Genomic DNA, 121,896 nt, shown 5'->3' on the forward strand with positions numbered 1-121,896 from the left:
ACCCCAAATAATTCATTGTCCAAACAGATGCATCTGAGTTGGGGGTAGGGGCTGTGCTATCACAATTGAATGATGAAGGTCAGGACCAGCCAGTAGCTTTTATTAGCAGAAGGCTGACCCCTAGAGAGAAACGTTGGTCAGCTATTGAGAGGGAGGCCTTTGCTGTGGTTTGGGCTCTGAAGAAGCTGAGGCCATACTTGTTTGGCACTCACTTCACTGTTCAGATCGACCATAAGCCCCTCTTATGGCTAAAACAGATGAAGGGTGAAAACCCCAAACTTCTGAGGTGGTCCATTTCCTTACAGGGGGTGGACTATACAGTGGAACACAGGCCTGGGAGTAACCATGCCAATGCAGGTGGACTCCCCAGATATTTCCACTTAGAACATGAAGACTCAACTGGTCAAGGTTAGTTTAATGTCCCTGCGTTTGGGTCGGGGGTTGTGTAGGAGAGTAGGATCTGCTTACTATGGTTAACCCCACTTTTTGCTGGCGTTTCACTGTTTTTTTACTTTAGTCTGGCTGGGACCCTGCTAGTCCCCCTCCAGGAAAATCCCTGTTCCCCGACTTTAGAATGCTTCCCTATCATCACCAGCGAACAGGTATGCGCCCTTCTAGCTCAGGCGAAATCGGGGTCTATTTTAGACCCGGCACCACCTGAGGTCATGTCTGAACTATCCTCTGTCGTAGTGGACTCACTTGCAGAGATATGTATCATCTCAGTAGCGACGGTGACTTTTACACGTAAATGGAAGAACCCAGGTATTAAGCCTCTGCTTAAAAAGGCCTCAGCAGATCCTATGGACCTACAGAACTATAGGCCAATATCTCTTCTTACGTGTTGTTCTAAGATCATGGAGACAATAATTAACCGACATATTTACAGTTATTTAGAACACAATAAAATACTAGCAGTCTGGCTTCCGTGCCTCTTATAGCACTGAGGCTGCTCTACTAGATGTCACAGATATGCTAAGGATGTCACTGGACAAGGACTCTCCAGTCATGTTGGTGCTGCTAGACTTGTCAAAGTGACTGAGTACTCAGGTGGCCAGACTTCGTCTTGGTATTTATTAAAATACTGACCATGTTTTATTGATAACGTTTGATGTTACCTGTTCTATTCAGGAACACAATAGTGAGGAAGTATTTTAACAAGCATTTGCAATGCAATAGGTCTCGCAGTCGTTAGAGTTTGAGCCATTGGCATTGTAAATGGCACTGCCTTTTATTTATGTGTTATTTAACGTTTTAAAAACCAACACATAGATAAAAGACATTGCCATTTACAATGCCAATGGCTCAAAGTCTAACAACTGCGAGACCTATTGCATTGCAAATGCATGTTGTTGTAGCTACCCGGAAACCGAATGAATCAGTTTGGATGTTTCAAACTACTAATGTAAGTGCTTTAAATGGACAGGTACTGTCCGGTACTTCTGCACTTCTTTTAACTTGCAAGGGAGAATACCTGCATCTCTCAGCACTGCAACAATGCATTTGATGGGACCGTACCGGCATACTACCGGCAAGTACCGATGCTTACTCTAGTAAGCATTTAACATTGTAACCAATGGCATGTGCTGCTGCTCATTTCATGCAACAACTGCCGAACGGTTTGCTTTAGAAAGCACGTTATGCCTCGGTGCCTACAACGAACAAACTTACATTCGTTACAAGCGAACTTCAACTAATGTAGGTTGCAGACATTCACTGATTGCACTGTGGAGCTGGGTGTGAACAGCGTGACATAATGTGGGTAGGTAGAAGTTGAGAAAGCGTCCCAAGACAACCACTTTGAACAAGAGAGCCAACAAAAAGAGAGAAGAAGGTGAACAAAAGACAGAGCAAGGCAGAAGGGACAAAATACGCAGCAATATGGAGAGGGACCGGAATGTGATAAAGAGATCCGGAGAGACGGCGAGAAACCTGCAAAGCGTATAGCGGGAAGGAGAGGGGCTGCAGAGACATCGAATATTTATTTATAGGCAGCACTTTTACCCAGAGGTCTCGAGGGATGTGAACCTGGAGAATAATTACAGCTGCATCCACACAGTAAGAGACACAGCAGGAGCAGAGGCTAACCAAGGTGCGGAAAATACCGCAATCATTAACTGCGAAAGGAAGCCACGGAAGGGATAGAGAGGGCAGGGAAGGTCGGGTGAGGGAGGGTTGACGGATGGAGAGAGACGGGGACGGAGGGGGTAAACAGAAGAAGAAAGCGAGCTAGAGGTGGGGCGAGAGGTTGACAGATAAAAAGCAGGTGGCACGAGTAGACAGGAATTTGGTTTGAGGGCTAAATGTACGGAAAACGAATGAAGAGGTAGGGAGAAAGATTGGCAGATGACAACATATGAACAAATGGGAAGAGAGCGGGAGAGACATGGATAGATGTAACGAGGTACACATTGAGAGAGATGCGTGAGACAAGGAAAGCGAGAGAAAGACTAGGGAAAGGGGTAGAAAGAAAACAAGCTCGGCATTGCGTGGCGGGAGGGGGCGGGGGGAACGTCGGAGGGGGGGAGGAGAAGTCTGGGCAGGCAGGATGACTCAGGGGAGGGGGCGGAGCGGGGCAGAGCGGCATGTGGGTGTGAAGAAGCCGGCCCTTTGAAGTGAAGCTAAGCTTCACTTCAAAAGGTGTCGGAGGAATGCGGGCGGCTGTGCACGCGCTTTTAAGCTCAATGCACATGCGCATTGAGCTTAAAAGTCACGGGCACTGCAAGGAATCGCCACGATTCCTTGCAAGTTAGATAAAGTCTGGATGAGCCCCTATAGTCTCGCTTGCTCGATGCGCATGCGCATCGACAGGCGAGACCTAATAAATAACAAGACGAAGTCTGGCCACCTGAGTACTCAGTCACTTTGTATAACTTTATGTCCCCTCACAGAAAGGAATGTGATATTAAATGGACTATATAAGAGTCTCTGTCATTTGAGATATACCAACCAAACTACCTCCAATTAAGACGAGAGGGACAATTAATTTTCGCAGGTATGCACATTGATTGATTTATCCCGAGCTACCTTGGAGTGATAGTTAGTCACTCAAAACCGTTTACCCACCTGTCAAACCCATTATAACTCGAATGCACAAACTATTGAAGTATAAAACTGCCTACTATCATAGAACATGTTACAAATGAATGTGGTGAAAACATGAAGTGCCTTTTTGAAAAATTTGAAAAATAAAAAGAGAGTGCCTTTTTTAGTGAAATGTATGAATGTTTCTAATTGTATGTTTTCTTTGTATAGAACTGTTTGTCCTGATGAAGGTGATATCATAATACACCGAAACGCTGCGTCGACAACTTTGACAACTGTGACTTTTTAAGGCTTATAATAACTGTATAAACTGTGAATGACATGATTGTGTATGATTTATTTTTTTTTTTTTTTTAAACCTTTATTGACATTTCAACCAAATACAGTTATGGGCCTACAACCCCCGGGGCTGGCCGCTAAGCAGTTAGATTAACAGAGAGCAACTTTTAACCACATGCAGCACCTCGGGGAGCAAAATCACCATGCTAGCGTACTCTTCGTCACTGAACAGCACAATTAGAAAAACAGGATGTAAAAGGTTTTCATTTTATAGTATAGGATGGAAGGATCAGGTGCCGAACAATTTCCCAGCAACGAAAAATGGCAGGCAGAATAGTAAACGTGTCAACAGTAAACAGTAATCGGTCAAATCAATGGCGCTGGAACAGGTGGTTCAGGATGTGAGGGAATATTACGGTCAATTCGCGCCTGCTAGTCACCCGCCCTAAGACCCAGAGAACACCACGAAAATTGAGGCACAGATGAAAAAGCAGTGATTGATACCAAAGGAAACCCACTGCACTGACCCAGAAAAAGGAAAAAGACAAAGAAAAATAAGAGAAGAGAAAAAAGGCCATAGAAACAAAATAAAAATGAAAAATCCCCTCCCCCAACTCCCCACCCTGCACCCCTGCAGATGACTACGGCCCCCCCCCCCAGCAGTGTGCCTGTCGCCCGAGAACCAAACCCGAAATATAGAAGAAACAGAGAAAAAGGAGAAAGAAAGGAAACCCCACCCAACGGGGAAGTGGAGGAGGGCAATAGTCTATACGCTCCCGGTCTCTCCCCCCCCGCCCTAACAAAGGGGGCCTCCCTAAGCCTGCACGAATAAAGTTGTCCACCATACAAAAATGCCCCGGGGGGAACCACAAACCCCCCGCCCCGGAATCCGTCTGTTAATGAAGCAGTCCCGTTACCAATAGATCCATCATAAACAATTCAACCCACAATCTCAGCCTTGGCCCCGTCTATCAAAGTTGCCGAGTCCCTCGGATAAGTAAAGCCCCATCCCCGGGAAGTCAAAAGTCACACAGAAGCAGCCGGAGCTTGGGCCAGTAAATGGGAGAGGAAGAACAGATCCCAACGCACACGGCTTGCACAAACGATGCCCCTCCCCGTCTCCGAAGCCACGCATCGTTACATCCGCCATGTTGGGAGACCGGTTGGGGAGGGGGTGCGACTCGTTCCGATAAAGATTATAGTGTGGGCCAACAGTGTCCAGGATGGGAGAAGCAGTGAAATGTTCCGATAACTGTAGGACCGATGTTTCCGAGAACGTAAGAGAGTCACCAATCTCAGCACACACGATGAGATCCATTTCTTCGGGGGCAGGCACAGCTTCCAGCACCGGGTCCAAACGCGCCACTAGGGCGCCCAACAGGAGGCAAGTCGGCTGCCAGGTCTCAAAAATCAAGTCAGGGCTTGCTCCCGGTCCTATGATCCCATCTGCTGCCGACAGTAAATGATTGACCTGGGCCCTCACCGTCGCGTGAAGCGCCGCAAGTTCCGCCATTACCATCCGCAAGGAAGGGCCACATTGGGTCCGTTCCGCCAAGTTCCACACGTCCGCAGGCATAACGAACACCACGGAGAGGCCCCTTCTCCGGGGCAGGATACGCTGGAGCAGAAACAAGCCGTGAGGGACGGCCCAGCAGCACGCAACAACGCGCGGCGGGCCCCCACCCCGGGGCACCAGCGGTGCTAGTGCCGGGCCCCCGGGCGGGGCCACCCACGATGCAGCACCGCGCGCCACCCGTCACCTCACCTCAGGTACAGCACCAGGCAGCAGATGGTTGCAAAGTAGTCCAGAGAAATTTTCAAAAGTTCCAAGGACCGGACCCAACCACTCTCCTCAGTCCGTTGTTGTTCACTTTGGACCCGGGTAGACCAGCAATCGAGTCCCCGGCTTCCAGTCTGGGTTAGGCCTCAAAACATTTTCGATGTTACTTCACCCCAGAACATCAGAAAAATTCCGTGGTCACACCATCGGGGTGCCGACTAGTTCACCCACACGAATCCGGGGCAGGAGATCAGGATATTCGACAGGATAAGCGAGCGTAGGACGTAGGTCAGCGGAGCCGGGAGACTATGCGGCCATCTTGGTCGGTGTCGTAGCTCCTCCTCCGATTGTGTATGATTTTACATGTGTATAAGGACTACCTTTTTTCTTAACAAAAAGACTTAGAAATGATTTTAACATATGGCACTCTATTGATGTGAATTATTCGTGATTTTATTGATTTGTAATAAACTGTTTATTTTTTAATATACCAAACTATCTTTTTTTATTTATATATTTGTGTTTTCACTATTTCTATTTTATTACTGTATAATCAGGTATATGCTTCAATATAGTCGGCATTTTGAGTTATAAAGGTAGTACAGTAAAGGGTCTCAAGAGTTGTGCTCACGGGACTCGATAAATTTCTTGTCTTATATTGATGCATGTGTATATGACTATTTGTATGTGATCTGCCTGTATTGAGGTGTGTGTATGGGTATGTTTTTGTGCTCTGTAAGTGTCCCAGAAATAGAGTTGAAGAGTATGGAGCGCGTCTGTTTTGAGCCTTGTCTGTGTGTAATTTAGAGATGTATCTGTTCTGGTTATATTGATGTGTGTGTGTGTCAATGTCAATGTCAATGTCAAAAGTTTTTGTATAGCACCATTCTCACCGTAAGGTCTCAAGGCGCTTGTAGCATAAGAACCGGGGGGGAGAAAGACACTGAGAGGGCGTCAAACCAGGGGAAAGCAGGTCACAAGCTAGGGAAAAAGCCAAGTTTTCAAGGCTTTACGGAATTGCTGATACTCCTCAGTGGAAAGAAGGTGAGGAGGCAACTTATTCCAAAGGGCAGGTGCAAGGAATGAAAAGGAGCGCTGCCCGTACCTAGAAGTTCGCACCCGAGGTTGCACTAGAAGAGACTTAAGGCTAGATCTTAAGACCCGCTTGGGAGCGTACCTGTTTAGTTTTTTTTGAAGATACCTAGGCCCCTTTTTATTCAGTGCATTATGGGTCAAGCATAAGATCTTAAATTGACTTCTTTGCCGTATGGGCAGCCAATGCATTTTTTTCAGGTATGGAGCTGACGCTGTTCTGGGTGGAAGGTCCAGCACCAATCTTGCCGCCGTGTTCTGCAGAGTTTGTAATTTTGATAGCTGTTCCTCATTCAAGCCGTGGTACATGGCATTGCCATAATCAAGATGGCTGATGATCAGGCCCTGAACCAACGGCTTTCTGGCTTCAAGCGGAAGCCATCTAAAGATCTTTCTTAATCCACGCATTATACCATAGCAGGTGCCCGTCACCTTGGCTATATGATTTTTCAAGGAAAGAGCACTGTCCATGATAATTCCCAGATTCCGGACTACAGGCTTAGGGGTCCGACAGGCCCCCAGCTCGGAAGGCCACCATTCTGTCGTCCAGTGTCTGTCAGCTTTACCGAACAAAAAGATTTCGGTCTTGCCCGCATTAAGTTGGAGTTTGTTCGATCGCATCCAGCTACTGATCTCAACCATGCACTTCTTAAAGCGCAGGCAGGTGTCAGCAGGGTCAGCTCCGCACGTGATCAGCAGCTGCGTATCATCTGCGTATGACACCGTTCCAAAGCCGTAAGATTTAATTATTTTGGCTAAGGGTGTCAGATACAGATTAAAAAGCAGCGGGCTCAAGATCGAGCCTTGAGGCACGCCTATCGTTGCTGGGCGGCTCCGGGCTGCCATGGAGTCGACTCGAACGGTGTTGAGACGACCAGTAAGATAGTCCTCAATCCAGCCCAGTGCCTCTCCACAGACACCAATCTCCCACAGCCGGTGTATCAAAATGCTGTGGGAGATGGTGTCAAATGCCGCGGAGAGGTCGAGGAGGATGAGTATAGCTGAATCGCCCCTATCCACCGTGAGTCTGATATTATCCACAATCTCCACCACAGCGGTCTCAGTACTGTGTGCGGCCCGGAAGCCAGACTGGGAGGGATCAAGGGCTCCACTGGCTTCAATATAAGCTGTCAGTCGATTATTCACGAGAAGTTCCAACACCTTCCCAAAGAAAGGCAGCAGCGATATAGGCCGATAGTGAGAAGGTATAGCTGGATCGTCAGATGGCTTCTTCAGAATAGGCTTTACTTGGGCCTGCTTCCACTTGGATGGAACTTCAGCTTGCTCCAAGGAGGCGTTAAAGATAGCTGTAAGAGGCTCGGCTAGCAAGGGCATAATTTTTGTACATAGTCGTGGTGGGAAAGGGTCCGTCGGGGAACCAGACTTTATTCTACTAAGGCCTTCGAGAGTCTCCTTGACCGTGATCGGCATACATTTTGTCAAGTGAGAGCCTTGACTGTTAGTCAACTCGGATTGCGGCGTCGCCAAATAAACTTCTGGGATTGGTTGGTCCCGATCAGAGGTGGGAAAAGCCGCATATACCAAGTTAATTTTTTCCTCGAAAAAGTCTGCCATTGACTCGACCCAGCTTTGGGACGGGCTAAACAATGATAGTTCCGCCCGGGGAAACGTAAATTCCTTTAGTATTTTGTATAATTCTCTACTTGAATTAGCTGAGGTGTTTATCCGCTGTGTTAAGTACTCCTTCTTTGCCAGTTTTATTTTTTTCGTATAATCTGAGTGGAGAATCTTATATTTAGCTCTGTCCTCCATGGTTTTAGTTTTACGCCAAATTCGCTCTGTCGCTCTGCAAGCCAATTTAGCTTTCTTAAGATTATCGGTAAACCACGGAGAGGCCACTAATTTGGTTTTAACAGTGGTTTCCGGAATTACATGGTCTAGGGTTTGTAAGATGGAAGACTCCAGGTTGTCTACCCTTTGCTCTAGCGAGAGGAACGAATTATTTTGGTACTTAAAATGAGCCAAAAATACTTCTGGGGTAAGTTTCCTCCATGGGCGGATCCGCGCTCTTGTGCCACTCACAGGAATGGTCGGAATTTTACCAGGGAGGTTAATCTTTAAAAGGTAGTGATCCATCCAAATCATAGGGAGGGGGGCGGCCATACTTAGTGTACAAGAGCTCGTAAAAATTAAGTCAAGAGTGTGGCCTGCCTCATGGGTGGGGCCACTAACTCGCTGAGACAGACCAAGGCTGTCCATCGTCCTAATTAGATGACTTATCTCAGGATCAGCGGAAAGCTCTGCATGATAATTAAAATCGCCCAGTAAAATAAAGTTTTCTGTGGTCAGTGCGTGGGTAACTATTGTTTCTAACAGTTTATTAACAAAACCTGTTTTCGTACCCGGGGGTCTATATACTAATGCAATCCGCCAATTGTCTGAACCGGACAGCTGTATATTCACGATCATAATTTCAAGTATGGGGCAAGACAGTGATTCAAGTACCTTGATCTTAAGAGGGGATCTGGCTGCTATTGCTAAGCCACCACCCCTTTTCCCCACCCTGTCCAGCCTTGAGACCGAGTATTCGGGGGGAAAGGCCACCGCTACCTCAGAGGTCGCCAGGCTATGAAGCCACGTTTCAGTAAAGAAACAGAGTTCCGGCCTGTGTGCCTCGAGTAAGCTCCATACCTCCGTAGCTGTGTCTTTTTGTGTATGTGATGTATGTGTTCTGGCAGCATTGAAGGTGTGACTGAGTGTATGGGGATACTTGTGCTCTGTAGGGGTCTCAGAAATTCAACTGAACAGTATGATGCATGGTTTTATTGAGATATGTGTATACGTGTGTGTGAGGGAGTGTATGTTCCCCATGTGTATTGAGGTGTATCCGTGTGTTTATGGCAGCGTATGTGTTATGTCTGTACTGAGGTGTATGTGTATGTATGGGAATGTTCATGCTTAGTCAGGGTCCCAGAAATAGGATTGAAGAGTGTGGTGCACCATTGTATTGAGATGTGTCTTTGTGTGTGTGTGCAAATGAATGTGTTCTGCCTGCATTGAGGTGTGTCTCTGTGTGTGTCGGTGAGGGTGTATGTGAACTGTCTATATTGATGTGTGTTTGTGAGTGTGATTATTTGTATGTGATCTATCTGTATTGAGGAGTGTGTATGGATGGTTGTGCTCTGTAAGCGTCCCTTAAATGGAATTGAAGAGTGTGGTGTGCATGTGTATTGAGGTATGTCAGCAGAACGTAGTACAAGTCTCAGTGGTGGTACAGCAGGAGGTGCTGCAAGGCAGATTTGAACAGCCAATCAGTGGCCTGCGTTCTCTCTTACTACGTCAGGTTACAAGCCTGATGTTGCCTGCACATTTTGGTACATGAGTTGGGGAGGTGGAAGATGAGGAGGAGGCACGGGGGTTTGATGTTTCTGGGTCTCGGGGTACAGGAGAAGTGGTGAGTGAGGGTTTTAGTGTCAGGGTGTTTGAAGTTAGGTACACGGGCCAACAAGAACGCCCGAAAAACAAGAGTTTAACTAGGACAGTTGAGAGGTTGTAACCTGGCAGGAAGTGTCTGTCATCTTGGGAAAACCTCATCTCCTACCAACATACGCGTTTCCTCCCCCCTCTCTCCTTCCCACATTGCCGCTTCCTGTAGCAGGATGGCAACTTCCACAGCATAGCCCCCAATTCTGTCTCCGCGGGGAGCAGCACAGTAATTACAGCCTTCATCTAGCCCACTCCATCACCCGGCCCTTCTCGCGCAGGTAGAGGAGCGTGGGAGGAGGGGCAGCCCCAGGCCCGCGCGCCTTCTTCATCCATTTGCTACCCCGGAGAGGGCCGCTTGTCTCCGACCGCTGGTGTGCCAAGGCCTGGCCTAGGCAACAGGCAACCCTTTCCTCGAGAGCCCGTTTGGCTGCTGCTCTTATCTCTCCGGGTCTCCTCAGGTTAAGGCCCGCTTAGCCCTGCTGTAACCCAATCCGGTAATTAGGCGGTCGGAGGCCAGGAAGCGGGTCCCACTGTTTCTAATTATAGTGCGGCGGTGCTGCGCGGTGTTGTAAACACTGCCTGGTGCTGTGCCTCCGAGCCGCTCTCGGTAGTGGCGGGGGTGGCGCCCACCCGTGAGTCACCCGAGGTGTGAAAGGGCTCGGGTTGTTTATGGAGTTTACTTCGCAGGGGTAATAACGTCACTGCTACGGTCTGAAGCTTGAATTGATCGATGTCTGACAGGCCTGCGCCGCTGTGCGCGCGCTGCGTACCTCCTCTGCGTCTTACCCGAACCTCTCTGAACAGGGTTCGAGACCACCCTCTTCCACCCTGGGCAGCCGGACAGCCAGGCACTCACAGGATGCTCACGCACGTTTCTTTTTTCGATGCACATACCCTGCACGAGTAGCGAGGTGCCCTGGCCGGTATTTTTGGTCGAAAAGTCATGGGATGGCTACTGCTTGCTATGGTCAAGTGTTAAGCATTCGCAGAGTGCAGTGACGGCTGGTGAAGTTTGAGAGTGGTGAGCTGGGCAAAGAGGGCGCAAGGCACATTTTTTGGGAGGCCATTCGCCATTTCCAGTGCAAATCTTAAAACAAGCATTGAAAATGCAATAGGTCTCGCAGCATTAGAGTTAGTGCTTTTAGAATTGTTTATGGGTTTTTTTTGTAAATCTTTAGCATTTTTGTTTCCTGTAGCCAATGCTAAAGAATTTCAAAAAAAAAAAGCCATAAACATTTCTAAAAGCTCTGAAATGCAGTCTGAAATGCTGGATATATATTCAGTACAGATACACTATATTGTTAATGAAGACATAGGATATAATATGTTGTACTGTATACACACAATTAGATGGGAACGTGCTGTGTGTGTCAGCGATTGAAAGAGACTGCACTCAGAGTTGCTGTGCGCATCAGCGAAAAGATTGCAGAGTAGACACGCAATACTTGTACTAAAGTGTTGTGCGATTGTACTGTAGGCACGCAATTTAAAATCCAGCTAAACGCGTCAGCAGAGTTGCTGTGCGCATCAGCGAGTGAACTGTAAACTAGACACGCAGTTTTAAAATCAAGATGTGCGTATCAGCGCTGCTGTGCGAGTCTGCAAGAAAGCATGGAGCTGCTGTGCGCATCAGTGAGTAAACTGTAAAGTAGGCACGCAATTTAAAATCCAACTGTGCGCGTCAGCGCCGCGGAGTTGCTGTGTGCATCAGCGAGTGAAACCACATATAGTCTTTAAATTAAGCTAAATAAGATTTTAATATAACATCGAGTCGAAATGATTTTAATAAAACCGAGTCGAAATGATTTTAATAAAACATCGAGTCGAAATAAGGGGCAACCCACAAGCTGGCTCAGGTTGTAAGAGTTAAAGTTGAGTAAGTTAAGTCATCAAAGTTTAACACACAGACTCTCTCTTTAGTGTTAAATGCACAAGTCCTACACAATTTCAGACCGTGAGCAGTCTGCGTGTTATAGGTTGGAATGATAGCAGTACTGATTCACCCTTTCACACCTTCACACCACAGTCGAAAGACTCACTTCGCAACCCGAACAGTATTTTGCACATAAACAGGTGGTAAAAAATGTCAGCTCAGTGAGCAGTCTGCAAGTCACCGGTTCCATACCTTGAAGAGCAGATTCTCCTTTTCGACAGCACAGTCAAGAGGCTGACTACAAAAGCATAACAACATGTTGCACAATGGGAAGGTGACAACAATATATCTAGCAGCCTGTGCATCACAAGTTATAACCCCAACAGAGTATCCCTTTCAACGTCCACGGTGGGGTAAATACGAGGAGCAACTAAGGTGAGTGGGAACATAGTTGCACCTTTTATTTGCGAATCTAAAAAAGCTTACACGCGACATAAAGTACTGTAACAATATACCATTCTTTCTCAATAAAGAGCACATAACCCTGCTACATGTATGGTCTTGGTAACTCATTTTACGCTCAGCCGTGGTTCTTTACATAACGTTATCTGCCTACATCGGTAAAGATTGGGGAAAGCAAAAATGCAACATAAAGCGCTTAAAAAACTGGAAATCAACAGTATATGAAGAGAGCAAGAAGATACAGGGAGGCTAAAGCGGGAGACGAGAGGAAGAAAGGTGCGAAAGAAATTGAGAGAAAGGAGGAGCTAACACGGATAACATGAGAAGAAAACATTTATTTCCGGTAGTTGTGCATTGCAATGCTTTTTTTAAATCACCTACTATATACTTTGAAGAGAACAGGTTCTGAATATTTGAGAAATGTAATAGGGAGGAAACCGGGTGGTGGCACTCTGATTATAAATGCAGAAACAGGCACAGCCTCTGCACTTCCTGCTTCTGGGGAGCTTCTGCTTATTTTTCCAAGTAAAGTTGCCAAGCTTCACCAGGCTAGGCGTTGTGACCCGACAGGCCTCTCCGGACACTTACCCCGGTGCCATTGTCGCAGACAATCACTTTCCTTCCCTGGCTGTCCATGCTCCGCTTGCCCCCTTGATCACCGCTGGCGCCTCTTCTAAGCTGGTGGCCTCGCCCTGGTCCTGGCAGAGATGCTTCCTCCCTGCCTGCCACAGGAGGAAATGAGGTGGGCGGGGCCGAGTCAGGCAGCTCGAGACCGAGGCTGGACGTAACATCCTGGGCTGGGCTCAGATGGTAAGGGAACAGGAAACCGAGCTAGAAAACACGGTGCGCGCGTAACAGCAACCAGAGAAATTTTGCTACGTCCGCATCCGTTGTTTGCAAAGTAGACTCCAAGGATTTAGCAGATGGGAGGGCGAAAAAGTAAACAAGCGGCTGTGGAAAAGCGTAGCTAGCAATTTAGAATAATATTCCGGGCAAAGCTAATAAGTCTGGCTTGCATTTTTATTCCTGCCCAAAACATAACAAAGCTTTTCTGTAGTGAAAAAAACAAGTAAATAAACCGGTTGTTTTCTGTATACAGTGCATCTTTGAGCTAAATACTTTAGTATAACAAGAAAGGGTGGAGGGGGCAGGGGAGGAGGGGGCAGGGGAGGAGGGGTCCGGGGAGGAGGGAAGGGCCAGAGGGACTTGATGGGAGTGGTGGGGGGGAGGGGGAGGGTATAGAGAGGGAGAGGAGGAGAGACAGGACACGGCAGTAGGAGGAGGAGGGGGGAGGAGAGTAGGGCAGGCACGGCCTAGCGGCAGGCAGGCAGGGGAGGAGAGGAGGAGGGGGGAGGAGAGTAGGGGAGGCACGGCCTAGCGGCAGGCAGGCAGGGGAGGAGAGGAGGAGGGGGGAGGAGAGTAGGGGAGGCACGGCCTAGCGGCCGTGCAATCAAGTAGTGAGGGGGCGGAGCTGGGGGAGGCTGTGAGAGAGAGTAGGCAAGGCAGGCGGCTGGGGGCATGTGCACGCGCTTTTAAGCTCAATGCACATGCGCATTGAGCTTAAAAGTCACGGGCACTGCAAGGAATCGCCACGATTCCTTGCAAGTTAGATAAAGTCTGGATGAGCCCCTATAGTCTCGCTTGCTCGATGCGCATGCGCATCGACAGGCGAGACCTAAAAATAGACGAGATAAAATGATGCATTTCCAGCACATTAAAAAAATATATATAGTACAAAATGAGCTGGCTTTCATAAGATTGTGTACAAGAACTTTCAAAATATTTTGGAAAATTCCTAACTTAGTAGGAAAGCCTGACTTCCTTGTTGAGCGATGTGTGTACGTTAGCCTAATTTGACAGGTTTATCTGGTTGCAAAGACAGAGGACGTCGTGAAGAGCAGAGAGCGTCCTCACAGACCGCTACATACCTTCCTCGAAGTCTGCACCGCAATTGCAACTTTGTATACTGCATCAGGGGCAGGCCCACTGGAATTATTCGGCAGGGTTGACTTGACTAAGTTATGTGGCAATTAAATGGAAATTATGTGGCGTAATGCAGAACATTTGGTGACCGTATAAGTGCATTTTATTGTCTTTTTAGCTCACATTAACATTGTCTGGGCAAATGTTCTACCTCAATACTAATAGTTTTTTTTTTTTAAGAGTTTTATATAGCGCGAACTAGAACCGAACCGAATCAGTTATCAGAGCGCTTTACATAGCACCAGTTACGGCAATAGGCAATTAAAAGTTGATAAGCCCAACTTTGCGATGGTCCTTGCACTATGGGTCAATAAGTGTCACTGTTTTCTTTAGTAACTTAGAGCTGCATTATGTGACAAATGCAGCAAATCCTTATTATGGGGAAAACGGTGCAGCTGCAGATTCACATAATTCCAGTGGCGCTGATAAGAGGTTCTCACTGATGGCACACAGTGATTTCTAATGGTGGGATGGAGGTCGGTTCTCCATGCACACGTCCATCCCAGTGTCCATAACATTTCTCCAGATGATCTATTATAAATATTCATGAGGCAGCATGTTTGCAACTCTTTGTGTGAAGTCATTTGGTGGTGCAAAAGCTTTGATCATCTTTGGGACTAAGACGGGAAACACTGGTCACACTGCAATGCAGAAATCGCACTGCATCTGCCTCTCTTGTGAAAAGGGCCCAAAGTGGTCCAGGGTCTCCAAAAAGACTTCTAGGTTTGTGCACTGGTGATTTGTATCCAGCTATCCCAAATTAGCCATGATAGAATAGTAGACAACACATGAGTGACAACCCTCAGCTTTTGTTGGATGACTCCTAGTGTTGAGGTCCGGACCTGGACCACCTCTGTTCCCCCTTTAACTATGTTCTCTGCAGCATAACAAGCATGGGCGCAACTTGACCCAAACTGCGGTGGGTTGGGGGGTTCGCTAACACTCAGAAAAGTTGGGGTGGAGCCATTTTCAGAGCTGAATCAAACTTACTTGTGGGGGCTCCCTTCACTTTTCTGGTACAATGCCATGATACAGGGTGTAATTTTTCTCAATTAAATGCAGCCCAAAATGCATTTTTAAGTACACTGGCAAATGTTATTGGCCTCAAAATAAGAAAACTTAGCAATGTTCAGGGTTCTCCCTAATGAATCTTAACAGCATTCGTATTGTTGTGTGACATATTAAGCCATTGGACCTGGTAAGGTGCGGAATTTCAGGTCCTACTCTGCTGAGCCATCAGAGGAAGTATTCCACTGATGGAGGCAATGGAGAGTCCATCTCCGGAATACTTAAGGTATGCCTGTCTCTAAAGAAGGCAGGCGGAACAAGGGCTTGGCGGGATGGTACTTCGTCACATTTTCAACAAAGTAAGTTGCCTGCTAAACTCTAAATCAGGCCTTTGGTACATGAATCAACCTTCATTACCGTCAGGAAGAAGAATGAGCATGAAGTGTGATTACCTAAGGTGCCACAATAGCACAGAATCAATGCCAAAACTTGCATCATACCCATAAACATTGATATCTGTAGAATGTTAAGTAGTAATGCACTTTATAGAAACTATTTGGCAACATTGTTTGTACTCAGCTGCACTTTGTGTCAGCGAAGGCTTGCAGATGGCATAATAAGTGTACTTCAAATTAATTTGTGTATGAGGTTAGGTGGACTCATACATTCCCTACTGGGATCTATGTTTGTCCCTATTGTAAAAAGTTTGAATTCCAGCACTCCCAACCAACCTTTATTCCTTCCGAGGTCGATAAAATGAATACCATTGAGGTGGCTAACAACAAATATCTGTTGTTCACATTTTGTTTTATGAGATGTAGGAGTCATGATGTAAGACTAACCTAAAGGTCAGTACTAGCTTAACAGAAGAAATAATGATAAATGCACGAAACTGGCTACTAGCAAGAGGGATGGGGTTCAATCAGAAATAGTACTGGAAAAAGGTTCTGTCATGAGTATTTATAGTGTAAGGAAAAGAGTGAGTAGCAGCCATACTAGTTTCTGTTGTCTAGAAGCAAGCAGGAAAGTTAGAGGAATAGAGAAACACAGCAATTCCAAACTCATTTGAATTTCAGAGACAGAGCACTGGCTCCTCTGAGCAGAAACCAAGAACTGCAAGATAGTAAGTACCTACTCCTGGCATTTTCTATTTCAAGAAGTGCTATTTCTATTGGGTGAATCCATGGTCATCCCTAAACTTGGTCATCCTTTAAATTATCATACTTTCCTGTAACTGGTCATCTTCTATTTCTCTATTCTCACCTCCTTCTTTCTCTCATTTGCTCATTCCTGCTCATTCCCCCTTCTTTTCCATCTTTTATGCCTTCATCTGGGTACATTCTCTTTCCATCTTTCTCACACTCACTCTGTGTAGCACTCTACTCTTTACATTCTTCTTTTTTTCTGTCTTTCGTCTCCTTATCTCGGTATGCCCCTGTCTCTTTTCCCATTCTCCTCATGTCCTTGTCTGTATCTTCTCTGTAAATGTCTACAATTTCTTTGACTATTCAGAGGCTATTCAGAGGCTTTGATGCTCTCTCAACATTCATATGACCCCTGTTACATGCAACATGCCTTCAATAGGTACAGTGCGTTTAAAATGTGGTATTGAGTGAACGTTGCCAAATTGTATCAAATATAAAAAGCTGCAAATCCAGGACACCTGGTCTTGTAATTTATGGTTACTGCACAAGGCTGGATTGTCGAATCCAGCAAAGCCATGCCCATCAATTACCAGAGGCATGTCTGTCAGCTACAGATCATGCCTAAGAGCATGAGCTGTGCATTTGAGAAAGCTTTGATATTACAAATAACCATAACTGACAAAAATGTATGTAAAGGATTTTGACTATAATGCTAACATTTCAACCCATATCGCACTATAATGATGTTATAAAATGAAAATCTTCATAATTCATGGCTCTTGTATATGGAATGTAATCCGTTGGAAGCCTAAAGACTAGTATGGTAAGCTACAATATACAACGTTATGCAGGACTAGTCCGTGGTGTGTGCCACACAAAATCATATTGAGTGAGTTTCCGAAAAGTATGAGGTGGGCTGTGTGAGGCTGTGATATTCACAGTGTTTGAAGACTCTAGTTGGATGTCTCTCACATATGTAAATGTTCCTGTAGAAGACATCCTTGTGCTTTACATTAAATATTACTAATTTGGGCTTCTGTAAACAATACCGTATTGATCCGGCACAGTTGGGTTTCAGTTACATCTTAGCTCAGTTTAGTAAGGAACATTTTTCAAGATTTCCTGTATAATTCAGTTTGACATGATACTACTCATTGGCAGCTATTATTATTTAAAAACGGTGGGGCAGGTCACAGCGCAATGCCAAAAAGACTTACCCATGCTGCATGTCTCTCCTCGGAGTCCCGGGTGACGAACAGGAAGGTGGTTCACGACTTCCCGTTGTGCCAACAACCAATCCTGTCCATCACCACCCCCTTTTTGAAATTATTTTGGCCACCATGAGTGTGGAAGGGTATGCTCAGACATGAGTCCCTTGCTCACTGCACCATCAGGATTCAAGCAAGCCGGGCCGAAGACGGCTGTAATGCCAGAAACCGGTCCCCGGAAGCTTGTTTCCTTTCCAGTGAAGAATTGGCTTGGTAGTTTGGTCTGCCCTGTTCCCATGATGCACTGGGCCAGGGACAGACTAATTTGCATATAGCCAGGTTCTGAACTGGGATGGTGCAGTGAGCTAAAAAACGGTGATGGATCAAGCCCTGATCTGTTGACTGGGTAGGAGTGTTCTGATTAACTCAGATACTCTGTCCATCACCACCCCCTTTTTGAAATTTTCTTATGCTGTTTTCAGCATGAGTACAGCCCCAGGATTGGTTGCAGCAGGCTAACCCAGCACTCATTTTGAGTCTGGGGGCCTCTGCCAGTGATCCCCCAGCTGTTTCACATCCCTGGGATTCCTGAGTCTTCAGCCCACATGTCGGATAGGTCGGCTGTAGACAGTCGGCCTATCTGACAAGGGCACTGGCAGCAGTCACAAAGCTTCTATTGACCCCCTCACCAACGCTGGCTGGCACTGCAGCACACAGAATAATAAAATGTATTATTCTGTGTGTTTACCTGTGTCGCTCACTTCAGGCAGGGCGACGCTCCTCCGCTCATTAGGAGGAACCGCCATTGATACCACTTTGTCTTTTCAGGAACCAATCAGCAATATTGCAGCTGCGTTGTTCCCATCCCAGATGTGTAAATGTAGTGCAGTTGCACTCATGATTTTGTAGGAATGCAGCTGAAGTTGCATCTTCATCACCTAAAGGGTTCAAGAAGCACACCCGGTGTATATGCTGTATGCAGGTATGGACTCAGCTTGACCTCACTTAGTTACCTCTCAGATTTTTCCAGGTCACGAGATGGAACAGAGGGAGTTGTCAAAGCTCCAGGAGACAAACAGGGGCAGGCTCTGGTTTCCCTGCAGTGCTAGTAAGGTCAGGGACGAAAGGGGCTCATCCAACAATGATGCTGGTGACAATGCTTCCTGTGGGCCCTGAGTGATGCAGACTGATGTAGGCGTTTTCCCTTAAGAAGACCAAAACTTAAGTTTAACCGAGACAAAATCCTAACTTTATGACTTTTGTTATTACGGAAGTCGTAAAGTTAGGATTTTGTCTCTGATTACTTTTGTGAATCGGGCCGTAGCCTCTTCTGTTCCTGATTGGGCCCCAGAGGCCTATGTACAAGTGGTGTCAATCAGTTTCTTATGGTTGCCACATTTTATTTTTATATGGACCTCATACACCTAGGTAAACGTGATATCTCTTGATTTTCCTGGGACAGTATCTTCTGCCCCTGAGTGGACCCAACAGATACCTGATTTCTTAGGGGTGCTGCTCCTCCACTCTGCTGTGTGCCACTGAAGCTCATATAAGAAAGGTGTCTCTTGATTTTCTTGGGTCACACAATCTCCAGTCCTGATTGATCCCATGAACCCATATATGAATGGGATCACTTAATCATCTTGCTTTAGTGCTCCATGTAAGAATGGTGTCTGCTGATTTTCTTTAGTCATGCCCTTCCTAAGCGTAAGCTCCTAACCTACACCTACTCACCAAGCACAAAAGGGCAGTTCACCCCTGCGACACCATAACAAATGACGATAAGCATAGTAGGGTAAGTGTGGGCAAATGTAGCTCTGTTTCCCACATCATTATTATGACATAATTAAGCACAACCACAAATGTACTACCCATGTTTGAAGCAAGCCTCTGAACCTCACACACAGTTCCAAAATACTTCCATCATAGACTAGAATAAGAAGCACACACTCTACTAGACATGCATAACAACATCAGTAAATGTCTCATCATCACCCGAAAAGCCCTTTGAATCATCATTAGGGGTAGAAACCTGGTATATAAATTCCACTACATAACCAGGGCCACTGGAATTCTACAATTCTGCACTGCAGCCTCTGCTTTGGTCACATAATTATTGAATTGCTGCATTTGCCACATAATCCATCATCTGCTGCATAATCTGCAGATTTTACCAAAAATCCTTCACAGAGGTTAACTGTTCATCTTTCTGTTGTTTATTGCTGTATTTGGCTGTTAAACTGGTACTAATGAGGTGAAATGTTTGCCCAGACAGTATTACCATGTGTAATAATTATAAAAGAATTAAGTAATACTATCAAAAAATGTGCCTCATTGTGCCGCATAATTTGCTTTTTCTTGCTACATAATTTAGTCAACCCTGCCGCATAATTTGGTGCTCCACTGCTGCATAATTCCAGTGGCCCTGTATATAACATAGTACTCTACAAAGACATTGACAAAGCAAATTAAATAGATTTGGTTATTATCCAGTAAACATGATATTGCACTGCATAAATAACCTGGTTGGAAGTCCTTTTCATCAACCATCTGGCACACAGGAACTGAGCCTAAACTAATGTCCATGTATTCTAATGAGTGTAAATCGGACAAACTAAGGTAGATTAATTCTAACCAAAGGACACGTTTTGAGACTGATAGCTGCGTACTACGCATTTCTCTTTTATGTATCTTTCACTGAATACAAAGTTTCTATTAACAGACAGGCATGGTGCAAGGATCATTGTACAATCAAAACACAAAGAGGGCCAGAGGCGGTTTAGAGACCTGCAGGGGTTGACTCCCCTACTCAAAAACCAACACCAAAAAAAACCTGGGTCTACAATGTAATACATAAGAGGTGTGGCGGCCTTCTTCAGGACCTTATGGATACTACTACAAAGTGTGTGTAACCAGTGAGTAATGCAAAATAAAAGAAAATTTCCAATATACAAAACCAGTGGTTGGAGTGGTAATCCACTCAGTCAAGAGTACACTCGTGGGTATTGCCTGTGAATGTCAGGTAACATGCCTCCACTGTACCTTGGCGCAAAACTCAAGGTGATATCAAGTCCTTTATGACTAAATGACAGGCAGCGCGGATTGTGCCGAGGAAGGTGATCACCTCTTATGACGGCACCAGGCTGAAACATGTCGACCTATTTCTCACTCTATGACAGGTTTAATCCCCTCCTGTTATAGCTTGGTTTTTAATCCTGGTCCAGGGGCGCCCTAATAAAGTCTATTAGGCACCCTAGAACAAGTTTTACTTCACACCCGTTTTTGCTTTGCACCCCTCATAACACCCAGCTCACCCAAGGTATTTAGTATACATCTTTCTACCAAAGAAAACATCCCTGAGCTCCTCATTCTCATAGAGGGGTTTGTAGCCCGCATTATGACTAGGTTCATAATGCGAGGAGGCTACCTTATGATGAAGCATGCCACCTTCGAGTGGATGAGGGAAACTGTCCTTTAAAAGGGACACTCCGTTAGCATTCATCCACACATTCTAGACCCAGTGGTTTCGTTTTGTTGCTGGCACTTATTATTGGAGCCACAGTCAATTGTGACTTGTGGCTGTGGACTCCTGAAAACTGCCATACTTGCAGCTTCCCTCTCTAGTATGGGACTCTTTGAGGCCTGTTCCTGGTAGCACATTAAGGCAGCTGTACATCACTGAAGGTGCTTTTGAATAAACTTAATACCGTTGAATACTCACAACAAATAACATGACGATACATTATTAAGATTTTTATAGCGCTATGTTTTTAAAATTAAAAAAGCACTTGAAAATGGGATTCAGTGTTTTTTAAACGTTTCTTCTCATATTCTACTCTGTAGCCATTGTTCTGCTTTCAGTAACACTATTTTTTGATGTAATAAATGTACTGTATTGAGTTGCAAGTGCATTTATGTAGCGCTATTTACCCCTTATGGAGCAGTATGGTTCTTTACAGTAGGTTGCACAGTACTACCTGAAACCATGGTTAGTGGTTAGCCAAGCACATGATGGTTATTAGTTTTAGTCTTGTGCATTCAGGGAAGTAATTCCTTGCAGTTTTTTCTGTTTCTTTTAGTTAAATTATAGGGAAATATGGGAGGGTAAGAGCGTCATGGCATTATGCAGGTTCCTGAAGAGGTGGGCAGAGGGGCTAGAATGGACTGGGTATTGTTGGGTTACAGAGTGAGGGTGTTGTCATCAATTGAAAGGGATTACCTAACATCTTACTTTGGTGTTTTCTGTAATGCAGGTTTCATGATTAGGCAGAAAGATCAGGAGCAGCAGGGAGACAATGAAGGCTTGATATGCCACAAGCAGGCTTTAGAGGAGAGGTCAGAGCAGTGTCATATGCTGATGGTAGGCTCAGCCCTGCCATTACTCTGTCTCCAAGCATGGAGATACAACTTGTGCAAGTGCTATTACGTGGTAAGAGCAGTGTCAGAATCGGAAGGGTTGCCTGTTAGTTGTGTGCTGGTTGGAGCCCTGCGCTGCTTGTGTCATGGCGATTATCCAGTATTAGGGTATCTTTCATAGATTCACATGCCTGAATCATTCCCCGTCGTCGAGGCGGGAGTCCCACGGTAAATAAAATATATAATAGCAGTGCCTAAAATTTCTTGTAGTAGGCTGGAAAAGCCTAAAGGCCTAACTAGGCCTCAAAACTTAGCAGCCTATCTACATCATTATGTAAAAAGACCTGAAATAGTAGCCTCAGCCAATCAGCTGTCCTCACCCTCTAGAACCTTCCCAGCTCAGGCAGTTCTCCTCAGATTTTCACCGCACTTCGTGTGTAAGGGAGTCTCCCTGAGTGCCTACTCAGTTTTTGGGATTTTCAAGCTTATAATGTCTGAAAGGAAAGCTCTTTTCAAACCCTGTGGAACCTTCTTCAAGAAGAGAGTCCATGTGGATGACAAGCACTCGGATTGTATTTATTGCCTACACCCTTCACATGTGGTGAAGGACTGTAGAATTTGCCGTACCTTCCCTCAGAAAACCATCAGGGATAGGGAGGCAAGGGTTCTTTTGTGGCTAAAGTCTTCATCCACTGATGAGGAGGACAAAGCCTCAACTTCTAGCAAGAGAGCTAGATCCACGGACAATGCTTCTCCTGAGAGAAAGAAAATGTTGAAAACCTCTCAGAAAGCTTCAGAACCCTCTAAGAGTGCATCGGCTTCTTCACATGTGAGTACTACCCAGACCAAAACTTTATCTCTGGTGTCTGTACCTACTACTACTTGGACTTCTGCCTCCTCTTCTACTTCTGTGGTTACCACTTCAGCTATCACGTCACCTTTGATGTCTGTACCACCTTTGATATCAAAAACCAAGTCACAGTCTTTGAAATCCTTCTCTACGAAGGCTCCATCGACTAAATCGTCTGCTCCGTCGACGACCGCAAGGCCGTCGTCGACGAAGACATTGTCTCCAAAAGATTCGTCGTCAAAGACATCATCGACGACCTCGTCGACAAAGATTTCGTCGACGAAGACACCAACATCGGACACGTCGACGAAGGCATCGTCGACGAAAGCACCATCGACGACCCCGACGACGAAGGGCTCGTCAACGAAGACACCATCGACGGTCCCGTCGACGAAGGACGCGTCGACGAAGACACCATCGACGGTCCCGTCGACGAAGGACTCGTCAACGAAGACACCATCGACGGTCCCGTCGACGAAGGACTCGTCGACGAAGACACCATCGACGGTCCCGTCGACGAGGGACTCGTCGACGAAGACGCCGGCGACGGTCTCGACGACGAGGGACCCGCCGAGGACGGCCTCGTCGACGACGGCGTTATCGACGATCTCAACATCGAAGGACTCGTCAATGACAATACCTTTGACGACCTCGTCGACGGCAAGATCTTTAGCATTGGCAGCGCCGTCGACGGAGAATCCGTTTACTGGGACTTCTGCTCATCGGCTGCACGGTTCCCCGCCAGCAAAGATACAATTCACTCATTTTCAAATGAAAACTTATAAAAGGCAGGATTATTCACATATTTCTCCGCTTTTGCCATCACACATTTTGGAGACATACATGCAAGGAGAGTCAGATGAAGGGGAAGAGGATGATGACCCCTTTGGGATTGCCTGTCACCCTTCTCAATTGCATATTAAACTTCAAGAGGATGATGAAGAGGAGGTTCAGGAGCAATATACGCATGACGTCTATTCCACTCCATATCAGTCACCTCATTCTAGACTTCCTCGGTCTGAGGACACAGCACATTTGCCAACTTCCTTAATACAGGATTTGCAAGCTATGTTGGCAGATTATCGCCAGAGATTTCCACCCAATGAGGGTGCGCCCGCTGGGTCATCTGCTCCGGCTCCTGTGCCACGACCTCCGTCGCCAAGAGCTCCTTTGTCACCACAACCACGTACTTCACCAATTCCTCAGGTTGTGGACAGTTCGTCCTCTGATGGTGACGAAAGTAGAGAGGAGGGAGAATTACCGGATAACACTCCAGTGGACCCTTGGGAGGATTATGTCATCCCTACACCTTCTCCGCCTCCTCCCCGTCCTTCAGACTCTCCGCCTGAAGATATTGGGGGTTTTCACAATATTATGCAGAGAGCTGCTAATAGATTTGAATTGGTTGTCACAGTTGAGCAGTCGGACTGTTTTTTACATGACTTTAAGGAGGGGTATCGGAGAGTGATCAGAGCCATACCTATTATTGACTATATATGGAAGGAAGGCCTCAATATAATGAAAACACCAGCTTCCATTCCAGCAGTTTTGCAGAGGATAGATAAAAAGTATCGAGCACCATCCGATACTCCTGCTTGTTTAATCGGCCATCCTCGACCGGATTCAGTCATTTCTCAGGCTGCGCAGCAAAAGTCCAAGAATCCTTCTGCTCCCATATCAACGCCACCTGACAAGGAGGGAAGGAGGCTTGACGCCATTGGGAAGAAATTTTCAGCAAACGCAGCAGCATCCATTAAAGCGGCTAACTCCTTAGCTATCCTGGCTCGTTATGATAGACAAATGTGGTCTGAGCTCACGGAATATCTTGAGCTGATCCCGGAGGATCAACAGATGGATGTACGCAGAATTGTGCAGGAAGGGGAAAGGGCGGCCTCAGAAATTATTGATTGCGCCCTAGACATTTCTAATACCAACTTTAGACAATTGGCTGGAGCAATTGTGCTTAGACGTCAAGGTTGGCTCAAGGCTACCACTTTTAGACCTGAGGTCCAAACCAAAATCTTGGACATGTCTTTCGATGGTGAGTCCTTGTTTGGAAAGCACATTGATGACGCTTTATTGGCTATTAAAACCGATACCGATACAGCGAAATCTCTGGGAACCCTGCAATACAAGAGGGGGTCCTTTAGAGGTGCAAGAGGTCGTGGTTACTCCTCCAGAGGAAATTATTCAAACCAACAAAATAGACAGTATCAATCTTCCTACAACAAACCCTACTACCGATCTTCTAACCGGCAGTCTGCTTCTGGTTCTTTCTCTCGGCAAGGAGGGAAACGGCGCTCAGGCAATCAAGGGAGAGATTCTAACAAGCGCCAATGAGCTTTGCCGGATGTCGGCCACTCCTCTTTCCCTCCCCGTGGGCGCCAAGATTTCCGCCTTTTGCCATCAATGGCGGAAGATAACTTCAGATCAGTGGGTCCTGGATTTGGTCAGCAAGGGACACACTTTGGAGTTTTTACAAAAGCCTCCCACAACGCCGCCCAGGGGTCCTCCTCCCCCTCGCCTGCGCTTACTCTTCAAAGAAGCCTTAAAGATGCTACGCAAGAACGCAATAGAACTAGTCCATCCTTCTCAGAAAGGGCTGGGCTTTTATTCACGCTTCTTCCTTGTGGAGAAAAATTCAGAAGAGTGGCGTCCAATATTGGATCTGCGCAAACTCAACAAATATCTAAAGAAACAGAGTTTCCGCATGGTAACGTTGAAGGACATTCTGAATTGTCTCAACGAAGGAGACTTTCTGGCTTCTCTGGATATGCAAGACGCATATTTTCACATCCCTATTCACCCCAACCACCGCAAATTCCTAAGGTTTCAAGTGGCCGGCGTCCATTTCCAATTCAAAGTCCTCCCATTCGGCCTCAAATCGGCCCCCAGAATCTTCACGAAATGCCTGGCTCCAGTGGCTGCAATGTTGAGGTCCCTGGGACTCCAGGTGTTCCCATACCTCGACGACTGGCTGTTAAAGGGTCCAACCAGTCACTCGACCATGGAGGCAGTCAACAAAACACTTTCACTGTTCTCGAATCTAGGACTGACCCTCAATTCTCAAAAATCTCAGCTCCAACCTCGTCAAAGATTGACTTTTCTGGGTGCAGTCTTGGACACATGCCAGTGCAAGGCATACTTGACACAGGAGCGCCAAAACAAGCTCGTCAAACTGGCAAAACAAATATCCGCAAAAAAGTCACTTTCAGTTCGGATATATGCTTCCCTTCTGGGGATGTGTTCATCTGCGATCAATCTCATTCCTATGGCAAGACTCAGAATGAGACCGTTGCAGGAAGAGTTGCTTCGTCAGTGGAAGCAGGTCGAAGGATCATTCGACGACCGCATCAAAGTCACTGTCAAAATGAAACAGGCTCTTCTCTGGTGGTCGAAGACGCACAACTTGTCGCCGGGCCTCACCTTCCTCCAAGAGATTCCGGACTTCACTCTGACTACGGATGCGTCCATGGAAGGTTGGCGAGGTCACCTTCAGGACCTTCAGATCCAGGGAAGATGGTCTCATCAGTATCAACAGATGCACATCAACATATTGGAACTCAGGGCCATTTTTCTTTCCCTGCAAGCTTTTCTACCGAGGATCGTGAATTCGTCCGTCCTGGTGCGCACGGACAATACCACCAGCATGTTCTACATAAACAAACAGGGAGGAACGAAATCTCTTACCCTGTCACTGCAAGCTCAGGAAATGTGGGAATGGGCCTTACATCACAGCATATCCCTCAAAGCAGAGCATGTTCAAGGGGTTCGAAACTCTCTAGCAGACAGTCTCAGCAGAACTTTTGTGGACTGTCACGAATGGGAACTCGAACAACATCAAGTAGACACAGTTTTTCGCCTTTGGGGGAGACCAACGCTGGATTTGTTTGCCACGCAGCAAAACAGCAAGTGCCTGTTTTATGCCAGCAGGTTCCCAGGACGGGGGTCAAGAGGAAACGCCCTCCTCATGAGATGGACCGGAATGTTTGCGTACGCTTATCCTCCAATTCCGCTCATTCCGAAAGTCCTGCAAAAGATGAAGAGGGAACACTGCACTCTCATCCTCATTGCTCCACGTTGGCCAAGACAATATTGGTTTCAAGAGCTTCTCCTGCTGTCTCAACAGTCTCCGTTTCGGCTCAAACCGACAATGTCGATGCTGACAAGAGAGGGCGGTCAGATCCAACATCCAGATCCTCAATCGCTGCACTTGCACGCTTGGCTCCTGATTTCCTAGAGTTCAAAGACCTAAACATTCCCTCGGAATGCAGGAAGATATTGTCGCAAGCACGTGCGCAAAGTACCATCAAAACATACCGTTTCAAGTGGAAGAGGTTTTGTTCATGGTGTGGAGATAATGACGTTCATCCGCTGCAGGCTCCTCCTGAAGCCATCCTTCCATACCTGCTTTCTCTGGCTAAATCAGGTCTAGCCTTTTCTTCTATTAAAGTACATCTGGCAGCAATCTCCAGATTCAGGAAGAACTCCAACAAACCATCCTTATGTTCTTCCTCCTTGATCAAACAATTCCTTAAAGGACTATACAGAGCTTTTCCTCCAGTTCGTCCTCCTCCTCCGGAATGGGATCTTAATGTAGTCCTTTCCCAACTTCTTAAAAGGCCCTTTGAACCAATCCATAAAGCGGAACTGAAGTTTCTGACTTGGAAAGTTGCAATCCTGTTGGCTCTTACTTCTGCTCGCAGAGTTAGTGAAATACAGGCGTTCACTATTACTCCCCCTTTTCTGCAGTTCTCTAAGGACTTTGTTACACTTAGGACCAACCCTAAATTCATTCCTAAAGTGCCAACTCAATTCCACATTAATCAACCGGTCAAACTCAGAACCTTTTTCCCGGATCCAAAAACTCCTGCAGAGAAGGTTTTACATTCTCTAGATGTCAAAAGGTGTCTGAAATTCTATCTGCAAAAAACGAAAGACATACGTAAATCTACACAACTGTTTGTTGCCTATGGAAGACCCACCTTCGGTCAAGCTGTCACAAAAGCAACTATTGCCAGGTGGTTGTCTTCCACAATTACCTTCTGTCATGACAAGGCCAATAGACCTTTATCAAGGAAGGTTAAAGCTCATTCCACAAGAACAGTGTCGACATCTACGGCCCTTTTCGCTGGAGTGACTCTAGAGAACATTTGCCGAGCTGCTACTTGGAAAAGTGTGCACACTTTTACCGAACATTACTGTCTGCAGTCGGCAGTTCAAGATGACACAGCTGTTGGTGATGCAGTGCTGCAGCATCTTCTTCATTAAGGTTGGAAAGATTATATATTTTAAACTTTACATATTTCTAATGCTGTCCTATCTGTTATATTTGAAGGTTTTGATGCATAGGTTATGTTAACATGTTTGTACTCTATTCCCTTCCTGGTTGTGTGGGGATTGATTTATGTTTCTTTGTCTCCCACCTTCCTCTATCGACAGACATGATGTTACTGCTTGCTATTCTGATTCAGGCATGTGAATCTATGAAAGATACCCTAATACTGGATAAGAAAACGAGTTACTTACCTGTAACTACGGTTATCCAGTATTGGTATCTTTCATAGATTCACATGCACCCACCCTCCTCCCCGGTAGGGCAGTTCTGACTTTGGATACTACTTCTCACTTGTGCTGGGAAAATCTGAGGAGAACTGCCTGAGCTGGGAAGGTTCTAGAGGGTGAGGACAGCTGATTGGCTGAGGCTACTATTTCAGGTCTTTTTACATAATGATGTAGATAGGCTGCTAAGTTTTGAGGCCTAGTTAGGCCTTTAGGCTTTTCCAGCCTACTACAAGAAATTTTAGGCACTGCTATTATATATTTTATTTACCGTGGGACTCCCGCCTCGACGACGGGGAATGATTCAGGCATGTGAATCTATGAAAGATACCAATACTGGATAACCGTAGTTACAGGTAAGTAACTCGTTTTCATTCTGCTCGGAGTTGGATAGCACTGTGGGCTGCAAATCCTCCTCTCGCATTGGCATCAGTGTTAATACAAAGGGAACCAGCGCAAGGTTTGGCGCCGGAACCAAAGTTGGCGCCGGAGCTGAACCTCATGCACTTTTGATGGGCAAAGACCACATCAAGGGTGGAGCCGCTGGCAGAAGTATGATTGGAGGCCCCTGCGGATCCTTGGAGCCTGAAGGCATGCCAGAGGGAACCAGTAAAGTGCCAAAAATATGCAGCATGGCCTCTCTGAAAGACTGTACTTGAGGTGATGTGGACGATGGACCTGGGAACATGGGGTACATCGGCACTGGACTGGATATCCACTCTGATGGAGATTGGGAGCCAGACGCGACTGGGCTGGAATCTGGGGACCACGGTTCGATCCCCGGCTCCGGCGGCAGGTTAGCCCAGCACCATGTGACTCTGGGCAATAGCTCGCTTAATCTTCCCGACGGCCCCCAGCGCCTAGAGACCCTTACGGGTGATTGTGCGCTTAACAAATGTGGACTTTACTTTTACTTTACGTGAGGACACATAAACAACCTTGCAGCCTCTCAGGATTCCAAAAGCGGTGGGAAGCGCCCTCTTCCTAGTTCAATGACATATGCTTTTTCATGGACTTAACTGAAGACTTCGACTGCAATGATGATCTGCCACAGGAACGACTTAATGAGCATCCTTTACGATTTCGACTGGTCATGCTGTGGAGCCCTCTTATGTTTGATGACGTAAAGTTTGGCCCTCGTGGTCCCTTATGGACTTCGGATTCATCTGGGCGCAGTCAGCACAGGTCCTGGGATTGTGCTCAGATCCCTGGCACCAAGGACACACTTCATGAGGGTCTGTCACAGACATCTGTTCGCAACATTTCTTGCTTGGCTTGAACCCTGTTGTTTTTTAGAGGTGACATTTTCCCTTGCACATTGGAAATATTCTGATGAAGAAAGGTCTAACGACCTTGGAGATGATCCTGGTCCTCATCTGATGGCTTCCACATCTGAACGTCATTAGTGAAGACCCACACCAATGCTACTACCGGCAAACAGAAATGGTGCTTTAACGTTTCTAGAACCAATCTGACGCCTGGGGAATATTCATATGGTGAGGAATCTACTGTTAGAAGTATCCATCAGAAATATACATACTCTGAGATAATTCTTTCAGATATAGCCTTTAGAGAAAACACTAAAGAGCAGATTTACTAACATTTTGCTCTGGGTCTGTGTCACAAAAGTAATGGAAATCGGTGCAGAATGTTTATTTGGAATTAACCTTCCAGCGCAAAACTTGTTTTCTGATGTAAAGTTGCCAAAAGTAATACAAAGCAGTGCTTGGGACTGCTTTACATTCATTTGCGTCACAGGGGCATTCCATTGGTGGTACGTGAATGTTCCAAATGCAACCATCCATGGTTTTTTACACAAATTCCTAACTATTAACAATAGTAAACAGAGTTTTGCACCCAAAAATAGTTTGAGCTTGGACTTTAATTGGAGAAAAGATTTTATTTCTCCAAACCTTTCTAACTTTGCATTTGTTCTACTCTCTACAGCGCATATCCAAAGTTGGAAACGTTTTAAAGTTTGTCTTGGCACAGTGTTTTATACAGAAATGGTACCCTTACAAAACAAATCCTACGCTAGACATGACATAGACAACTTTACACCATGGTGAAGAGATGTGTGCATGCTGCTATGCAGACTGATTGTACGCCAGTGCTAGGAAGAGAGGAAGAATGCCAATCTCAGTAGATATGGCCTTTTCCTGCTCTCACCCCCCTCACGCAACTCAGTGCAGCATGCTTGGCTGCTGCATTACGCTGCATGACATCTTTGTAAATCTACCCATAAGTCTGCCTTCAGGACTGAAGTGAATTTTAATATGAAGGAGGTAAGGCTGAGGACCAGTCATTGGCTTGGGGGCTTCTACTATTGCACCAGCAACTATTGACTGATAAACTGTTTTCTTCTGTCTTCCCAATCCTGGCAGTAGGCACTGCAGTCACATGAATTACCTGTACAACATCACAGTTAGATAATCTTTGAAAATTAATTCGATCAGCAGAATGAAATTAAGTATTTCTGTTTCCTCTAAATAAGCCAAAATAATCAGTGTTTTGTCAGTTGACATAATTAGTTTAATGAAAATACATAGTAGTGTGTTATCCTTGCTCATACTCTGATTTTCTGTCCCTAGGTTGACTGATATTGTGAGAACTGTCACCCAAAAAGAGATCCCGGCCCACCTGAAATTCCTGGTCTTTGAAGTTGTATGTGGAGATGAAGACGAGGAAGAGGATGATCCAATAGTCCCACCTGTCCGCTATCAGTTCCGCTGAAAATACTAATATTTAAGTGCCTTTGGGGAGGGGGAGGCCTGCTATTGGGCTGTAGAGGTTGGAATGAGAGACGTTTGTTGGAATGTCTCTCTGTACATTTTTGTCTTTGAAAATCTAAGCAATTCGGGAGAAATATGAGCAGACAACTTTCACTCACCAAAAATAAATATATTTTCTTTCCCATCGTATGAGTTTGGTGCAAACATACGCTTATTGAACATTGCCCATTATGTATAAAGAGACCACTGCTTCGCCCATGACCCGTTTCGACAGCCCACACGCAGTCTTGATCACATGAACGGGCTGCATTGATTTTATGTTTTTTTAAGGCTACATACACCACATGTACTACTAATTAAAAGACATAGAATACATCTGGGTCTAGCCAGCGCTATATAAAACTTCTAAAATGAAATGAAATGAAATACTCAATTGCTTTTTTGGTACATCCTTCTCACACTACTCTTGTGCATCAACATATACATAAATACATTTAAATTACTGTTTTGTCACTGCTCATGTGCAAATCCATGTATTACGTATTGGTCACACCCTAGTATGTAACCTGACATATTATTTTAAAAATATATTAACTGTATTTGAACATATTGCGAGTATACTAAATCCAAAGTCCTCATGTCCTACTTAAAATATTCTAATTAAGTGCTAAGTTCCAAGTTAATGCAAAATAGTGCATTTAAGTGCTCATAAATAGGAAAGTGCGTACCTGTACAACTTCAATGTATGTCTTATTGTGTACCCAAAACTATTAGCCCTTCCATATGTGAACTAATATTCTTACATTCACCCATTTGATTACCACTCTTAATTCGAATTTTATCATGACTTTAATACTGTTGTCCTCTCATATACATTCTCATAATCCAGGCAGTAGTGTTTCAGTTTTTCAAAATACAGCTACATTTACTTAAAAATACAGCCTCCTCAAAGACAATTATTATGCTTTCAGAAATACTTCAAATGTTAAGTATTTTTTATGGGTGGTGGACCATCTGGCTGATGTCCTCCATCCTGAGCTGTATTTGTAACCACTGTCCTTACAGGACTAAAAGCATTATTTAGATATATGGCTATCAGCCATCGTTTGAGACACTAACTGTAAGGCTGGCTCAAGATTGTGACTAGCAACAATCTCTTGGCACCATGGCTAGAAGTTACCTCTTTGATCATTACCAGAGGCTGTCCTTTGAAACCTTAAGTACCACCAGACTCTTGAGCATGAGTCTAGTAGTATCTCCTGAGAATGTGAGAATAAACTGTCTTTTGAGAATTTAGGGCCTAATTCAGAATGTGATAGACACCCCTTTGCCAAACTTCCAAATCAGTCTCTTAGTTAAAAGCTGTCAGCTGTCTATTAAAATGGCGTCTTTCGGCTCTCACTTGAGGCCATGGCTAACATGAGCCATCTTCTGAAACTGGGAACAAACTCAGGGCCATATTATCAAGAAAGGGCGATACATTATCGCCGCTTTTATCTGCAGGAAACTGCCGCTAAAGCGGCGATAATGGGCTTGATAATATGCCCTTGTGAATTCCCATAGAAGCCCAGGTTCCTGCTGATAAAAGCGGCGAAAATGTATCGCCCTTTCTTGATAATATGGCCCATAGTTTTCTAGGACCACTAGTTGATGTTTTGGTTGGACGCAGTTAGTTAAATCCTGGATGTGATCAAGTGCATTTTTCCAGAACAAGTTGTGTTAGAATCGTCACACAACTGAACCGGATACATCAGGTGCTAATTAGTGGAAGTAAAGTGCTCTAAGACAATCATGAAAAGACAGTGCGGAGAATGCAACATGCAAAGAACCATTTTTGGGCTTATCCTACTTTCCAGCTCTTTAAAGGCATCTCCCATTCAAGTTTAATGTCTCACTTCTAGACTGTTTAGGAATCAAGGACCATCGCGTGATCCTTACTACAGCTCTGCTTTTCACATTTCTTGTTACCAGTGAATGTGGTGTTGACCATTTATGTAAAAGTTACTTCTGGAAAATGTCAAAAAATCATCAATCTCTGAGTGCTCTCATAGGAAGGGTACAGGACATCTCCTCTTATGTCTCGGCACAACTGGTCCTCGACATCCCCCGCCGCAGCGATATCACACCCCACCTGAGAGACCTACACTGGCTCCCCGTCAACAAGAGGATAACCTTCAAGCTCCTCATCCACGCACACAAGGCCCTCCACAACGCCGGCCGAGCGTACCTCTACAAATGACTCAGCTTCAACGCCCCTACCCGCAAGCTCCGCTCAGCTGTCCTCGCCCTCGTCACAGTGCCGTGCATCCGAAGAGCAACTTCCGGTGGCAGATCCTTCTCCCACCTCGCCGGCAAGACCTGGAACACCCTCCCCACCAACCTACTGCAGACCCAAGACCTCCTGACCTTCAGACGACTTCTCAAGACCTGGCTCTTCGATCAGTAGCAGCACCACCCCCCCCCCTAGCGCCTTGAGACCCTCACGGGTATTTAGCGCGCTTAGCAAATGTCTGATTGATTGTCTTGTTTAATGCGTAGGTTATTCACCTCGATCCACTGACTTGCACCTCTGTGTAGCAACAATAGCTATTTGAATACAAGAAGTGTCTAACACAAAATGGAGCCAAGGCAGATGTAATCATGTTTGCCTCTAAAGCATTCATGTCTACTTCAAAGTGCAGGTGGTCACCACGTGTATTAAGGCCTGCGTATGACAATAACTTTTCAGAATCTATAGGCAAACAAGTAGAAGGAGCTCAAGTTGGCGGAGCTTTTGAGGAATATAGGAAACAACCAAGGCTTTGGGCTCAGATCACTGTATTAGAAAATCGATTTGGCATGGTAGGGTTTCTAGTTCACCTGCACAAATTCTCCACTGGGACACAGTAGTAACTTCAGTACAAACAAACTGTGGCATAGCCAATAGATCTGGCATCAGCTGCCAGCTTTTTGTCAATTCTTATTTTGTTTTGTCATTGTTTTTGTGAAACATTGACTAAAAGGAAAAAATCTTTTTTTGCCTCAGAAAAGTAGATCATATCACAGAACTCCCTGTCACTGAAAGGAATTATTTTGTGTGTGAACGTGCTCCTTTTGAAAAATCAGCATGTCATTAGTCATTGTGAAGTCAGCCAATAGCTTAAGTGGGCTGACAAATTGCCCCTTGATGCATGCTGGAGTGGGTGGATGAAAATGTGAATGATGCATTACAGACTTACGAATGAAGGCTAGCTGAAAACTCCTATAAATAAGTATATAATACACATAATTTTAGTATTGTCAAATGATCTTGGCTAACACAGACCTAAAAAAGCCAATTAGTCTGGTATTGGCTGCCAGCCATTTGCCTTTGAGAAAGAAGGAAACGAAGAAGACAAGCAAGATCGAAATCAAGAAAGGAAGGAAGAAAAAGGCCAAACAAGAAAGAAGGCACGCTTTAAAAGCGTCCCATACTATAAGAATAAAAGCCGAAGCCATATTATAGCCCCAAAAAAGCCTTGCCTCCTTAACCAAAGAACGAATAAACACTTCCTCTAAAAGAATTTGCTGCTTGAACGTCCAAGGACGTGGCATCAAACTAGATAGAGCACACTCCACCAAGATAAAAAGAGATAGTGAGTTGTGGTCCGAAATAACCCTAGGATTTAGGGACATGCCAAGACAGGACATGAGAGAATGACTCATATCTATCCGGGAAAAAGATTTATGAGGGAGTGTAATGCCAAACATCCACCTGAGCATAGGTTCCAATCAATTGAAGCAAGGCAGCCCTTGCTAGTTTCTTTGAATCATGCATATTCCCCCACAAGGAGTTAGCCCCTCTGCCACCATAGGAAGAATCTACGCTTGGGTTAAGAGTGACATTAAAGTCACCACAAATTTTGAGAGGTTCTGGCCATTTGTGTAGCTCAGACAATAAACTGTTAAAAACTCTACAGGGTCATTATTGTTTGTCCCATAATGTATACATAGCGTAAAGCACAATTGGCCCCTCTTAACTGTAGCAACAACCACTGCACACCTGCATCAACATAGTGATTGATGACTACCCAGCTCTTATCCGGAGCCAATAAAGCAATCACTCTCTGGGAATAGGAAAAATAGGCAGAGGCCAAAACCTGATAGTCCAGGTTGTCCAAAAGAGAGACCGGTGTGTTCAAAAGATGGGTCTCCTGGAGACCTACTAGATACGCATGAAGATAATGTATCTCTTCGCCAATTAATATTCGCTTGTGGGAAGCCTTCAAACCAATTATATTCCAAGAGCGAATGTGAATCTGCTGGTTAGGACCACCCCTCTTGATTAACACTTGATATAATCGAACAGACATCCAGCCCACCCTTTGCAAAAATAGCAAGACAGAGTAATACTTGACCCCAATTTTTGCCGGCCACCAACAAACACGTAAATCTTAATTTCTAATGCACTCCCCCTCCCACCCACCCCCCGCACAGAAGAAAGATACAGAAAAGAAAACAGTGACCCATAGTAAAGATAACAGGGAAATAGAGAAACAAGCATTTACAATGCAATGGTCTCTGCATTATTAAAGGTAGAAGAGGGGTTGGCCTAACGGCTAAGGCGCTCGACCTCGGACCTGGGGAACTAGGTTCGAGTCTCGGTAACGACGCCAAAAAACCCCTGTGATTCTGGGCAAATCACTTAATCTCCCCGTGCCTAAAATGAAAGTGTGTCCTCATGTAATGTAACTGGTGCTATGTAAAGCGCTCTGATAACTGATTCGGTTCGGTTCTAGTTCGCGCTATATAAAACTCTGACAAAAAAAAAAGAGCTATTGGCATTGCTTATGACTTTTTTATAATCATAAATAAATAGCATTGTCATTTACATTGCCAATAGCTTAATTGTTAAATAAATGGCAATCTCATTTACAATGCCAATAGCTTAATACCTCGCATATGCATGACCTATTGCATTTACACCCACACAGAGCCACACACACACATATACAGAGCCACCCACACAGTCATTTACATAGAGCCACCACACACACAGAGCCACCCTCACACAGACAGAGCCACCCACACATAGAGCCACCTACAAAAAAAGCTATCTACAAAGAGCCACACACACAGCCACACACATACAGAGCAACACACACACATACACACAGAGCAACACACACACACACAGAGCTACACACACACAGAGCTATACACACACACACACAGAGCTACACACACACACACAGAGCTACACACACACACACAGAGCTACACACACACAGAGCCACAACACAGACCCACACACACACACAGACCCAGCCACACACACAGACAGAGCCACACACACAGACAAAGCCACACACACAGACAGAACCACACACGCAGACAGAACCACACACGCAGACAGAGCCACACACGCAGACAGAGCCACATATACAGACAGAGCCACAAACACACACACAGACAGAGCCACGCACACACACACAGAGCCACGCACACACAGAGCCACGCACACACACACAGACAGAGCCACGCACACACACAGACAGAGCCACGCACACACACAGACAGAGCCACGCACACACACAGACAGAGCCACGCACACACAGGCACAGAAAAACCGGGATGACAAGCAGGGAACAGAGGCACAGAAAACACCAGAGACACCAAGAGGGAAGACACAAGCACACCGCCCCTGCAAGCATTGACTCATAACGGTGACGCCGACCCCGCGCCCCCTGTACTCACGATGGTGACGCTGGCCTTGCGCAGGTCGCGGTTCTCTGCCTGCAGGGCTTTGCACTTGAGCTTGTAGGGACTTAACTAAAATTCAGAGGGATGTAGGGAACCACCTGGGCCCAAAGTCCATGAGGACACATTGTTATTATGCCAAATGGTTATAGTACCTTTAAGCCTTGCCCCAATGTTGGCATTTTAAAGAAAAATCATACGTGGTACATCACCACAAATGCCACTTCTCAACGAGGGGCGATCATTTATTATGGACCCCCAATAAATCTAAATAACCGAAACATGTGTGTATTTGGTGGGGGGTGAGCTGGCAACTGCCTCTCCTATAAAGATAATTCTATAACGTTTAGAAGGAACATTCGAGGCAACACCCAGAAGCGACAATAGTTACTGCTCAGTATTACCTATGGATTTAGAATATTCTGCAAAACACGTGGCACTATTTGTTACCATACCTTATTTTTTTTGGGGGGGGGTGTTCCTCCGTTACAACTATCTTTTCACTGCTGGTAGCGGTTACTAGAAGGCCTGGACTAAAGCGCAATACTTCATTAATCTCCATATACAAGAGGCAACGTATGCATGAATCGGTATAGCTATAGAAAGTTCTTATAATGTCTTAATGAGAAGAAAAATCTTTCAAATCTAAGAGCACAAGCTCAGAATCTCAGATTTGGAATGAGGCAGGGCTGTTTGCATTGAGGAGCTCTCCCAACAACTGCGTTACAACATATGGATACAATAAAGAGGCAGAACAAGCAGCAACCCTGCGTTCCCTATAAATTCGAAAACATGATGAATTGTCATCTGTATAGTCGCAGCAGTGATGTTAATTTTGTTTAATGCTTCTTCATTTAGCATTACGGGCTCCGTACTTGTTGCAGTGGAAAACATTGAATACGGTCAGCAGCACAACTACACAACACCGCAGACATCCAACAGAACACAAATCTGAAAACCCGTGCATGCCCCGGCAGTGCTAACCCGCTGCTGATCCAGGCTGAGTCATGATTTGCGCCTTCCCAGAGCTCGCAGCCTCGGGCTCTGGATTGCTACGGATTTGAAATCCCTGAAATAATAGCAAACATCATTACGCCTAAATGTCCGAAGATTACACTGACCATGGTGAGAAAGTAGTCACGGAGCAGGCGAGAAGTCTATTCACTCGGCGGCGACAACCTCCACACTGGCCCATGTCACCTCTACGGGATCAGGAGACGAAGGAGACAACTGGCAGCAGAACGAACAACTTTGAATGGTATTTGACCGCCGACGCACACTGTACTGGAAATGAGGAAGAAAAGGGGGTTGTAGTTTTATACCGCCAAGTCTGTCGTCTGTTTCAAAGCGCCATGTGACAAAGAAAAACGACATCACCCAAAAGAGGGTAGCTAGGGGGCTTGGCAACCCATAGCGCGCTGGGACATGTAGTGTAGTATTGACATTGGCGTGAATGGAAACGTAGTTCGTCCCAGGGATCAACATACTTAAAGTCATGTGAAATACCGCAGCATGCGTCACTCTCTGGATTAAGCAATTATCCATTTGGAAAACGTGAATTCATTCATTGCCCTTCCTCACTGACAGCGATCGGATCCAGAGCTGCATTAGAGAGCATGCCTGTTAGCCGCACTCTGCAAGTCCTGCGGGCCGTAATTAAAGGAGTGAGGTTGGGATTTTTGTTCAAAATGTCCTTCGGCAACTAGAAACAAGCACTGCTTCGGTTACAAGCATGTACCGATGAGAGATGTTTGCAATATTAAACTTGGTTACCAGCACTCACCTGAGGACGACTTCTTCCGGCGGCGGTCGGCCTGAAATGGCTGCCGCAAAGATCCGAAATTTTTGCGATTCGGGGGCATGTTTTTTTCCCCCTGAGTGACGGATGACGTCACGGGTAGAAAGAAGGCAAAAACACGCCCCCGAATCGCCAAAAGACGGGGCTTAAAGGTAGTGACGCCCCTTCCCTCCAATGGCTGGCCAGCATTTACTAGGCCAGCAAATGGAGAAGAGGGGCGGGTTCCAAGCCCCCTCTAAGAAACATAAAATCTTCGGCTCCGCCTACTGCTACGCAGTGCGACGGTTCTCGACCTAAAAAGAACGATTGAAAGGAAAAGGGCAGAGCAAGAATGAACTAGATAGACCACAGTATGACCAGAACATTCTAGAAGGAAAGAAAGAAACATAATCAACCAAGTCCAAGATTCCCCTCATTTCTGCCTTGCCACTTAGTCAGAAGCTCCTCAACCTTTGGGGCATCAAAACATGAATATGTTTGCCCCTCAAATCGAATTTACAGTATTGCAGGCTCTAGTAGTGAGTCCAAGGCCCCTAGCTTCTGGAGTGCCATGACAAAAGTACGATCATACGAAGAAATCCACTCCAGCCACTTTCACTGGCGATCTAAATTGAGCAGCCCTGTAGATCTCTTATTGGAGCAGGAAGTTACCCACATATGTCAAGCTGGCCAGTGGGTAGCATGGATGTGATGCCTCACGTGGCAGACAGAATGGATAGTGATGGGCTGTTAGAATCATGCTGTCCATATCCTAGTCCCCCAAAGCAGGACAGGCCTCCCTGAACAAACAAACTATATAGCCTCTGGGCCCATAGGAATGAATGGGGAGGTATTCCTTAATTGCGACTCGCAATTTGCGACTCGCAATTAAGGAATATTTAGAAATCGCAAATTTTTCAGCGATTTCTTCATGCACAGGCTTTTGCGATTTCTTAATTGCGATTCCTTAAAAATCGCAATTAAGAAATCGCAAAAGCCAACAATGATGCATGTGCCTGAAAAAGCCTAGGGCCAATACATGAAAGTTGCAGAGTCTACTCCTGGAGGGTGGACTGTCACTACCTGATTTACGTGCATATTTTCTATCAGCATTTATGACTTGACTAGTTAAGGTGTTACGGTTTGAACCATGGCGGCTCCGACGACTATTCCCGGAATATCTCCTTTGGGGGACAGATATTACTCCACATACCAGCATCATCGACACAGTCTCTTTCAAGAGGACTCATTTTAAGACACCCAGGGTCTTCGATTCCATCTGGGTCTTGTTGAAAACACGGATCCCAAGGGTCACCGTATTCAATTATGGGCCATATGCATGAACACATTTCCCCATAGACGCAGAATGGGCCAAACCCTTTGATGCATCTGGCCCTATATTCTTATTTGGGGTACACTCCCCTTTTCAAGGCAAGTTCACAAACGTTTTTTGATTGTTGGCAGGCATCTTTCTTATTCACACTGGGCTCTTTCTATGAAGGTGAAAGTCTTCTTTCCTTTGACACACTGTCCCAGCGGCACTCCCTGTCCTGTCCAGGCTTTTTTTGCTCTTTGCAAATGTTGCAGTTTATTAGGGGTCTGATGAGGAAGATGTAGACTGTTGCACCCAATGCCTTTTTAAATTATATGTGTCGATATTCACCCAAGAAAGGCATTAGCCGGATCTATAAAATGATTATGGTGGGGGAGGTTCAGGTTCATCTACGACCTGATATTTTTCAGACTATGGCTTACAAGAGGAACCCGGGGTCTTAGTTACCCCAAAGAAATAAGGCGTACCAACGTCTTCTCACAAATGGTATTGAATGTTTCCTAGGTCAAATCTCATCAGTTTTAATTTATTAATGCTTTCTATTATACTCTTTGTTGTTTATTTATCATGAGCCTGAGGCTGGATTCTAGGGGGCTTATTTACAAGCCCCTTGCGCCGCCAATGTGTCACTTTTAACATGGAAAAAAGTGACGTACCGGTGGCACAAGGTGCTTGTAAATAAGCCCCTAAGTGTTTCCGGTGTTCTGGCAATCAGGCTGACTCAGTTCACACCTTTGCCACTTGCCTTTTTAGGTTTCGCCTGGCAAACAGCTGCGCAGCAGCGTTTCGCACAGGCGAAATCTTTTGAGAATAGTATGTGGCTTGTGTCCCGCCCCTGTCTTCCATTGGCTAGCTCCATAAATGGAGGCTAGCCATTGGAAGAGAGAGGCGTCCGTCATTCTGCGAGGCGATTCGTGGGCGTTTCCGTCGAATTTTTCTCATCCCGCCCCTATGTGACGTCATTCCGGCGGTGGGCGGAGTTTTTTTTTGTTTTTTTTGGAAGGGTTGTTTAGGTCATTTGTCCGAAGATGACGGCCGTTGAGAAGCTCCGCCGTGCCGTCTTGAACCAGCGTGTGCCAGTCCCCGCCCCCCTCCCGCTGTCCGTGTGGCCGTTCCTGCCCCCCTCCCGCTGTTCTTGTGCCCGTTCCCGCCCCCCCTCCCGCTGTCCGTGTGCACGTTCCCGCCCCCCTCCCGCTGTCACGGCACCTCGGCTTGTTTTATCATGGTTGTGCAAATTACTGCTGTTTAAAGCTCTTCGTGCTGCTGCTTTTTCAGGTTACACTACTGCCCACCCCGGCCTGGCAGCGAGAAAGCATTGGTGTGTTTGAGCAGGTGATGGGGCAGAGTTACCGGACAGTTGTGCCGGAGTGTTTCGCAGTAACAACACGCCTTTTTACCATTACCCAACTCAACCTCATGTATTTCCCGAGCGCAGAAGACGAGTCTGTCACTCCAGATGTTGTACCAGTGACTCACTGGTCGTCGTCATATCCGCAGCCGACGCATTGACCCAGTGAGCTACATTACTGGCACAGAATCATTTGTTTACGAAAGATTTCCAGGAAGTTGGGCGGCGAGGCACGCGGAGCGAAGGCAGACGTGCCGTGTGCTACTGTGAAGCGCTCTGACACCTTCGGGTAAAGTCCGCGCTATATAATAACGCACAAATAAATAAATAAATGTGTCAGCCTCCGCCGCCCACCCCTGCCAGGACAGACGCGCCCCTCTCCCGCGGTTTGCGTGACACTTCCCGTCCGCCTCAGGTCAGGTGACGTGCCGGGGAGGCGGGCTAGGCAGTATTTGTCCTTCCTTGTGCAGTGACTGGGTCTGCCGACGGAGAGCATGCCGAGGAGCACAAGGAGCGCTCGCTCTGTCAGCCGCAGCCCCCCCCTCCTTTCTTTGGTGGCTTTGCAGACGTCTCTGCACATCTGGCTCCTCTTAGCGGCGGTTCGAGTCCAGAGAGTTTTCAGCTGAGGGTTGCACATACCTCCAGGCTGCGGGCACGCAGCGGTATTTTAAGGGCAGCCTGGCCGAGGCCCACTGTCCTTGGGACAGGAGAGCCCCCCTCAGACATGCACTTGCCGTCCCGGAGAGCAGTCTGCGCCAATCCACCTGGGGTTTCCAAAAGGTATTTTTATCTTTGTGTTTTTCCGCATATATAGATTGTGACAGGGCCATGTGCGCCTCATGAGGCATAACAAGACAGTGCATGCCGGCTGGATTTAAACTGCCTTGTGGTGGAGGAGAAATAAAACGAGGGAGCCAATATTTGCAGCTATAGGCCTCTGCAATGCACCTGGGTCGACAGGTAGTAGAGATGGATACCAGCCCGCCATATTTCTGAGGATGCGTGATGGTTTGGTAGCTGAGTTGAGGTTGTTTCCTGGTCCAAATAAAAGATCTGCATATATCCGTCAGCTGTGCCAGTTCCACCCTTCGAAGGGGGAGTGGGAGGGTCTGGAACATGTATAAGAACTTAGGGAGGGCAGACATTTTAAAGGAGGCTGGTCTTCCCACCCATGAGAGGGTTTGTAATCGCCAAAATAAGGTGCCGACTTTAAGGAAGCGCAGCAGTTGTTTAAAATTGCTTCTGGTGCTTGTTAGATTTGTCTATTTGTTGCTCTTTACAGCTGAACTTAAGTGGGTGCGTTCTTAATGAATGGTGGTTGGTTTAGTAGTTTGTGGGATCCTCAAAGCTAGAATTAGTCTGCCTGCTGGACTTTAGTTCTCGTGGTTATGTTCCTCTAATTTTTAAAGGCCCGTGGTAGTTTCCTGGTACGTGTCGGGTCTATTTGTGTTTCTGGAGTGTGCACGTGTGTAGTTTCAGGTAGCGTGAGCTCCTCACCTCCCTCCCCCCTCGTTGCTTGTGTGTGCGTGAGCTCCTCCTCCCCCTCGTGGCTTCTGCAAGCGTGAGCTCCTCACCCCCTCCCCCCCTCGTTGCTTGTGTGTGCTTGAGCTCATCACCCCCCCTCCCCCCTCGTTGCTTGTGTGCGTGAGCTCCTCACTCCCTCCACCCTCGTGACTTCTGCGTGTATGAGCTCCTCACCCCACGCCCCCCTCGTTGCTTGTGTGCGTGAGCGCCTCATCCCCCTCCCCCCTCGTTGCTTGTGTGCGTGAGCTCCTCACCCCCTCCCCCTCGTTGCTTCTGCGTGCGTGAGCTCCTCACCCCCCTCGTTGCTTGTGTGTGCGTGAGCTCCTCACCCCCTCCCCCCCTCGTTGCTTCTGCGTGCATGAGCTCCTCACCCCCTCCCCCCCTCGTTGCTTCTGCGTGCATGAGCTCCTCACCCCCTCCCCCCTCGTTACTTGTGTGTGCGTGAGAATAGGTCTTGCATTTGTGAGAGATTAAGCTATTGGCATTGTAAATGACAATGCCATTTATTTATCTGTTTTCAAAACCAACACATAAATAAAAAGTTTGTCATTTACAATGCCTATAGCTCTAACTTTTGCAAAGGCGAGACCGTTGCATTGTAAATTCTTGATTTATCTGTTTTCAAAACTAACACATAAATAAAATGTTTGTCATTTACAATGCCAATAGCTCTAACTTTTGAAAAGGCGAAACCGTTGCATTGTAAATGCTTGTTATTTCTTACTATTGGCAGTCTGCTTTCAGTAAGCTTAATTCATTCTGTCCAATCACCTTAAGGTAGTTTCTAAATTAATCATGTTAGGCCACAAACTTTTTATACCCAGCCACTTAAGTGATATCTACTTCTTTGCTATTGCCTTAGCTCGCCTAATTCTGGGATGACGTTGGTTGTTGGCCCAGGTCCCCAATCCTATTAATTGGTGGAAAAATGTCTCAATACGGTTCTCTTTGAGTGCCTGACTATAGATAATTATGAGTGACGTATTCGGCTCTGGAAGATCCATTTAGGGGTTATCTTTTGCGATTACAGTCTGGTCATGACACCCGACTCCATGTGTATTCTTTGTTTTTTTTCTGCTCGATGTCTTATCCTATGTGCTGCATCCAGCTGTCCCCTTAGTCATGTTATACCTTTCAGTTTTTGCCTTCCAACTGTTTGACCTGTATTATTGTGTCTTACCCATGACCTCAATAAAATATTATATTTTTCTTTTAAAAAGAGAGAAAGAAGGCAAGAAAGAAACCAAGAATGAAAGACATTTACAAAGAAAGAAGTAAGGCAAGAAATAAGTAAAGACAAAAGGAACAAGCATTTGCAATGCAATAGGTCTCGCATTAGGAAAGTTTGAGCTATTGGTATTGTAAATGGCAAAGTTTTTATTTATGTTTCTTTTTTTTTAAAATAGCTAAATTAATAGCTTCGTCATTTACAATGCCAATAGTTATAACTTTCGCAAATGTGATACCTATAGCATTTGTAATGCAATATGTTTTGTATTTACAAACCGCGAGAGGACAAAAAAAAGCTCCGGACCACCGCCTACTCCCAGGCCTTCAAAAGGGACCTCAAAGTTCTCCTCCTCCAGAGACACCTCCAAAAGTAATTCACGTCCTCTTGCTATTTGTGAGGAAGACTTCCCACTACTGATAATTTCTACTTTCCATGACCATGGAAGTGCCTTCCCAGTGTATGCCTGTGATTGGAGGGTCTGCCTTTTTGCAGTATTTTCCATGTACTGGTGTTCGGTGCCCTTTTGTAACATGCACACACCACTCTGCCCTTGCAACACACGGCTGCTACCTCTCACATGTCTTTACCTTTGATACTTGCACAAGTGCCACCTTGCCCATGTAACGCTTGTTCCTGAGCCTGGAGCCTGAGTGTCTAGCACTTATTGCAGGACTATACCTCTAATTATACTCTGTTTTCTCTTATAACTGCACACTTGTCACTTTCATTTCCTCTTGTGCACTTTTGACTACCTCATGTATTCTGGTTGCTCACAATTTTTACTCAAGTATTTTGTTTGCTCACGATTGTCACTATTACCTTTACTACCTCATGTATTTTGGTTGCTCACAATTTTTCCTCTTAGTATAAGAAAAGGTTCCCAAAATAACTAAATGAGAATGGTATCTTTAAGTAGACAACTGCTAAAAAGTGCCTCCATACGCACAGGTGACCTACAATCCAGAAAATACAGCAAACGTGCACATCACTGCCTAATGGCTGTAAATGCTAAGAATAATGATAATGTATGCTTTCTGCAGGCAAATAAATGATTCCAGGCCGGAGGAGTTAACACGCAGATAGGAAACAGCTGTCTGTCTTAAATAGATCACAGATCTCAAAACCGTGCGAGTTGTTTGTGCTCAAATGTTGTGCTATTTCTGCTTCATGGAAAGCTGCATGCAGCCCAGGTGCTATTATTGAACAATAAGCCTGCACTGATACAAAGAGAAATTACAGGCACGAAATAAAAACACAATTTGAAAAGCACACATTGTATTAAAAATAAATAAATCACGCCTTCGTGTAAAGTCCGCACTATATAAAAATGCATAAATAACTAAATTAATGAATACCGCAAATCACCGCCGTCACTGTGCCGGCCTGCGACCAGGAAGTCAGGCAGGCCGGCGCGAAAACAGGAAGTAGGAGGGCGGGAGCCTACCCCGCCTCCAACGGAAGAGCCGCGATGGGAGCCGCGTTTGAAGCACCGGAGCTGGCAGGAGCCGGAGCCGCGTTTGAAGCACCGGAGCTGGCAGGAGCCTACCCTGCGGGTGCCGAAGGAGGGAAGAAGAGTCCTGCTGCCGGGCCCTGCAGCTGAGGAGAGCCGCCGCAGGAATGAAGCTGGTGAGTGGGTTGCTGAGCGGGGGGGGGGGGGGGGGGAGCATGTGCGCGTGCGCGCGCGAGTGGGGGGGAGCATGAGTGCGCGAGTGCGGGGGGGGCTGTGTATGTGTGTGTGCGTGCGTGTGTGTATGTGTCTGGAGTGCGTGTGTGTGACTGTGGGGGAGGGGGGTGTGCCTGCGTGTGCATGCGCTCGCCTGTGTGTGCGCATGCAGAGGGGTGGGGGGTGGGGGCTGCCTATATGTAAAGCGCTCTGATACCTGATTCGGTTCGGGGCTGGGAAAAAAAAATGGCTGAGTTACTCTGCGCATGCGCGGGTGAGACGCGGGCTCCCGCGGTGAAAACCGCGAAGCAATCACTCGTGCACATTGGTGTCCACATTCCCATTAACGGGCAACAATAGACAGACACTGTCAATGCTCACGCATTGCTCGACCTAAAAAGAGAATGACAGAAGTAAAAAGAAGATGGCAAGAAATAAAGACAGGGCAAAGAAGGAAGGAAAGATAGGCAGGAAAGAAGAAAGGGATGGTGAAAGAAAAAAGTGAAGAGAGGAAAAGAGAAGATAAAGGGAGAATGGATGAAGGAAACAAAGAAAGACAGGGGTGGTGAGATGAGCAGAGCACACTATTCCGACTTAATGTAAGCTGATGTGACATAGTAGCAGTCAGATAAACGAGGACACTCCAAAATGAATTTACAACAGCATTAGCAGAAGATGGGTTCTGATAAAGCTGGAATGTGCCCTATTCTCACATGAAAAACTGCATGTTATCACATCAGGCTCTACAAAGACTTCACTAAAGTAATTATAAAGTAAAAACAAAAGCACTGGCACTGGAGGTAACTACCTTGTGTGCAGATGTGCTCTTTGTGAAAGATCAAAATGCAGTCACTCAAAATTAAGTTAACCACTAGTTTAAATTGGCTGACTGATTGCCACATGCTGTAGTGGGAGAGAGCAAAATGTGAAAGCTACATCAGACCAATGAATGAAGGAATGAAGAGAGGTGGCTGAAAGCACCTTTAAGATTATTAGAATATCATTTGAGTACACCAAACCCAAAAAGTTAGGACTCCTAACTTTAGGACTCCTAAATGCCTCCTGTGAATACCGAAAGTCTTAAAGGGGCAGATTTACAATAACTGGCGCATCCCCAGGGATGCGCCAGTTATTGTGCGCCGTAGCTCCGCCACCCATGGTGCGCCGCATTTACAATGTGGCGCACCATGGGGCAAAAACGGCACAGATGCGTGACGCATCTGTGCCGTAAAGGTGGCGCATTAGTGGAGTTGCGTCGCTAGCGCGACGCAGCTCCAGCAATACTCTGGGGGGCCCTCTCTGTCCAATGCTGCGTAAAGCCTTACGCCTGCTTCAAGCAGGCGCAGGGTTTTGACGCAGCATTGCCCTAAAGGTGCCTGTGTGAAATCTTGTAGATTTCACGCAGGCACTTTTGCGAGGCGCACCTGCCCCGGAACGCCCACCCTGCGCTGGAACGCCCACATGTGGCGCAGGGCTTTACAACGTGACGCATCTGCCTAGATGCGTCACGTTGTAAATGCGTCGCAGGGATGCGCCACGTTTACGTCGACGTTGCGTGACGCAACGGCGGCGTAAACGTGGCGCAAGTCCGACATAAATCTGCCCCTAAGTTAGGATTTTTCTCAGTTTAGGAGTCCTAAAGTTAAGAGTTAAGAAGCAGGCAAGATGGCCGCCTGGTAGGAGCTCCTGTGAAGAGCTCCCAGTGCTTGGGATCCCATTTCGGGCTTTATCCCGGTTAGCACCCAGCAGCACGACGGAACAGAAGCAGAAAAAGTAACTGGAATAGTCAACAAGTAACTGGATTACCACAAGTAACTGGATCGCTGACCTGATTGACGGAGGTTGGAGCCGTGGAGCCCCGCGGACACTCGCCTTCTGGCGCCCACATCGCGTCGCCGGGACTGGGCGGCTGGGGCTCCGGGAGCCTGCAGAGCCAGCGCTGGTTGACGGGTCAGGCTGTTTGGCGGAGGTTGGTGCCTGCAAAGCCCCGCGACCTGCCTCTGGACATTCCCCCGTCTCGGCGCCGGGACTGGGCGGCTGGGGCTCCGGGAGCCTGCTGAGCCTGCACCGCGGATTGGCCTGCGATCGGCCCGCACCACAGCAGAGGATTCGCAGCGGCACTGGGGAGCTGAGGAAGGCCCCCCTCCCCCCGCCCGCTCCACGGCAGAGACGAGAGTTGTTGCGCCGGTTGCTGCGACAGGCGGGGATTGGCAGAGCGGAGCCGCCCGCACCACAGCAGAGTAATCGCGGCGGCCTCGGAGGACCGGGAGGCCCCCCCCCCGCCCGCTCCGTGGCGGAGACGTGGGCTGTTGCGCCGGTTGCTGCGACCAGCAGGGATCACCAGTGAAGCAGAGCCGCCGGCTCCACAGCGGTGGAATCGCGGCGGCATTGGAGGGCTGGGAGAGGCCCCCCCCCCCCCAAGGCAGAAGGGGGCTGTTGTACCGGTTGCTGCGATCAGCCCACACCTCAGACCTCAGACGCGGCAGACTAACGGGATCAGGAGGGACGTCGGATGAGTGGAGCCTGCCACCGGAGGCTGGAGGGACAGAGACATCTGAGGGCTGAGAGAGAGGCCCCCTCCCGCCCTGTACACACTTTGATTAACATTGCAACAGCAACCTGACAAACTCTGCTGGCAAACTCAACATGCACACGGTGCAGCTGGTATATAAGGTATTTATTTCACCCCACCCGCCTGCTCACATTTTGAACTATCTCCTTTGTTCAAAATGGCTGGGGCCATAAAACTGTAGCAATAAATCCCACCGATGCCTCTGATGTCCACAAGGCACTGCAGCTTAACTCCTCCACACAAGTCCACCAGAAGTAGAGATAAGCCTCCCACTCAGCATGCTACGAGCAGTGCTTGCTCTAATTGAAAGTGAAACTGCCCTTCCCTGTGCTCAAAGTAATAGCAGCAGACAGAGGACTAATTTCTCTATCTCCCCTATCGGTTCGGCCATCTTAGACTGTCTATCCTTGGCGACCACCATGGACTAGTCATTCCTCACGATAAAATGTCTGCCTTTCTACAGTGGTACTTTATGTATATGCCTAGTTGTATCTTGCACATCTCACATTTTCTTCAACTGTAATGCACCGACGCTACCTCATATATTTACATCATATGTTTACACGCAAGATTATGATAGGGTGTCTGCCTTTTACGGTGGTATTATATGTCTATACTCCTAATGGTATCCTGCACATCCCACTTTTTCTTCACCTCTATGCACCAATTGCTACCTCATATATTTTGGTTGCTCACTAGTGTCACTTTAGGTCTCATATAATTTCTAGTTGCAATTGTATTTTGCTACTGATTCATGTACCTCATTTATTTTTGACTACCCACTATTGTCATATAGCATATAAATTTTGTTGCAACGCTATTTTGCTACTGATTCATGTACCTCATTTATTTTGGAACACTCATTTGACTACTCACTATTGTCACTTTTGATTCAGGTATTTTACTGTCTGCATTGGTATTTCAGTCTAGTATATCGTCAGTATTATACCTATATTTTATTCTGTACATGTTTGTAACCCACAACGACTTCACTGTAATGCACTGACCAATTGCTCATATAGACCTGTTACATTTATGTAACCTGCTCCCATTTCAAGTTTTATTCATGTATGCACCAATTACTACCTCATATACTTTGGCTGCTCATTAATGTCACTGTTGTTCCATGCAACTGGGTATTAGTGTATGTGTTTGTATTCTGCTCCCGTATATCATTATTGTGCACCCTACATCTGTGCAACCCGCACCCACTACAATTCTTATCCCTGTTTGCATTGACTACTACCGCATACACTTTGGCTGCCCACTAGTGTCACTTTCATTCCATGCAACCGGCGATTACTGGGCACCCTCCCACACCTACCGACTCCGTTACCCCAACATGGAGCTCATCGGCAAGCACACATACAGAATCAACTACCCACCCACACTCACCAAAAAAGCCGCTAAACGCTTTAAACACAACTTACTGAGGTCCCACCCTGAAACGCCCTTTGCAGACACCTACTTCTCACCGGTCAATGGTGCCGTAAACATTGATATCATCTTACACACCGCACGCAGAGCTCAATGGAGAAAAACGTTCCTCTCTTTAATCACCGTATCCAATTCCAGGAAATCCGCTCATGGCCGAACACTCTCCATCACACCATCCCAACTCTTCCCAGGCAGAACCTCCATCACTATCTATAACAACGGGATTGTCCTAATCCAATCCACAGACAGGAACCTGGAACTACTAGACAACCTGTTCCCCACTTTCTTACAGCACCTCTCCAATCCGCGGACCCCCACTCATAGCACTCTCAGTCCGATCACCCTTGACCTCACAGCCCCCAACCATAACGATGCTAACCCAGCTCAATCCCTAAACAACACGCACCTCTCCTCTACCACCGGCACCGTCGTCATCCACCCACCTACTGCAACCACCTCACACTCCTCATTCACAGACTTAGATCTCTCCCCGATATACACCAGCTGCACCCCCTCCCCCCCCCACCAACACCTTGACCTCCATTCATACCACTCCCATTCCTTTCTCCCCTGACACGACAGCCCCCAACCACAACGCCTCTAACCTACCTCTGCCCCAATCCTCTACCACCGGCACCTTAGTCATGCACCCACCTACGGTTGCTACCTCACACCCCTCAATCACAGACATAGATATTTCACCCACATACACCAACCGTACCCCCTCCCCCCTCTCACCGACCCACATTCCCATTCTGTTCACCCATGACACCACAGCTCCCACCCACAATCCGCCTAACCGAGTTCAGCACCAGACCGACACGCACACAGACAAACCCCACCCTTTATCCCCCCCATTCTCAGCCCCCACTTCCACCCATTAACTAACCACACTGATCACGCCTCTATCAACTCAACTCCGCCTCCTCAAAAAAGAACCACATACAATCCCACGTCCCCCCCATTCTCACCCCCCACTACCCTACATGCGCCCCCATCACCAATAACATACGCCCATCCTCCACCATGCACTCTCCACCTACCACCAATACCCTCCTCCATACCGCCAACCTCCCCCCTATGTCATCCTCCCCCAACCCTCCAATCCCCACCACCAACACACATCCCACACTAGACTACGTTATGGCCTCCCTCCTCCAGCTCAAAGAAGACATTCACATCATCAAACAACTACTCTGCATGCATTCAAGTCACTCCTCACCCACCACCCTCCTCAAGCTCAAACAAGACATTCACATCATCAAACAATTACTCTGCACACACCCCAGACACCCCTCACCCGCCTTCACCAGCACCACCCTTCCTAACAGGACCTCCACCCGGTCGGCTGACTCTCGCACTCAACGCCCCCCGCACTGGACCTCAATCCCTGTTCGCAATCGTGAAAACCGTCCCCATCGCTCCTGCAACACACTATCGGACCTCGACACAGTCGCCCTCCTCCGCTCCTACGACCCAGCTCCCCTTAACAACATACCCTCCACCCTCCGCGCCATTCCAACGATTCATCCAAATCCCCTTAGACCCCCCACGCAAAACAACAGAATCTCTATCCTTAGTAACCTGAGAAAAGTCCCCCTCTCTCTAGAACCCCCTTTCACCCTCGACACACCCCGTCTCAAATGCACCCTCCTCAACTGCAGATCGGCCTCTAGGCACTCCTCTGCAATCGCTGATCTCATCTTATCACTGGACCTTGACCTAATCATCATGACTGAAACCTGGCTAACTGAATCTTCTACACCTATAATGGACATACTGGTTCCCCCCAACTACCACATCACTAGACTAGACAGGGTTGGTCAAAAAGGTGGTGGAATCGCATGTATACACAGGAGTAACCTCTCTGTCATGAAAGTAACCTCTCCCTCCCTACCCTCCCCAACCTCCTGAATACATTTGCCTCGATATTATCAGTGAGGGCAAACCGATATGCTCTCTTCACGGCATTTACCATCCACCAGGGGACAACCTTACCTTCTCGCAACAAATCATGGATTTGATCACAACCAATTCAGGGCGACAACTCACACAAATATACCTTGGTGACTTCAACCTCCACTGGAACGATCATAATGACGCGGTGGTAAATAGTCTTAAAAACTTCCTCGACGCCCTTGGCCTCACCCAAATATGCAACAGCCCGACCCACGAGAAAGGCTCTATCATCGACCTTATCATCTCCAAAGAGGACTCTATCCAACTCGAATCTATCCAACCCTGTGACTGGTCAGATCATCATATTGTCACATTCTTCATCAACGAAAAAGTCAAATTTAACCCGGTTCAATCCATCAAGCCAAAAGTATGGAAAAGAGACCTGAAAAAACTCAACCCAAACTTTCTACCCCCCAACAGCTGCAATCTACTACTTCCTCCTACTGGCGTTACGGATGTCCAATCCTTGACGGATCACTATCTCAACGCTATGACCTCTATAGTTAATGAAGCTGCACCTATGCAGCTAAAAAGAGCATCCACAAAAATGTCCAATCCTTGGTACGACAGGAGTCTCAATGACGATAGACGGGCCATGCGAATGGCAGAGCGCACCTGGAGATCAGCTCCCTCCGCACTGCACTTAAAAACGCGGAAGAAAAAGAGAAACGCCTACTTCAGGAAAATAAAACGCTCAAAATCAGATTTCTTCAGCCGTCAGCTCGACCAAGCCAAAAATCGTCCGAGAAAGCTGTTTGAGCTAATCAGAACACAATCCAAGGAACAACCCCAACCACTCAGCACTTTGGGCGAAGCACCCTCCTGTGAAGACTTCGCATCTTTCTTTATCCAAAAAACCGACAACATAAAGAACGATCTCCTCATTGACGTAAGTCTCTACCCCAAACCCCTCTGCACAGCACCCACTGAACCAAAAAACAATGCTACATGGTCATCCTTTGTCACCTACTCGGAAGAAGGAATTGGTAAACTGCTCAGCACTGTGAAACCAGCCAATCACCTCACGGACCCCCTTCCTGCCAACGCTGTCAAAGACCTTACCCCGTCGCTCCTCCCACTCTGGACTAAAATTATCAACAGCTCACTTCAACAAGGGACCATCCCCGACTCCCTCAAAGTTGGACAAAGTCACACCTCTACTAAAGAAACCTACAGCCGACCCCTCTGATCTAAATAGATACCGTCCCATTACCAATATTCCGACTCTTGCCAAATTGTTGGGAAAATACGCACAAACTCAATTGACTAAACACATTAATCAGTTTGAGCTACTCAACCCTCATCAATCAGGCTTCAGAGCGGACCACAGTACAGAAACTGCTATGACTCACATAATTGACGACGCCCTTCAAATCCTAGATCAAAACGATACCTGCCTCCTTATCCTTCTTGATCTCTCTTCTGCATTCGACACCGTCAAACATGAGAACTAACACAAGAATGGGTATATCTGGAATTGTGCTCAAGTGGTTCACGTCCTTTCTACACAACAGATCGCAGAAATTCAAGAGTAACAACTTGATGTCTTCTCCAATACCGGTATCGCTAGGCGTCCCACAAGGATCCTCCCTATCCCCAACTTTGTTTAACCTAGTTATGGAACCTCTCACCACCTTGCTACAAGCATCCAATGTTCACTTCCACATGTACGCCGATGACACCCGAATTTATCTCAAATTACAATCACCCAAAGACATTATGCTCTTGAATTCAACGATCAGAGGCACCCAATCATGGCTGGCCGCTAATCATCTCAAACTCAATTCTCTTAAAACAGAGTTCCTCTTGATCTCACCTCCTGCGAAGATCACTACCACTCAAATCTGGCTTAAACACCTAACCGCACTCAATGTTCATCCCACCATCGTGGACTCAGCAAAATCTCTAGGCATAACACTTGACACCAACCTCAACATGCAGGAACACATCAACAAAGCAACTAAGGGTGCGAACTACCAGATCAATACCTTAAGGAAACTCAAACCCTTCCTTCCAGCCAAAGATTTCCAAACTGCGGTACAAGCTCTAGTCATCCCTCGAATAGATTACGGCAGCATCGCCCTCTGCGGTCTCCCCTAACTACTAAGGCACCCATAAGAGCTTCTCTAAATGCCGCAGCGAGACTCATCACTGGATCAAAAAAACACTCACACATTTCCCCTGACCTGAAAGCCCTGAACTGGCTGCCTTTTGAAGCCAGAATACATCTGAAAATCGCCTGCATGACGCACAAGGCTGTCCACCTGACCTCACCCGGATACCTCGCCCAGAAGCTGACGATTTCTGGAGGCTCCAGAAACACTAGAGGCACAAACATTCTCTTGCTAAAGCCCCAAAGATTCCGCAAGGAAAAAACGTATAAACGCTCCTTCTCAGGAATGGCACCTAGGATCTGGAACTCACTCCCCCCTGAAATCAGGCTCATCTCCTCTACCATACTTTTTAAGAAAGAAGTAAAAGCTATCCTCATGGCTAAATACACTTGAATTATTACTGGGGATGATATTTACAGGCGCTGTACCATTCAGTTCTACTGATCTTTTTTTGCATTTTTGTATGACTCGTGTTATTGACCTACCTGAGTGTTTATGCTATCACTTATTTGTACTTGTATCATTATTGATGTATCTGGCTGACTATGCTCCCACATGTACCTTCCCCACCCCAATTGTTATTTACTCACACGTTGTTCCTTTCGTCTGTAAAGCGCTCTGATATCTGCAAAGATCTTGTTCGCGCTATATAAAACTTTCAAAATAAATAAAAGAGTCCTAACTTTACTACTCCTAAACTTAGAAAACTCCTAACTTTAAGACTTTCGGTATTCACAGAAGGCATTTAGGAGTCCTAAAGTTAGGACTCCTAACTTCTGTGAATACCGAAATGAGTAAGTGCCTTCTGTGAATACCAAAATGAGTAAATGCCTCTGTGAATACCAAAATGGTAGTAAGTTTAGGATTTTGTCTTAAGTTAGTTCTGTGAATCAGGCCCAGAGTTACAGCATTTGTGACATAATCCATTGTCTGCTGCATGATCTTAAGATATGAAAAAAAAAATTGCGCTCAAATGGTCCAAAAGTTACTAAAAACACAGCAACATGTGTAGCTGCGCAGAAGGCCCTTTGCAGACATTAACTGGGTACTTTTTTGTTGCTTGTTACTATATTTGGATATTAAACTAGTACTAATGATGTGCAACCAATGCCCAGACAGTGTTAACAAGTGTAAAAATTACAAAATAAGGGAGTAATACTATCACAAAATGTGGCACACTATTCTCCACACTTGCCTTTTCTTACCGCCTAATTTACTCAACTCTGGTGCATAATTCGGCCCTCTCCTGCTGCATAATTCCAGTGGCCCTGGGTATGCCCCTTTCAAGCCCCCTCCAAATTGCAATTGGGAGAGATCACAAAAACCCATTTTCCGAGCTGGAAATGTTTTTTCATCACACAAAACGAGATTAGTACACAGAACATAAAACGTTTGCATCCACAAACCTTGTGCTTTTGCAAATCGCAAGCTTTGTGAATGCAAAAGTGTGTTGTTCATCAGGCCCCAAATTTTAAGTATTCAGTGCCAGTTATTTTGTGAAATAGTTGTATTTTGCAAACACGTTTCCTAATTATTTCATGTACTGTATATTCTGCACATCTACAACAGCAGATGTCCCCACACCGTAACCGACAAGTTACTGCTCTCATAGACTGCTAGGTTTTCAAGAAGTTGAGGAGCATGGTGCAATCTGTAAAAAAAAAAAAAAAATCAGGGGTATCTAAAATACTCCTATGGTTACTGGCGGCCCCTGCTGTCAGGCCTTGTGAAGTCAGTTTCAAGGTTCTGTCAGTTGTCAAAGATGGCCACACTTTTGTGATTTGATGTAAGGACCCCTACATAGTTCCTCCCTAATGGTCCAATCTTGCTTTCTTAACATCAGATGTAATTAACAAGCACCATCGTGGCACTCCCATACTAAACACAGACTCCCCCCTCGCTGTTACATTACATCACTGATAATCCTGGTGCACCTTCAGATATGTTTTTCGAACACCAGCCAGCTGTACTACCACTATATTGCGTTTTTAATATCAATTTGCACGTATATTTGTTGTAAGATACAGACTTGCATTGTATCATCAAGGTAAATAAGAACACGTGTACTTAGAATAGTAATTCTATACTTCCCCAGGAATTCTTACGTTGACGATATAGTGAAAATTGATAGCTGGGTTTGATGTACAGCTCTTAGATTTCATGCACTGAGATGCTTTGAGGGTTTACATGGGTGTTTGTGATTTGATTTCCTTGGTGGTTTCAAGCCTTTGGTGCTTAGCAAACAGTGGGAGGTTTGAGATGCAGACACGGGATTTCCTGCCAGTGAGATTATCCAAGGTCTCACTCTGGAATGAAACCAGACATGCGATGCTCTAATAACCACAGGCTGGGCGAGGCTCATTACATACAACAATTGCTAAGTTTTTGTTGATCATCATCACAAGCTGCTGTAACCGCTCCAATCAGACCATATCCTTTTCAACTTACTCATGGTCTGTGTCGGTAAAATGCAAGAGTGATCTTCTCAAACCACAGCGGGTGGGGCCAGGGCAGCATGAATCAATGGGGAATCTGGGCTGTCTACTGAATATGCGCCAAGTGCACTGGAAGAAGGTAGAGCTTTCTCCTCTAAAGCAATGTTATCATAATGGGGGCGACCAGAATGGGCAGTAGGCGTCAATCGGGCTGAACTACCTTCTATTGCAAATCAAAAGGGATTATGGCTAGAGCTTTCTGAAAAGTAGCCTAAAGCACAAACAAAATGAAATACTGCTCTGTAGAGGCAGAATTGTGGGTGAGATTGCCTAGATATCCTATGAATCATGAAAGAGTATGACTCGTGAATCACAGTGCCATTAAATTAAAGTCTAGGAATATAGTACATTCTGGGAAGAGAGAAAGGAAGAAAATCAATTAATGGCCAAGTAATAATTTCCTTCCTCGGGAACCATAGCACCTTCCAGTCGTGTCATCCAAAACTGATGGGACAAGTGTCATTCTGCATATTCCTTTCTCCGATGAACCATTGATTTCCTCTGGTAACACACTGCTGAGGCCAGCATTGGCTCGTTATTCGAGCTAGTGCAGCATTGCCTCCATTCCACTATAAACATTCTTTTCTTTGGTACCAACTATGATGAACCATTAGGCGGTGCTTGTATTGCACTGTTGTCAGTGTACCACTACTCTGGCTCGGTCCTGCATGGTCTATAATGGACTATCATCAATGGACAACTGATCGGTCTATAATGGACTACATCAATCAATAGAGTATGCAGTTCCTATCAAGAGAAGTGAAAAATGTGATAAGAGTCAGTGGTTAACTGAGAAACCAGATTGGGGGGTCTGATTGCTCAGGAGCAATGGTCCTCACACACCCAAATAGGTGTCATGTTTCATCATAGGGCAGCTCCTTATTGGGCTTGCACTGCAGTGCCCAACGGGCCCCTTAAGAGGGCTCTTTGTCAGAGATCTTTTGATTTAGAGGTCGTTTGTGAATTATGAGTGGCAGTGCTTTGAGTGTAAGTAGGAGTAGATTGGTGTAGTGGGAGTTAAAAGTAACTAAGCGGTACCCTGACAAATTTCATATATAGTTACCCTTGTTATAGTTAAAAGCAGTAGGATGCTGGATGTGGATATAAAGGTCTGACCCAGCTGTGTGAGTTGCATATAAAAAAGGTTGACACTTAAATTCGCTATTGATCTGGGCAACTCTTCAGGACCGAAGACCTTATCTTCTAGGGATTGGGTTTAATAAAGGTGTGGGTGTACAAAAATACCCAATCCTAAGTGTATATAGGATACATTGGTATTAATAAAAACCGACCCAATAGTGGTAAGGTTTTGACACCTTCGGGTGATGACAGAGGCCACACTAATTTGCGGGCTAATAAGGTGTCCATTGTGATTCGCACAACGACCTACCCTACTCTCCGTCACCTTGTATGTGGATTACAGAAATTCTGCAGTCATGTTCTTTATATAATGGGTTTCTGTTCTGCATGCCTATGTACAATCTCTAATAAACCACAACAGCCATATCATAAACATATTCGGCACCCGCACAGTACAGCTGTATGCCCCTTTTTGAAGAAATTACGGCATGTACAGGACCTGCACTTGCTCTGCAACTCCCTAGGTAGTGCAGGAGTTCTGGACAGTGCTTCTAAGAAAAACAGTAACCACCACGCTGTGTTTCCAGGCTGTGCACTCTGCAAAAAATGTGCTTCCTAAAAGAGTTTTGAGTTACTGCAGGCGCCCAAAAAGATGGAATTCCTTGAAAACAATAGTGAGCATACAGCTTCTTTCTGTGCATCTGCGAAGAAGTAAAATGTGTTCTTGATAAGGCACCTACGGCCACATGTACGATGGAAACATTTTGGGAGTACCTAATTGCAACTTTTTGCTATGCGCAAAATTCAATGTATAACAGTGTCTTGACAAGGTTTGCGATTCCCAAAGGGGTCGCAATTGACCTGCATCATCAATATTCATGAGGCAGGTCGCAATTTGCTTCCCATTGGCAATGGCCTGTAATCACAGGGATGGTGGCCTGCTGGGGTCAGCAGACTACCATGTCTATGATTACTTGTTAAATAAAGCAAATTTTTTTTTAATTGAAAAGCAGCCCGTTGGATGCAAAAAAAGGAAAAATTAAAATCTAACTTTTCATTTTTTAAGAGCAGGCAGTGCTCCATGGGAACACACCCTGCTCTCAAAGAATGTTGACCCACATTCAGAAAGCGAAGGGGGGACCCCTACCTGTTTGCGAATCGGTTACCACCTCCATCAAGAAGTCCGTAAAATATGAATGTTTTGCGACCGCATTCCAGTCGCAAAACATACATACATACAAGCTCCCGCAACTCACTATTAGGAAGGGATGCCCTTGAAACACCCGTTCCGAATACCAACTTGCAAACCATATTTTGTGAGTCGGTAGTAGGTTGCAAAATAGGGTTAGAACATGCCAAACAACTCTTTTGCTGTCACAAATTGCCCGATTATTTGTTTGCGACTGCTAAAATGTGTCGTATGTGCAGCTCCTAGTCTCCCCTGGTGCTCTAGTGGAGCACTGGTCTCCTCAAGCCCTGCACTAGCTATATAGAACCCTCGGCCTCCTCTGGCCTTGCGCTACCCATAAAAGACCACCTGTCTACTCTGATCCTTCACCATGTATATTGAGCCAGTGGTCTCCAATCGGGTGCCACTATCTGCAATGTGCCACTGGTCTCCACCAGCCCTACACTATCTATAATGGACCCTGGTATAGTCCAGCCATATACTATCTATGATGACCACCACTGGTGTCTTCCTATCCTGAACTATCTATAGTGGATGACAGGTCTCCTTTGGCTCTGTACTATCTATAATGGACCACTGGCCTCCTCATGGGCCACTGGTCTCCTCTGGTGATGCACTATCTATAATGGGTCACTGGTCTCTGCTGGTGCTGCACTCTCCGTAACGGACATTGGTTTTCCCAGGCCTTGCAGTTGTGTGCTCTGGCCCCTCGCCTCGCCATGGGCTGTACAGAACCTTAGGCAAAGCGAAAAAAAAACGCAATAAAATCAGAAGCAAACTAAATTAATAAAAAGTAATTGCTGTATAAGGCATAATTTCAATTCAAAATTAACCTAGCATCGACCCTTTAAACGAATTTCAAAGCAAGCACCAGGCTCTCTGGGTTCTGTAAAGAGAAGCAGGAAGGCTTGAGCATCAAAAGCTCCAATAACACAGCTTGCCCCCACTCCCACTGCAGACTCTGTGAAGAGCCAATGGAAAGAGATCTTTCACTCCAATACTGAAAAAAACATATTTATTTTTAACTTACAAAACGATAAAAAATATATATATATTTATATATATAGGCAGCAAATATACAGGCAAGGCCTTCAAAGGAAGTCCTCTGTAGTTTGGCAGTGTATGTACGGATGAACATTATAATGTGTCAAAGTTCAATTCACATGGTTGATGCCTTTACGAGACAGTTATGGCACAATGGGGGCCACCAACCCAATCCTGCATGGAATCTGAATGGGCATGAAGCACAGGCAGATATGGGGTCCTGGTGGCAGTAACAGAAAGTGCACACCCCATTTCACTGACATCAAGAGGCCACTCCTCTTTCCTCCTTCATGACGGCTCTCCCAGTTCACAGTTGGCATCACCGTTATTCCTTCCAAGATGGCGTAACCACTGATGGTTGCATATCCCCCCAACCCGATTACACAGTGAGAAGAGGGACTCTTGGCTTCTGCACTCGAGTGAAATTGAGAATAGTTCCATGGTTCTGCCGACATTCCTATGCTTTTATAGGTAGCCCACAATGTCATTGCAGATAATTGGTTGACGACTCCTGCTGTTCATCATGACAGCAAACCTGTTAAAGTCCGTAGATAGTTCTGTGATGTTGGAGTGTGATTGGTGGAAATAGGGGGGCTTGGGCTTGTAATTGAAGTTAACTGGGCAAGACAACCTCTTGGAGGCAGTCTGCTCCCGCCCGCAGTCCCTGGGCTCCCGCCGTTTGACCTCAGCGTTCTTGCTGCGGTCCGTGCGGGCCATGTTGGCCAACTTCCGTCGGACGTTACCAGAAACGTTGAGGAGAAAATCGTGGGGTTTGCCCAGCCAACGACTCTGCTCCTGCGGCTTCAGCCGACTACTGTCCTCGCACATTTCTGGCAAGTCCATCCAGTTCTGCACCAGATCAGCAAAGCAGTTGTCCCCCAGGACCAGGGGTTGACGGTTACGACTCTGGGACAAGAGAGCGACAGTCCAGTCCTCTGCCTCGGTGGAATCCAAGAACCGCCATTGTTCAAGGCAGACATCTGAGGTAGACTTAGGTCGAACCTTCCTATCAGGGTTCTGAGTGTGGCGGCTGCGCAAGAAACCCCCTGACGACAGTCTGTGTGCTTTTTGGTTGGCCAGAGGGTACCTGCGCAGCACTGGGACAGAATCCTCTTCCCTCAGGATACTGCTAGACACTTCAGAGTAGCCCGAATCACACTCCAGGCTGCGCTCGCTGCTGGGAGAGGTCATTGTGGAATGGCTGGTCTCCTCTTCTTCGTCCACAGCCATCTCCAAGCAGCAGGCCGAGTCGGCTTCGGACACGTCAGACACCCGGTTGTGGGTCCGCTGCTCCCGGGAGAGCGCCTGGGCACACACCTCCTCCTGGGGATCTAGGCGCGTGTGACGTCCCTGCACCCGCTTCAGGTCATGGAGGGTCCTCATCATACACTGCATCTGATCTCTCAGTGTGTCTCCTGACTCCTTCATACACAGCTGTGAAGTAAAACAGAGGAACATCAGGTAAGCACGTAGTGTAATCAGGTTGTGTAATAAGTACAATAAGCATCATCTAAAAGCAGTATTACAGGCAGTCCTCACATGGATATCCATGCTGGGCATCTAAAAACACCACAGGTCTACTCTCTGCAAAGCTTGCACATACGAAATACAATAGGCTGGCCAATGCTGGAGACACAGAACACCCACTTCAAATGGCCCAAAGAAAAAAAGACTGGCTATCAAGAGCAAAATATGGAGGATGGCATACGTAATGGCGGACGCTAGGTGTGAAGGATGCCATAACTGGCAAGTTTCTGCAGTTTTGCACCTCTGAGCCCGACCATAAACGTATTTTATTTTTTAACTATGTCTTTTCTTATATATATTGGCCCTATGTGCCACCTTAAGTGATGTCTGTGAAATACAATATATTATAGGCATTAATTTTAGGTTATCTTTCTCTGAAATAGATGATATATGTGGCACCTGCCAGGATGTTAGGATCGTATACGATAATAAATGGGATACTGTAGTGAGGCCCATGGAGAATACGGGAGGGACTACTTGAATGTCACATAGGTATGGATGCTGTAGATAATGTCCGGAAGGGAGTCTATATAGGGAGGGTGGTACAGCGCAAAGGCGCATTTTAGTGTCGGCTGTTAGCTACACAAATGCTGGTAGCATTATAGATGCGGGTAGATTGTCTTTGAGGAATTCTACAGTGTGTTTCTAATAATTCACATCTTAATTGGTGGATGTGAGGATATTGTAGGTGGCTTTGGTGAGGACGCTGGAGGGCGTAAAGTGACACCTAAGATGTTACCTGTAAACACATTAATCTTCCTGCCAGCAGGGACAGAATGGAGTAGTGTCAGTGCAGATTCTGTAAGTGTGACCCCAGGGCTCCAAATAAGGCTTTGAAGGGTGGTGTGGGGCTGGCTGCTTTGAACAGCTGAGTGTAAACTCTTTCCTTGTCGGACAGGAATTTCTGTAGCAAACACTGGCAAATGGGAAAATTTAGAAGCACGTCCCCAGATTCCCTCTGGTGCCACGGGTACAATAGGTGACGTTTCAGAGTCGGTGTTTGTGGTACAAACAAAGGCAAATTGTTCATTTTGAAAGAGAATTTGACTTAGTTGACCGCTTGAGAGTTTTAGAGACAAACACTAAATGGGTTTTATCATGTTAGTCCAAGGATGTTCCCACTTCAGCTACAATGCAATTGAATAAAAAATAATCACATTTTCCGGATGTTAGTTCAAAAGACTGTCACTGTGTATTTGGGGAGCGACTTCCTTTCAAAAACTGTTTATTTCTAACAGCACCCAAGTTCCGACGTATGCAGGTTTGTATATTACACCAGACACTTTTAATCAGCGAAGTGCTGGCGCCTAAATGAAAGAGTGGATGTTCACTCTGGTGTAACCTTTCATGTGGCACTACAAAAATGAATGCTAACAGAAACATTGTACTTAAGCACACACGGCCCTCATCAGAAACAATGCACCAAGAAAAAAATAAAAAGAATGACCTAAAAACATGATGCAAGGACAATGCCGAGTAGGGGGTGAAGGGGCAAGATGGGAGCATCACTGGCCCTGGAGAAGGTCAGTGCACAGCCTTACACTGGGAATGGACTGTTCCTGTAACTGCACAGTGCCCAGCGCCTGGCCAGCTAGGACTTTTCCCTGTGTAGGTGGGCAGCAGACCAGGCCTGTCAACAGCATTAGTTGTGCACGGTTTCTGCTACTGTGTGAGGTTGATTCCTGGCCCCTGGTGTGAAGCAGACCTGTCACTCACGAAGTATGTGTGGAGCTCCTGCCATGAAGTGGAATGGCCACATGTGTGGGTCAGTACATGGCTCCAGGTGGGTAGCAGCTATCACTGGTATGGTGTGGTTACGTGTCCCTGCCGAGCAGTGAGCCTTTCACCGGTGCCTGTCGGCGCACAGCCAGTGAGGTGGGGTAGGGTGAGGAGCACACGACTCATAAGCACTTGTTGCCCATCAATGAAGATGAGTGGCCCAAGGCAACAGATATTTTTGGAGCACAAGCCTGCCACGTGTTCTGAGGCCCGGCCCAGCGCCTGGGCATGCGGCTGCACGTTCGCATGCCCAGCAGCGAAGAGAGTAAAGCAGAAACCAGAGGAGGTAGCCAATGGGTGACTCATGAAGAGAGAGCGTCGAGAGGCGGGGGCTGAGCTTCCTGCTGCTGGCACTGCAGGCCACAGGTCTTCACTATGCTTTAAAAAACAGAAGTACAATCCCCGGAACACACTTCACCTTTGCACACTACCATCTCCAACAGATATCACTTCTGGGCATTACATGCAGAGAAATTTACAGGACACTCGTTGCAATGTTCACCTCGCGCTCCAGAATCCTCAGGACCACATCACAATTTGCACAGCTTTACTTGCCACGATTTACTTTTAACACAACACAGTGCAGCATCCAAAATTGCTGTGCTGCCATTGTGCAAGGCGCAAAAAGCAGTGCCAAAGCCAAATGTTCTAATACTGTCCTGCTGCTAGTGTCACGCCATGAGCCCAGCCGTGGAAGCTCCATTGCACAAAGGAGCTGCTCACCTTGGTGCAGAGGTGAGTACGCGCAGTCCAGCCTAGAATTTGCACGAGTATAGCATACCCAAATTCCTATGACTCAACAAATCAACAAACTAAGAAGGTTTTCCTACATGCTGGATGTGTGCTGTAGGACAGATGTGTTGTCTTTTTTGTTATTGAAGAAATTAATATATAGATCGGACTTTGCATCAAAACCTATGTGTGTTTCATCCCCAACATTGCTCCCTTGGCAAAAACTGTGCAAAGCAGTTTTTGTGCAATGAAAATTGTACCTTTCCATGGCAAAACCTTGTTTGCACTGAATAGTAAATAGCACGTGCCGCTTAGCGTTTCGTTAGCACTGGTGCAAAGCCTTAGTAAAACTGGGCTGTTGGGTCTGTGCGCACAAGTACCAGCATACACTTCACTCATGTTCATCGCATGCACTGTAATCCACTGAACACGACACATTTGAAATCCCTCAGTACTGCATGAGCTGAAATGCCCCTGACTCCTGTCACTTGTGTGTGCTGCATCCAGTAGAATCCCCTGGACACACAAGGATGTGTCCCGAATGGAGCACTGGAATGCCAAGAGTGTGTGTGTGTTTGTTTATGCACACAGGGGCCCGTCCGCGTGCTTGGGCCCCCTGCCTCCCTCCAGGAGACCGGGTGGTTCAATGTGCTTCTTACGGAAGTGGTGGAGAAAGTGATCCCTTCATAAAGCCTTAATTACCCACCATTATGTACATGGCTGTGCTCCTTTGCTGTGCGTGCCCATGTTCCTCCTCGTGTTCTCTTTCCATCCGTCCCTCTCACTCCCTACTCTGCTCATCTTTCTCTATCTCTCCTGATATTTAATTTCCTTGTTTAACTGCCGCCTTCCCTCTTTCCCGCCTCAAATACCCACCCTTTCTCATTTCTTTTCGTGCTTACCTTTCTCGCAAACAGTCTCGCCGTCCTTCAACTCTTTCCCCTCCGCAGCTGCCTCTCCTCATCGCCGAGCGCACTCCCTTCTATCCCATGCCTGCTGCCTCGCGCCTCCTCGTGCCTCCTCTGAACCTGCCCCGCTCCGCCCTCCTCCTCCCTTTTCCCAACCTCTTCTTCCCACCTGCCTGGCTGCGTTCCCTCCTCGCAGCCTCGCGCCTCTTTTGTTGTCTTCACCTGCCGCGCGCTCCTTTCTCACTCTCCTCACCTGGCCCTCCTGTCAAGTTCACCTCTACCTGCTTCTTGAGAACTAGAAGTATCTTCTCCCAGTGGCAGGCTTCAGCCCCTCGCCACACCTCGGCATTCCCCTCCATATCTCCCTGGTGTGCACTTGGCAAGAACCAAGAAGTAATGCCAGAGGTCTAAAGAGGTACAAGTCAAAGGCAGTGGGCACTGCTCGCGTGGGGCGACCATAGAGGAATGGGAGATTCCCGCATAGGCCGAGCTTTCTGTTCAGACTCCCAGGGGCTCACCACAGTCTTCCTGACATCAAGTCAATCTGCACCCCAGCCAAGTGAGGGGCGGGAATGGCTTGCAAGAGAAACGGCCCACTGGAATTGCGGCACAGATATTTGGAGGGGTCCTGGGGCTTCTTGATTGGGTGTTGCAACGGCTTAAGCTTTCCCACTGGGCCTATGTGTGACAACATGCTGCCTTTGGTGACTGGCCTTGTGAGCGCTGAATTCACTTGGACTGCTCTTTCCTAACAGAATGTTCAAGTTGGATTTGCTACTGTGCACCAGAAGTAATCCATGGGAAGTGACCCACCTAGGGAAGTGACTCAACACAGGAGTGGTGACCCATAGAGATAAAGGACTCGCCAGGAGATAGGACCCTCAAGTTCAGTGACCCATGGTGGAACCGACCTACAAATAGATTGGTTTTCTAGGGAAATGACCCTCAGGGGGAAGTGACTCAAAGGAAGTGACTTTCCTGGGGGAAGTGACCCCTGGTTAAAGTGACAACTCCTGCGATTTTGACACACACGAATGTACTCAACAGAGAAGTGACCCAAAGGGTCTTAAAGTAACTTACTCAAGGAAGTGGCCCACCAGAAAAGGTGTATAGTTCAGCCGTCTCACAACTGAACCCGAAATAGTTGAAATAAAACAGCTATCTCTGCTTCGTCAGTCTTTACTTAGAGCTGTATGGTCAGTTGTGCTGTCTTCTATGGCATGACCGATCCTGTATCGTAGTTATAGCCCTTTTCCTATTAATTTTAGTTTGCTATTTTCCCATTTCACTCTCTTCTTGGCATTTTTCCTTCTCGGACACCGATTCCTGCTCTTAGTCTCCTTTTGAATTCTTCGCAAAATCTGCACTTCACCCTCAAAGAAAAGGACCCAAAATGTTAACTGGGATGTTTCCTTCTCTTGTGACATTAGGTCACTGATGTTGAAAGACGTGGCGGAACAACTGCTTTCCTGCCAGACAAAACTCGCATTACAGTACTTCTCAGCACTCCCTCAAATACGTTTAAGCTCTTCTCTCCCATGGTCCCAGAGTGGGGGTGACATCATAGGGAAACAGCGCATGAGCCAACCAAGGGGCACCGGTGAAGCTCGACCAGGGGACACTCAAGGAATATTTAATTCGCTTCATTTGGTTTTGGGGAACCTTTCTTGAAGAGAGAGTGGGAGAAAACGAAAGAACTGGTGGGGGGAGAGAGTGTGTTTTAGGGCTGTTATTTTAGGGGTGGGGATAAGATGTAACACTACCAACTCGTGATTTCAAAACCCTATTTAGACATACCAACAGGCAGTTATGCCACCAACACTACATACAACTACAATTTAAATGAAAGTAACTACTTTTCTTACACAATAAATGATTATCTCACATGGGTGTGTGAGAATGTTTCCAAACATCCGTGCCCTACCCCATACCACTAACCCCTTGGTTTACGCCCAGGAAAGTTGCCCGCTCCTGGCACAGTGGCCACAGTATACTGCCTAAGGACCAAGGGCCCTGCCCATCCTGCTCCCTGAGTAAGTGAGTGTTTGCCCTTTGGCTTTATGAGATCACTGCAACCCCAGGAGCGTATGAGCCAATCAAACACAGGCTTTTCACCAGTTGTTGTTTTCCTGTTCGTAGTCCCATCGGTATCACTCTGCCTGGGGGCCCGGAAGCAGCAGCTCTTGCACCGGAGTCGCTGTGTCATGGGTGCTGCATCCCTAGCTTGGCTCTGTCGGAAACAGAGTCATGCAGGCATCGTTCCAGCCTGTATGGAGCCCACAGGGCACCCGGCCTTCTTCCACACACGGTGAAACAGGGTACACTCTGGCAGGATATGTCTGGGAACATCTTGGCGTCACTGGAAATATCACTACCTTCACAACTCCCTTTCACCCTAATTTATGCACTAACCCCCCCCCCCCCTAATAATCTCACAGCTGCCCTCAAATAACCCCTCTGCCAGACTTAACTGGGCCTTCAGAACCAGTACCTCGAACAATTGCCAATTGAGGCATTGCAGCTACCGCTATGGCACATAGAATCGACTTCCACCAGCCGTTACCCAGTGCCTGATTCGGGTGGGGGCCTCCATCAGCCTAAAAAGGCATATCCCAGGTCCTGCTCTACTGTGTCCTAGCCTTCCCACCATGGGAATACAAAACTCCCTCAATTCTAGACCAAGGGCTGAAGGGGACTTCAACAGCCCCTCCTTTAGGGACATGGCCCAAAGCCCACCCAACACAACTCAGCTCTTGCACAAGCAATTTCCCAACTATGCTTCCAGTTCATTTCACAGCACACTCATCAGCTGAACAACCTTTCCAAACTCCGAGGAGACAACCTAAATGTGACCTTTTCCTGGGCCGTGACCTTGACAGCCTGCAGGCCCAACCATATCTTTTCTCCAGTTATTAGCCCACTTGGAATTTTAACTTATCTTCCAAAATATGTAGGATCATGTGTGCTTCAAAAATGCAAAGACCCATTACTTCCTGCTGAAAACCAGGGGGAAAAAAACTTACATTTTTGAATAATGTTTCCTGTCCGCTGCAGCATATAGAACTTCATGTGCAATTAAATTAAATGTATAACTATTTTAAAGTATGCAGAATTTTCTTAAAAGTGTACAGAAGCAGTAAGAGAGCCGAACGTCATTTTTCTGTTTAGCACATCAGCTGTGTACAGGTGGCATTAAATGGCCTAGGAAGAGAACGCTACTTCTTTAAGCACATTAAGTGTTCTCCGTATGGAAATTCTAAATTATGAAGCCAGTGTATTCTTACAATATGGATACCTTCTATGGTGAAACACTTGTTGAAGCTGTTCATCATAGAACGTTTTCATAGCTGGAATCCCACCTACACCTGGACATTCTGATCGTGTGTACAGGTTCTACCAGAGAATATTTCTGTGGATGGGGGGGGGGGGGGGGGGGGGAATGGAGACAATGATATCTAATGGAATAATGTTCCTGGTACAGGAAATCTGTCTGCAAAGTGAACGCACAGATACAATTTCCTTTGTATTTTCTGGGCACATACATTTCCCAGATGCTGCGCTAAATCCATTTTGCGCAGGTTGCTCATTAGTGGCAATGAGACTGAGGGACAATAGTTCCTGGATGGAATGGCCATGTGCCAGTCTGTGCCATATGCAGTCAAGGTTGCATTTGTTGGCATGCCCTCTGGCTTGAGGAGGGAGTGCCTTCTGAGAAGACATGCTGCCTTCTGCCATCACCAATGGAGCAACTCTCCCTAACAGGACATGCCCCTAACATCACAAGTTACAAATACAATTAAGAGCCGGCTATAGGAACGGAACAGGATCTTCTCCTTCAGTCGATTACTCATGTACACCAGCTTTTTCCTTAGACAGGATCCGTGGAGGGAGCTGCTTTCCAATAGCTACACTGAAAGTAGGTACTGAGATGGGTTTAATGTCTTTGCTTCAAGACCCTCTACCGCAGCACACAAGTCAATATGAACTATTGAATATTTACCCTCAACCACTATTGCTTACTTAGCTGCTGGGGGGAGAAATTAGGCCCAACAACAGAGAAGCATTGGGTAGTTCCAATTTAAGTGAAGAGCATTTCAAGTGAAACATAGCAATCCATCAGCAACATCCTCTTTTGATCGCTCAAATATCTGAATTCGGGGGAAGACTTTAAACTTTGGGTTAGGAAAATACCATCAAATACCAATGGATCACCAATGCTGTGCCATTATTTATTTATTTATTTAAACACTTGTAAAGCGCTACAAAGGCCCTTGGGCATCTCGGCGCTGATATCTGCTAAATTCAGTCCTGAGGAGGATCTACCTATTGGTCAAATAACCAAGTTTTGAGTTGTTTTCGAAAGGACCACAAGGAGGGACTGTTCTTTATGGTTAGCGGCTCCAAGCACAGCATTGCTGCTTTTGGATTAGTAGAATACCGTTCAGGCTTATCAAACAGCATCCAGGCTACTCTTAACACTCTTTTCGCTTGCAGAGTTGAGTGCAGCTCAGTCCAGGCCTGAGCAAGGATGGCTGTAAGTGGATGTACACACGCGATTGGATAGTGTTTGTGGCTTGTCAGATACAATTACACAGTTAGATGTATCCGTGCAGTTGAAAAGGGCCATACATGCTTACGCTTGTTCACGCAGACCTACTAACCACACTCCTGAACATTTATACACATCCACACATTGTGAGTGCATAACTTTAGTCACACATAGCAACACACCATCATGCACTGCTACGTGCAGTGATATTTACAATCACAGAGGCATACAACTAAACATACTTATGCATTTACACATAAGGCTGTAAAGCTGCACACGGGTGAGCAGTTACTCTACATATAGAGACAGAGAGTAAAGTACAGTCAACCAACTACAGCCTTCTAATGTTAGAGTTACACAGAAACAAACAGATGTGTGGTGAGGTACAGCTTCAGAAATGTATACCCAATCATAACAAGATGTGTATTATCTTACAGAGCAAGACAATAACTTGCTTTGACACAACAGACTCATACATTTGAGCACTGTGCTTACATACACATAATTACACACAAAGCCACTTACCCACAAATTGCTACCTCTAGTCAAACGTACGCGCACTTTAATTCAAATAAAAACAAGGCTGGCTGCACCCAATCAGCAAAACACAGAAGCATGACACAGGCACGCAAACAAAGACGTAGCACACACATCCACAAGCCTAAGAAAGTCATTCGTGTACACCACCAGGAAATCCCACACACAGCGAGACAAATACGTACTCAAAGGGACAGTGGCAAAGCCCAATCAACAGAAACAAATCAATAGCAGTCAAACAAATAATAAACCATCATGCAGTTGTAAATCTTCTCATTCAAACAACGCTTTAAAACTGACGCAGATACACAACTCTGCAACTACAAACACATGTTCATACACACAAAGCAGTGTCACATAAAACACAATACTGCTTTCATAAACACAGACACTGACATACACACAATGCCAGTCACAGATAACACTTACAAATACATACATAATGCTGCAGTTACAAACTGACACTAAATACACTCAGACCTTTACAAAAAAACACACACAATACCCAAATACTAACATGGACAACAGGCCAAACAGACATGCACAGGTACATTTAAACTAATACTACTGTCACACAGTACAGTACAATACACAAACTCGGAAAGCTGCAGTCACCAACAGCTGGCACAAGCAGGCATACACAATGACAGAACACAAAAGCCTGCAGTCAAACACGCGCTCGAACAAAAGCAGCATGCACGTGTTACTGTCGAGTACAAACACACACTCAAACACTATCAAGTACACACATAAAGCGCGAGTCACAAACATTTGTTTAGGCTCAAAGACCTGTACACAGACACACAGGGACCGCTGCAGCTGCAAGCAGACGTTGAAAAATTCGATCTTACTCACAAAGTGACAAACACAAAACCCGCAGCCAGACATACTGGGCCCGGTGCCACCTCACAAGCACCCCTGGTCACACCTTCCCCTTTCTGGGAGCTTCCAGGAGACGCGCTGGGCTGGATGAGGAAATACTGAGTGCTTGTCCCAGCAAGTCGAGTTTCTTTCTGTGTTTAAAAATTGCCACCTTCCTTTTTCTGCCTCCCACTCATTTCTGTGCTTCGGTTTCTTTGAGTCTCACACCCTTTAGCATCTCTGCCACCCTCTCCTCAGCTGCCCTCTACACTTCCACCTCACCTTTAAGTCTCCCTCCCCATCACTCTTTCCATCTCCCTTTTTCCCCATACACCTCCACCTCAATTGCACCCTCTTTCATGTTCATCCCTTTCACCCTCTCCTTGCTGTCACTGTTTCCACTCCCCTTTGCCTTTCCCTCCTCTCTGTGACCCTCTCTCTGACCTCCATCTCTGTCACTCATTGCCACTCTTTCCACTCTCATTTGGCCCTTATGGGTCTCATCTCACGCTCTTCATCTCCATCCGTGTCACTCCCTCCCTGCTGTCACTCTTTTCAATTCCATTTGTCCCTCCCTGCAAATCTCTCTTATCTGCATCTTAGTCACCCCCACTCTCATTGCCAGCCTTTCCCCTCCCCTCTGTCACGCCCTCCTCTCCGTGAACCCCTCTCTCGCCTGCACTCCCTGTCCCCTCCTTTCGTTGTCACTCTTTGCACTCCCCTTGCTCCACCCCGTTCCATTTCTTGGCACGTGGCTACTTCTTCCCACTCTTCCTTTCCCTCTCTCTCTTCTCGTACGCTTTTATTTTAACTATCCCTCCCCATATTACACCCCCAGTGGTTACTCCTTTCCCCACTCTGCCTATCACACCTCACTCCCTATCATATTTCCATTTTGTTTCTTCATCTACTTTTCTCAGTCGCCAACTTTTTCAGTGGCATTGTTTCTTCTGTGCCTCTTTTGCCCTATTCCTTTATTCCTACATCTCCTTCTTGCTTTTTATCTCTCAGACCACCTCTTTGTCTCGTCCTCACCCCAGCTGCACCTCGGTCAACTCTGCTTTGTCAAAGGGCATCTTTATCAAATCTTGGCTTTATAGTCAGCAGGACAGCTCAAGCTACGACGCCCAAGACCACATTCGTTTCAGCACCGAAACAATTGTGACCTTGGAGGCTGGGCTCTTTCAACATATGTTTTTGTCACAGTTGTGTTAACAAAAACAGAGGGAGATGGCTCCCTCAGATGTCCACAAAGTCCCAGCTAGGTCACAAACGAAAACAGCTCGCACCAGAGTCACCTCTCTGAGAATAACATTTAATATGCAGGGGTGTCCAGTCATAGACCGCGAGGCAACACATTTTTTGGTAACTACGCTGTACAGTGTACACTAATCCTTGTGGACCAGTGCTGGACACAAAACCTGACTCTGGTTTGGGAAAATTGATCAAAAAACGAGCAATGGAGGGAAGTAAAACGAAAACGAGAAAAGACTAAAGTGAATAGCGCCAAGAAAGAAGGGATACAACCGGGGACCATGTAGGTACTGTGCAAAGACAAGGCATAAAAACGTGTCGACGTGACTGCCCGGAACCCCGGCTAGTTCATTTTGGTTGCAATCATACCTTGGTAAATGGCACTGAAGATGGGAGGAGTGTTAATGCGGGACAAGCTGGCAGCAGTTTGCCTTTCCGTGCCATGCCGCTGCCACGCCACTCTTAGATTTCCTTTAAGAGTTACCCCCGTGCTGCCCTGATCTTGTTGGCTGATGTTCAGCCTCCGAAGTCCCAAGGCTGCCATTCTGACACAAAACAAACCTCACTGGATAAATAAATTTAAAAAAACAACAGCTGGTAGGACATCTGCTGCAAAGATCTGTGTGCAACTTGCAGTTCGCAGGCTTAGAGTCCGGTGCTGTGACTCCGCCTTTCATCCTTCCCAGGACAATACAATATGTGCCAGGGTTTTACGATACAAATAGTCATCTTTTAAGAGCTTTGTAAAGCGCACTGACAACCTGCAAGCCGCCTTATGCACCTTAAAAAACACAGGTATTATTTAAAACATATCGCAACACCCCCCAGACGATCTTCCCACTCCTCTCTCTCGCACACAAGCAGAATTAACATGAAAGTAATATAAGTTATAACCTAGATGCTAGGTTACTTACCACTTCGGCGCGAAGGTGAGAGATGAAGCTGCCAAGCCTGGTGTGGTGCATGCCAAGGGGGTGGGGTTCATCCAAGAAGGGTCTGGCCGGCGCACCCCTGGAAATATGTCCTTGATTCGGTCATAAAAGTGAAGGGGTGCAATGCTCGGCTGAGAGTGGAAGAACTGTGTGCGCTGGGCGACTCTGCTTGCCTGGGGTCTCGGCTGCTGTCAGTCTCCTCTGGCCCGCTCGCTGCACACATCCGCAGCCCAGGAGGAAGCACACTTCTGGCTCGCTCCACTGTCCCGGTTCACATTTTGGGGAAAGCTCAGGCACGCCCCCTGCATGAGAGGCTAGCCAATCAGATGCCGGCGGGCCCGCCCATCTCGGTCGCACAGGGGAGCGCCGTGTCTCCCCCGCACCACGAAAACGAAGGCAGGACGGCTGGTAATTTGAGCCCGGCAGTCTGGAGGTAATTAAATTTAGGCTTCAGATGGAGTAAGAAAGGGAAAATAAAGTGAAATATTTCTCACCAGAGCCAAAAGGGAAAACAGATGATTGGGGTCTGAACAGACCGGGCTTTGTGGTAGGAGGCCGAGGGGAGCGAGGGCGCCCTTGTGCGTGCGGAGTACACACGGGGAGCGTGCAGGGGGCCTCCTGCAAAGCACAACCAGGGGCAGGTCAAAACATGTCACTGTGCTAGACAGCGGGTGGCACTAATACAGCAGTACTGGGGCTTTGGTATGGCCGCCCCCCCCAACTGTGGGAGACATAAATCTATAGTGCCACTTCACCCCAAACACTGGAGACACAACATTTCTCCCAAAAAATCATACATGCTAATTGACCCGACTCTGGGGGGAGACACCCGATTCTGAAGCCAAAAATGAGTTTATTTTGGCTGTATCCGCCTGTTTGCCTCTGATCCAATTGAAGTCAACGAGGGAAATACAAATTTCTTCCGATTATCGTTTTAAAAATCTCCCACTTACCTCACCTAAAATTGTGGCATATATAACAAGCACTGGAAATGCAATAGGTCTCGGATTTATTTGAGTTGGAGCAAATGGCATTGTAAATGGCAATGTCTTTTCGCCATGTGTATGCATGTGGTGTGTAGTGGAATTATGTGGGTTGGATTGGAATTGTAGCAATGGTGGCATGCTGCGCTTTAGATGATTATGTTTAAAAGTAAAGTTTGCAATACTGCGATTGCTACAATAGTTAATTGTGGATGCATTAACAATTGATGTGTGTACTGATGGCTGGTGGTGTGTGTGCCTGGTGGAAGCGTGCACTGACAGCTGGTGGTGCGTGCCTGGTGAAAGCGTGCACTGACGGCTGGTGGTGTGTGAGCCTGGTGAAAAGCGTGCATTGACATCTGGTGGTGTGTGCCTGGTGGAAGCGTGCACTGACAGCTGGTGGTGTTTGTGCTTGGTGAAAGCGTGCACTGACGGCTGGTTGTGTTTGTGCCCGGAGAAAGCGTGCACACTCACACACTGCTGGCCCTGGACACCCACATACTGATCACCCTGCATACTCACATACTGATCACCCTGCATACTCAAACACTGCTCACCCTACACACTCACACACTGCTGGCCCTGAACACCCACATACTGATCACCCTGCATACTCACACACTGTTCAACCTGCACACTCACACTCTGCTCACCCTTCACACTCACACACTGCTGGCCCTGGACATCCACATACTGCTCACCCTGCATACTCACACACTGCTTACCCTGCACACTCACACACTGCTGGCCCTAGACACCCACATACTGATCACCCTTCATACTCACATACTGATCACCCTCCATACTCACACACTGCTCACCCTGCATACTCACATACTGATCACCCTGCATACTCACACACTGCTCACCCTGCATACTCACACACTGCTCACCCTGCATACTCACACTTTGCTCACCCTGCATACTCACACTCTGCTCACCCTGCACACTCACACACTGCTGGCCCTGGACATCCACATACTGCTCACCCTGCATACGCACACACTGCTCACCCTGCATATTCACACACTGCTCACCCTGCACACACACACACTGCTCACCCTGCATACTCACACACTGCTCACCCTGCACACGCACACACTGCTCACCCTGCATACTCACTCACACACTGCTGGACCGGAACACCCACATACTGCTCACCCTGCATACTCACACACCCTACACACTCACACACTGCTGGCCCTGGACACCCACATACTGATCATCCTGCATACTCACATACTGATCACCCTGCATACTCAAACACTGCTCACCCTGCATACTCACACTCTGCTCACCCTGCATACTCACACAGTGCTCACCCTGCACACTCACACACTGCTGGCCCTGGACACCCACATACTGATCACCCTGCATACTCACATACTGATCACCCTGCATACTCACACACTGCTCACCCTGCATACTCACACACTGCTCACCCTGCACACTCACACACTGCTCACCCTGCATACTCACACACCGCTCACCCTGCATACTCACACACTGCTCACCCTGCATACTCACACTTTGCTCACCCTGCATACTCACACTCTGCTCACCCTGCACACTCACACACTGCTGGCCCTGGACATCCACATACTGCTCACCCTGCATACGCACATACTGCTCACCCTGCATATTCGCACACTGCTCACCCTGCACACTCACACACTGCTCACTCTGCATACTCACACACTGCTCACCCTGCACACTCACACACTGCTCACCCTGCATACTCACTCACACACTGCTGGACCGGAACACCCACATACTGCTCACCCTGCATACTCACACACTCTGCCTGCACACTCACACACTGCTGGCCCTGGACACCCACATACTGATCATCCTGCATACTCACATACTGATTACCCTGCATACTCAAACACTGCTCAACCTGCATACTCACACTCTGCTCACCCTGCATACTCACACACTGCTCACCCTACACACTCACACACTGCTGGCCTGGACACCCACATACTGATCACCCTGCATACTCACATACTGATCACCCTGCATACTCACACACTCCTCACCCTGCACACCCACACACTGCTGGCCCTGGACACCCACATACTGATCATCCTGCATACTCACATACTGATTACCCTGCATACTCAAACACTGCTCACCCTGCATACTCACACTCTGCTCACCCTGCATACTCACACACTGCTCACCCTGCACACTCACACACTGCTGGCCCTGGACACCCACATACTGATCACCCTGCATACTCACACACTGCTCACCCTGCATACTCACACACTGCTCACCCTGCATACTCACACACTGCTCACCCTGCACACTCACACACTGCTCACCCTGCATACTCACACACTGCTCACCCTGCACACACACACTGCTCACCCTGCATACTCACTCACACACTGCTGGCCCGGGACACCCACATACTGCTCACGCTCACCTGCATACTCACACACCCAGCACACTCACACACTGCTGGCCCTGGACATCCACATACTGATCATCCTGCGTACTCACATACTGATCACCCTGCATACTCACACTCTGCTGACCCTACACACTCACACACTGCTGACCCTGGACACCCACATACTGATCACCCTGCATACTCACATACTGATCACCCTGCATACTCACACACTGCTCACCCTGCATACTCACACACTGCTCACCCTGCACACTCACACACTGCTCACCCTGCATACTCACACACTGCTCACCCTGCACACTCACACACTGCTCACCCTGCATACTCACTCACACACTGCTCGCCCTGCATACTCACTCACACACTGCTGGCCCGGGACACCCACATACTGCTCACCCTGCATACTCACACACCCTGCACACTCACACACTGCTGGCCCTGGACACCCACATACTGATCGCCCTGCATACTCACATACTGATCACCCTGCATACTCACATACTGCTCACCCTGCATACTCACACACTGCTCACCCTGCATACTCACACACTGCTCACCCTGCCCACTCACACACTGCTCACCCTGCCCACTCACACACTGCTCACCCTGCACACTCACACACTGACCACCCTGCATACTCACATACTGATCACCCTGCATACTCACACACTGCTCACCCTGATCACTCACACACTGCTCACCCTGCACACTCACACACTGCTCACCCTGCATACTCACACACTGCCCACACTGCACACACAAACTGCTCACCCTGCATACTCACACACTGCCCACCCTGCACACTCACACACTGCTCACCCTGCATACTCACTCACACACTGCTGGCCCGGGACACCCACATACTGCTCACTCTGCATCCTCACACACTGCTCACCCTGCATACTCACACACTGCTGGCCCTGGACACCCACATACTGCTCACTCTGCATCCTCACACACTGCTCACCCTGCATACTCACACACTGCTGGCACGGGACACCCACATACTGGTCACTCTGCATCCTCACACACTGCTCACCCTGCATACTCACACACTGCTGGCCCGGGACACCCTCATACTGCTCACTCTGCATCCTCACACACTGCTCACACTGCTCACCCTGCATACTCACACACTGCTGGCCCTGGACACCCACATACTGTTCACTCTGCATCCTCACACACTGCTCACCCTGCATACTCACACACTGCTCACCCTGCACACTCTGCTCACCCTACACACGCACACACACACTGCTCACCCTGCATTTTGTATTCCCTGTCTACTCTTGCGGGTTCCCTCACCCAGAAGACAGTATGTTAATCTGAAAAAAACTACTTTGGAGCCCCCCCCCCCCCGCCCCCCCTGCCCCCCCCCGCCCCACCTCCTTTTCCTGTGAACACCCCGTGCTGCGCATGCTGTTCGTTGATGTGGACTCGTCCTATGTGTGTGGGAAGCAGGAGCTCGCCCAGGGAGGGCGCTGAATAGGTGCCAGAGCCGCTCGTCCCTCAGTCCTCCCGGGACCCCTTTAGCCGCCTGGTGCCGGGTTCAAATGGGCCAAGTTAGGAGAATCGACAGGAGAGGTGGCAAAGCCTGCGAATGTGACTCGTGATGGTCTGAGCCCCAACGCCAAGGGAACCCAACCTCACACATACGGCAACACTTCTCCACAGGAATCATTAACACCTGGGTCCCAGGCACGGGAGGAGATCTGGGCAGAAGGGGAGGCCAGGTGAATCCCGGCGAGAGAAAGTGAAGGAGGGAGAGAAAGTGAGGCGCAGGAAACACAGAAGAGAGAAAAGAGAGCGAGACAGAGCGCGGCGAGAAGACGCCGGGCAGAGAGCATGTGCAAAAGTTCTCAGGTGAGAGGGTAAAGGGGAAAGTGGAGGAGTGAGGGGGCAGGGGATGGGTGGAATACAAGGGGGAGGTGTGTACAGCTCAAGACCCGGGTCGGAGGGCACAGCAGCCGCGTAGCAGGGAGTGTAGGGTCGCGCCCCTGTTGCAGCTCTCTGGACACGTGTAGTAAAGTCAGACTGTGTAAGTATCCTCCAGTCCCGGAGGAGTCCCCTCACCTGCTGCTCTTCCTCCAGGGTTCCGCGTGTTGAGCGGGAGGTGCCAGTTGGAGGTGGGCGGTGCTGAGCCGGCAATGGGCGTCTCCAAGGAGGTTGGGGGTGGCCACGATCCTGCGACTCTTGGTGCGAGGAGCCTGGTGCTCATAGCTCGGAACCTGGAGGTATTACAAATCTGTGTTGTCAGTTATTGAATTGGGTGGGAGGGTGGCCATGGCAGAAGCAGCTGATCCTTTCCAGGCCCGCCGCCACACGCAGATACCCAGTGACTAGGACGAGCAGACCAATAACGGAGCCAGTGTGCCATGGGCCCGAGGGCAGAGAAGGAAATGCCCCCTAGCCGCTGCTTGACTCCTAAAATATAGCTGTAATCACGGTCCTGGAGTCACTGCATCTGTTGCACCACGTGAAACTTCGCCCCGGAGCACGTCAGATTCAACATGCCCCCTGGACAGCTTGCACCATGTGACTCTGTAACGGTGCCGCTGCTCTCTTTCTGTTGCAGTCATCTGACGGTGCCGCTTTTCCCTCTGCCTATGCAACCCCCACCATCCCTCGCCCCCAATATAATGTTCCCTTTACTAGGATGTTTTGGCGATCTTTTTGGAACAGGCGGCTTCCCGACCACCATTACTGCCGGCACCGGCTACCTCTCAAAAACACTAACATACTTATTCAAACGAAGACACTTCTGGGGTCAGACTTGTAAAACTGTCGCGAACAGCTGATCTTCCGTCAGCAGCAACTGCGAGTAGCCCCGACTTTGCACGTGTGTTTTTTTTTTACCGTAAACTTTCGATTAACATTCCAGCAGTGACCATTAGCGCCCTCCCCTAGCAAAAAAAACAAGCTTTGGCAGGGAGCCAGCATGCGCGCACACACAGCTGAAAAAAAAAGTAACTGGAGAGTGCTGAATGCGCGCCCAGCATCTGGCTTCAATTACCGCGGCCCCTGACAGCTGGTAATTGATGAATTATAGCCTTCTGCTGCGCGTGTCCGCACGGAATATGCAGGAAGTGGAGCAACTCTACAGACTATGGCCTATTGCGTGCTGCCTTGTAAAAACACAGCCATGCGAGGGCCAATTGCCATGCAGCTGCCATAAATAACGAACAAAATTCACGAGCTTGTCTGGAATTCGTAGGTTTGATTTTCGAAGTCCTCTCAAAGGGACTCTGAAGCCACACCCACTTCGTGGGATGTAGGCCGAGCCCTAAAAACTGAAAAAAATAGCATAACTCCATCTTTGGAGAGAGTTATACCCCCAACACTTTGAAAAGGCATAGCACCAACTCTAAGCGACAGTATACCTCCCAACACTGGAAAGTCCTCTTCCAAAACTAAAGAGGCATCTCTCCCAACACTGGAGAAACAACATGCCTTCAGAATCCCAGAGGCAATGTACCTCACAATACTGAAGAGATAGCATGCCTCCAACACCAGCGCTGAGAGAGAGTGTACCTTGAAGAACTTGAGAGGCACTATATCTCTAGCACTGGAGTGACATCTTGGAATACTGAAGAGATACTTTTAACTCCCATATTGAGAGACAGCACAACTTCCAACAATGGAGAGAAAGGGCATATCTTCATCATCACATAGAGAGCATACCTCCAAAACTAGAGGGAGAGGATACATCTGAAATTAGTTAAAGCATACTGCTCAATACTGAAGAGACAGAGTAGGTACAAAACTGCGGGGACAGCATACGCTCAGTGGGAGACAACATGTCTTCCAACATTGGAGAGCCAGAACCACACCAACATCGAAAGTCAGTACACCTCTGAAGGAAGAAACAATATCCGGGATGGCCACAAACACATATGTAGGACTAAATGGTGACAGTGACCTAGAATGCTGAAAGACTACAATAGTAACTAAACAACCGGAAAGCCAATACTGTATCTTCTATTTAACTAAACTTGCCTACGCGCAAAGAATTAAACTAAGTGCGGGACAGTGAAACCAATCACAGATTTAATCTCTTTTATTTCAAGAATTTTTTGAAAAAATAGGTTGGTTCAAAACTTCACCACGAACTTTTACAAATACGACACAATACAGGGAACAGTATTCATAAAAATGACATTTTTCTTAAAACAAACATTAATATCACAAAAATTAGTGAAAATCCATTCTTTCATACTAAGTTGATCAACATATGCAAGCATAACTTACTCTCTCATACACCTCATACATTCCAGACTCACTACATAGATGAAATGTCATAAACAGATTGAAAGGAAATCAGAAAATACAAAAATTGGGGAAACACCATAGAAACCAGCTTTTGACACAGTAAATCAGTTTCTTTTAGATAATCACACAAGAAGTAATTTATTCTTTGTAATCTTATGGTGTGGTAGAATGGTCTACGCGTTTCGAACCCTTAATAATTGGGTAGGGTTCTCATCAGGACCTCAAAAACTTGTATGAGTGCTCCACATGAACCAACCGGACGATGACCAGATGGTGAACGGGAGTGTTGTGGCCGAGGATTTTTGTTAGGAATTGTTTGGATTCTTCCTTCGAGGGGGACACTTGTCACACGCTCCTCGGTTCGGAAATCGACCACGGATTTGAGGCTTTAGTTTGCAGCGCCGGCCATGTCTCTGTGTTGTAGTCCGCGGTGTCCCGCGGACTACAACACAGAGACATGGCCGGCGCTGCAAACTAAAGCCTCAAATCCGTGATCGATTTCCGAACCGAGGAGCGTGTGACAAGTGTCCCCCTCGAAGGAAGAATCCAAACAATTCCTAACAAAAATCCTCGGCCACAACACTCCCGTTCACCATCTGGTCATCGTCCGGTTGGTTCATGTGGAGCTCTCATACAAGTTTTTGAGGTCCTGATGAGAACCCTACCCAATTATTAAGGGTTCGAAACGCGTAGACCATTCTACCACACCATAAGATTACAAAGAATAAATTACTTCTTGTGTGATTATCTAAAAGAAACTGATTTACAGTGTCAAAAGCTGGTTTCTATGGTGTTTCCCCAATTTTTGTATTTTCTGATTTCCTTTCAATCTGTTTATGACATTTCATCTATGTAGTGAGTCTGGAATGTATGAGGTGTATGAGAGAGTAAGTTATGCTTGCATATGTTGATCAACTTAGTATGAAAGAATGTATTTTCACTAATTTTTGTGATATTAATGTTTGTTTTAAGAAAAATTTCATTTTTATGAATACTGTTCCCTGTATTGTGTCGTATTTGTAAAAGTTCTTGGTGAAGTTTTGAACCAACCTATTTTTTCAAAAAATTCTTGAAATAAAAGAGATTAAATCTGTGATTTGTTTCACTGTCCCGCACTTAGTTTAATTCTTTGCGCGTAGGCAAGTTTAGTTAAATAGAAGATACAGTATTGGCTTTCCGGTTGTTTAGTTACTTACATGAGGCTTGGTCTTACTGTGGGAAGCCCACACCCAGTGTTGTTTTCTTTAAGACTACAATAGAGCAGCCACCACCAAAGAAAATGGGCCATACTACCATATCACACAAACCCATCAAAATAACATTTCATATGTTGTGCACTTTGTTGCATGTAAATAATAAAGGCATTGGTAAAACCAATAGGTCTGGAATTGGCTGCTGCCTTTCGGCTGTGCCAATGTTTGTTTTATTTTGTCTTTTTGTTGGGCAAAGCTCTTGTGGGGGAAGCTGTTGGGCCATTGTTAATTCAAACATATAGCTAACAGCAACTTATATTTTTGGTTTCAAAAGGCACACACGGCTGTAGTATTCCCTGGCACTGAAGGGAACTATTGTGTGTGTGGATGCACTCCTTTGAAAAAAACAGAATACCGTTATTCATGGTGAAGTTAGTGAATGGCTAATGTGAGCTGATCCATTGTCCCAGGCTGTATGCTATCATGGGAAGAAAAAAAATGTGAATAACTCAATAATAGACCAATGGATGAAGAAGGCGGGCTCAAAGTCTCTATACGTACCTATATTATGCATATACCTTTAGCAAAAAATCGTGGCTAACACCAGACCTAAAAGTGAGTAGCCAAGAAAATAGAATATAGATCTCAAGTTGTATATCATGTTACATGTCAGTAGCTCATTCAGTGTGGTTTTGTTCTGTATTTCAGGAGTTATATTTATAATAATAAATCACAACTATCTGAGGCAAATGAACGAAAGCGTAGAAAAGCTTTCATAATGTTTCTATGAGGGGAACAGAAGGCAGTGAAGGGATGTCCATGCCCCTTTGAGTCAATTTATTTGCATACCACACTTGGGATCAAAAAGAACACATTGGGGCTCTTTTTCCAAATTACATATAGAGAATTGTGCAAAACTCCCTTAGATGTCTTTTGTCAGAAGAAAGTACTCCCTTCGACATGCTGTGATAATTCCCTGGAGGAGGCTGAACACCCGAGCCTTTGAATGATGGGCTCCTCTGACACTGAACACACAAAAGGTAATTAGAAGATGCTTGCAATATGTCTAACCACTGGACATTGCTTGTAATAGAATTTCAACCCACTGTTCTTTTGCCGATCATACTACCTCTGAATTGACACAGCCATATGCAAATCAGTCTTGACCCAGCTCCAACAGGAACAGTCAAGCCCAAACTGCCAAGCCAGGACCTCTCTGAACCAGAACACAAGCAACCTAAGACCAGTTTCACACAGATGGGTGCTCTTCAGTTGGGTGCAGCTTGGTTCCAGTGACAGTGAGCAAAAGGCATACTCCTGACCACTAAAGGCGTTATATTAAACACACAAAAGGTGTTGGGAGGATGCTTGACACAGAGTCCGCATTAAAGTCTGCTGCGCTGAATGAAAGAGGAGAGGCAGCACAGCAGATTACTTTCTAAAGAAAAAATGTGTCCAAACTGTAGTGGGAGGGTTGGTGGAAATTAGGGATTGGTGAATAATTCTGTTCCGCCAGCGGAGTTCGCAGAGTTTTGCCCACTCTGCGATCCACTTGGAACATAGAGTTCCGGCAAGAATCCGCCAACTGCCACAAAGCAGAGTTTTTTCTCGCGTGCGGCTTGCCATCGCTAAGTTGGTGACTGTGAGCGAAAATGTGCATCCTCTAATGCGATTGTTGGGCATTTGATTACCTCCTGGCAAGATTTCTCAACGCGGCTGGTCGCGGCAGATCACAACCATACGCACTGAGAAAGTTGCAGCTCGAGGAGGAAATCTACTTGATGCTGCTTGCGCTGATTTTACAGTGCGGAACAAGCTCTTGGTGCTATAAATCAGCGTGGCATGCCGAATTCTGCTTGCTCGCGTAACTCTGTGGAATCTCGCAGAGCTTTTATCTACCTCCGGGAAATTCAGTGGCGTGAAACTCCACAAGTTCCACCCACCCCTAGTAGATATATCAACATGAATACAGTTAAAATTTATTTGCACATTCACCCGACCCTTTGTCATGTTAAAGAGATATAGAGCCTCTTGAAATTATTGAGACAGTCTGCCTTCCAACATTTGAGAGACACCAAAAATTTCTAACCTCCAGACCCTTTCAGTATGAATAAAGAGTAGTCAATATATAGGTATGGTCCTGGAGTAGAGATGCAGGGTATTACATAGTGAATAAATACAAATCCGCTCTACCTCTGTGGGGCACTTAACAAGGAGGTTAGAAAGGAAGAAGTTAGGACAACTAAAAAACCTGAAAGAGAAAGAATTTAATCTGTCTATGACAGGTCTTATAATCCTAATAATAAACAGCACTAATATCTTACAGTCAGTGCACCGCAAAGATTTAGATGAATGATAGTTATGACAAGTTTCTAATCAATCCAGAGATATTACAACATTTCTCCTAGGCAGAGGCGATACACAACAGAAATCTGACTGATTCAGAATGCTGTTCTGTGGTTTGGGTGAGTGGAGAACCTCTCATAAGAAACAATGATCAAATGTTGCACTGAGAGTGAAGCACCATTAATTTTTCCATCCAGGGTGCTGGACATCTGTATTATTCAAGGTTTTGGGGGTGCACCTTGTGTAATATGGAGAGAAGCAAATGTTTCAAAGTCAAAGGTTCTCTTGGGGAGCAACTACACCACAGAGCTTTTCAACAAAGTCTTAACTCCTTATCCGGTTATTTTGAGAAAGAAGTCAAAATCTGAATTAAGTTAAATCAATAAAAGTAATAAAAAAGCCCTCTCACCCAATTTCTAATTGGGCGTTGTCCAAATGTCAGGGTCACAGGATATCCCGGTAGCTTGCAGTTGGGGTCAGGGTTCAACTTAGGATACTGGGCAAATCTCGCTGGATTTATTAATTATGGCTTTACATTTTTGGTTCTCCATTGGGAAAATATATCATTTTTGATAGACAAGTTGTGTTAAACAATTAAAATGGTTGTAACTTCCATACTTATAACTGAGGCTGTATAATTGCATTGTAGATGAGTTTCAGGTGGGCCTTGTGATGTCTTTTCAGGGTCAGGGTTACCTACCACGTTAGGAGGAGATATTTCCAGGCCTGAGGTGGCGAGCCATATGAGAGTGATAGTCCTAGATTCTGAAAGAGACCCTCTTCCCTATTGTGGGAGTTTGGACTAGAGTCAATCTTGAATAAGCAATTTAGGATTCCACGGCTGGAAGAGCAAAGTTAAGCAAAAGGTACTTTCAATCCAACATGAGGAACTGGACCTAGAAGTGAATGGCTATGTCGTTCCAGCACCTGCCTGTGCCCAGCCAATTAGCAGTCAGGGAGGTTAGTGCAGCTTGGGGAGACTCTTCCCACACCAAGGGCTCAAAGCTGATGGGACTTGCTCACAACATAGAGTGGGGGGAGGGGTCACCATTTTGTAAAGGGCACTGGGAGCATATACAGCACATCAGCAAGATTATTCTTCTATTCCTTTCTGTCTTGAGAGGTGTCTGAATGGCTTCCAGGCACTGAGGAGAAGTTCCTCTGGACTTTTTGGACTTTCTGAGGAGCTTCATCTGGGCAGCGCTTCCATCCAGTGGTGGCAGACAGCATCAGTAATTCAGGCAGAGATTCAGGCTTGATTCCAGACTAAAGAAGACACCTAGCACGCAGTTCCGGCTCCACATACCTCTTTACATTTGCCAGAGTGGATTCAGTTTATATTTCCAGATCACGACGATTGGGCAGTGGCCCACTGAAAATCAAATCAAATGCAGGGATCAAACATTGGGCACCAGCCACTCAGGCTGACTGCATTTTCGTGGCCTCTCTTTTGCCCTGGAGAGCCCAGATGTTTACACCAAAAGTCACCGGCCAGACATTTTGGGCCTCATTTATGAAAAGTGACGCATCGCTGCGTGAAAACAGCGATGCGTCACTTTTCACTGCGCCCTCCTTGCGACACCAATGATGCGTCATATTTACAGTATGACGCATCATTGCGCAAGGAGGTACAGATACGTCAGTATTTCTGACATATATGTATGGTGCAAAAGTGACGCATTGCTGGATTGTGTCACAAAAGTGACGCAACTCCAGCAATGTATCCTTTCACATGGGGCAAGCCCCATGTGAAAGGGCCTGCGTCAGTCTTACGCTTGCTGTGAGGCAGGCGTAAGAAATTGACGCATTTGTGTCCTAGAAGTGGCGCAGTGAAATCTCATAGATTTCACGGCGTCATTTCTACGACCCTTTCTTGCGTCAAAACGCCCCCCTTGCATACATTATACCTGGCGCAGGTATAATGTGGCGCAGGGGTTTACAAAGTGACGCATCTACTTAGATGCGTCACTTTGTAAATATAGTGCAACAAGGCAAATTTTTTACGCTGCTGGTGCGTCACAAAAAGTAACGCACCAGCGGCGTAAAAGTGAATGTCACGGGCTCATAAATGAGCCCCCTTGAATGGAAGTATTCTGCTACTGAGTAGAACAAGGCTTCACCTTCAGAGCACCATTGGCATGTGTTGCCTGGAAGGCATTGTGGGCTTCCTTTCAGCAACGCTGCATGATATAAATGTTTTTTGTGGATTCCCCCAAACAGAGTGAGACCCTGATGAGAGCTGACCTTGTAGTTCTGAATCCTGACATGATTTCACCTCTTACCCACATTCAGGCCAAGCCAAATCTAACATCCAGCTGCTGAGCACTTGCACACAGGGAAACCGAGAGAAAAGGTGAAGAGGGTCTGTTGGGCTGTATCAGGAGAAGTCAGCAGACCACAATCCTTGGGTAAAACCATGTTGTACCCCCGAAACAATAAACCACTTTCAGGAGCCAGCAAATAAGAGGTGCACAAACTAACATTTAAATATATATCTAATTCTTAAACCATCTCCTCCTAGGTCATGTACAGTTATGCAGGATGAGTCACATGACATTTTCTCATATCTATTAAACCAGAAGTCCATGTGTGAGATCTCAATGTTCAATCATAGAATGAACACGAGATCTCCTAGAACAAACTTCAGTGTTCTGCCTGAGTTTTCTTATTAATAGCAATGAATTGTCGTATATCTAACCACTCACTGTTACAGAGTTGGCCACACATATTGCTAAAAACACACTTTTTTGACTATGGTGTCTAGGCTGATTGAGTCGGTCCCACCAGTATTCAAACCTGTGACTTGTAGATTAAACACAGATTTCTAAATTAGTCGATTGAAAAATGCATGTAGACAACCAGCTACATTTAGTAGCATTCTTTTGTTTTTGTACCAAGTACAGATATGATTTTGAAATGTTAGAGGGCTTTCGAAAATTATATTCGGGTGACGACATTTTCACAGGTTTTTGATAGGGCCCTGCGCAGGAAAAGGGGGCCAAATCCAATTCGGGACAAGTAAATAGGTGTAAACACTAAGGAAATATATAGGGCCTCATTCACAAAGGTGATGTTACACTTTTGTGTAAGTTTATGATTTGTTTTGCAATTCACAAAGCAATTTTACGAGTAGTATCTTTACGACTGCCTATCCTTTATGTGTCAAGTCGCCGCCATGAGTGCCAAGAAGCCACAGTTGTAAAGATATTGCTCATAAAATTCTTTAGTGAATTGCAAAAAATCGTAAAGTTACAGTGAGGTGTACGTTTACCGTTGTGAATCAAGCTCATAGTATCTTAGAAGATTTCACTGTGGTATTTACAGCAGTAGCACACTGGATAATAGAAAATTATGAATTTTTAACGCAAGCCTGAGTCTCTCAGGTGAGGCAGAGCCAGTCACAAGGCAGCCAGGCTGTTTTTTGGACATCCTTTTCTTGTGCAGAAATTCCAAATTTTTACTAACTTGACTTTTCGTCTATCTGAATTTTTTTCCTAGCAGGCTCTAAAATCCAGAGCGAATGGTTTGGAGCGCGGATGTTCTTGGTAATGGGGAGTTGTATGTGAAACAATTTACCTCTCTCCATTTTGCCCACTGGAGACCATATCGACATCTGTAAATGGGTCAAAATGTTCCTGTTCAATTCTTGAATTCAGCTTTTTTCATTTATGAGTAGCTTCACCAAGATGCTCTTAGTGGCTTATAATGAATAACCACTAGTATAACTGACTTTAGCCCTGCCATTCCTAAGGATCTGGCTGTCAGGAAAAATCTTCGACAATAACTCTTTGAATAATTTGGATATTCATGTTATGATGGTGTACCCGTTGGGCTTAATGCTGACCCTGGCATGAAGTTGGCAATTCCAGGTATATTGTGAACACTCATGGTATGATGGTGGTTTTTTTCTGGCATAATGCTGTCCTGACAAAATGTATTCCAGGCATATTATGGGAATCCATTGCGCGATGGGGGCCTCTCACTGGCATAATGCTGGTCCTGGTCGAATGGTGTAGACTCTTGGCATATTGGTACAGACGATCCTTCTCCAAGGATGAAAAAGAACCAGAGCCGAGGCCCAAATAGTGCCCAGTGCAATAGTTTAATGGCACACAAGAAAGCAAACACCCTACGCGTTTCGAAGTTCTTGCACTTCTTGCTCACGGGTGAGGTGGAATTCACGGCCATTCTGTTTAAAGATACAATGCTGTTTTTACAACGTGCACGTGATCAATGAAAATAGAAAAGTTACATTGTTGCAATTTTCGTCCGACTTGAAACAATAACGTTTTTTGTTTGATATATGCAGAGCAATTGTATTAATAAACCTTAAAGTTTTTTAACCAAATTCATTATCATTTAGCAAAACGTTATTCCAATAACAAAATAATGGGCACATATATTTCCGCATCATTATCGAGTCTGTAAATAAAGCCCAAGTGGGCAAATAACACTGACTCCGTTCTAATTGAATAACTGTTTGCAAATTATTAATTGAACCATAACATATATTGTTATTAAACAGTGTGCTTAAACGTTTCAACACCGTAATTCCCGCTTCATGAGATAAAGCCCAAGTGGGAAACCCCTTCCAATCTGCACATGAAGTGCGGTTCCGCCTCCCCCTTAGCGCTGCGGCGGAATAGCCGCCGCAGCTAAAGGGTTAAATAGAATGGCCGCGAATTCCACCTCACCCGTGAGCAAGAAGTGCAAGAACTTCGAAACGCGTAGGGTGTTTTCTTTCTTGTGTGCCATTAAACTATTGCACTGAGCACTATTTGGGCCTCGGCTCTGCTTCTTTTTCATCCTTGGAGAAGGAAAGTATGTACCAGGAGTATCGTATTATTTAAGGGGTTGGCGACCCCGCCGAGTGCCCACCGCTCCAAGAGGCTAAAGCACGCCGCAATTTGGTGTCTGGATATATATATCTATATATATATGCCTTTACCCCACAGCTAAGTATTAATATGGTAAGTTAAACCTCTCTCTCTATATATATATATATATATATATATATATATATATATATATATATAATTATATATATATATATATATAATTATACATACAGATATATAGACAAAGAGGGAGAGAAAGCGAGAATCAGAGAGAGAGGTAGGTTTAACATACCTCATTTATACTTAGCTGTGTGCTAAAGGCATAAATAGTGGAGAGGTGTGGCTCACTGGTTAGAGGCGGCAGACCTGTAAGCAGAGAACGGCCCGGGACCAGGGTTCAATTCCCGACGCGGCAGGGTCTTGGACCAGGGTCAAGGGGCTCGATAATTCTCGCCTCAGTGCCTACTCTAACCAGGGAACACACTCGGTAACTCTGGGCATTAAGCTTGCCTCATCTCTACAACGGCCCCCCACAGACGCCGGGGATGCCTGGTTTCACCCTGGAGATACCCAGAAAGGGACCATCTCACAAGGAAACCCAGGACGGGTTCCCCAGCGGTCTACAGCGCCAGGACACTCGGGTAGAGTAACAGTGCGCTTTACAAGTATCCCACATTTACATGGTAAAGGCATCTGTTGTAAAGTCGCACCAACATGTGCCCCAACAGTAAACAATAACACAGCCTCCTACAGAAGACATTAGTTGGAACTCTGTACTGACAACATAAAAATACTTGCTGTCATCATCTGCTTACCACGCCTACACATCCGCCAGGCAATGAGCACATGTCCCACCCAGGGAAACAAGGTAACCACTCTGGTACCCACAAAAATTCTCACAACTCATTAAAACTGACATCTTCAACATGCTTACCGCACCTCTCCATAAACCGACCCCAATCTACGACGGAAACGTTTTGAAAGCCACAGCCCTGACTAGTGACAAGGTTGTGATGCTATACTAATGACAGACAGTGCACAATATGGGTGTGAATTAACAACAACTAGACATCCTGCGAATTTTAGGCCTATAATCAAAGAGGAAAACAAGCTAACCTACAAGTACCAGCTGTGGTTGTGACCTAAGACTTAAAACCGAGACTGGCTGAATCTCACCCCGATGACATGGTCATTCTCGTCAGCCACGTTTCAGCTGGGAGGACACCTTCGCCATCACAGACAACATTGCGGTTACTTGTCAGCACCAACGTATTAATAATGACAAAAAAACGTCACTGTGACTCAAACCTTTCGCGTTGGGCTCAGCTCGTGCTCCTGTGAGATCTCGAGCTCCCCTAGACTGACTCCCTCGCCGTGATGTCAGTCTGAGGCGGGCCAGGGGGCCGCGCGCGCCCTGCTGCTCGGAGGGAGCTCGCGCCGTGCACTGTAACGGCCGCGTTCGGATTAAATTGACTGCACAGCTGCAGGCTTCACGCGGCAATGGAGTCTCCCCCTGCTTTCAGAGCTTGTTGTGGGAATCTGCGGGGGAAAGTTGAGCCGTTTGAGGCTGTTCTGAGAAACGTTTTTCATTTTTCGGTCCCGCGGTAGCTAAGACTTTTTGATCTTACTAATAAGTATGGCCCAGAGTTATCAAGCCGTTGCGTTTTGCTTGATTTCTCAAAAGGCTACCGCAAAGGCTTCAGGACCAACCACTGCACCTTTTGCACTGATAGTGATAACAGCAATGCCTCTGTTTCTACTGCTTATCAGTTTTCTGTTTTTTTTTGTGCATGACGTGCACACCATCATATATGGAGAAGATATTCTGACAGATTTTAACTTGCATATCCAGGGAACCGAATTAGAGTATTAGTGGTATACCATCATTACCCACCTAGGAGCTAAACACTCGTTGCTGAGATGTCAACAAAAGGTTCACGGGGCCCCAAGACAAGCCAGCCAGCCAGGATCTGTCCATTATGCACAGGGGGGTCGCACGCAGACTGAGGCTCACACTTACCTGAGATTGTCTTTAGTCTGTGCCAATAGCTGCAGGTATTTGTGGCCTAGAGACAGGGTGCAATAGGTTCAGCAACTATCTCATTGGCTGATGCCGTATGGTATCTTCTATGGCTTCCCTCATCTCGCCTGAGTGGGGAAGTAGAGTGACTTCCATGCTGTCCAATGACCGGAAAGAGAAGAATAGTGTTTGCTGCTTTCCTCTGGATGGGGAGTGTAGGATAACTTCCAGACCCTCCCTTGAGTGGCAGGTACATCTCCTAGACATAGATAGGAGAGTAGAACGGTTGTGACTGTTTTCTTGTGGGTGGAGCAGAGTATTGTGGCTTCCAGTACTCTCTCTTGTTCCTGGGAGGGGAGGGGAGGCTGGTGTCTAATTCTCCTAATCTGGGTGTAGGAAGGCGCCCATGCTTTCTCCTTGGTGGGAGAGTGGGGAGGTGTCCTCTACTTTCTACTGGGTGGGTTAGAGGAGGGTGGCTTTCACGTTGTCTCCTTGATGGGAATACATAGGATGGCTTACACTACCCTCCAATGGCTGAAAGAGTAGTTTAGTTGTCTCTCCTCTTTTTGGAATTTTGGGCTGCTCTCTTCTTGTTGGCAGAGCAGGGTGGTTTCCATTGGTCTCTCCCGAGAGAGGGAGAGTACATTGACTTCAGTAGCTCTTTCTTGGGCTGGAAGAGTAGAAGCGTTTCTACTACTCTCTCCTGGGCTGCCCTCTTCTGGTCAGGGAACTAGCAGCCCTTTCACTATGGCCAGGAAGAGTTTGCTGGCTGCCACTACCACCCACTGGGCTGATAGAACAGGGTGGCTTCTGCTACTTTCACATAGCCTGCTCTTTCCTGGACTGGGAGGGTACAATGGCTTCCATTGCTCTCTCTTTTACAGAGGATAGTAGGGCGGAGGTAGGGTGCCTTCCAGGGCTCTCCTTGCCATTATCTCAGCACAACTCTCTATCAACTACCTGAGCATGACTGGTGACACACAGAAAGTAGGAAGAGCTTTGCTAGTGTTGAGGAGTGTAGCCCTTTGACCCCCCCCCCATACTCCCAATCCATCATCTTTCAAGAGCACTAAAACCCAAGCGCCTAGAAAGTATCTCACAGTCTTGGATGGATACAAAATATACACTGGAACTCCGTTGTATATTTTAATGTTGTAAAGCACGGGAACACTACTGGGTCGCACTGAATGGGCTGCCTGTTTACACTTGAAGAGAGCTCTATTGCAAAGACAAGGCTTTTTGGTGATGGCAATATAGCTGCACCAAGCTAAACAAGCCCTGGCAAAGCTAATGGGTCTGTTGTAGGCTGCCCTCTTCTGGGTTTGTCAATGCTTGCTTTGTTTTGCCACAATTTTTGTAAAATGTTATTGCTGAGAGACCCGTGGGGCCTCCACCAACATAAAAAATAAACACTAGCTCAAAGCAAAAATATATTTTGGTCTCAAAAAGCACACATTGTCAAGGTAATTCTTAGCACTGAAAGTAACTCCTTTGTGTGTGGTTGTGCTCCCTGTGAAAGAGCAGAATCCCATCACTTACGTTGAATATCAGCAATGGTTGAAGTTGGCTAACCCACTGCCCCATGCTGTATGCTATAGTGGGCAGGTAAAATATGTGAATGACACAACTAAAGACCAATAGATGAAGATGGCTGGCTAAAAGCCCCTATATGTAGGTAATTTATATATACAATTTTAGTAAAATCAAAAGTACTTGGCTAAAACAAAACCTAATGAACGCACAGCATTAGCACATACATTCTGTGAGTAGTGAACTGCATTAACAGAAATATCTTTGCACTAATATGGTGTAGTCTTCTGCAGCCCATATGCTGCTTCTCTTCCGCTACACTCCATGGATACGAGACTAGCCAAATAAAATACCAGATATATATGGCAAAACATATGGCCTCCAGGTAAATTGGAAAATTCGGCCATGTATCCAGAACGAGTAGCTGACTCCGTGGGGAATTGGGCTACGTCATTATGCATATTAACTAACAGTTTTAATTATCGGGGCGTGCACATTATGATAATTTCTACATTAAACTGCCAGCTTAAGTTGGCCCCTGTAATAGATAAGTTACAAAGAGACTTTCCTGCTTGGGATTCTCTTCCTATCCATGCCATGGGCCTTGTCGCCCTTTTCAAATTGATCGCTTTCTCTAAATTTTTATACATAATGGAAAATTCTGCACAAGATTTGGAAAATTCTGCACAAGAAGTTCCAGATTACGTCTTCAACACCATTAGAAGCATGCATGTCCAAAATGTTGTTGTGGGGAGGAAAGTCTCCAAGAATTTGTTGGGGTGGGGAAATGAGCATTTAGTCCACGTTGGAGGGGGGATTTGGCATTGCAGATATTAGACTGTTACTACTGGGCATCGCTACTCCCTGTAATAAATAATTGTCTATTCAGTGAGAGGGAAGACCCATCCATAGATGGAATCACGAGTATTTAAATCATCCGATTTGTTGAAATATTTTTATGGTATCTGACCCCCTGATACACTACCTGGTCCCATGAAAGCAGCCTCAGCTCCTGGCACAAGGCTCTGAAATGGATTCCATGTCTGAGTAATTTTACCAGAGTGAGCCCATTATGGCAGGGCACGATGATAAATGCAAGTTACTAAACTGAAGGGGTTCCAGCAATGGGATTACCTTTGTATCTTTGGGGTGGGAGATGTTTGGGGTAAAGAGTATCCATAATCATTTGTGACGCTTGTGCAGAAAAACGAGTTACATTGTTCTCATTTCTTTAAATATCTACAACTGACCAGGCATTCAGGAATTTAAAATCCACTGGAGGGTACAGATACTACAGAGGTGCTGGGAGACAAGTCATTTCCTGATTATACAGTTCCCTGACACTAAATACTCCTGAAAGATTCACCACAGTGTGTCAATCAAGGGAAAAAGACATTGGGACACTAGAGAAAGTTGAGTGGAATGAAGCTAGATTAGCGCCTCGCGAGCTTGCAATATCCGCACTTCTCTGCCTTTTATGAAAACATTTTTTTAATACAGGTTTTATTACACACTGAGCAGGCTCTGTAAGATTGGAATTATAACGAAGTCCCATCATGCTCACACTGTGCGGATGAATAGGAGACTGGTTTCATGCGATTTGGAAATGTCCAATGATAGCAACATTCTGGCAGAAATTGGGGTATGCTACTCAGAATTCTAAGCCGAAAAGTAGATAAATCCACTGAAATGCACATTTTAAGAATAAGTGAGGAAGAGGATGGACCACAATATGAAAGGCCTTGGTGGGGATGGGATTTCTTATTCTTGCAAAAAAGTGGAAATTATAAGGTGCCCTAAAACACTCAGAATGGCTGAATGCAATGGACCATTGTGCAACAACGAAGAAAGCAATTCATCGAGTGAGAGGCTGTGCGAACAAGCATATAAAAATTTGAGGACCCTGGTGGAACTATTTTAATATGGGTTTACATTGATGAAGGTTGGAATGAGTCTGCCTGTATGGAATCCTTGCCGACAGATTAGATGCAACTTGTTGGTGAAAAGACAACAATGTGCTTGCCAATAAGGGAGATTGCACAGGGTTTTACAATCAATAAAAACGTGAATTAATTACACACAGTGTAGGGCCTTGAGAAATATATGAGTACCACTCCACATTCTACGATACATCACTACATCAAATGTATTGTACATCAATATGTATTATTATTCACATATTTATATCCTATTTTGTTTCAACTTTAGTACACTACGTAACAGACAGGTATCTCATTATTGTACATCAAAAATAGTTCTAGGCATTAGTATTTTAGGTCCACTGGATATAGACTAACAGTGTAAAGACATCTCTACAAATATGAGGTGCACTGTATACTGGGAATGTCTAATGTTTTCCTAGAACCACCGTTTTTATTAGTGAGATGAGTGACTATGCATGTGTGAATTATGTGTGATAGGGTGCTCATGAAAAATTATTAAAATTAACATTCAAAACTAATTTTGATAAACAATAATTCAATACTTATCTGCTACGCGAATCACTAAAGTTGAAGCATGCATGAAATACATATGTAAATAATTGTATTTGTTAGTTTAGAATATATTTGTTGTGGTCATGTGTTATAGATGGTGTGACATTGTCCACCAGTGAAGCAATAGAGGTTGGACAGGGGTTCTAACTCACTTTTCTATACATAACCCACCTCACATAACCCAAAAGAATATTTTGGGGTACCCTTCCTTTAATTATAATAGTGCTCCACATTCCGCAAAGTTCCCTATAGGACCATAGGAGTACCTTCCAAAAGGTATCGTAGATCCCTCAGCATCAAAGTAAGAATCCTAGATGTACAAATATTAAACGATACTACAGGAATCTGGAAAACAAGTCTCCGCTTTTCAGACTATTGTCCATTGAACTCTGCAATACTGGGTGATCCATACATACAACTACAGCAATTATTCCTGTCTTCATTGGTTCGATATAATTAGGGTAAAATATAACTTATAGCGCCAAGACGCTACCACATAGAACTCAGAGCACCAAGGATGTTCTTGAAGTTGATAACCAGCAGAACTCGACAGAGTGAGGGCCCTTCTGTGGAAAGCTGACCGTTTTCAAATCCCTGGTGATCTGCAGGTTCACGAATAGTCAAGCAGAGAGAATTCCACAGTTTGGCATTGAGGATGTGTGTTAACATTGCACAGAGTAGGGCGCAGCAAGGAGTGGACCCCATTGTGTGCAAAATTTACAATCTTTCCAAGCTGCACTAACAATTGTAAAAGGGGAACCTTCCTGCTCAAAAACAATAGTGAGATGCTTTTTCCTGTTTCTATGTGTGCTGCTGAATATAGCACACATGGAAAGAGGAAAGAATGAGGAGAAATAAAAATATTTCTCCTTGTTACATCGGTTCTGGGGAGGCATAAGGCTGTGGCGCTGCTCCAGGTTTACGTGATTAAGTAAATGTGGGGCAGCTGCAAAATCTGTGGGTGTTGCGTGGGAACACCCACTGCAATGCCCATGGAACACCTCCTTGACGCAGAGTAAGGCAGCGCTGCGACTTGCTCTACTTTGTCTTACTCCATACCTATGAGGCCATGCAAAGCCACGCAGGGTGGCTTCGGGTCACCGGGAAACATCGTTTACAACGCAACTTTTACCACGCAGTGCCTTTACGACGCAACTTTTACAACGCAAACCATTACAATGCATTGCGCTGGGGGGCGCTCTAGGATAGGGAATAAGTTTAATTTACTATCCAACACCTTCCCTAGTGTCCACGGGGACTGGAGTTGGAATAGTAAATTAAACTATTCACTATCCAGCACCCCAAAGCGCTATGCGTTGTAAAGGTTTGCGTTGTAAAAACGCGTTGTAAAGGCATGCGATATAAAAGCGGGTCACCTCATGCATGCTTGAGAGGCAAGCGCCACCTGAGCATTAAAAAAAGTGACGCTGCAGCGGCTCAAGTCTCTCATATATAAGCCCGTTGGTGTCCACCAACAGGGAGCAATCTGGCAGTGCCTAATATTGCACAGAAGTTCACTAGACACAGTATTACTATACATCACCCTAGGAATGTGCCACTACATTCTGCCAAATCCACAGAAGTACACCACATCATTACATTGGGGACCTCTACCAGACATTGGGCTTTTTTCACAATATCCCCCAATATACATCAGAGAGATTTATTTCTTCTTTCTCTGTGCTCTTCTTTCACGTGATGCCAGATCAATATTTCCTTCCCCTTCTATCCCACTGCCCCTCTCTTTTCTTTGAAAACTTTTTCTTACAATCCTCTCCCTCCACTAATCTCTGAATATCTTCTCCTCCTTCTGTGCTCCACTTTTCTCTCTCCCTCTCTCAATTCTTCAGTGTTGCTTCCATATAGCTTTACCCCTCGGAGATCTCTCCTCTCCCTCAATGCCAACCACGTACTTTGATCTCTCTCCTTTCTCTTTAGCTTTCCATCTCTCCCTCCATCATAAACACACCATCCTCAAACTTTCTGTACCTCCTCTCTCCAAGTCCCTGAACCAACTTATAGCTTTACTCTTATTCTCCTGCCTCTTTTTTCTTTTTCTGTCTCTCTCCTTCAAAAATGCATCATTGTGTTTTTTCCCTCACCATTACACATCCATATTTCATACGGGACCTCAGTCCCTTCTTCCATAAGGGCCATATTCATAATATTATCACGAAACACTGAAAGACACCCTGCTGCGCTACGTGAAAGGGAGAGGGCGGAAATGTGTCATATCTATCAACATATGGTGCATTCCTGCTCTCTCCTTGTGCTAGCACACTTTTGGCTGCTGAGTGCCAACGCAGGCACCCTTGCACCAGGGTGCAAGGGTTTCAGTGTTACAGGCAGGGTTGTTTTTCTGCAGGAAGGTATACCTTCCAGCACAAAAAAACAATCCTTTGAGGCGTTTTCCTGTTTTGGATTGTGCTGCAGAAGTAGAAATAGGAAAATACAAGGAGAAATAAAGATATTACTTCTCCTTACGCCTCCCCAGGAAAGGTGTAGCATTTTGACGTATCCACAGGACTACCACTCATGGTAAATCTGGGAATGTGGAATTATCCTTGGGTGGATGCATTGGAACACCCATGCTCCACCCATGGAATACCTCCCTAGGGGGTAGTAATGAAAGGCAGCAAGATTTACCAAGCACGGCAGGGCCATGTTTTGCGCTGCACTCGCATGGCGCAAGGTCGACGCAAAACTTTGATAAATATGCACCTAAATGTATTGCAGCCGTGCAGAGAAGTGCAGGTACTCTCCCTTTCAAATTCCTAAAGTGCCGGGACTCAGTGCCGGATAGTACCATCCCATTTAAAGCACTGGATAGAATAGTGACATTTAATCTCTGCTTGGCTTCTACTCAAAAATAAGGTGTGTGCGCAGACATTTCAGATGCTCTCGCTACAGCTTACCATGGTTCGGTGGTGAATCCAAGTCACGGTGTGCCGCAGACCCGTCCTTCCCTTCTCATGGCCGCTGGTTCCAGCAGATACTGCCTGAGCATACGAGGCCTCCCTGTCAGACCCAGCACAAGGGCCCTTTTCAATCACAGGAAGCTGAGGCCTTTCCTCCGGAAGCACGTGACGTGCAGCCTGCGGATCTTACAGAGGGGCTGAGGGCCCGGGTGGGCTCGCATGGCCCAGGCCATTGTTCTAGCGGATGCCCGGAATAGATTCGAAGAGGAAACCCAGTGCAGCCCACAGACCCCCAGCTCAAACATCCTTCGTTCCTCGAGCTCCTATAAGACCATGAAAGCGCCACACAAGCAGCAAATGGAATCAGTTAGAATCTACTGCAGACATAACCACCTGCCAGATACATAGGAACACAACCATATAAGTCAAGCAAACCTATTGGCCACCCCTCCCCTAAATCATCCAAACTTGCTGGAACAGATGTTCCAGATGCACGAACCGAGTCACAAACCATATATCCCAAAGCTACTGCTCAGCCAATCTCAGTTCTCATACAAAATTGCCCCTCAACGAACCAGGGGCCATATTATCAAGAAAGGGCAATACATTATCGCCGCTTTAATCGTCAGGAAACTGCCACTAAAGCGTCGATAATGAGCTTGATAATATGCCCTTGTGAATTCCCATAGAAGCCCAGCTTCACACCAGAACCTGGGCTTCTATGGAAATTCACAAGGGCCTATTATCAAACCCATTGTCGCCGCTTTATCGGCAGTTTCTTGCCGATTAAAGCGGCGATAATGTATCGCCCTTTCTTGATAATATGGCCCCCAGATCGTATCTCAATGTGCCATTGCAAAAAAAAACTGTTCACCAAACAGCAACAGCACAACACTAGACAAGCCCCAACAAGTCAGCTTCGACTTGACAATACTGATCCAATCACACTAATCAATCCGAGTAGATCTTTTCTGCCACCACTTCACTTACAAAGCCCTCTTCAAACAGACTATCTCCCTCCTCTGCAAAAAAAAAATCAATAACACCTGCTTCAGAAAGGGATCTGTGCTTCCTTTCACCCCGAAGAGAGTGGTACAGACCCCTCCTCTAAAACACTCTGACAAAGGAGAAGCCCAAATTAACAGGCCCATATTGATCATCCCTAACATCGACAACTTTCTGCAAAGTTTTTACCAAGTACCATGACCTCTAGTTTGAAACGAGTAGTACAAGCAACAAGGTACGGTTGCATTTTTAGCCCTGTTCTTTTGAGCATGAATATGAATAGTGTAGAAGTCGCTTCAGAGAGCTCATTGGCATCTGGATTATTGAGGGCAGCTAAACATTTTGTATATCTCTCTAAGGGCCAGATGTACGCCCGTTTTTGCGTGCGCAAACGGGTTTGCGACCCGTTTGCGCATGCAAGAACCTACAGGGCCATGTACACACCCTATTTAGCGAGTCGCAATTTATTTGCGACTCCCTGATATGATTTGCAACTCGCTATTAGGAAGGGGCATTGCCTTCATAATAGCGACCCCCAAATGCCATGTATGACTGTTTTGCAACCGCAAGTGCGGTCACAAAACAGTCGCAGTTTACCACCCTAGAAGGGTGGTAATCCACTCGCAAATGGGAAGGGGTCCCCAGGGGACCCCTTACCCTTTGTGACTGGCTCTAGAAATATTTTTTAAGGGCAAGCAGTGATCCCAGGCACCACTACCTGCCAGGGCCGGACTGGGAACCACAACCGGCCCCGGGGAAGTGCTCGGTCAACCCCCCTGCCCCCCCCCCCCCCAGTGGGGAGGGGGGGGGGTTTGGCTGAGCACTTCGCCAGAGCCGTTTTTCGGCCGATTTTGTTACAGGGCCGAAAACGGCCCTGTAACAAAAACCGGCCCCCACCCGTGCGGCGCACCGGGGGATTGCCCGGTGCCCGCTATGGTCAGTCCGGGCCTGCTGCCTGCCCTTAAAACATTTAATGAAAAAGTTTCATTTTTCTTTTGTGAAATTCATTCCGTTTTCCTTACAGCAAAAGGGGCTGCATTAAAAAAAAGTGCTTTATTTAAAAGCAGTTCCAGACATGGAGGTCTGCTGAGCCCAGCAGGCAACCATACCTGGGAGGGCCAGCAATTCCCAATGGGGTCGCAAACTGAGAGTGCCTCATGCAATGTGCAACCCCATTGGGAATCGCAATCAGTGTCACAGACACTGTAGTACTTACCAATTTACGACTCGCAAGTCGCTATTTTGACGCAATTTGCAAGTCGTAAATTCCTTGGTCGTACATCTGGCCCTAAATGCTGATGGTTTCTTTATGGTGTCCCCAGCTTAACAAGAACAGCAGCCTTGGTACACCTTGCTTGTTGTACCCATAGACTCATGCCACACCTCACTGATGAAGCACAAAGAAGATGAAACAAGTCTGGGTCTCTTGGCTCCAGCAGATGGGACAAAGCATAGCAGTTTAGCCAGATTGCTAAATGTATAGTCAAGTTGTCCTGTTTTCCACAAAGAGTGTCCCATTCTTCAAAGACACAGAAATGTCCGAAGATACTGCCCAGTGGCATTCCAAATGGTTTCGAAGTGTTAACTCAATTAACTTGATGCACATGTTTTATTCTCTGCAGCAAAGCCTAAACATACTATAAAAGACCCGAAACTGTAATAAATAAACTAAGTCCAAAGGTACACAAAATCCAGGGTAAGAACTAGTTAATAGCAGGGGATGGCCTTTTTATCCCTGTCCTGAGGCAGGCAAGGAGTGTTAGTTGATATCAGTGGCGCTTTTCTCACCATCACAGGCCATTACTTACTGCTCCTCGCAGTAGGCCAAGTCCTACTGTTGAATCTATGAAGTACCGGTGATACCTGGGTTTGACCAGTCATGGTTTTACTTTAGTACCTGGTAAGGGGGTTGGGTCTAGTCACAGTGTGACAGTTCCCTCATTCAAATGAACATAACTTTATTTACTGACATGTGAAAGGAGAGCACTTAAAATAAGATAGAGAAAAGCAAACTAGAGATATGTAGCGCAGCTGGACTTGGTATGTGGCCCTAGGAAGGATTACAGTGTTTTGTAAAGTAAAGTGAAATGGAAGTAATATATGCAGCTCTAATTCAATTATTTCCTTTTGGCAGATGTTCGTGATCAATGGGAATTCTAGTCTAGCCTTAGAAAATCCATTGTCACCCAGTCAATGGCGTTCCAATCTTTAAAGGCCTTAGTTAGTCTCTGTTTGTCTAAGAAAGTCCAGTCAAAGATTTCTTCATATTCAGTTTAATAAATGAGACGTGGAGTTGGCAGCCCCCAACCCCAAATCATTCACCTGATGCGCAATATTCATTTAGAGTTTAAAAACCCGAGATTAACGTCGGTGAGGATTCTCGCGGGAATGAGACACGAAATCTTCGATCAATCCCCTCAATCGCCTCTGATCTTCAACCTCTTCTAAAAATCAATTACCTTTTCCTGGGAAATAAAAATGCATGTTACCAGAACATACCTGCATTGTTCCATGGCCAATCCTCCTTCACTCCCACCTAAGCAGTGCTTAATTTGTAACAAAAAAAGTGCTAGGGCCCTCATCAGGAGGGCACTGCAGCTCGCACAGCCCATACCAGCTCTGCCATGACAGTACCAACACAACTACTAACCACCACACTCCTACAAGTGTGAAAATTCAGACAAATCCAGGCTACTCAAAGCAATGAGAATGGTGTGTGTGGCAGGTATTAGTAATTTTAAATGTATATTGAATTAATAAACAGTTATTGTTGTGCTTATCTCTAAATTAGACTAACAGCACCCCCATGTGGCAGACTGTAACAAGTACTGGTGCCGGTGCTAAACACCTGAAACCACTGGCTCAAATTAAGCACCGCTCCCAAGAAATTACTACACATTTCTGTGGAAGGGAGAGAAGGCTGTCAGTACTCATCTGCCACCGCCCTGTGGCAATCCCCATAATAACTAGTTGGTTTTCTTTTAAATCTAGGGGGCATTTTCTCATGGAGTCATCGCAAAGTTAACAGCACTTTATCGCAGCCACAGTGGCGATAAATATATCGCCCTATTCACAAGCTGATGCAAACAGCCCATATCGCCAGTTAACCTGCGATAGCAGCCTCAAACAACATCACCACAGATGACGCCGGCAACTATCGCTAATGAGATGCAGAGTAGGCGTTCCCGTGCCAAAAGCTGCTACAACACCACTCCACAACATTCTTAACGACCAGCCAGATCAGCGATAAGAACCCAAAACAGGCGATAAGGCGCATTAGCAGCAGGAAATTAACACCTGCTCTGACCTGCTGTAAAGTAGGACGACAGCCTGCACCAGAAAAGGGAGCCCAGCCCAGAGCCACACCTGAAGGGCAACAGATGCCATGGAGCCAATGATCATGCAGCTGGGAGCCCCAACAGGGCACAACACCCACAGCCACCACACCCAGGACCCCACCTCCCCGGGCACCCACCCCTCCCACGGGCAAAGACATGCCACATCAACCACACAAATCATGTACGTCTGATGTCGCACAATCACATTTGTTGACATGCATGTGTTGTCACAAAATGAGCATCACACATTCACCTTCGAATGAACAAACAAAAATGTATTCAAATAAACACAGAACAGAAATGAAGACACATGGCGGCTCTCCTCGGGACAATCTGTAGGTCACAGCCTGCAAGACAAAAATTCAGATGAGAATGTTTGACTTGAGCTCATCAAAGTACAGAGAGAGAGCAAATGAGAGAGAGAGATACAGAGAGAGAGAAATAGAGGGAGAGAGAGAAAGACGGACAGAGAGGGAGAGAGAGAGAAAGACAGAAAGAGAGGGGTAGAGAGAGAGACGGACAGAGGGGTAGAGAGAGAAAGACAGACTGATAGGGGAAAAGAGAGAAAGACAGACAGAGAGGGGGAGAGAGAGAAAGAAAGAAAGAGAGGGGGAGAGAGACACAGATAACAGAAGAGATGGACAGGGAGAGAGAGTGCTGACACTGCACACCCAGGCCTCACTGCTCACCTGCTGACACCGGTGTGTCTCCAACCACGTGCCGGTATGTAGTGCAGTTCACCAGGTCCCACATCTGAAACAGATCCGTCATCTGAAACAGAGTCCAGATACATGAATGGCAAAGTACATACAAATGCACACAACATCATCGCCTGTCCGCCCCTTCGCACCCAGGCAGCAGCACCCCAGCCCCTCACGCCGCCCAGTGGTGCATGCTCGCCCTTGAGCACCCAGGCAGCAGCACCCCAGCCCCTCCCGCCAACCAGTGGTACATGCTTGCCCATGCGCACCGAGGCACCTGCACCCCAGCCCCTCCCGCCGCCCAACGGTGTATGCCAGCCCCTGCGTGCCCAGGCCTCACTGCTCACCTTTCGCCACCGGCGTGTCGCGATGAGGGTCTACCATGTGCCGGTGCAAGCCCCAAGCCCGGGGCCCGCGAACAGTGCACCCTCCACATCAAGCAGCCCCGCTCCGCAGCCCACCAGGTCCCACATTTGATTCTGGGTCTTGATTTTGCCATGGCAGAGGACATACCAGTGCATCCGGCATCATCGCAGGCTGCACACCCACTCAGCCCTTGAGGTGCCACTAACTCTGTGATCCAGAAGGGACGTCACGTGGCTGTAGGCCCGTGCTGCCCGCTGGCCCTGGACTACACTGCAGTCCATCAGGGCACACAAATCCTGAGCAGTCCGGACCGCCGGGACGGGGCATCATCGCAGGCTGCACACCCGCTCAGCACTTAAGGTGCCCCTACCTCGGTGCACCGAAAGTCACCGTCCCGTGGCGGTGTGCCTGTGCCGGCCGCAGTGTATCCGGTGCCACCAAATCTGTGCCCCAAAGTCATGGGCCCTGTATGATTTGGTATCGTGGTGTGGACGCCATCATATCACCTCCGGGCCTGGCGAAAGTGATGTTGCAGGGCCCTAGGCCGTAATGCCTACATGAACACTACCCAGATACAAAGAGGAAATGACTAAGAGCACGTGCGCCTGGCCCTTTTTATTGGCAGGGTCACATGTCCTGCGACGCATGTGCTGGATGGGTGTGGTGTGGGTGTACACCACCCGTGAGGGAGTGGCTGTGGCATGCTGACAACTATATCCAGCAGATCACTACAGGGAAAACCTGGGACATGTAGTGTTGCCCCCCCCCCCCCTGTAAGCGGAGTGGACTGCCCTGGCGTATGTCAGTCCAGCGTAAGGGTGTGAACAATGACCCCGGGGCTCTGGGCATGGTTCCATAATGGGCTGGATAAGGAAGTAACTAAAGCGTGTGTCACCGTTGTTGTGTCTGCACCACCCAGACCGCATTCGGCAATGTGTCACCCTATGACCCAAGTTCTTCGACATGAGCCACATGGACGTAAGAGGAATTCACTGAGTTTATATTCATCCATACTTCCACACTTGAAAGACCATAGACATGACATGTCTGTGTGATTAGGAATGTTTAATGCACATTCAGCGGAGTGTCGCATCTGAAGCAGTACAGGGCCATGAAAAGACCACATGGCGATGTTGGCCCGTGGTGGGCCAGCCAGAGTCCTCCAGGGAATGACAAGTCCAAAGGAAGAGGAATATTTCAGTCCACAGTCTGATTGCTGTGTCATTGGCGATCAAACGGCACTTGGCAGTTCATGTGGAGGTCCAAGGTGAGTGTCGCAGAGTGCATCGGGGGACAGTGGAAGGTGATGATGCAGAGGGCAGGACCAAGCAGAAACTGGCCATACGGCAATGACATGAGGATGGTCTTGAGGTCATTGAGGAACCCAGCTACCACTCGCTGGTGTGCAGCCGTGTCAGACGCTCTTTCTGCATTCACGCTCTCTATGGTCTCCATTAACCTCTGCATGTTTCCCAACTCCTGTGTGACATCCCTAACATCACTCTGACTGGACAGCTGTTCTATCCTCTGAGTCAGGGCTCCAGTGATGTCAGCCATGGTCCGTTGGAGAGCATGGTGCAGACTGTGGGTGTTCGTTAGGGACTGTGAGTGATCCCTGATGGGACTTAGACACCCAAGTATGGCATCTAGTTTGTCTGCCATGCGGTCAATGCCCACCCGCACCTGTTCAGCCAGATTCTCCTGGCACCCCAACACACAGCGTTGGAAGGCCATGTGTTCTTCGTGGGGGTCCTGGGAGGCAGCCGCGGTGGTGGGTGCTGCCTGCTGTGTGGTCTGTGCAGGGGTTGGGGTCTCCTTGTAGCAGCTGGGCTGCCCTACTCCTGGAGGTGGGCTGCTGAGGCTGTCCACGAGATGTTGGAGGGCATCGGAGTCGAAGCTGTGGTGGTCCTCTTCGTCATCAGAGAAGAGAGGTTCGGGCTGCTCTGCAGGAAGTGTTGATTCTCCCTCTGCAATGTGAAGGGGAGATGCAGTTTAACAAAGTGTCTACATGTATGTTGTCGCATTGTACATGTGTTCATGCATAAGTCATGCCTGTGTACATTGTGGCTGTTTGTGAGGTGCTGCCTATTTGATGGGGGACAGTGGGCATTTCGACAAGATGACGTGTGTGTGTTTGTATTTGTACATTATCACCTCACCTTTCCCTGCAATGCCAAATGTGAATGGCCAGTGTCTACACCCAGTCGGCACCAGCTGTGTCCTGTGTTCTGTTGTGGACTTGTTGCGGTTTGTACCACATTGTTGTCAGTGTTGATGTGCTCTGCATGTTATGTGTGTGTGCTGCATTTCAGGGGAGTCGCCCCTGCAGCTCTGATTTTGCTGCCCCTTCTCTATTTCATGTGATGTGCCTTTGACTTCTGTGCTTATGCAGTGCTGGGATGTTGCATACTTGGTTACATTGGTCTGTTGGTGGGAGTTGGGAGCTGGGCATGGTTTGTCCACAGATGTGCTCAGCTCAATTGTACATGTTTGCCATTGTGCCCATCTCCCCCTGTCCCCTCAGTCCCTGGTCGTTACTCAACCTGGTGCTGTTGTGTCCGGTCATGTTGAGCAGTGGTCTCCCAACTCCTGCCACTGTCTCCCCACTGATGACTGTGGACACCATTTCCTCCATATCGTCCAGCTCCTCCTGCGGCGCTGGACTCCCACCTACAGTCTGAATTGCTGCCTTCCAGTTGTTGGTGAGTTTGAGCTTGGTTTTGCGCTTGACATCATTCCAGCGCCTCTTGACCTCTTCCATTGTCCTCTTCAACACTCCCACTGCATTCACCTTGTCCATGATGAACTGCCATAGTCCATTTTTAGTTGCCAATGACACAGTGGAGGCGACGAACAGTTGTTGATGGTGTTCGACCATCTCCGTTGTCAGGATCCTGTTTTCCTGCGGACTGAACCGCTTCTTCCTACTCTTCTTCTCCTTGGCCTTTCCTGAATCCGAGGTCCCAGGCAGGTCCTTTGGGGGGCTTGTGGGGCTCTGGTTCTCCTCCGTACTTGCTCCCGCAACATTCATTCTTCTTCGCTGTTGTTTGGCATTTGTTTATCTGGTTTTTTTCTACTTTTATGGTGATTTTTCCCACCTGACTCGTGTGATTTGCAGGCCTGTCGCTGATTTTCGCTGATTTTTGTATCGCGATTGGCCTCATGGCAGCTTTTTTTGCATTCGTGTTTCGAATTTTTGCGGTGTCGTGTTGGTTTTAACGCAATCCTTTGACGCGTTATCGTGAGCCTATCGCATGGTACCGCCATGTTGTGAATACTTAGTTAACACAGCGTAATTTTCCTGTGATAGACTGCGATGTTGAAAGTTGCGTTAAGCTAATTTTGCGATAGTTATCACACGTTTTTGAGAATATCCCCCCAGATGTCTTGAAAATCTCCTCCCTTCCTTCCACTTCTCTGTTCTCTGTAGTGCAAGAAACGTATGCCATAAAACAAAACCTTCTGGGAGACTCCTGACCCTTCCATTTGGTCAGTATTTCTCTATTCCGGCACATCCCTTGGGTTAATTTCCTGGGAACTTGCCATTGAGTTGGTTCAATGGAGTCAAAATACTGTGAGGCTCGGCAATGTGGCTGTGTTAAGGGTAAGGCAACCCTATGATCTATCAGAGTACTCCATAGACGGTAACAATATGGAATATGCACCTGGTGCCTGCTCGCTTGAGAACGCTGAGTTGTGGACAGTTAATACATTGCGTTGTACTGTTCTTAAAGAGGTGAAACTATAACCCTTTCCTAAACTGGGACAGCGTTGGAGCAGTACTGATGGATAATGGGATGTTGTTCCAGATTCTGGGTGCAGAGATTGAAAAGGACCACGTGAACACATTTAAATGGTGTTCTGGCATTTGAGCGACAGTGACAAAAGCATCCAAATACAGATACAATTGACAAATTAACAAATATACCAAGTATATTCCAAATAGTTCATTTTGAAGTATGATCCAGCTATGTTGGGCAGTGATGGTTCTAGGGTGGAATGGTTAGTTAGCTATCACTTTGGTTCTACAATTGATGAAGGTGTGGGGTCTTAAAAAGAGGGATGGAAGTGATCGCCCACACTTTATCAGGGAGGAAGGTCTCATGCAAGGAGCACAAGAGGCTAAAAGATTGGAATCTGGGAGCAGTGGCTGGCATTTGGTGGTTTGCCAGTAAATTACAGTCAGCTTAGCATGAATTTCATACAACTGAAGCTTGAGGGCAAAAGGATTAGGTATTTTGTTGCAGTTCCTTGTATGATTTTGAAGACCAGTGGCAACAGTTTGTACAGTGCCTTGTTTTAGCAACAAGCCACGGAGTCTCATTTTGGAATTGGGAATTTGCAGTCAAAGTCAAAGTCAAAAATTTTGCTTTATTCGGTTAAAAAATTTAAAACCATCAAGCACAGAACAGTATTTCATTCAGCAATTAATCCTAATTACATAATTACATACAAACAACTTGCACCACTAAATACGTTACAATGTAACAATACTATACAATTGGCTACACAATAAATAAATAAAAATAAATACAGTTTGTCACCCACAGAACATTCCAAAGTTCATCTAAATACTCATTTCAGTATCGATTTTCAATGCTAAAAAATGTCCATGCAAGAAGGGGCCTGGCATGGGAGAATTACGATGGCAGTAATTTGTTTCAACATCTGATAGCCCCTGTAATGTAGCTCGCCACCCCAAAACAGACCACCGCGGACCCAAGCATTTGTAGATAGGTCAGGGCCGGTCTAACTTGCTCGAAATTACAGCCCCTTAGTAGTGGCACAATACATTTCTTACGATGCAATACATAAAACTTACAAAAAAAGATCATATGGAGCATATTTTGCTCAGAATAATTATCACATGGGCAAGGCCCCAAAGTCCCACTTTTAGAAAAACCTTTTGGAAAAGATAACAACCATGGAAGCATGTTATGCTTAAACCTTAATAGCACAAACAGATGGAACGGCTTATTTATGTAAGTTAAGTGCGGCTGGATGTCTCTCCCCATACTTAGCATTACAAAATTTCTCACTGAAGGTTTTACCAATTCCTCTCCTTCCCTCTATAGCTTTAACCTGTTCCGGAACTGGGACTTTACGCCTTAATGGCCGTTTTACTTAAGGCCCTCGGATTCGTGAACAGGTCAGGGCTACCCATTGAATCCATTTGGGTTTTGATATAATGGATCCAGGGAATAGCAAAGGAAGGCCTTATCTAAGGACAAACAATCTTGAATAATTAATTGATTTAAATTCGTAGCTTGCAGCGCCCATATTCTCAGCCACCCCAGCAGCGGGGCCACGGCGATCTGATCTGAGATATAGCCAGCCCCTAAGTCTTCATGTACATTAAAAGTAGCTACAGTTTGAGGGAGCGACAACACTTTTCTTAAAAAGACGTTTTCTATAGTTTGGATCTCACTCGCATCAGTGTAACCCCACACCTCACTCCCATATAACACCATGGGTACACATTTAGCATTATAGATTTTCATAACAGCCGGTAATGGCTTACAGCCCAGTCGTTTGGCAAAACCTAGCAGGGCACCTGAGGTCCTCGCTAATGTGTTCTTTTTCAATGCACGTTGCGTGACCCATGACCTTCTGTCATCAAAGACAATCCCCAAATACGGGAAGGTAGGTACTTTGGTGAGCTCCTGCCCTTTACAGTAAAAAGATGCCTTTTTCGCTCGCCCTCCACCTACTGACATAGCATGTGATTTTTTAAAATTGGTTATCAAATCTAAAGAGTCCATAAAATTAATAAAACAGTCTAAAAGGGATTGTAAACCTCTTGCCGTTCTCGCCACTAAGACAGCGTCGTCCGCATATAATAAAGCCGGAATCTTTTTTTGACCAACTCTCGGGATATCTTTACATGCTAGAATTAATCCGTCCCCCAGATTGTTTATGTAGAGCGTAAACAACAAGGGCGCTTAAATGCACCCTTGCCTTACCCCTCGCTTTACTGGCCATGCATCAGTCAGACTCCCGTTTTCGTCATAACGGACTGCTGCACTGGTGTTCTCATGAATTTCTGCTAGAAAGGATATCAATACAGGATCCAGCCCCATGTCAAACAGGCAAGTCCAAAGTTTTTGCCGGTTAACAAGGTCGAAAGCAGTGGACAAGTCCATGAATGCTAAATGTATGTCCCCCTGCTTTGTGACTGTGTATTTCCCTATGACAAGGTGTAAATTAAGGCATTGACTAGCAGTACCTCTTCCTTTTCTAAACCCATACTGCAGGTCTGAGACGACAGAGTTCTCTTCCAACCAGTCTGTCAGTCGCTCTAGTACGGCTTTTCCCATTATTTTCGCAGCCGAGTCTAAGAGTGAGATCGGCCGGTAACATGCCGGATCTTCTCTCGAACCCTTCTTGAAAATTGGGACAATAACTGCTTTGCCCCAGGACGGTGGGGGGCCGGATTTGGTAGCTGCATTAAAAACAGAAATTAAAATCTTTGCCCAGTACTTCGGATAGGCCCTATACAAGTCCGCCGGAACCCCATCCGGGCCCAGAGCTTTCCCCTTTGCAGTGGACTCAATTGCCTCCAATACTTCTTCCTCGGTAAAAATAATTTTTACGGCCTGTGTGGTCTCACCCCGTGAAATAAAACATAAAGGGTTTGTTTCTGCATAGAGACCACTAAAATGCTCCACCCACTTTTCTGGGGCAATGAGACAGTCCTTATTTGTATTATCTGTCTCATTAAACAGTGGACTATTGATCACTTTCCAAAATTGAGTGCTATTTTTCAGAACACTCGCTTTGGTCAGTTCTTCCCATGCCATGTTTTTTAGCTCAACTTTCCTCTGTTTGGTAGCATTTTTATAGGCCCTTCTAGCCTCAGCAATCTTATGTGAATCCCTACCAGACTCTTTTAGAACTTCTAGAAGAGCCGTATGCGTATTGCTGCAAGCTTGGTCAAACCAGTTTTTCAGCTTTTTAAAGCTAGGTTTACTTTTCCTAGCCAGGTTTGTCGCTACCTGTACTGTTATGCGATTAAAAGCACCGAGGATTTCACTTGGGTCTGAATTTATACCTAAACATATGCTCAGATCCTCACTATTGCTCCTGTACAGATCTTCAAGAAAGTCCACAGGGGTAATCACCTCCCACCTTAGTCTCCGCCCCTGGCATATAGTGGCTATATTTGAGTTTTTAATAGATGCCAGTGCATTTTCACTTTTAAGAGCCCTGATATGAATATCCATACTAAGAGGATTATGGTCACTGAAACCATTCTGTATGATGCCAAACGAACCTATTGTATCCATCAAAAGGGATGAAACAAAAATATAATCTACAATGGACTTGTGTCCTTGACCAACAAAAGTTGGAACAGGGCACGAAGTTTCACCTTGTGAGAGGGCAAACAAATAATACTCAGATAAAAGACTCTCAAGATACATCCCGCTCTTGGTGTGCTCAAAATGGGTACACCCCCGCGGGTCGTATTCGAAATCAACGTTCTGCAAACACTTTAGGTGACAAACATGAATATTAAAATCGCCAAGAACTAAAAGATAATAATATGCATCGTTGTTTGCATTATATTCATCCAGAAACACTGACATTGCTCTTAAGTGCTCCAATTCGTCAATCCTGGTGAAGGAATTATAGAAATTTATCACCAGGATTTTGGGCAAGTTATCACCCTCCAGTCTTACCACTAAAATGTTTGGGGAACTTGTCACTACTAGCTCGGCTTTATACAATAGTTTAAGACTAAATAATAGTAAAAGACCCCCCCTGGATCTCCCCATTGGCGATGGTATTGCAAATTTATTAAACGATTGATAACCGTCCAAATAGTAACACTCTCCAGAATCCCAAGTTTCCTACAGGGCAATAATATGGTATGGTAATAGAAAAGCCTCCCAATTTGGGTCCCCTCTTTTTGATCGCAACCCCGCAATATTCCATGACAAAATCGCCATCTTATTCTCAGTTAAGATAGCTCTAGATTGTTTAAACTCATTGCCTTCAGTATTCATGGAGTTTGATGCCACTAAATTAGTAACACCATCTTCCTCTGCGGACCTCAAAGTCTGGGCGTCCATTTCTAACAACGACCCCTCTAGTACAGATCGCAACACAGACCTCTCTCACCAGATCTACTTCACTAAGTGGAACGGTTGGAACTCTATCACAAGTGAGAGTGTTGTTATCTATCCCTGAGGTGCGAACTGGACCCTGTGAGCCTAATTCAGTAGGCGAGCACGCTCTACGATCGTCAACTGAACTGGCTATTCCCGGCTCTAAGTTTTTCCCGACACAAAGTCAATCATTAATATTCAGTGAGCTTAACGCCTCATATCTATTACTCAATGCAACTGGCCCAATGGAAGTAGCTAACTGGGTACTGTCCCTGCCCTCCCCATTCACTCTAATATTCTTGGGAGGATAGAAAAACCCCAGGGGGAGAATGTTAACATAATCGGAATTAATCCTAATTGAACCTGCCTGCTACAGGATATGATCAACCAATATTGGACAACCAAAGCTTATAATAACGCAGTCACCCTTAAGAGTCTTCTTAGTTTTCCCCACCCATGATACCCTTCTCACCATTTTAAAGTTATTAAACAAATGTTCACCTAACACAGTTTTAACGCTCAAATAGTGGAGGGCCTTGTTTTTAAGGGTGGTCCAGTGTTCCTCTCTGCCATCCTGTATTTTCAGGACATTTGCCAAAATTATCGAATATGGGCTGGCTTCTGGGGGGAGGTGTAGCGATATTTCACGGGAACAAGCCTGCACTGGAGGGCTTATTCTCCCCACAGGGCCTACTGGCCCCTGTTTGGCTCCTTGGCTGGCTCCCGCTCCCACAACTATAGCGGGGATAGATGGTACTACAACTCGGGGTACTGGAGTCATCATGGAGTCCACCAAATCAGTTACTCTCGTTGTAAGTGCACTCAATGAGTGTACTTCCTGTTGGTTCGACCCATGCGTTGGGCTTTCTGATTTGTAATATATTTTTCAATCATATTTATTCTACCATCTATTTGCTTTAATTTGTCCATAACAGGGGTGATAAATGCTTTAAAACGTTCTTCCATAATTGTAAAGAAATCACCCATGTTGCCCCCATGGTGTCTTTTGCATTATGTTCATCATGCTCCAAACCTCCCTTTGTCCTGTCTTCTAAAGTCTGTTTGGTAAAATGTCCGTCCAGTCTACCCCGCCAAGACGAAACATTTTTATTTTTATAGTTCCTGGGCTGCTTAGCTTTTCGCCAACTACTTTAAAGGGGATCACTAGCCTTTCTTTTCCCTGGCGCAACATTGCTATTAGTGACTGAAGTAGACCGTAACTGCCTAGTGCATGTAACTAAGGGAGAGGGTGGCAAACTAGGCACAAAAGAAGAATCAGATACAATAGACAAACTGGCATCGAAGACTCACCCATTAGAAATCTGAGGAATACCCAGGGGGGCCGAGGGAGCAATGGTACTTATAGAGGACTCTATAGTTGTTTTCGGCAAAAGTGTTTGACAAGACGGATCTGAAGATAACCTTCTTTCAACGAGTTCAATTTCGTTCGCCACAACAGTTTCTGCTCGTTTCAGAAACGCATCCAAAGTCCCAACCCCCCCACCCCTAGAACACACTTTAGCTAAAGATTTTGCCATATCAATGTACAAATTCTCAGTTAATGCAAAATAGTCCCGTAAACAGATGGAAACAGCAGATCAAGCCGGTAGCCAAGTCAAGCTAATGTCTCACCCCTTGCTTTTTGAGATGTCAGAGAGATGGCCCAGCCAGCCTCCTCTGGCCTCTGACGGCCACAGACTGCCCGCCCCTTGCCCAGGCTTAGCCCGGCGCAGACCCGCGCGCGATCCCACGACGTGGGGGCTGCTTCCTTTTTTGTGCGCCTCCTGGCGCAAAAAATGCGGGTGTCGGCGGCTTCCGCCACTGGGGCGTCTGGGAGTTGTGGTCCGGATGTGAGCCCCCTCCACACTGCGGCTGCTGGTGGATGTGGGCTGCAGCGGCGGGAGGGAGACAGGAAACAACTGAGTTGGGCACAAGTGGCAGCAGGTATGGCTCAGAGCTTGCCCCCCAAAGTGTCAGAGTCCCCCCCAGTCCAGAAGTGAGAATCCCCTTGTGGTTGACCGACCATGAGGCTATTACAGCAGTCAGTTTTAACCATGACTAGAGTGTTTAGAAGCTATGAGGAATGGGAGATAAGGGGATAATTTGCCTATATTCATCACCTAATATTTCATTAAAGTTCCCAAACACATACAGGGGCTGGGGTAAGACTGACTCTTGGGGGTGCCAATAAGTTGATCAGTTGGGGCAGAGTGAGCTGATCATCAAGAGGAAGGAAAGGATTAGTTAGAGAGGTAGGATGGAAAATAATAGAGTTGGATTGGTTATGCCATTGGAGGCTAGTGTTGTGGGTAGTGATGGGTGATCTACAGTGTCACAGACCAGCGAGAAGTCAAGCAGAATGATGATGTTGAATAGGCGGTGATAACAAGAGGCAGTGGTAACGTCTGATATGTGAGAAAGGGTTGCCTCTTCAAAGGAAGGAGGTGCCTGAAACCAAAGTGCATGGGGTTAAACAGGTAATGCACAGGGAGGAAACATGTGCATCAGTTGAAAGTGATGTATGGAAAGTTCTTGGTGCCAAATAATATTTCAGAGATAGGGCTGTGGCTGGAAGGGGAGGAAGGGTGAGCTGTGGATTTCTTTAGTAAAGGAAATACAGTGCCAGTTCTGAAGCAGCAAGAATACAAAAATAAAAAGGGGCAGATTGAACAGAGAGGTTAGGAAAGAAAGAACTCTATGAGACCCTGAGATGTGACAAGTTTGAAGGACGCTAGTGACATCCAGGACTGTGGGAACAAAGGAAAAGGACAAGGTTGGATGAGAGGGAGTATTTAGAGCGGTGGAGGAGATGATGTTATGCTAATTTTATTTGTGTACTTTTATGTAGCGTATACTTGGCATATACTTGACCCGAGGGCATTATAGCGCTTTTCATGAGCACTAGATTACGTTACATAAGGTCAGATTCACTTTTCGGGACACAAGTCACTGAGAACAGTTGAGAGAGCCAGTAAGCATAGAGGCAAGACACCAAAGAAGTACTGACTCAACTAAGTAGGGGAGAAGGACAGACACCCTTGCCTTGCGAGAATGTCCTTCCTATAATGTCTTTAGGAAACCATTACAAGCATTTCTCTTCTAGTTAACACAGTCTTCTCCCTGTTTCCGCGACCTCTGAACACTAAGTAAGCGCCGAGATTCCTCCGGGTGAGTCGTGCGCTATATAAGTGTTCTTAACATAACATAACATAACCCAGCCTTGTGGAGCTGCACACGGATTTCAAGATTGAGATCACTGTCCTGAACCCCATACGCTGCACCAAATGCGCCTGCTGCACTGGCAGAAAGTTGTTTAGAGCCCTCTGAAGCACCAACTACCTCACCCCTGTGCCAGAGCACTGGGTTGATGCCCTTTTGGTGCCTGCTTCCTCCCTATGCTTTAGCCATGAAGCCCACATCCTGCCAGAGTTATTGTGGCTAAGTATACCCTGATCTTTGATATGGGAATAAAGGTTGCTGTCCTTTTTGAAACTGCATGTAATCATTGTGCCTAACAGCACTGTCAAGCTGCCTGAGTTCCTGATGAAAGCATCAAATCAGACTGTGATTGGCACCTGGTATCTTTTCATCAATGGGAAACTGCATTGGGACACTGCAAAATCTCAACCAATATCCCCAGGCCCAAAACAGCAGCACCTATTGCAGTAAATCCATCCATTATCTGTGATTGACTAACCATCAATAAGTCTTGTCTTGTCTTTGTTGGAAACATGTGGGTACCATTGGGTTAGTGAATAATTAACACCTTTTATCAGCGCCTAGAATCCATACAAACAATTTAACTGTGATAATTTTAGTACTGTATAATTGTTACTATTATTGTTGTTATTATCTATTTAGCTCATTCATTTTCTTCTGCTTATGTTATCTTTAATGTAGGTGGTATATGTCAAGAAATGTGTTCCGCCCACTTAGTACACCAGGATTTATCCCAAATGACTACCCATTTTTGAAACTTTTTACTGTGAGTGAGTCTCACTACCTGAGTCTCACTCGCAGTAAACTCATGGTAATTGGACTAAAGGGAAAACACCCTTTACAACGCGGCCATTACCTCACATTACATTTAGCAAGAGTCCTTACAATGCATAAGTCATACTCTTAGCCATGCAAAATGTTGCCACGCATATACATTTACCACGCAAATGTAAGTATTTTGCAGGTACGTCTAAAGCCTTTTTATATATATATTAAGGTGAGTTAAGTTTTATGGGTGGGTAGGGCTATTTGGGTGGCAAGGGTATTTTTAGAGTTTAGGGTGGGTAGGGGCATTTCAGTGGGAAGGGAATTTTGGGGGTTTATGGTGGTTAAGCATATTTGGGTTGCAAGGGAATTTTTAGAGTTTAGAGTGGTAGGGTATTTGGGTGGCTAGTGTGTTTTAGGGTTTAGGGTGGGTAGTGGTATTTGGGTGGCAAGAGTGTTGTAAGGATGTAGGTGGGTAGGGTTATTTGGGTGACAAGGGTATTTTAAGGGTTAAGTGTGGGTAGGTGTATTTGGATGGCAAGGGGATTTGTAGGGTTTATGGTGGGCAAGGGTATTTGGATGGCAAGGGGATTTTTAGGGGTTAGTGTGGGTAGGGATATTAGGGTGGCAATGGTGTTTTTAGGGCTTAGGGTGGGTAAGAGTATTTGGGTGACAAGGGTATGTTTAGGGTGGGTAAGGGTATTTGGGTAGCAAGGGTATTTTTCAGGTTTAGGGTGGGTAAGGTTTTTTGGGTGGCAAGGGTATTAGCATTTAGGGTGGGCAGGGTTTAGGGGTTGGGGTCGATTAAGTAATATATATATATGTTTGCGTTGAAAAGGCATGCTTGGTAAAGGTATATGCGTAGTAAATGTTTTCATGTTAAAGATATCCGTTGTAAAGATTAATGTGTGGTTAAGACTGTGTTGTTAAGGCAAGCATGGTAATGGCATGCCTGGTACCATCGTACATCCCATTTTAAGATAAGGCTGCTGCTGCATAGCTAGGATAAGAGGCAATGGACTGGTTACATGTGAACATGTGTGCTCATGCATGTGTTTGGATTGCGGGTGTGAGACTATCGAGTGCAACTTGATATCTGCGCACAGGTAGCCTGTTGCAGAAGGGACTCTGCAAGGATTGGTGTTGACCTGGGGTAGACCTGATAATATGAGTGGGCATACAAAGTGTAAGTCTGTATTGCTTACTGGAAAATCAGTGCTTTCACTGTATTATACATATATTCGAAATCTGCCCTAATTTACAGTTTCACTGGCCTACAGGGTCCAGCAAGTTATTAAACTGGGGTAAAACATATGTGCCAAGTTGGAATTTAGAGCTCGCAATTGAAGAACCGGGTTATTTAAGACCCGGCGGCGCCAGGGGCACGCCCAAAGTCTTCGGGTATCACCTGTCTTAGAACACAGAGACACGGAATCTTCTTGGTGACGTCACAGATCAAATTTATTGGCTGCAGCCAGTAACAGAAGTCCTAGAAGTCAACACGGTATGAGTTCTCAGGAGACTGCTCAATTTTACAAAGCAAGCCATCCCTTTTTATGCCAAAATTCACATTCCAGACAAATACCTTACATTTACAAACTGTCCAATCACATGCATCTAGATCAGAGGTATCGCATGACGGTAAAACCCACTTTTCAGTTGCCCAGCCCATGACCAATCATTGGTCAAACCCAACATTCTTCTTCAGACAGGTCGAACGGACCCATAATAAAAAGAAGCACATCCCCATCGTAAATAGACCATAAAGAAAGGAGCAGAAACAGGTGTGAGTAAGATAAGACATATTTGTGTGCAATAAAGGTTTACGATGTCCTGTGTCTTTGATCCTCAATCTTGATCAGCTACTGGGAAAGGAACTGGCCTAACAAGTTTGGCTTCAGGCAAGAGGGTCAGTTCGCTCAGGTAATTCAGAAGTCAGCTAAAGTGTACGTGTGCTAAAGACTCGTTCGGCCGTAGTCATCGGCCTATGTGAGGGCAACCACAAAATGGCTGCCATACACAAAATGGAACCCAAGGGTTCAGAACGAATCCCTAAATACGTAGTGAATCCATCGGTGTAACATGACGAAAACACTCATACTTGCCGTACTAACTGGTTACGGTTCGCTAATATAAAATTCGTAACGAAACCATGACCTTTATGAAATGGGTTCAGAATTCACGGAACCTCGGTCCCTCCTTTTGCCCTTACATAGGCAATAACCTACACTCACGTCTATCTGAGTCCAGGTCTATATTCATCAGATCATCAAGATGTTGCTGAAGCATAATCCTATTACTTAGTACCTCTCTTGGGACAGGGCTCCTTGCACACGTAGTAGCACAGAGGCCACATATAGCAGGAGCGCACTGCACACAAAGACAGAACAGGAAAAGAATCGCTAAAGCCATCCCAATGATCATCAGAATCTTCCATCCCCAGGTGGATAACAGTTCCCAGAACCATCCCATCAACGACCAATCTCCTTTATCCACGTGTATAGATTAAGAGATCTTATGTAACTTGGAAATGGCCTGGTATACCGTCGGAGCATTGTCTGGTATGAAAACGCAGCAGCTCGATTGAATCAGTTTACATACCCCTCCTCTATCTGCAAGTATGACATCTAACGCAACTCTGTTCTGGAGAGTCATAAGACGATCCGACTGGAGCTCAGCAGTCAAGTTACTAAGGGCACCGGCAGTTTCAACTACGGTGGACTCAACCACTCTCGTCAATTGCCGTATGTTCCTGCTGTTAACCATAGGTCCCCAAAACGGCAGAAAACCCTTAAAAAAATCTCCTAATTCTTGTCCTGCAGTATCTTCCTTACTGAAGACACCTCTAACAACTCTCGTCTTGTGGTAATCTGCCGCAGCTGTATAGGTGGGAGGTAGCAGGAACGAGACAAAACAGGTGCCCGAGAAATCAGGGGGCAATCATGTGTACGCTCTATCGTAGCAGAAAAAATAGGTAACCTTAGCTGCTAGAAACGATGGGGAAGTCTGGGACGCAAAAACATACGTCTCAGTGCAGATACTCTTCCCTAACTGAGCTCTCGGATTCTTGCCATTACCTTGCAGACAAAGATGACCCTGATGGGGTACGATCCAAATCGGAGAGGATCTTTTTGCTCGCTGGTTCTCATTTAGACTAACTCCATATCCAGTACGTTCCATCCAATATACGCTAGTGTCTCATCTCTCGGGATCGTCTCATAGGAACTAACAGCCTGATTCATCAAGCTAAATTGCACTCGCAAAGGCCAAGATTCTCAGAATCTTGCCTTTTGCGAGTGCAATTTTTGCATTTGGGATTCATCATCCCAAATACAAAATTCGCTATTAAAGAATTCGCACATTTGTGAAGAATTGCATTTAAGGAATCTCTATTTGAGATTCCTTAAATGCAATTCATGAATCATTTTAAAATTGCGAAATTGCAATTTTGGGCCGCTATTTACCGAGAGGTCAGACCTCTCGGTAAATAGCAAAAACTTAGAAAAATGCATTTAAATGCATTTTTCTAAGTTGCATGTTACACACACACATGTCCTTTGGACATGTGTGTGCGCAACACCAATGTAGATTACATTTCAGGGGTGCTACAGGGTGTCCTTTGGACACCCCTGCACCCTTGAATTCGCATCCTTATTTGCGATTAGCTAATTGCTAATCGCAATTAAGGAATAACTCCCCATTCATTCCATACAGGCCCATAGGAATGCATGGGGAGTTATTCCTTATTTGCGATTAGCAATTTGCTAGTCGCAAATAAGGAACATGTAGGAATCGCAATATTTTTTGCAATTCCTACATGAATCCCGTTTTGCAAGTCCTTAATAGCGATTCCTTATGAATCGCTATTAGGGGCTCGCAAAACGGGAGAATGAAGAATCAGGCTGTTGCTCCTCTAATCATATCGACTATACCCTTAACTAGAGGACTATTCTTTGGATTGTCTTTCACAGAACGTAGGGGGTAGACTTCACGAGCATAGATGAACATCGTTCTGTATGCCCACACAGAACCATTATAGCTGAATGGCAGGACCAGGTAAGGAATACCTTTATCAGTAGTATGAGGCATAAGACCACACACCCAACAGTTAGTCGTGTTCACGACTAACTGGTGTTGGTTCAGGAGCTGAACAAAGGAGTTATTAACGAATTCCAATCTTCTAATGGATTCATGTTCAGGCAGAGGATGAAAAGAATGCGAAGAAACAGTAGAAGAAGGTATGGGTTGTGTAATGGGTGCAAACGTCACTTGAAAAGAGAATATAATATATCCCATTAAAAACATCATCAAGCTAAGTAACATAAAAAGACATAATATTAAAAAAACACTTTCTACTCATAATTCGACACATTTTGCTCTTAAAACTCATTTCTTCCACAGGTCTCTCCATCTCGAAAAACTCCATCCTCTAACCGTGCTGTTCGCGGCGGTTGGTTCTTCCTGTGCTAAGGAATGCGTCTGTCAGTCCAGGGAACGCCCTAGGACCAACCAGAACCTCGACCTTGTGTCTTCGGCTTGCACTCCCAAGTCTTTGCACCGCGACCTTACAGCTGAACCCGGATGGCGGTTCAAAAAAACAAAAATCGGCCAAAACAGTTTCTCAGATGGGAGATCTGAATTTCAAAAATAGCAAAAAGGAAAATTTCTATTTTATTAGTCCCATGGCTCCTGGTCGAAATTATAACGGCCTTTATCAGGCAATGTCTGATCACGGAATAAAAGTTCAGGCTCAGTAGTGTCCAGTCGAACTGACGGTGGCACAGCTTCTTGTAGAAGATCGTCGCTTTCACGCTCAGAACTCGTCCCAATTAAACGTGCATCGCTAAAAGCCAAAAAACGAGGCACAGTGTCAGTTTCTGAATCAGGAATACCCTCCTGGACCCACCGGTCATACGGCAGAGGCAAAGGAACCCTCTTACAATGTACGCCGTAGATCCAGTTCTTCTTTCCTTGCACTCGCACTGCAGATCGCGTAGATAATAGCACCAAGTAGGGACCAGTCCAACGGGGCTGATTGTTCTTTGTCCGCTGAAAATTCTTTACCAGGACCCAGGTGCCAGGATCAATGGCGTGTCCTGGATCTTCAGAAGCCTGAGGCAATGTATCATGAACCTGTTGGTGTAAGACACGCAATTTAGCCGTCAAATCATACAGATAGTCAAGCAATACAGGGTGTTCAATCTCGCTGAATTTCGTCGGCCTCGGCACTCTCCAAATGTTTGCCGGGCGACCAAAAACTATTTCATAGGGACTAAGTCCCACTCAAGAATGTACAGTCATCCTAGTTGACAAAAGTGCTAATGGCAAAGCGTCAGGCCATTTAAGACCAGAGCTCGCTTGTATCTTGGCAAGTTTTAACTTAAGAGTGCCATTATAGCACTCCACTAGACCAGCTGATTGTGGGTGATTTGCAGCGTGGAACTTTTGACGAATTCCTAAACCATCACACAATCTCTTCATCACTTGTCCCACAAATTCACTCCCATTGTCACTCCAGATCATTCTCGGCAAACCATACCTAGGGAAAAACTCCTTAACAAGGGCTTTAGCTGTGGACAAGGCAGTATTATCTTTTAGGGGATATGCTTCTACCCATCTCGAAAAGGCACAAACAACCACAAGTACGTATTTCAGGTTGTTGCATCTCTCCATATGGATAAAATCTAATTGCAAAACCTCAAACGGATACGTCGGAGGCGCAAAATGACCAGCTGGAGTTGGAGTTCCCTTACCAGGATTGTACATCAGACAACCCCATACAATTCTTGAGCACATTCTCTGCACACTTAGGAATTCCAGCATTTTGCCATACCGGAGCCAACAACTTACAAATCACTTTCGCACTGATATGAGCCAATCCATGCGCCATCGTAACCACTGCAAGCACGTACGCATCGGGTAACAACCATCGCTGATGCTCTGACAACTCAACCCAACAACCATTCGCATCCAATTTACCCGTACTCTCTCTCCATACGCTCAACTCTTTCTCTGTAGCTTCAGCTTGAATAGACTTCACACTTTCTATCGTATCTTCACACATTCCAACATCACCAATCCATCTTGCAGGGCCTGAAACATACGTTCGACTCATCACATCCCTCGCCACATCTTTCGCAACTTCATCCGCAAACGCATTACCGCGACCAACGTCATCGGTAACCTTCTTGTGTGCACTGCATTTCACAATCGCAACTTGCAACGGCAAGGTAAGTGACTCAAGAAGCTCATTCACCAACTGACCATTCTGAATCTTCGTTCCATGAGACGTGAGGAACCCACGTTCCTTCCACAAGCGTCCAAAACTATGAGCCACACCAAACGCATACTGGCTGTCGGTATATACGGTCACTCTCTTCCCTTTCGATAACACACACGCTCTCATAAGTGCAATCAACTCTGCTGCTTGAGCTGAATTATGTGGGATACGTGCAGCTTCAACAATCGTAGGCAAAGTCGTAACAGCATATGCCGCAGTCGTATCATCATTTGGAAGCTTGAAGCATGAACCATCCACCCATAAGGTACCATCACACTTCACAAGAGGAGTGTCTCTAAGATCTATTCTCCCTTTCGTTTCCTCTTCTGTCCTGAGAAAACAATCATGCTGTTCAGAAACATCTGTCTCTACTGAAATCGGCAACAACGTAGCTGGATTCAAGGTATTGCATCTCTTTATGTGTACATGACTCGCTAAAAGTGTCAACTCATAACCTGACAATCGAGCACTAGTTAATTGCTTTGTCTTGGTCCTGTTTAACAAAGTATCCACTGCATGTGGAACCATCACAATCAACGTATTATTCATCACCAAACCAGCAGACTGTCGAATGGAAACAGCTGCTGCCGCTGTGGCTCTCAAACAACTCGGCAACGCTCTAGCTACCGGATCCAAGGTCGACGAGAACTACGCACATGGACGTTGCTTATCGCCAAACTGTTGCGTCAAAACTGACAACGCACATCCTTCTCTCTCG

General features: G+C 46.2%; 2 protein-coding genes across 5 annotated transcripts in view; one reads left to right on the forward strand and one right to left on the reverse strand.

Moving 5' to 3' along the window:
• The window catches only part of UBA7 (ubiquitin like modifier activating enzyme 7), a 1,199,654-nt gene extending 1,168,646 nt beyond the window's left edge, over positions 1–31,008 (forward strand). Inside the window, exon 25 of the mRNA XM_078661236.1 lies at positions 30,679–31,008. Within this exon, the coding sequence (XP_078517362.1) occupies positions 30,679–30,820 (142 nt within the window). The 3' untranslated portion in view covers positions 30,821–31,008. The remainder of the gene's footprint in view (positions 1–30,678) is intronic.
• A 28,249-nt stretch (positions 31,009–59,257) lies between these two features.
• On the reverse strand, positions 59,258–97,484 carry INKA1 (inka box actin regulator 1). Of its 4 annotated transcripts, none has more exons than XM_078661238.1 (2): positions 97,394–97,484; positions 59,258–60,737 (listed from the first exon to the last, which is right to left on the reverse strand). In XM_078661238.1, the coding sequence occupies exons 1-2, from the start codon at positions 97,394–97,396 to the stop codon at positions 59,769–59,771; spliced, it is 972 nt and encodes a 323-aa protein (XP_078517364.1). In that variant the 5' UTR covers positions 97,397–97,484; the 3' UTR covers positions 59,258–59,768. The 4 variants fall into 4 exon arrangements, with proteins under 4 accessions (XP_078517364.1, XP_078517365.1, XP_078517366.1 ...); XM_078661239.1 differs by lacking the exon at positions 97,394–97,484 and adding an exon at positions 89,610–89,748; XM_078661240.1 differs by lacking the exon at positions 97,394–97,484 and adding an exon at positions 89,550–89,681.
• Between the last annotated feature and the right edge of the window lie 24,412 nt (positions 97,485–121,896).

Source organism: Lissotriton helveticus, chromosome 9 (genome assembly GCF_964261635.1).
Source record: "Lissotriton helveticus chromosome 9, aLisHel1.1, whole genome shotgun sequence".
Lineage (NCBI taxonomy): Eukaryota > Metazoa > Chordata > Amphibia > Caudata > Salamandridae > Lissotriton > Lissotriton helveticus.

What these genes read in the sequence shown, in the direction of transcription:
- INKA1 (XM_078661237.1), bottom strand. Translation starts at nt 72,415, where the DNA reads ATGCACCACACCAGGCTTGGCAGCTTCATCTCTCACCTTCGCGCCGAA. An exon ending in CTCACCTTCGCGCCGAAGTG is followed by an intron (nt 60,738 to 72,364) that starts GTAAGTAACCTA and finishes TTTACTTCACAG; the next exon opens with CTGTGTATGAAGGAGTCAGG.